The 144,179-nt window shown below is 44.5% G+C and overlaps 2 protein-coding genes and 1 pseudogene across 9 annotated transcripts; 2 read left to right on the top strand and 1 right to left on the bottom strand.

Annotated features, from left to right (window-relative positions):
* Nucleotides 1-17,125: 17,125 nt before the first annotated feature.
* On the top strand, nucleotides 17,126-17,364 carry LOC139264878 (U2 spliceosomal RNA; annotated as a pseudogene).
* A 20,765-nt stretch (nucleotides 17,365-38,129) lies between these two features.
* LOC139264404 (heterogeneous nuclear ribonucleoproteins A2/B1-like) lies at nucleotides 38,130-93,821 on the top strand. 7 transcript variants are annotated; one of them, XM_070880804.1, is made up of 15 exons: nucleotides 38,130-38,206; nucleotides 38,719-38,828; nucleotides 41,772-41,897; nucleotides 75,037-75,081; nucleotides 78,239-78,352; nucleotides 78,997-79,143; nucleotides 80,214-80,424; nucleotides 80,558-80,659; nucleotides 80,947-81,024; nucleotides 81,110-81,172; nucleotides 83,213-83,293; nucleotides 85,732-85,851; nucleotides 91,598-91,714; nucleotides 92,834-92,909; nucleotides 93,326-93,821. In XM_070880804.1, the coding sequence occupies exons 3-14, from the start codon at nucleotides 41,784-41,786 to the stop codon at nucleotides 92,884-92,886; spliced, it is 1,245 nt and encodes a 414-aa protein (XP_070736905.1). In that variant the 5' UTR covers nucleotides 38,130-38,206; nucleotides 38,719-38,828; nucleotides 41,772-41,783; the 3' UTR covers nucleotides 92,887-92,909; nucleotides 93,326-93,821. The 7 variants fall into 7 exon arrangements, with proteins under 7 accessions (XP_070736905.1, XP_070736904.1, XP_070736907.1 ...); XM_070880803.1 differs by lacking the exon at nucleotides 38,130-38,206 and adding an exon at nucleotides 38,213-38,323; XM_070880806.1 differs by lacking the exons at nucleotides 38,130-38,206; nucleotides 75,037-75,081 and adding an exon at nucleotides 38,213-38,323.
* LOC139264407 (chromobox protein homolog 3-like) lies at nucleotides 48,009-73,743 on the bottom strand. 2 transcript variants are annotated; one of them, XM_070880815.1, is made up of 6 exons: nucleotides 73,647-73,743; nucleotides 72,049-72,118; nucleotides 67,099-67,240; nucleotides 64,468-64,633; nucleotides 59,580-59,677; nucleotides 48,009-49,228 (listed from the first exon to the last, which is right to left on the bottom strand). In XM_070880815.1, the coding sequence occupies exons 2-6, from the start codon at nucleotides 72,098-72,100 to the stop codon at nucleotides 49,099-49,101; spliced, it is 588 nt and encodes a 195-aa protein (XP_070736916.1). In that variant the 5' UTR covers nucleotides 72,101-72,118; nucleotides 73,647-73,743; the 3' UTR covers nucleotides 48,009-49,098. The 2 variants fall into 2 exon arrangements, with proteins under 2 accessions (XP_070736916.1, XP_070736915.1); XM_070880814.1 differs by having other exon boundaries at nucleotides 73,577-73,682.
* Nucleotides 93,822-144,179: the final 50,358 nt, after the last annotated feature.

Genomic DNA, 144,179 nt, shown 5'->3' with positions numbered 1-144,179 from the left:
GGAGGCAGTTCAGAGAAGGTTCACTAGGTTGATTCCGGGGATGAGGGGGTTGACTTATGAGGAAAGGTTGAGTAGGTTGGGCCTCTACTCGTTGGAATTCAGAAGAATGAGAGGTGATCTTATCGAAACGTATAAGATTATGAAAGAGCTTGACAAGGTGGATGCAAAGAGGATGTGTCCACTGATGGGGGAGACTAGAACTAGAGGGCATGATTTTAGAATAAGGGACCGCCCATTTAAAACTGAGTTGAGGAGAAATTTCTGTTATGTCCTTACACTCTACTGCAAATCAATACGAGGCACATGCTGGAGACAAGGTCACTCTGATCTGTACCTTTATTCACAGGACCAAGGCGTGCTGACCCTGCTGGGACCTCTCTTTATATACCTGGATGACCAGGTGAGGAGTGTTTCCCACAAGTTCACCCGCTGTGGTCAAGGTATGCATTTCTTAGGTGTATACAGTGTACAGTGTTGTTACATGAAGGTTACAGTTGCATGAAGGTTACATACATGACAATTCCTTCTCTCAGAGGGTTGTAAATCTGTGGAATTCACTGCCTCAGAGAGCTGTGGAAGCTGGGACATTGAATACATTTAAGACAGAAATCAACAGTTTCTTAAACGATAAGGGGTTATGGGAACCGGGTAGGGAAGTGGAGCTGAGTCCATGATCATGTCAGCCATGATCTTATTGAATGGCGGAGCAGGCTCGAGGGGCCGTATGACCTACTCCTGCTCCTATTTCTTATGTTCTTATGTTCTTAAAGTAGTTTGCGACATCCCGAGGTTGTGAAAGCAAGTCGTTCTCTCTTTGAAGTTTTCTTTGGAATAGGGGCGTGTGAAGAAGCCGACTACGGGGTGAAATCCAACAAAAAAAGTAACACAAGTGTTTCAATTGTTATTGCTGAGCTGAAATCTGTCCTCTACGGAAACCATGACGCAGAGTATGCCACACAAATGCTATAAAATGTCGGTGCTGAATGAACTACAGATGCATGGTTTTTGTGCTGTAAATGGCATTTCATAATATAAATTGCTTGACCTATATAGAACTGACGACATTGGAGTTCCACTTTTAATGTAATTCGCCCAGGATCTGAGCTGTAATGTAAAAGGCTCTGAACACTTAAAGCTGTTTATTGGATATAATTCTCTCTTTCCAGCTCTTGAGCTTTTCAGCCCTACCCACAGTTATTGCAATTTTCATCAAGTAGGCAGGAGATAAAAATAACAGAAAGTGCTGGAAATACACAACTGGGTAGTCAGTGTCTGTAAAACAACAACAAAAATTGGCATTCATCATAGAATCATAAATTCATAGAAATTTACAGTACAGAAGGAGGCCATTTTGATCCACTGTGTCCATGCCGGTCGACAAAGAGCTTTCCAGTCTAATCCCACTTTCCAGCTCTTGGTCTGTAGCCTTGTAGGTTACAGCACTTCAAGTGCATATCCAAGTACTTTTTAAAAGTGATGAGGGTTTCTGCCTCTACCACCCTTTCAGACAGTGAATTCCAAATCACCACCACTGTCTGGGTGAAGAAAATTCCCCTCAAATCCCCTCTAAACCTCCTACCAATTACTTTAAATCTATGTCCCCTGGTTGTTGACCCCTTTGCTATGGGAAATAAGTCCTTCCTATCCACTCTATCTAGGCCCCTCATACTTTTATACACCTCAATAAGATCTCCCCTCAGCCTCTTCTGTTCCAAAGAAAATAAACCCAGACTATCCAATCTTTCACCATAGCTAAAATTCTCCAGTCCCGGCAACATCCTCGTAAATCTCCTCTGCAGCCTCTCGGGTGCAATCACATCTTTTCTGTAATGTGGTGACCAGAACTACATGCAGTACTCTAGCTGTAGCCTAACTAGTGTTTTGTACAGTTCAAGCATAACCTCCCTGCTCTTGTATTCTATGCCTCGGCTAATAAAGGCAAGTATTCCGTATGCCTTTTTAACTACCTTATCTACCTGGCCTGCTACCTTCAGGAATCTGTGGACATGCACTCCAAGGTCATTTTGTTCCTCTACACTTCTCAGTATCCCACCATTCAATGTGTATTCCCGTGCCTTGTTAGTCCTCCCCAAATGCATTACCTCACATTTCTCCAGATTGAATTCCATTTGCCACTGTTCTGCCCACCTGACCAGTTCATTGATATTTTCCTGCAGTCTACAGCTTTCTTCTTCATTATCAACCACACAGTCAATTTTTGTACCATCTGCAAACTTCTTAATCATACCCGCTACATTCAAGTCTAAATCATTGATATATACCACAAAAAGCAAGGGACCCAGTACTGAGCCCTGCGAAACCCCACTGGAAAACAGCCTTCCAGTCACAAAAACACCCATCAATCATTACCCTTTGCTTCCTGCCTCTGAGCCAAATTTGGATCCAACTTGCCACTCTGCCCTGGATCCCATGAGCTTTTACTTTAGTTGGACCATATCAGAAGCCGTGCTAAAATCCATATCCACTACATCAAATGTACGACCCTCATCGACCCTCCTTATTACCTCCTCAAAAAATTCAATCAAGTTAGTAAGACACAACCTTTCCTTAACAGATCCATGCTGACTGTCCTTGATTAATCCGTGTCTTTCTAAATGAAGATTTATCCTGTCCCTCAGAATTTTCTCCAATAATTTTTCCACCACCGAGGTTAGGCTGACTGGCCTATAATTACACGGTCTATCCCTCTCTCTCTTTTTAAACAAAGGTACTACGTTAGCAGTACTCCAGTCCTCCAGCAGAGCCTCTGCTATTTCCTCTTTTGTTTCTCTTAACAGCCTGGGATGCATTTCATCCGGGCCTGGGGATTTATCCACTTTCAAAGCTGCTAAACCTCTTAATACTTCCTCTCTCACTATGTATATTTATATTGCACCTCTAACGTAGAAAAATATCCCAATGTGCTTAGAGTTGTAATTAAAAAGTGGACACAGTGACAGGTTATGATGTTGTGGGTGTGTACCTAAGGTTGCTATCCCTTCCAGATTGTGTGGGAGTCTCCTGGATTGCCAGAGAGTCTCCGGGAATGGAGCATGGATCTCCTGGATGGCTCGCACTTTAAATTTCCCACCACAACAGTGTGCTTCCCCTCTCTGTGACTTCACCAGCTGTTGCTGCAGAGATGCCTCTGGCCTATTCACCAGTGCAGAGAGGCAGGTGTGCTAGGAACAGTTGGGAGGGGAATTCAGGAGTCTGGAGTCAGTGGGGGTTGTCAGTAATTGGTGGGGGGGGGGAAGCTCGTCAGTTGAGAATCTGGGTGGGCACAGGAGTAGGGAATTCAGCGGGGGCTCGGGAGTTTGAGAATCTGGGGGATTGGGGCTCGAACGATGGGGAGAGGCGTAGATCAAGGAGTGGGGTGGATGTGGGGCCCAGTATTTCCTGCAGAGCTGGGAGCAGTAACTTAGTGAGTGGGAATGGCGCTGCAGAAGAGCAGCCAGTAATGGGCTGAGTGAAATCTGAGGACTTTATTGTGAGTAAACTGTTGTGAATGTATAATATAAGTATATACTCTGTACACTCAATGTACAGTTACATTAGACCACTGAATGTATCTTCACACTGTATACACTATGCCTAGAGGTCACCTGTACACTGCAGGTAATCAAGTACAAAAGGGAGCTCACCTTACTGTACCCTCATTCAAGAGCTGCAATAAATGGACTAAGGTCACAATAATTCAAGTGCAATACCTTACCTCGTGGAGTTATTACTAGAGTGCTGACGGACACAATAACTGGCAACGAGATTACAAATTTCCACACAAAAAATGGCTAACCTTGGCAACTTTCAAAAATTCACTGATGGGAAAGATTGGGATGCCTTTGTGGAAAGGCTTGAACACTTTTTCATCGCGAACGACCTGGCTGGAGACACACCGACCTCGCTGGCTGATAAGCACACAGCTATCCTGCTCAGCAGTTGTGGACCCACCGTTTATGGCCTTGTCAGAGATTTGTTAGCCCCAGAGAAGACGACAACCAAAACATAGGCGGTGCTCATAATGATGATACAGGAACAGCTCAAGCCTAAAGAGAGCATCCTCACAGCCAGACACCGGTTCGACACACACCGGCGGCCTGAAGGCCACGAAATCGTAAAATATGCTGCAGACCTGAGACGATTGGCTGCACCATGTGATTTTGGCGACCACCTCACCGAAGCACTGAGGGACATCTCTGTTATTGGAATCGGCCATGAGGGCCTCCTCCACAGGCTGCTCTCTGCAGACACCACGATCAACCTGCAGAAGGCAATTAACGTCAGCCAGGCGTTCATGCCTCGGCCTGCGATTCCAAGGGGATGATGACTTACCCCCAGGACTCTAACCTGGCAAGTATCGTGAACCGACTGCCGCCCATTAGAGGCAAGACTGCCACTCCGAGTCTCACAATCCTGAGTCCGCCACATGGGGCCAACCGGCCAGCCTCATGCTGGCGCTGTGGAGGAAATCACAGGGCTCACCAATGCCGCTACAAAGATTATACTTGCAAAGGCTGCAACGTGAAAAGCCATCTCCAGCGAATGTGTAAGAGAAATTTTACTCACTGAGTCGCTGAAGAGCTGGCCGATCACCCGGGCTCCAGCGCTGATGAAGAGGAAGAGAGAGTCCAGGAGGCAGCTTAGCCCCAGGAAGAGGTTTACGGAGTGTTTACCTGCTCCACCGAGAGTTCTCCGTTGAAAATGGAAGTTGAAATCAACGGCATTCCAGTCTCGATGGAGGTCGACACAGGGGCGAGCCAATCGCTGATGAATCAGGCGGCCTTCGAGAGATTCTGGGACAATCCAATCGATCGACCTAAAATGATCCCGATCCAGGTGAAGCTGCTCATCTACACAAACGACACCATCTCAGTCATTGGCAGCGTGGATGTCCAGGTGTTCTACGGCGGCGCGATGCACAAGCTACCTTTGTGGACTGTTACTGGTGATGGTCCAACGCTGCTAGGAAGAAGATGGATGAAACAAATCCAAATCTGTTGGAGCTGGGAAAGCCTCCAGGCCCCGGCGAACAACGTCCTCTGCGGCCCCAAATTTGAACCCATCACAGCACCTGAAGATCCTATCGTCCAACTTGACTGCGCGGCGATGACACAGATCGCACAACCCAACGGCGAGATGATCCAACCCAAACGACCAGACCTCACCTTCCAGGCTCCAGTGGCAGGACTCCGGAGGAAGAAGATCGGCGCAGAAGGTAACTTCCCTGTTTCCGTGGCAGAACCTGGGGAGAAAAGGATCACCACAGCCTACCTCGTGGAGAGAAAGAAAATGGCACCCACACCACGAGGTGAAGCGCCTGAAGTCAAGATGGCCGCGACCAGATCACGAGGGGCAGCATTGAGGGAGCAACATGTGATGCCAAGCAGCGAACCGGATTGGGGTAAAGATTGCAAGGCCCTCTCAAAGGAGACCGGCAACCCAGCACAATTAAAGGGATAGTTCCACTCTTTGTGCAGTGATGCCGGTGATACACATTTAAAAAATGCAATGAACAAATGCAAGTATCTAAATGTAACATTGTACAGCGATGCCGGTAGTATACAGAGAAAAGATGTAATTGATAAATGCGAAGATGTATAGACAACCAACAATGTCGAGTTGGGTGATTGCGGTCGGAGCCAATGTATCATGACTGTAAATGAAGAAATGATGTCCGATGCCGGGTTCTACATGTACGCCGACAAAACCAAGGGCAACCTCCCGTCGGAAGCACCCAGATCCAGCGGGCTACCCGATCATGTAGCCTGCGCCTCCGGGACCAATGTGATGCACCAGGGAGTGTGGCCACACATAGAGGGAGCATACCCACTGCATGGTCAGTGATCAGCGGATGGCAAAGGCACCACTACTGGCACCCTGCTCTAGATCAGCCCCACCTCTCTGGCCACCAGGGCCAGTACCGGGAGCAAGAGGCCAGCACCCTCCAGCCTTCCCGACGGGACCTGGGATGACCAGGCTCCCACTACCGCTGAAGGGCAGCAGGGAGACACTGCAGCCCTCAAAGGAGGACAGGGAGGCCACACATTCCTGTGGCTCTGCCCATCACTAGGCAACGGCAAAGGCCCTGAGACTCAGCCAGGTGAATGATCCGAGTCCACCCAGTTGGCAGGAGGCACAGCGCCGCCATCAGACAACCTGGACACATTCTGGTTACTCTGGAACTAGCGTCCTCACCCACCTGCACCTACATCCCAGGGGCAAGACTATAATACCATGTATGTACCTTACCTGTAAAATGTACTTGTTTCACTACTGCTAAACTCAAACAGTGATGTAACTAATCCTATTTCTTTTCTCTGTACATGTATGCAAATGCAGGTGTTGTAAGGGTGGAGGGAAATGGATGTATGTAGTCATGGACACACATGGATCACACCCAGAACCCACACAAACCCCAATGCAACCTCCAACCGTCCACTGCTGACCATTTCCCAATGTTGTGGCAATAAGGACTTGGGGGTCTACAGGGAGACAGCCATTCCCAAGCACAGACAAGGTGCAAGAGCTTTGGGCACTCAAGTCGAGGGCCAGAGCACACAGTGCAAAGGCCAGTGGCACAAGACTTAGGGGGGAGTGATGTTGTGTATGTATAATATAAGTATATACCCTGTACACTCAATGTACAGTTACATAAGACCACTGAATGTATCTTCACACTGTATACACTATGCCTGCACCACCAGAGGGTGCAACTGGTGGAGACCTAGGGGTCACCTGTACACTGCAGGTAACCAAGTATAAAAGAGGGCTCACATTACTGTACCCTCATTCAGGAGCTGCAATAAATGGACTAAGGTCACAACAGTTCAAGTGCAATACCTTACCTCGTGGAGTCATTACTAGAGTGCTTACAGACACAATATAAACAGTGAAAGATTGATTCCACTGGAGTGTAAATGGGGAACTAGGAAATGGAGACCAAGAATTTTCAATGTAAGAAGAGGAAGGGAGGAGGAAGGTTCTTGAAATGAGGGCTATTAGACCGTGGGATCCGTCACCACAAGTGGCTTTTGAGGTAGAGATTAAAACATAATTTAAAAGAGAATGGGATCAATATTTGAAAAGAAAGAATATAAAAGGATCTGGAGGAAGTGGGGTTACAGGAGAGAGCACAGGTATCAGGAGCATGATTTGCTGCCTATGGTCGCACTCAGACGAACATAAGAAATAGGAGCAGGAGTAGGCCATTTGGCTTCTCGAGGCTGCTCCGCCATTCAATAAGATCATGGCTGATTTGATCTTGGCCTCAACTCCACTTCCCTGCCCGTTCCCCATAACCCTTGAATCCCTTATCATTCAAAAATCTGTCTATCTCCACCTTAAATATGTTCAATGACCAAGCCTCCACAGCTCTCTGTGGTAGAGAATTCCAAAGATTCACGACCTCTGAGAGAAGAAATTCCTAGTTCTAGCTTCCCCGAAGAGAGGAAACATCCTCTCTGCATCTACCCTGTCCAGCCCCCTCAGAATCTTATACTTTTCAATAAGATCACCTTTCATTCTTCTAAATACCAAAGCATATAGGCCCAACCTGTTCAACCTTTCTTCATAAGGCAACCCCTTCATCTCAGGAATCAACCTCGTGAACCTTTTCTGAACTGCCTCCTGTCATGTATTCAACTGTCATTGTAACCCATGGATAAACTGACCTAAGTTGTACACCGTGAGAACACTGACCACTAGGTGGTGAACTTGTGGTCCTAACCTGGACTTTCAGGTATAAAAGCGGAAGCTCCACCCACCTTCTTCACTTCAGTGCTGGCTAATAAAGGTTACTGGTCACAGAGTGACCTTCTCTCAAGTATGGGCCTCATGTGCATTTGTACTGTATAGTAAGGACATATTATTGGTGACGAGAAACTGGGATTTAAACCACGCGAGCATGGCCACTAGCAGCACAGATGAGAGGTACTGTATTGGTGATGATTGGGACGATTTTATTGAGAGACTACAGCAAAGTCTCGTCACTAAGGAATGGCTGGGACAGGATTCGTCCGACAAACGCAGGGCTCATCTCCTGACGGTTTGTGGATCCAGGACGTACTCCCTGATGAAGGACCTTCGAGCGCCAGAGAAGCTGGTGGACAAAACTTTTGAAGAGCTCAGTAAGTTGATCGGGGAACACTTTAAACCCGGCGAGCAGCACGCACATGGCGAGACACCGGTTTTACACGCACTGACGGCGAGAAGGGCAAAGCGTTCCAGACTTCGTGGCAGACCTCCGGCGACTGGCGAGCCTATGTAAGCCCCAGATGCATACAGAGCGGAGATGCTGCGAGACTTTTTTATTGAGGGCATCGGGCACGCTGGGGTTTTCAGGAAACTGATTGAGACCAAAGACGTGACCCTGGAAATGGCAGCTTTGATGGCTCAGACATTTATCTCAGGGGAGGAAGAGACCAGAATGATGTTTGACAAAAATCTTGGTTTAAATGCAGCAAATGGACAGGGAGTCAACATTGTTAATGTGGCACACAGTTCTCCAGGCAGACAGGGGCAATCGGACATGCCCGAGCATGTAGTCGAACCAAAAGGGGGAATTCAACAGAGACAATGGCGATTCATGCCATCGCAAGGGACGATGCAGCCAGTAATGGGGCCATCAACACCTGTCAATGGTGTGTTTAAGGGCAGTTATAGAGACAGTCAGAGACGATTGACTGGTAATGGACCTTTTGTTTCCAACAATGGCTCATGTTGGAGGTGTGGAGGCAAACACACAGCCAGAGCTTGCAGGTATCAGCAATATACATGCAGAAACTGCAACGTCAGCAGTCACTTGGGGCAGGAAGCCTGCAGCCAGGTTGATGTACGAGGAGGACGGGCCCGATGTAAGCCCTACGAGGCCAAATGGACACTGGGGGAAATCGTGGAAGCTGAAGTTCAGCGAGTTCATGTGGAGCACATATACAGTTCATACACCAGGACGCCACCGATAATAATGAAAGTGCTCCTCAGTGGCATCCCAGTATCAATGGAGCTAGACGCGGGGGCCAGCCAGTCCCTGATGAGTATCAAACAGTTTAACAAGTTGTGGGCGTCCAAGGGCAGGAGACCAAAATTATTGCCGATTGACGCACAGCTACGGACGTATACAAAGGAGATCATTCCGGTGCTAGGCAGCGCCACGGTAGTCGTGATCCACAAAGATTCGGAGAACAGGTTGCCACTCTGGATTGTCCGGGGGACAGTCCCGCACTGCTGGGGAGGAGTTGGCTTGCTGTCATGAACTGGAAATGGGGCGATGTCAATGCAATTTCTTCTGTGGAACGAATATCATGCTCACAGATCCTGGACAAATTTGACTCACTATTTCAACCCGGCATTGACACTTTCATGGGGACGAAGGTAGTGATTCACATAAACCCGGACGCCAGGCCAGTACACCACAAGGCCAGAGCGGTGCCGTATGTGATGCGGGAAAAGATAGAAGGCGAATTGGACCGCCTGCTGAGGGAAGGCATCGTCTCGCCATTCGAATTCAGTGACTGGGCGAGCCCGATTGTGCCAGTGCTCAAGGCGGATGGGTGGATCAGGATATGTCGTGATTACAAGGCCACCATCAATCAGGTGTCACTCCAAGATCAGTACCCGCTACCAAGAGCGGAGGACCGCTTTGCGACGCTATCCGGTGGCAAACTTTTTTCAAAATTGGACCTGACCTCAGCTTACATGACCCAGGAGCTGGCGAGTGAGTTGAAGAAGCTGACCACCATCACGACACACAAGGGGTTGTTTGAGTACAACAGATTTCCATTCGGGATTTGCTCGGCCGCCGCGATCTTTCAATGAAACGTGGAAAGCCTCCTCAAATCGATTCCAAGGACGGTGGTTTTTCAGGACGACATCCTCATCACGGGTTGCGATACTGAAGAACACCTCCACAACCTGGAGGAAGTGCTTCGCAGACTGGACTGGGTAGGTCTTCGACTGAAAAAGGCGAAGTGCATCTTCCTAGCTCCAGTGGTAGAATTCCTGGGGATGAGGGTAGCAGCAGATGGGTTCTGACCGACTGCGTCCTAAACGGAAGCGATTCAGAGAGCACCCAGACCCCATAACACGATGGAGCTGTGTTCGTTCCTGGGGCTCCTGAACTATTTTGGAAACTTTCTTCCCAAATTGAGCACGCTGTTAGAGCCGCTACATGTGCTCCTACTCAAAGGTCACGAATGGGTCTGGGGGGGACAGCCAGGTAAGGGCTTTTGATAGAGCATGCAATTTGTTATGCTCCAACAACCTGGTAACGCTATATGACATAAGAACATAAGAATTAGGAACAGGAGTAGGCCATCTAGCCCCTCGAGCCTGCTCCGCCATTCAATAAGATCATGGCTGATCTGGCCGTGGATTCAGCTCCACTTACCCGCCCGCTCCCCGTAACCATTAATTCCCTTATTGGTTAAAAATCTATCTATCTGTGATTTGAATACATTCAATGAGCTAGCCTCAACTGCTTCCTTGGGCAGAGAATTCCACAGATTCACAACCCTCTGGGAGAAGAAATTCCTTCTCAACTCGGTTTTAAATTGGCTCCCCCGTATTTTGAGGCTGTGCCCCCTAGTTCTAGTCTCCCCAACCAGTGGAAACAACCTCTCTGCCTCTATCTTGTCTATCCCTTCCATTATTTTAAATGTTTCGATAAGATCCCCCCTCATCCTTCTGAACTCCAACGAGTAAAGACCCAGTCTACTCAACCTATCATCATAAGGTAACCCCCTCATCTCCGGAATCAGCCCAGTGAATCGTCTCTGTACCCCCTCCAAAGCTAGTATATCCTTCCTTAAGTAAGGTGACCAAAACTGCACGCAGTACTCCAGGTGCGGCCTCACCAATACCCTATACAGTTGCAGCAGGACCTCCCTGCTTTTGTACTCCATCCCTCTCGCAATGAAGGCCAACATTCCATTTGCCTTCCTGATTACCTGCTGCATCTGCAAACTAACTTTTTGGGATTCATGCACAAGGACCCCCAGGTCCCTCTGCACCGCAGCATGTTGTAATTTCTCCCCATTCAAATAATATTCCCTTTTACTGTTTTTTTTTTCCAAGGTGGATGACCTCACACTTTCCGACATTGTATTCCATCTGCCAAACCTTAGCCCATTCGCTTAACCTATCTAAATCTCTTTGCAGCCTCTCTGTGTCCTCTACACAACCCGCTTTCCCACTAATCTTTGTGTCATCTGCAAATTTTGTGACACTGCACTCTGTCCCCTCTTCCAGGTCATCTATGTATATTGTAAACAGTTGTGGTCCCAGCACCGATCCCTGTGGCATACCACTAACCACCGATTTCCAACCCGAAAAGGACCCATTTATCCCAACTCTCTGCTTTCTGTTAGCCAGCCAATTCTCTGTCCATGCTAATACATTTCCTCTCACTCCCCGTACCTTTATCTTCTGCAGTAACCTTTTGTGTGGCACCGTATCGAATGCCTTTTGGAAATCTAAATACACCACATCCATCGGTACACCTCTATCCACCATGCTCGTTATATCCTCAAAGAATTCCAGTAAATTAGTTCAACATGATTTCCCCTTCATGAATCCATGTTGCGTCTGCTTGATTGCACTATTCCCATCTAGATTTCCCGCTATTTCTTCCTTAATGATAGCTTCAAGCATTTTCCCCACTACAGATGTTAAACTAACCGGCCTATAGTTACCTGCCTTTTGTCTGCCCCCTTTTTTAAACAGAGGCGTTACATTAGCTGCTTTCCAATCCGCTGGTACCTCCCCAGAGTCCAGAGAATTTTAGTAGATTATAACGAATGCATCTGCTATAACTTCCGCCATCTCTTTTAATAACCTGGGATGCATTTCATTAGGACCAGGGAACTTGTCTACCTTGAGAGCCATTAGCCTGTCCAGCACGAGCCCCCTAGTGATAGTGATTGTCTCAAGGTCCTCCCTTCCCACATTCCTGTGACCAGCAATTTTTGGCATGGTTTTTGTGTCTTCCACTGTGAAGACCGAAGCAAAATAATTGTTTAAGGTCTCAGCCATTTCCACATTTCCCATTGTTAAATCCCCCTTCTCATCTTCTAATGGACCAACATTTACTTTAGTCACTCTTTTCCGTTTTATGGGCCCAAGTTTCGGGCCGCGCCTAAAACGGTGCAGCCCGGACCTGGACGCCCGTTTTTCGCGCCAGAAAGTGCGCCTAAAAAAAACTTACCTATTCTCCGGCTCCCTGCAGGTCCTCTGGAGCTGGGCGCAGCACAGCACGAGCTGTTGGGGGTGGAGCCAGGTCCTTGCGCTAAAAACAGTGCCGGGACCTCTGCACATGCACGCTACAGTGGGCGCACATGTGCAGTAGCTCCAGGCGCCCAAAACTGTGCGAGGGGCCCGAAGCATGCAGCCCCTAGCCCTGGCCGAATGGCCTCACTGGGGCTCGTGAATAAGGGTCCTCCCACCCGACCCAACCACCGCACCCCCCCCTCCCCCCGGCGACCCGACCTCCGCTACCCCCCCCCCGGACCTCCGTGATGCTCTCCCCCGCCCCCGGACCTTCGCGACTCTCCCCCCTCCCCCCTCCCCCCCACCCCACCTCCGCGACTCTCTCTCCCCCCCCGGACCTCCGCGACTCTCTCTCTCACCCCCACCCCCCCCCGGACCTCCGCGACTCTCTCTCCCCTCCCCCCCCCCCCAACCTCCGCGACTCTTCCCCCCCGGACCTCCGCGACTCCCCCCGAGACCCGACGCCACCTATCTGTAAATCCAGCCCGAGGTCTTGGGCCCGGCCGTTCAGCCTCCTTCTCTCCCTCCCCCCCTCTCCTTCCCTCCCTCCCTCCCTCCTCTCTCCTTCCTCCCTCCCTCCTCTCTCCTTCCCTCCCTCCCTCCCTCCTCTCTCCTTCCCTCCCTCCTCCCTCCCTCCCTCCTCTCTCCTTCCCTCCCTCCCTCCTCTCTGCCTCCCTCCCTCCCTCCTCTCTCCCTCCCTCCCTCCTCTCTCCCTCCCTCCCTCCTCTCTCCCTCCCTCCCTCCTCTCTCCCTCCCTCCCTCCTCCCTCCCTCCCTCCCTCCTCTCTCCCTTCTCCCCCTCTCCCCCCTGTCCCCTCCTTCTCCCCCTCTTCTCCCCCCCTTCTCCCCCTTCTCCAACTCCCCCTCTTCTCCCCCTCCCCCCCCACCTCCCTTCTCCTCCTCCCCCTCCCCCTCCCACCCCCCTTCTCCCCCTCCCCTCGCTGTCAGAAACACAGACACTGACAGACAGAGAGTGAGAGACACACACACAGACAGACAGATAGAGACACTGACAGAGACACACTGGAGGGACCGTCCCAGCACGCTGTTGGAGGACTCCCGGTGCTGCAGTCGGTAAGTAGAAAATGTTTTATTTATTGATTTTTAAAATTTTATTTATTTTTTATTAATTTTTTTTGATTGATTTATTGGTTGATTTATTGATGCATTTATCATTTGTTCTTGATGATGGCTCTTTGTTTGTAAAACTGATGTGTTTAATGTTTGTAAACTTCCCTTTAAACCGCCCCCCCCCTCCATTCCCTACACCTAATTTGTAACCTACGCCTGATTTTCTAAAGTGTAGACAAGGTTTTTTCGAACGTACAAAAATCTTCACTTACTCCATTCTCCTAAGTTAGTTTGGAGTAAGTTTTCACTGCCTAAACTTTGAAAACAGGTGTAAGTGGCCGGACACACCCCCTTTTGAAAAAAAAATTCTGTTCCAAAGTGAAACTGTTCTAACTGACTAGAACTGGAGCAAACTAAATGCCGAGAATTGAAATTTCTAAGATACTTCATTCTAAACCAGTTGCTCCAAAAAAACAGGAGCAACTCAGGCCGAAACTTGGCCCCCAAATATCTGTAAAAGCTTTTACTATCTGTTTTTATGTTTTGCGCAAGTTTACTTTCGTAATCAAGCTTTCCTTTCTTTATTGCTTTCTTAGTCATTCTTTGCTGGCGTTTAAAATTCTCCCAATCTTCTAGTTTCCCACTAACCTTGGCCACTTTATACGCATTGGTTTTTAATTTGATACTCTCCTTTATTTCCTTGGTTATCCACGGCTGGTTATCCCTTCTCTTACCGCCCTTCTTTTTCACTGGAATATATTTTTGTTGAGCACTATGAAAGAGCTCCTTAAAAGTCCTCCACTGTTCCTCAATTGTGCCACCGTTTAGTCTATGTTCCCAGTCTACTTTAGCCAACTCTGCCCTCATCCCACTATCGTCCCCTTTGTTTAAGCATAGTACGCTCGTTTGAGACACTACTTCCTCACCCTCAATCTGTATTACAAATTCAACCATACTGTGATCACTCATTCCGAAAGGATCTTTTACTAGGAGATCGTTTATTATTCCTGTCTCATTACACAGGACCAGATCTAAGATAGCTTGCTCCCTTGTAGGTTCTGTAACATACTGTTCTAAGAAACAATCCCATATGCATTCTATGAATTCCTCCTCCAGGCTATCCCATGCGATTTGATTTGACCAATCGATATGTAGGTTAAAATCCCCCATGATTACTGCCATTCCTTTTTCACATGCCTCCATTATTCCCTTGATTATTGCCCGCCCCACCCATGTAAGGAACTTGTTTTAACATGCTATGCGTCGACCTATGGGGTCAGGTATGTGTTGCAGCATGTTAATGCCAAGGGTCAGTTAATGCCAAGGGTCAGTTACAGCCATTAGCCTATGCCTCCAGAAGTCTGTCCCAGGCAGAAAGGGGCTACGGGATGGAAGAAAAGGAAGCGATTGCATGTGTATATGCAGTAAAAAAAATGCACCAGTACCTGTTTGGCAGGAAATTTGAGATGGAGACAGATCACAAACCCCGAACAATTTTAGCCGACAACAAGGCCATAAATGCAAATGCGCTGGCCCGCATATGGAGGTGAGCACTCATGTTAGCCGCCTATGACTATACAATTCGGCACAAACCGGGCACTGAAAACTGCGCCGATGCACTCAGCAGGCTCCCACTAACCACCACTGAGGGGGCAACCGAGCATGCTGCTGAGATGGTCATGGCTGTTGAAGCTTTCGAAAGCGAAGGCTCACCCGTGACAGTCCGTCAGATCAAAGTCTGGACAACTAGAGACCTGCTACTGTCTTTAGTCAAAGAATGTGTCCTGAATGGGGACTGGGCAGCCACGTACGGGGCATGCCCTGAGGAATTTAAACCATTCCACAGGCGCAAGGATGAACTCTCGATTTAGGTCGATTGCCTACTATGGGGAAACCGAGTAGTCATGCCCCAGATGGGCAGAGAGGTGTTCATCCGAGAACTCCACAATGAGCACCCGGGCATTGTCATGATGAAGGCAATTGTCAGGTCACACGTTTGGTAGCCAGGGATAGATACAGACGTGGAACTTTGTGTTCGCAGGTGCAACACGTGTGTCCAGCTGGGCAATGCGCCCAGGGAAGCCCCCCTTAGCCCCTGGTCCTGGCCCGCCAAGCCATGGTCATGCATCCATGTGGACTACGCAGGTCCTTTCATGGGAAAAATGTTTTTGGTTGTAGTAGACGCTTACTCCAAGTGGATCGAGTGTGACATTCTCAATTCAAACACATCCTCTGCCACGGTAGGAAGACTATGGACAATGTTCGCCGCCCATGGTCTACCGGACGTCTTGCTCAGCGACAATGGCCCGTGCTTTACAAGCACTGTATTCCAGGACTTTATGGCAGGAAATGGTATCAACCATGTCAGGACGGCACCATTTAAGCCGGCCTCAAATGGCCAGGCGGAACGAGCAGTGCAGATAATCAAACAGGGGATACTCAGAATCCAAGGGGGTTCCCTACAAAGCCGCTTATCACGCCTCCTGTTGGCCAATAGATCCCGACCACACTCGCTCACAGGGGTTCCACCCGCAGAGCTGTTAATGAAAAGGACGCTCAAAACCAGGTTATCTCTTATACACCCCACCATGAAAGAAATTGTTGAGAGCAGGCACCGGTCACAATGTGATTACCATGACGGGAATGCGAGGGCGCGATGTATTGATGTCAATGACCCCGTCTTTGTCCTCAACTACGCTGCAGGGCTCAAATGGCTCGCAGGCACTGTGATTGCTAAAGAGGGGAATAGGATTCTGGTAGTTAAACTTACCAATGGACAAATCTGCCGCAAACACGTGGATCAAACAAAAAGGAGGTTCAACAACCCCATAGAAGAAGCAGAGCAAGAACACGATGTAGAGTTCACTCCACCACAGGTGACCGAACACTGGAATCAAGTGGAGAAGAGTCCAGTTACTGTGGGTAGTCCGGACAGGCCTGAGGCACCGCAAACAGCAGACACTCAGGCCAGCGTCCAACAACCGGAGCCCCAACTCAGGCGCTCTACAAGGGAGCGTAAACCACCAGAGAGACTTAACCTGTGATCCCAATAAGACTTTGCGGGGGAGGTGATGTCATGTATTCAACTGTCATTGTAACCCATGTATAAACTGACCTAAGTTGTACACCTTGAGAACACTGACCACTAGGTGGTGAACTTGTGGGAGACACCCCTAATCTGGACTTTCAGGTATAAAAGGGGAAGCTCCACCCACCTTCTTCACTTCAGTACTGGCTAATAAAGGTTACTGGTCACAGAGTGACCTTCTCTCAAGTATGGGCCTCGTGTGCATTTGTACTGTATAGTAAGGACATATTACCTCCAATGCAAGTTTATCCCTCCTTAAATAGGGGACCAAAACATAAAAATTTGGGTCAGGAATAGGCCATTTGGCCCCTTGAGCTTGCTCTGCCATTTAATAAGATCATGGCTGATCTGATCTTGGGCTCAGCTCCACTTCCCTGCCCACTCCCCATAACCCTTCACTCTCTCATCGCTCAAAAATCTGTCTACCTCTGCCTTAAATATATTCAATGACCCAGCCTTCACAGCTCTCTGGGGCAGAGAATTCCATAGACTTACAACTCTCTGAGAGACGAAATTCCTCCTCATCTCTGTTCTAAACGGGCGACCACTTATTCTTAAACTATGCCCCTTAGTTCTAAATTCCCCCTCGAGTGGAAACATCCTCTCCACATCAACCTTGTCGAGCCCCCTCAGTATCTTATATGTTTCAATAAGATCACCTCATATTATTCTAAACTCCAATGAGTATAGGCTCGACCTGCTCATCCTCGCTTCTCGGCCTTTTGGCTAAGATCATGCGTAACTGACCTGACAGGGGAGTAGCCACCATGACCTCCGGGTGGTTCTCCCTGGATCAGGAAGGTATATGCTTGCTTTTTTGGAAACAGGAGGTGGGTGGGGTGGCTTGACCCATCCACCTCCACGGAGGTGTGTGGGGGACCTGACCCATCCACCTCCATGGCACGAACCTGGTATTGCAGTACTTCCAGGAACGGTGCAGTGGCTCTAGGCCTTTTGGCTAAGAGCATTGGCGCAGAGTGATCCTTGGCGTGTGCAAGGTGACCTCTGGCGTTTGTGATTTGACAAAGAATTGGAACGATTGGCTACGAATTTCAAAAAAAAAAAATCCTTCCTTCATAAGTCAACCACCTCATCTCCAGAATCAACCTAGTGAACCTTCTCTGAACTATCTCCAATGCAAGTATATCCTTCCTTAAAAAAGGATTCCAGAGCTGTACGCAGTACTCTAGGTGTGGCCTCACTAATCCCCTGTACAGTTGTAGCAGGGCTTCTCTACTTTTATACTCCATCCCCCTTGCAATAAAGGCCAACATTCCATTTGCCTTCCTGATTACTTGCTGTACCTGCGTACAAACTTTTTGTGTTTCATGCACAAGAACCCCAAGGTCCCTCTGTCCTGTAGCATTTTGTAGTTTCTCTCTATTTAAATCATAATTTGTTTTTTTATTTTCCTGTCAAAATGGATAACCTCACACTTTTCCACATTATACTCCATCTGCTAAATGTTTGCCCACTCACTTAGCGTGTCTATATCCCTTTGCAGATTTTTTGTGTCCTCCTCACAACTTGCTTTCCCATCCATCTTGGTATCATCAATAAACTTGACTACATTACACTCGGTCCCTTCATCCAAGTCGTTAATATAGATTGTAAGTAGTTGAGGCCCCAGCACTGATCCCTGTGGCACACCAGTAGTTACTGTTTGCCAACCAGAAAATTACCCATTTAACCCCATTCTCTGTTTTCTGTTCGTTAGCCAATCCGCTATCCATGCTAATATATTACCCCCAACCCCGTGAGCTCCTATCTTGTGCAGTAACCTTTTATGTGGCACCTTATCGAATGCCTTCTGGAAATTGAAAACTGTACGCAGTACTCCAGGTGTGGTCTCACCAACGCCCTGTACAGTTGTAGCAGGACTTCCCTACTTTTATACTCCATCCCCCTTGCAATAAAGGCCAACATTCCATTTGCCTTCCTAATTACTTGCTGTAACTGCATGCTCATTTTTTGTGTTTCATGTACAAGGACCCCCAAATCCCTCTGTACTGCAGCATTTTGTAATCTCTCCCCATTTAAATAATAATTTGCTTTTTTATTTTTCCTACCAAAGTGGATAACCTCGCATTTTCCCACATTATATTCCATATGCCAAATTTTTGTCCACTCACTTAGCCTATCTATATCCCTTTACAAATTCTTTGCGACCTCCTCACAACTTGCTTTCCCACCTATCTTTGTATCATCAGCAAATTTGGCAACATTACACTCAGTCCCTTCATCCAAGTCATTAATATAGATTGTAAATAGTTGAGGCCCCAGCACTGATTCCTGTGGCACCCCACTAGTTACAGTCTGCCAGCCTGAAAATTATCCATTTATCCCGACTCTCTGTTTTCTGTTAGTTAGCCAGTCCTCTATCCATGCCCGCAAAGCGATGTGCGCGCAGTCAATGGGACCCTGCATCATGGGAAAGCCTGCAATCCTAGCAAATCCTTGTGCTCGTTCCGCCTGCTGGTCCCTGGCAAAAGAGAATGAAATTGTTATATATTAATGCTTGGGGATCACCAGACACCAGAGGGCACTGCGGTAGGAGGTCATCGGGCTGTACGCATGTGGCATGTGTGCTTGGTCACCTGTATATAAGCTGGGTGTCTTTGTCACGCAGGCGCCCTCGGGCTGGAATAAAGATAGATCAGGTTGCAGTAACCAGACTCTTGAGTCATTACAATTGTCGATGAGGTAATTTAAGAAACTTTGCATGCTCAATGGGCACGGTTGGAATCCTGGAGCGATTCATGGAGGGCGAGGATTGGGCGAATTTTGTCGACCGCCTGGATCAATATTTTGTGGCCAACGGCATGGAGGCAGAGGCCTACGCAGTTAAGCGCAGGGCACTTCTCCTCACCGTTTGAGGTTCGAAATTTACGGCCTCATAAAGTATCTTCTCTCGCCTGTACATCCGGCGGGAAAAGGGTACGAGGAATTGTTGGTGGGTAACCATCTGAAGCCACAAGAGGGGATCATCATATCACACCACTGTTTCTACACGCATGTTCGTGCTGAGGGCCAGGTCGTGTTGGGATTTGTCGCCGACCTGCAACGTCTTGCTGAGCTGTGTAAGTTTGGGAACATGCTGGAAGACATGCTGCATGATATCTTCATGATAGGCATCAACCAAGATGCGATCCTCAGGAAGCTGTTGGCTGCAGAGACGCTGGATTTGAAAAAGGCCATCGCGACTGCACAGGCATGCATGATGACGGATGATTATTTGAGGCGGATATCATCGACGAGTCGGAGTTCCACGGCAAGTACTGTAAACAAGATGGCGTCGTTTTCAGGCAGAGCTGCTGACGTGAAAACTGCTGCTGCTCAGAGCCCGCCAACTGGTTCGAACCAGATTTCACCCTATTGGCGTTGTGGGGGCAATCATCGGCCTCATCAGTGTCGGTTTAGACAATACTCATGCAACGGATGTTCGAAGGGGCATCTTCACAGGATGTGTCCACAACGGAGCAAGCGCGTGGACTCCAATGCAAGGCCTGTCTATCACAAAGCTCGGTCTGTTCCATACATGATGAGGGAGAAAGTTGAAATTGAGCTTGACAGATTCCAGCGTGAAGGGATCATATCACCAGTTGAGTTTAACGAGTGGGCTAGTCCCATTTTTCCTATGTTGAAGAGTGATGGCACTATCAGGATTTGTGGAGACTACAAGGTTACGATTAACTGATTTTCGAAACAGGATCAATATCCGTTACCCAGGGCTGATGACCTGTTCGCCATGCTAGCTGGTGGAAAGTTGTTCACGAAACTGGATCTGACGTTGGCCTATATGACCCAAGAGCTTGTCGACACTTCGAAGAAACTCACCTGCTTCAACACCCATAAAAGACTGTTCGTCTACAATAGGATTCCTTTTGGGATTCGTTCTGCTGCAGCCATATTTCAGAGGAATATGGAGAGTTTACTGAAGTCCGTTTCTAGAACTGTTGTGTTTCAAGATGACATTCTGGTCACAGGTCGCAACACTTCTGAACATCTGAACAATCTTGAAGAAGTCCTATAGTTTCTGGACAAAGTGGGAGTCAGGCTGAAACGCTCAAAGTGTGTATTCATGGCACCTGAAGTCAAATTCCTCAGGAGGAAGATTGCTGCTGATGACATCAGGCCCACTGATTCGAAAAATGAGACCATCAAAAATGCACCCAGGCCTCAGAATATGATGGAGCTGCGTTCGTTCCTTGGGCTACTCAATTACTTTGGTAATTTCTTATCCAGTTGAGCACTTTACTCGAGCCACTGCATGTGTTACTAAGAAAAGGCGACAACTGGGTCTGAGATGCATCTCAAGATAGAGCCTTTGAGAAAGCCAAGAATCTGCTATGTTCAAACAAGTTGCTTGTTCATTATGATCCGTGTATTGGCCTGTGATGCTTCATCATTTGGGGTTGACTGCATACTCCAACAAGCAGATGAATCGGGCAAGCTACAACCTGTTGCTTCGAGAAGTCTGTCTAAAGCGGAAAGAGCTTACAGTATGGTAGAGAAAGAAGCTTTGGCCTGTGTGTATGGGGTAAAAAAAATGCACCAGTACCTGTTTGGTCTTCGTTTTGAACTAGAAACGGATCACAAGCCACTCATTTCATTGTTTTTGGAAAACAAAGGTATTAATCCCAATGCATCGTCCCGCATTCAAAGGTGGGTGCTGACATTGTCTGCCTATGATTACGTCATCCGTCATAGACCTGGTACTGAGAATTGTGCCGATGCACTGAGTTGTCTGCCCTTATCCACAACTGAGATGGAGACGCCTCAACCTGCAGATCTACTGTTAGTAATGGATGCTTTTGAGAGTGAAGAAACAAGTTAGGATCTGGACCAGCCATGACCCTATTTTGTCGGTTGTGAAACTTTGTGTCTTCAGTGGTGATTGGTCTGCCATACATATGGAGATACGTGAGGAGACCAAACCTTACAACCGTCGCAAGGATGAGCTGTCCACTCAGGCAGACTGTTTACTGTGGGGTAATCATGTAGTCATGCCTAAGAAAGGTCGAGAAAAATTTGTACGTGAACTTCATAGCACTCATCCTAGTATTGTCATGATGAAATCCATTGCTAGGTCTCATGTATTGTGGCCTGGAATTGATCCTGATCTGGAATCATGCGTGCATCAGTGCAATACTTGCATGCAGCTAAGTAAAGTACCATCGGAATCTCCGCTGAATCTTTGGTCGAGGCCATCCAAACCTTGGTCAAGGATCCACATTGATTTTGTGGGCCCGTTCCGAGGAAAGATGTTTTTTGTCGTAGTAGATGCATATTCGAAGTGGATCGGGAGTGTTATTATGTCATCCAGCACGTCTACAGCTACCATTGAGAGCCTTCATATCATGTTTGCTACTCATGGCTTGCCTGACATTGTTGTGAGCGACAACGTATCTTGCTTCACAAGTCTTGAGTTCCAGGAGTTCATGAAACGCAATGACATCAGACATTTGAGATCAGCTCCATTCAAGCTTGCTTCTAATGGTCAAGCAGAGCGTGCCGTTCAAACGATTAAGCAAAGTATGAAACGTGTAACTCGGGGCTCATTGCAGAGACGGTTGTCATGTATATTGCTCAGTTACAGGTCAAGACCTCATAAGCTTACTGGGGTTCCTCCTGTTGAACTACTGATGAAGAGAAATCTCAAGACCCGGCTTTCGATGTTCATCCTGATTTGAATTATTGTGTTGAAAACAGACGTCAAAGTCAGCAATGGTGTTATGATCGTGTTGCTATGTCATGTGACATCTCGGTTAACGATCCGGTTTATGTACTGAACTATGGTCAAGGTCCAAAGTGGACCGCCGGCACTGTGACAGCCAAGGAGGGTAACAGAGTGTTTATTGTCGTGCTCAAGAATGGGAAAACACGCAGGAAACACCTTGACCAGGTTAAACTGCGGCGCATGGATGAACTGGAACTGAGTGAGGAAGGTGCAGTCAGTGACCAACCAACCATTGTTCACTCATCAGAGAACTCTGCTGACATTACTGACTCTGAACCTTCAGCCTCTGATGTGGTCATGACCACTTCCATCAGATCAGCTACTCAGCCCTCAGTCTCAACGGACTCAGAACGTTCGCCCAGAGCCAAAGTTGAACTGAGATGATCAACTCGTGAGAGGAAAGCCCCAGACCGTTTTAATTAGTAAAAAGACTGTTGTTAAGATTTTAAAAGGGCAGGGGGGTGTTGTTATGTATTAATGCTTGGGGGTCACCAGACACCAGAGGGCGCCGTGGTCGGAGGTCATTGCATGTGGCATGTGTGCTTGGTCACCTGTATATAAGCTGGGTGCCTTTGTCACGCAGGCACTCTCGGGCTGGAATAAAGATGGATCAGGTTGCACCTGAGTGAGTTTACAGTAACCAAACTCTTGAGTCATTACAGAAATGTAGTTACCTCTCTTTGAACAGAGAGCTTCAGTGACCTCCCTTACGCAACAGTGGACGACAAACTGCGAGATGTTGCAAATATCTCCAGCTCCAAACTGAAAGATTCCAGATGCATAAAAGTTAATCACCATGTTCACCTTCACAGCCACTGGCAATGTGGTTCTTGCACTGCCCTGATGTTTTAGTTGTGGCTGCAGCAGATGGGAGATTTCAGTGAGGGTGTCCTTACTGAAATGCAGACATCTCACACATTGTTCCTCGCTGAGATTCAACCACAACTACAACAACTTGTATTTATACAGAACCTTTAATGTAGTAAAACGCCCCAAAGTGCCTCACAGGAATGTTACAAAACAAAATTCAATACCAACCCACATAAGGAGATATTAGGGCAGATAACCAAAATCTTGATCAAAGAGATAGGTTTTAAAGAGCGTTTTAAAGGACGAAAGAGAGGGAGGGGGGTGGAAATGTTTAGGGAGAGAATTCTAGAGCTTAGGGCCTTGGCAGCTGAAGCCACGGCCACCAATGACGGAGCACTTAAAATCGGGGATGTTCAAGAGGTCAGAATTAGAGGAGCGCAGATATCTTGAAGGGCTGTAGGGTTGGAGGTGAGAGATAGGGAGGAGCGAGGCCATGGAGGTATTTGAAAACAAGGATGAGAATTTTAAAATCGAGACGTTGCTTAACCGGGAGCCAATGTAGGTCAGCGAGCACAGGGGTGATGGGTGAATGGGACTTGGTGCAAGTTAGGACACAGGCAGCAGAGTTTTGGATGACCTCAAGTTTACAGCAGGTAGAATGTGGGAGGCCAGCCAGGAGTGCATGGAATAGTCAAGTCTAGAAATAACAAAGGCATGGATGAGGGTTTCAGCAGCAGATATGCTGTGGCAGGATGGAGTCGGTTGATGTTCTGGAAGTGGAAAGAGGCGGTCTTAGAGGTGGCGCAGATTTGTGGTCAGAAACTAATTTCAGGGTCAAATATGACACTAAGGTTGTGAAAAATCAGACAGATGTTAGGGAGATGCATGGAGTCGGTAGCTAGGGAATGGAGTTTGATGCAGGGACCAGAGACAATGGCCTTGGTCTTCCCAATATTTAGTTGGACGAAATTTCTGCTCATCCAATACTAGAGGTAGCACAAGCAGTCTGACAATAGAACTGGGCGTCATCAGCGTACATGTGGAAACTGACACTGTGTTTTCGGATGATATTGCCGAGGGGACGTATGTAGATGAGAAATAGGAGGGGAACAAGGATAGATCCTTGGGTGGCACCAGAGGTAATTGTGTGGGAGCAGGAAGAGAAGCCATTGCAGGTGATTCTCTTGCTACGATTTGACAGATAAGAATGGAATCAGCCGAGTGCAGTCCCACCCAGCTGGATGATGGTAGAGGTGCATTGGAGGAGGATGGTGTGGTTAACTGGCTGCAGACAGGTCGAGAAGGCCGAGGAGGTATAGTTTATCACAGCCACATAGGATGTAATTTGTGATTTTGATAAGAGCCGTTTCGGTACTGTGGTAGGGATGGAAATCTGATTGGAGGGCTTCAAACATGGAGTTCCGGGAAAGATGGGCATGTATTTAGGAGGCGACAAAACATTCCAGGACTTTGGTACTTTGTAAGGATGGAGGGGTCAAGGCTTGGTTTTTTGAGAGGAGTGATGATGGCAGATTTGAAGGAGAGCGGGACAGTACCTGAGCAGAAAGAACTGTTCACAATATCAGCTAACATGGGAGCCAGGAAGGGAAGTTGGGTGGTCAGCAGTTTAGTGGGAATAGGGTCAAGGGAGCAGGATGTGGGTTTCGTGGACATGATGAGCTCGGAGAAGTCATGAGAGGAGATCGGTGAGAAACTGGAGAAAGATGCAAGTTCAGGGCTGAGGCAGGGGGGAACCTTAGAGGAAGTTTGGTCCGGTGGACTAGGGGAAGGGAGGAAAGTGGCAGAGGCAGCTGATCGAATGGTCTCAATCTTAGTGACAAAGAAGTCCATGAGCTCTTCGCACTTGTTGTTGGAGGTAAGGGTAAAGGAGACAGGGGAGAGAGGTTTAACAAGATAGTTTGCAGTAGAGAAAAGAAGCCGAGGGTTATCTTTGCAGAATGATCCTGGAATAGTGAGCAGTTTTGACAGTTGAGAGCCGATAGTGCTTTATGTGGTCCAGTCAGATCTGGTGGTGAATGGCTAAACCAATTGCCCGCCATATCCATTTAAATCTGCGTCCCTTGGATTTATGGTAGTGGAGATGAGGGCTGTACCAGGGAGAACGACCATGGTGAAAGTGCGTAATGGATTTAATGGGGACTAGGGCATCAAAGGTGGAGGTGAAGGTGTGGTTGAGCAAATCAGAACTGCAGAAACATCATCCAAAGGTTGGACAGTTAGGATTTTGAAAGTGCAGTTGTAAGTGAATCGGCGGAGAGTTTTTTCCAAGAGTGAACACAGAAGGAAGTAGGGTTGTGGGGGGGAAGGGGGATGTGGGTGGAGAGCAATTCAAAGAAGTGATCTGTGATTGACACAATGGGAGTAGCAAGGCCATGTGAGATGGCAAGGTAAAGGGGGTGGCTGTGGATATGGGTTGGGGAGTTTATATGGAGGGAGAGTTTAAGGGAGGATAGGAGGGCAGTGAAAGCAGGTGAGAGAGAACATGATGAATTGAGATGGAGGTTGAAATCACCGAGGATGAGAATTCGTGGTAATAATTGATCCGCTGGCAGAGTCCACAGGATCAACATTAGGAGGAATAAATTGGACAAGGAGGAGATGGGAAAGATTAGTCTCCAGTCACACACTGGGTGGGAGGGTCAGCGAGAAAGTAGGATGGGGCAGTTAGGGTTGCTGCTCGTAAGGAGGAACCGATGAGTGCCTTGATGAGCCCTTCGGAAGATGCCAAGAGAGGCACAGAGGGAAACATATTTCCTGGTAGTAACAGGGCATAGATAGTAGGGAGTTCAGAGTTAAAGTCAGAGGTCCCGTGGTGTGATAAAGCTGTCGTAGGTAAGATGGACTTGGCATGGAGCATCGACGAACTATTTTCCAAGTTCGGAGACAGGTGTAGCAGGCGAGTGAAATCCCGAAGCTATTTGAAGGGTAGAGAAATGAAGGATGGAGGCTATTTCCATCGGAATACGGTGATGTGCAGAATTGATTGCAGGTCAGAAAGATGATGGCGAAGTTGGAGGTCACCATAAGATCCAGAAGTTTCAGAGAAATGTATTTCACTCCAGGTGAGTAAAACACTTGCCAGAAACCAGACTATAGCTGAAGCTGAAAAACCAGTAGAACTAGTAGGCCAATCACAGGCTCAGCAGGAAGCAGCAGTGAAGGGCAGTCAGCTGATCAGAGTTACTTTAAAATGTAAGCATAGAAACAAAGAAACATAGAAATTAGGTGCAGGAGTAAGCCATTCGGCCCCTCGAGCCTGCACCGGCATTCAATAAGATCATGGCTGATCATTCCCTCAGTACCCCTTTCCTGCTTTCTCTCCATACCCCTTGATCCCCTTAGCCGTAAGGGCCATATCTAACTCCCTCTTGAATATATCCAATAAACTGGCATCAACAACTCTCTGCGGCAGGGAATTCCATAGGTTAACAACTCTCTGTGTGAAGAAGTTTCTCCTCATCTCAGTCTTAAATGGCCTACCCCTTATCCTAAGACTATGTCCCCTGGTTCTGGACTTCCCCAACATCGGGAACATTCTTCCTGCATCTAACCTGTCCAGTCCCGTCAGAATCTTATATGTTTCTATGAGATCCCCTCTCATCCTTCTGAATTCCAGTGAATAGAGGCCCAGTTGATCCAGTCTCTCCTCATATGACAGTCCAGCCATCCCTGGAATCAGTCTGGTGAACCTTCGCTGCACTCCCTCAATAGTAAGAACGTCCTTCCTCAGATTAGGAGACCAAAACTGAACACAATTTTCCAGGTGAGGTCTCACTAAAGCCCTGTACAACTGCAGCAAGACCGCCCTGCTCCTATACTCAAATTCCCCAGCTATGAAGGCCAACATACCATTTGCCTTCTTCACCGCCTGCTGTACCTACATGCCCACGTTCAGTGACTGATGAAACATGATACCCAGGTCTCGTTGCACCTCCCCTTTTCCTAATCTGCCGCCATTCATAGAAATATAGAAACATAGAAAATAGGTGCAGGAGTTGGCCATTCAGCCCTTCGAGCCTGCACCGCCATTCAATGAGTTCATGGCTGAACATGCAACTTCAGTACCCCATTCCTGCTTTCTCGCCATACCCCTTGATCCCCCTAGTAGTAAGGACCAAATCTAACTCCTTTTTGAATATATTTAGTGAATTGGCCTCAACAACTTTCTGTGGTAGAGAATTCCACAGGTTCACCACTCTCTAGGTGAAGAAGTTTCTTCTCATCTCGGTCCTAGATGGCTTACCCCTTATCCTTAGACTGTGACCCCTGGTTCTGGACTTCCCCAACATTGGGAACATTCTTGCTGCATCTAACCTGTCTAAACCTGTCAGAATTTTAAAAGTTTCTATGAGATCCCCTCTCATTCTTCTGAACTCCAGTGAATACAAGCCCAGTTGATCCAGTCTTTCTTGATATGTCAGTCCCGCTATCCCGGGAGTCAGTCTGGTGAACGTTCGCTGCACTCCCTCAAGAGCAAGAATGTCCTTCCTCAAGTTAGGAGACAAAAACTGTACACAATACTCCAGGTGTGGCCTCACCAAGGCCCTGTACAACTGTAGTAACACCTCCCTGCCCCTGTACTCAAATCCCCTCGCTATGAAGGCCAACATGCCATTTACTTTCTTAACCGCCTGCTGTACCTGCATGCCAACCTTCAATGACTGATGTACCATGACACCCAGGTCTCGTTGCACCTCCCCTTTTCCTAATCTGTCACCATTCAGATCATAGTCTGTCTCTCTGTTTTTACCACCAAAGTGGATAACCTCACATTTATCCACATTATACTTCATCTGCCATGCATTTGCCCACTCACCTAACATATCCAAGTCACTGCAGCCTCATAGCATCCTCCTCACAGCTCACACTGCCACCCAACTTAGTGTCATCCGCAAATTTGGAGATACTACATTTAATCCCCTCGTCTAAATCATTAATGTACAATGTAAACAGCTGGGGCCCCAGCACAGAACCTTGCGGTACTCCACTAGTCACTGCCTGCCATTCTGAAAAGTACCCATTTACTCCTACTCTTTGCTTCCTGTCTGCCAACCAGTTCTCAATCCATGTTAGCACACTACCCCCAATCCCATGTGCTTTAACTTTGCACATTAATCTCTTGTGTGGGACCTTGTCGAAAGCCTTCTGAAAGTCCAAATGCACCACATCAACTGGTTCTCCCTTGTCCACTCTACTGGAAACATCCTCAAAAAATTCCAGAAGATTTGTCAAGCATGATTTCCCTTTCACAAATCCATGCTGACTTGGACCTATCATGTCACCTCTTTCCAAATGCGCTCTTTCCAATCCTTAATAATTGATTCCATCATTTTACCCACTACTGAGGTCAGGCTGACCGGTCTATAATTCCCTGTTTTCTCTCTCCCTCCTTTTTTAAAAAGTGGGGTTATATTGGCTACCCTCCACTCCATAGGAACTGATTCAGAGTCTATGGAATGTTGAAAAATGACTGTCAATGCATCCGCTATTTCCAAGGCCACCTCCTTAAGTACTCTGGGATGCAGACCATCAGGCCCTGGGGATTTATCGGTCTTCAATCCCATCAATTTCCCCAACACAATTTCCCGACTAATAAGGATTTCCCTCAGATCCTCCTTCTTACCAGACTCTCTGACCCCTTTTATATCCAGAAGGTTGTTTGTGTCCTCCTTAGTGAATACCGAACCAAAGTACTTGTTCAATTGGTCTGCCATTTCTTTGTTCCCCGTTATGACTGCCCCTGATTCTGACTGCAGGGGAACCTACGTTTGTCTTTACTAACCTTTTTGTCTTTATATATCTATAGAAGCTTTTGCAGTCCGTCTTAATGTTCCCTGCAAGCTTTCTCTCGTACTCTATTATCCCTGCCCTAATCAAACCCTTTGTCCTCCTCTGCTGAGTTCTAAATTTCTCCCAGTTCCCGGGTTTGCTGCTATTTCCGGCCAATTTGTATGCCACTTCCTTGGCTTTAATACTATCCCTGATTTCCCTTGATAGCCACGGTTGAGCTACCTTCCCTTTTTTATTTTTATGCCAGACAGGGATGTACAATTGTTGTAGTTCATTCATGCGATCTCTAAATTTCTGCCATTGCCCATCCACTGTCAACCCCTTAAGTATCATTCGCCAATCCATCCTAGCCAATTCACGCCTCATACCTTCAAAGTTACCCTTTTTTAAGTTCTGGACCATGGTCTCTGAATTAACTGTTTCATTCTCCATCCTAATGTAGAATTCCACCATATTATGGTCACTCTTCCCCAAGGGGCCTCACACAACGAGATTGCTAATTAATCCTCTCTCATTACACAACACCCAGTCGAAGATGGCCTCCCCCCAGTTGGTTCCTCGACATATTGGTCTAGAAAACCATCTCTTATGCACTCCAGCAAATCCTCCTCCACCGTATTGCTTCCAGTTTGGTTAGCCCAATCTATATGCATATTAAAGTCACCCATGATAACTGCTGCACCTTAATTGCATACACCCCTAATTTCCTGTTTGATGCCCTCCCCAACATCACTACTACTGTTTGGAGGTCTGTACACAACTCCCACTAACGTTTTTTGCCCTTTGGTATTACGTAAATTCATATAGATTCAGATAATATTCTGCCTTCGTGTTTTTGCCCCCAAAATGGATAACCTCACATTTATCCACATTATACTGCATCTGGCATGCATTTGCCCACTCACCTAACCTGTCCAAGTCACCCTGCAGCCTCTTAGCGTCCTCCTCACAGCTCACACCGCCACCCAGTTTAGTGTCATCCGCAAACTTGGAGATATTACACTCAATTCCTTCATCTAAATCATTAATATATATTGTAAAGAGCTGGGGTCCCAGCACTGAGCCCTGCGGCACTCCACTAGTCACTGCCTGCCATTCTGAAAAGGACCCGTTTATCCAGGCTCTCTGCTTCCTGTCTGCCAACCAGTTCTCTATCCACTTCAGTACATTACCCCCAATACCATGCGCTTTGATTTTGCACACCAATCTCTGTGCGGGACCTTGTCAAAAGCCTTTTGAAAGTCCAAATACACCACATCCACTGGTTCTCCCTTGTTCACTCTGCTAGTTACATCCTCAAAAAATTCCAGAAGATTCGTCAAGCATGATTTACCTTTCATAAATCCATGCTGACTTGGTCCAATCCTGTCACTGCTTTCCAAATGCGCTGCTATTTCATCCTTAATGATTGATCCCCACTACTGATGTCAGGCTAACCGGTCTATAATTACCTGTTTTCTCTCTCCCTCCTTTTTTAAAAAGGGTGTTACATTAGCTACCTTCCAGTCCATAGGGACTGATCCAGAGTCGATAGACTATTGGAAAATGATCACCAATGCATCCACTATTTCTAGGGCCACTTCCTTAAGTACTCTGGGATGCACACGATCAGGCCCCGGGGATTTATCGGCCTTCAATCCCATCAATTTCCCTAACACAATTTCCCGCCTAATAAGGATATCCTTCAGTTCCTCCTTCTCACTAGACCCACTGTCCCCTAGTACATTCGGAAGGTTATTTGTGTCTTCCTTCGTGAAGACAGAACCGAAGTATTGGTTCAATTGGTCTGCCATTTCTTTGTTCCCCATTATAAATTCACCTGAATCTGACCGCAAGGGACCTACATTTGTCTTCACAAATCTTTTTCTCTTCACATATTTATAGAAGCTTTTGCAGTCAGTTTTTATGTTCCCTGCAAGTTTCCTCTCGTACTCTATTTTCCCCCTCTTAATTAAACCCTTAGTCCTCCTCTGTTGAATTCTAAATTTCTCCCAGTCCTCAGGTTTGTTGCTTTTTCTAGCCAATTTATATGCCTCTTCCTTGGCTTTAACACTATCCTTAATTTCCCTTGTTAGCCACAGTTGAGCCACCTTCCCCGTTTTATTTTTACTCCAGACAGGGATGTACAATTGCTGAAGTTCATCCATGTGATCTTTAAATGTTTGCCATTGCCTATCCACCGTCAACCCTTCAGATGCACATCAGATGAATCTTATGATGTTGTCAAGTGCAGAAGCGTAGTCTTGATCCAGAGAAGTCTAGGAATTTGGAAGCTAAATTTTCAAAGCGATCCAGAAGTTAAATGAAAAAAGCAGAGAGCATGGTAGCGGGGTGGGCAGTGGCAATTTAAACTAATGGTCAAATTGTAATTAAGGCTAAAATCCACCCTCGATTAGAGCCAGGGGAACTTAAATAGTGGAAGAGAGGAGATTGGGAGAGAAAGGGCCAATGATGGCAGTAGATTCGCAAAGATAGAGGAGCACAGTGAGGAGCTCCCTCAGGAGTCGCCTGTACACCCTGGGCAGATATGGCCTCCTGCTGAGCGCCCTTTGCCCCCTCCTCTTCCAGCAGCTTGTCCTGCTCTGCATAGCCTCAGTTCATTCTCCAAGTCATGCTGTATTCCAAGGGGAATTCTAACTATATATATATATATATATATATATAGTCCACCCATGTATGGCAGCAAATGGTTTGTGCAAAATTCTGACGGGACTGGACAGGTTAGATGCAGGAAGAATGTTCCCGATGTTGGGGAAGTCCAGATCAGGGGACATAGTCTAAGGATAAGGGGTAAGCCATTTAGGACTGAGATGAGGAGAAACTTCTTCACTCAGAGAGTTGTTAACCTGTGGAATTCTCTACCGCAGAGAGTTGTTGATGCCAGTTCATTGGATATATTCAAGAGGGAGTTAGATATGGCCCTTACGGCTAAGGGGATCAAGGGGTATGGAGAGAAAGTAGGAAAGGGGTAGTGAGGGAATGATCAGCCATGATCTTCTTGAATGGTGGTGCAGGCTCGAAGGGCCGAATGGCCTACTCCTGCACCTATTTTATATGTTTCTAAGTCAGGAAAATACCCTTCAGCACCTGTCACACCACTCCCTGTAGACTTTTCTAACGTAAAACAACTATAGAAAGCACAAAGCACTTGTAGAATCATAGCAACAGCCAAAAGAAATCAACCAGCAACTGAAGAGAGGAAGAAAGGTTTGCATTTATTTAGCGTCTTTCACGACCACTGGATGTCCCAAACACTGAACAGCCAACGAAGCACTTTTTTTTTTTGAAGTGTTATCACTGTTGTGATGTAGAAAACTAACCGGTAGAAATGATTCTTTTAAATAGCGCTGGTGGGGAGTCTTTCCTGCTGCTAAATGCGTGTTCAGCTGTGTGAGGTTAAGAGAGTGTTAGCTAGAGCGTGAGGTCCAAAATGGCAGTGCTGGCATCAAATCACACAATGATTGACATCATGACCTGCCTGCTCGGCATACATCTGCCGACGTTCACTGCGCACACCCCCAGCAATATGGTGTCCGGTGCAATTTGATCCACAGGTGTACGCATGTGCCGTGTATACTATTTTGGAGTTCTGAGAGCACTCATAGCACCCGAAAAACATGTGCTACCCCATTTTGCCCCCAAAGTCTCACCACCTGGAACTCAAGTTTCCATCAAGGCTATGATGCCAATTCAATTATCCACAATAAATTTGTGGATTACAAGGGTTTTGTTTGCGAATGAACAGGCATTCTGAAGGGAAATGTGGATGGGGCAGCAATTGTTGGTCTGCTGGTAGAGTTCAAAGAGGCAGTGGTGGGTGGAGTGAGTAGGACAGGAAGGAGGTTAGTGAGATTATCCCCCCAGTGGGTGTACTGGATTGAAGGTCAGCGAGAGGGGATGGAGCAGTTGGGGTTGCTACATATAAAAAGGCAGCAATGGATATCTTGATGAGCCCTTTGGAGAATGGCAAGAGAAGCACATAGGGTAGCTTTGGGCTTTTCGAAGAGAATTTCAAGCCTGGGATGGTGCAAAAGAGTAAGAAGGCAGAGGAGTAGTAATGAGTTGGGCTTGTGATTGGGAGGTGCAAAATAACCAGGAGTGGAGAAAAGAGAAGGGAAGAGACAGGAGAGAAGGGGCTAAGAGAGGAAAAAAGAGGAGAGAGAAGTAATGAGCTTGGGAATAAAACCAGAAAATGCTGAAAATACTCATCGACCTGAAATGTTGGCCATGATTTTGCCTACTGAGTCGGGCTAAGTGTGGCGGATGGAGACCCTGCTCCCGGTTCCATTGCGTTCTGTTGAAGTAATTTTGCCTTGATTGGCCTTTTTAAGCCCACCCTGCGAGGTTCCAAGCCAATTAAAAAGAAGCAGGTCTGATGACGTAATTTGATGATGCGACATCAACTGGTTTCCTTAAAGAGACCATGCCCACATACATTTTGACAGTTGTGCTGTCAGTGTTGTGCAGCATTGAGGTTCTGCAAACACTGACAAGCACTGCATAAAGGTGCATGGCTGCACCCAGGCTCTCCCATCACATTCCAATCACTTTGCCTTCCCTCCCCAGCATGCAGAGAGGTTTCCTTCCCTTCCAATGGCCGGAAGAGACCTCCCCAGGACAGCAACACAACATAGTTGCATTGTACAGGAGGGCGCAAGCAGGGATGTCATCAGGAGGACTTGGCTGCAGTGGTACAAACCTTTCGATGACTTGGAAGAAGGGACTGAGTGTAACGTAGCCACGTTTGCTGACGATACAAAAATAGGAGGAAAAGCAATGTGTGAGGAGGACACAAAAAATCTGCAAAAGGACATAGACAAGCTAAGTGAGTGGTCAAAAATTTGGCAGATGGAGTATAATGTTGGAAAGTACGAGGTCATGCACTTTGGCAGAAAAAAAATCAAAGAGCAAGTTATTAATTAAATGGAGAAAGATTGCAAAGTGCTGCAGTACAACGGGACCTGGGGGTACTTGTGCATGAAACATAAAAGGTTAGTATTCAGGTACAGCAAATGATCAGGAAGGCCAATGGAATCTTGCCCTTTATTGCAAAGGGGATGGAGTATAAAAGCAGGGAAGTCTTGCTACAGCTATACAGGGTATTGGTGAGGTCACACCTGGAATACTGCGTGCAGGTTTGGTTCCATATTTATGAAAGGATATACTTGCTTTGGAGGCAGTTCAGAGAAGGTTCACTAGGTTAATTCCGGAGAAGAGGGGGTTGACTTATGAGGAAAGGTTGAGTAGGTTGGGCATCTGCTCTTTGGAATTCAGAAGAATGAGAGGTGATCTTATCGAAACGTATAAGATTATGAGAGGGCTTGACAAGGTGGATGCAGAGGGGATGTTTCCACTGATGGGGGAGATTAGAACTAGAGGGCATGATCTTAGAATAAGAGGCCGCCCATTTAAAACTGAGATGAGGAGAAATTTATTTTCTCAGAGGGTTGTAAATCTGTGGAATTTGCTGCCTCAGAGAGCTGTGGAAGCTGGGACATTGAATAAATTTGACAGAAATAGACAGTTACTTAAACGATAAAGGGATAAGGGGTTATGGGGAGCGGGCAGGGAGGGGAACTGAGTCCATGATCAGATCAGCCATGATCTTATTGAATGGCGGAGCAGGCTTGAGTGGCCGTATGGCCTACTCCTGTTCCTATTTCTTATGTTCTTATGTTCTCAGTAGATCATGAAACGTTACTGCAAAGCCAGACTCAATCTCATCCTGCTGTGCCATTCATCACATCCCAATCACTCTGCCTTCCTAACCCTACTCCTGCACATCCTTACTCACATGATGTTGGTGTGGGGTGGTGCCAATCTGGCATATCATGTGGCAACCAGGGTGTACAGTGTCAAGTGAAGTAAATCTGGCCATGGTGAGACCATCCCTGGCCTCCTGGGAACCAATGTGGTCAGGTGCTGATGCCCTGTGTCCTTTCCAGCATCAGATGATTGTGGAGACATTTGGTGTTGTTGTTGGTGTTGTTGGTGTTGCTGGTGTGCCTGGTGATATTGGTGTTGGGGCTGATCATGGTGGGAATCTGAGGACCAAGATGATATTTTTTCAAGGGCACCGATGCTGCTGGAATAGTTGGCAGGTGAAGTTGAGATGAGAGAAGCAATCTGTCAATCGTGAGATAGGTTGTTGAAAGGAGGTGACAGTGGGTCGAAAGTATACTCCAAACATTTCCAACCTTCCTAAAGCTCCAACGTGTGTTCCAAATCCTGAAGGCTCCAGTTTCTAACATTGGAAAGTCAACAGCTATGAAATGGTAGCTTTTGTATCAGTTTTGAGGCTGTCACCTATTTAAAGGGAGTGCAGCGAAGGTTCACCAGACTGATTCCCGGGATGGCAGGACTGACATATGAAGAAAGACTGGATCGACTAGGCTTATATTCACTGGAATTTAGAAGAATGAGAGGGGATCTCATGGAAGCATATAAAATTTTGACGGGATTGGATAGGTTAGATGCAGGAAGAATGTTCCCGATGTTGGGGAAGTCCAGAACCAGGGGTCACAGTCTAAGGATAAGGGGTAAGCCATCTAGGACCGAGATGAGGAGAAACTTTTTCACCCAGAGAATTGTGAACCTGTGGAATTCTCTACCACAGAAATTTGTTGAGTCCAGTTCATTAGATATATTCAAAAGGGAGTTAGATGTGGCCCTTACGCTAAAGGGATCAAGGGGTACGGAGAGAAAGCAGGAATGGGGTACTGAAGTGCATGATCAGTCATGATCATATTGAATGGTGGTGCAGGCTCGAAGGGCCGAATGGCCTGCTCCTGCACCTATTTTCTATGTTTCTAAAGCAAATGAGAACCACTGAAAACCCGAAGTATTGACCTGACGTGATCCCCGAGTGACAGGAACCTCTTGAAAAAGTTGGAAAGATGGTTAATAGCTGATAAAATGCTGCTTAAATAACTTTGAACACCCTCTTAAGTATTTGAATTGGCTCACCCGTCACTTAGTGCGAGGTCTTCAAAGCACAGGCAGAGCCAGCACTTGGGAAACTTACAAAGAGGTGGGTTCAGAGCGGGATACCGCCCTGCTGTCAATATTTTAGATTTTGACATCAGACCCGCCTCCGAACTCACCCTCTGAGCGTCAGCAAAATCCAGCCCGTTAACTGTTTTTCTTTCCACAGATGCTGCCTGACCTGCTGAGTATTTCCAACATTTTCTGGTTTTATTCCAGATTTCCAGCATCCGCAGTATTTTGCTTTTGCATTAATGAGCTTAGGTCTGGATCAGCAGCTGAAATGTGCAAACGAATGGACATGGAATTGGGTTACATAGAGATGGCAGTGTCACGTCCTGGACATAAATCCCTTACTCCAGGTGCCTTGTATCGCATGGATCAGATTGTTACATTCAGTACTCAGTACCTTAAAGTTACAATAAATGTTACAATATCTAATTGACCAACTGTCAGCCCACAGGTGTAGAACTGCACGAGTCAACAGGTACTTTTGGATTGTCCTCTCACTATCAATCTTCCAGCAAGTGAAGAGAATAAAGCTGTATGCCCTATGATTGCACTAAAAAAGAGGCAAGGAAATGCATTGCCTGTACCATAGGAGGAACTTCACATCTATATGAGTTACTAACTCAAAAGACACCTGCATGTAAAGAAAAAACTTGCATTTATATTGCACCTTTCACAACCTCAGGACATCCCAAGGTACTTCACAGCCAATTAAATACATTTTGAAGTGTAGTCACTGTTTGGGCACAAGAAGGTCCCACAGACAGCAATAAAATATATGATTAGATAATCTGTTTTAGTGATGTTGCTTGTGGGATAAATGTTGGCCTGGACAGTGGGAGAACAACCCTGATCTTCTTTGAATAGTATCTGTATTGCCTGTGATACATGGTTATACTGCTGTGATGATGAGAAGCAGGAGATGAATGCACTTATGCTAACTACCACTGAGCAAGTGGGGATGAAAGGCTGCCATTATTATCTGTACTGATGTGTCTAAATTTATGTCCATCAGCTCATGAATAGCAAGAAAGCAGTGGCTGAGAGATACTGTTATACAGTTTCTACCAGAGCAGGACATGATCGGAATTATTTTCATTCTTTGTGATATTGTCGCAGGCACATGAAAGAAAGAATATCGTGTAATTGTTAACAATGGCAGATAGTATAAATGATATGAATGGGACCAAAGAAAAAAAATCTGCAAATGTTGAAAAGTGAAATAACAGAAAATGCTGAAAATTCACAACAGTTCCATCAGAATCTGAAAAGAGATGCAAGTAATATAATTATATGAACATGGAAGGTTTAAAATTGAGTTTTTAAAGCAATTAAAACTTTTCAATTTTGCAGAGTGTATTATTGTAAAATAATGTTTGCCACATTATTCACTCCTAAGGATTTACTGGATAACTTTATAAAAATAATTAAAGTTGATGATGGGATTTTGCCATCAAATAAAACAGAGGTAAATCTGGACTTATTGTCCCTGACAGCCATACTCCTTATCAACCTATTTGGAATGAAAATTTGGTGTATACTAATTTACCTACCATTTACTGATGTTAGTATGAATTACTTCTAACAACAAATCTCAGCAAATTATCTTGAAATCTCCTATTAATTCTGCAAGGTCTGCAAGATTATCAAAATATTTTTATCATTACACCTTCCTTTAGCATCACATTTTAGTTTGAAGCAATCCATGTCTGAAACAACAAGGGAGTAAAGGATCTCTGATGACTGAATGAGTAAATGCACCACGTCATTGCGCTGAGTTAGCTGATTTTAGACACAGAGTCAGTGGGGCTTTTGAATTAGCCTCAATATCCCTGCAGGAAAAGGAAATATTGGCTATGGTTCCTGTTGCTGATTGTTAGCAAGTGGCCTCTGTTGATGACAACTGAGGATCAGACTCAGGCTGTGATGCCTCTCTCTTCTTACAGCGATACTTAGCACTGTCTTGAGGAGAGGAAGGGTAAGGACAGAACATTTTTTTTAAAGCAAATGAAATTTACACTTTGAACGGAAGATATTCATGGGTGTATTTTACTTTGGGACAAATTTAATGAAAAAGTAGATGTGAGTAATGTGTGAAAGATCAGTAGAAAGCAGTAACAGTTTTGATATTTTTCACTGCCGACATTGTTATTCTCAAACTAGATAAGTTAATTCAATTTAGATAATTAAAAGAAATTTGCTTGTTAAGGATTGCTCAATCTTTGTTAAAAGAGGATCAAGATAAACTCATAGGGGCGAGATTTTAACTATCAGTCAGTGGACCAGCAGAGTGCGCTGGTTGGCTGCCTGACCCTGTTGGCAGGAGGAGCCCTGGTCTGTTTTGAGGGCAGGCCTCATTACCATGTTGCTAGTGAGCTGCAGCTGTCTGAAGCAGATGGCTGCTCCATCTGCCCAGCAGAAGACCCATTTCAGGTGGGCGACGAACGGAGTGCAAGCATAAACAGGGCAGTAAGCTATTTTCAGGCTGCTAATGCCCTGTTTACGATGGGTGGTCCTAGTTAAAATATTACTTGTGCAGTTTTGCTCAGGGTAAGATGAATACAAGGACTGAGTTCATTACCTGTGAGTCATATCAGTGAGTGAGTTTTATGAAGGAAGGGCAAAATGTCAAGTTTAAATGGAGCATTAACAGAAGTAGTGGCAGATTTGGGGTATTGTGGTCGTATTGCTCTTAGTAGTAGTCCATGGCCAGATCAGCCATGATCTTGTTGAATGGCGGGGCAGGCTCGAGGGGCTAGATGGCCTACTCCTGTTCCTAATTCTTGTGTTCTTATGTTCTAACCTAAACTGATAGCCTTGATCCAACTCCTGCTGACAGTCAGAATGGACACATCTTTTTGCAGCACTGATTTGACCTCAGGCAGCTGTAAAAGATGGCTCAGGTGAGATTTTATTGCACTTCTAAAGAATATCTTCTATTGCAGGAACACAGAGAGGCATCCAAAGAAGGGAGCAGCGCATTAGAAGGAGACAGAAGAGTACAACATTTTAATGAGGCTGACCATCAGAGATTCCTGGATCAAATGCAGCAAAAGTAAGAAAGATTGCCGGATGCCCATGGGAGGAAACCTCAGGAAAAGTGCTACCTAATTCACCCCCCCCACCCCTCAGAAGTGCAGACCAGTGCCAGAAAAAGTTCAATGATTTGATAAAGTTTGGTAAGGTAACAGATTGCCAGCTCTTCTTTTTCTTTCTTGGGAATCCTCTAAAATTACTAACTACAAAATCATCTTTCATACTATACTGTGGTTCAGGGACTCATTAACTCTGCATCTTATAGGAGGTGTTGTCAACTTTCCTAAGGAACTACTCGCATGGACAAGGTTAAAACTCCTTCCTCCACTTCAACAAGGTGATATCAGCATATCTATAACCTCAACTATCTTATGTCACCTAGAAGGCACCCCTCACATACTAGCTATCACTTTGTGCACATAATCTTGTTACAGGAAAATTTTCACACAATACCCATGAAAGGCAGGGGACCAGAGGGAAATACTGGAGATTAACAGAGCTGACCCCCGATGAGAATCAGTGGAGCTGGTGGAGTGGCATTGCGCTCTAACTATGGGAGATGGCAAGATCAGTGGTATAGTGCAGGGTGCAGGCTAATGGGTACATACCTAGATATTCACTATGGCATCCTTGTAAAGCAGCAGAGAGCCAGGAGATTCCTCACCCTTTACTGTCCTTTTAATTTTAAAGAGTTATGCGGACTCTTTGTTAGCTTATAGCGTTCTTTCCTGGAGATCCATCACAATAATGGGAGTAGACGAGAATGATGATGATAAGCAGAAAGGAATACAATTCTTTCTTGTGGAGTATGATGATGACAAGGATGATGATAAAGTGGAGGTGAATGATGCAGACTGGGCACAGATGAATTATTGAAGCAAGACACATCCCCACGTTCCTTGGTCCCAAACCTTTGCTATTTTGTGCTCAAGTATTCACAGAGGGCCAAAGAGGTCTGCTGTGCTGTAAAGTATAAGGATGGGTACTACATTGAAGGAATAAGAATTTATGTGAACGTGGCCGGGGGGGGGGGGGCGGGGATGAAGTAAATTACAAAGGTAGACATACAAATGAGAACACCTCACTAATATGTTGAGTTCTGATGACCATTGCCGCTGTTATTGCGGAATCCTCTGAGTGACGGTCTTCATGATGTTCCACTCCATGTTCTTCTGCCTCCAAAGTAGCCAAGGCCAACTCCACAGGAATTTCCACATCCAAGCCTTTTTTAGACTGCAACATGGCATAGTAAACTACTATGCGGGATGCCCCTTGAAAGCATATTCAGAGTCCCTCTAAATCTATCAAGATAGCAAAAGTACCTCTTTGAGACCCCAATAGTCCACTAGAACTATTGTAACACTTTGTAACACTACTTAGATGCAAATCGTAGAGGGGGTCATGATGTTGGCAGCAACACTTAAGAACACAAGAGGAAGAGTAGGTCATACGGCCCCTCAAGCCTGCTCCGCCATTCAGTAAGATCATTGCTGAACTTCTGCACCAACTCCACTTTCCTGCCCAATCCCCATATCTCTTGATTCCCCATGAGTCCAAAAATCTATATATCTCAGTCTTAAATATACTCATCAACTGAGCATCCACAGCCCTCTGAGGTAGAGAATTCGAAAGATTCACAATCCTCTGAGTGAAGAAATTTCTCCTCATGGCCAACTGCTTATCCTGAGTCGATGATCCCTAGTTCTAGACTCTCCAGCCAGGAGAAACAGCCTGACAAGCCCTCTAAGAATGTTATATGTTTCAATGAGATCACCTCACATTCTTCTAAAATCCAGAGAATAAAGGCCCATTCCACTCAATCTCTCCTCATAGGACAGCACTGTCATCCCAGGAATCAATCGAGTGAGCTACGGTTGCACTCCCTCCAAGGCAACTATATCTTTCCTTCGATAAGGAGACCAAAAGTGTACACCGTACTCCAGGTGAGTTCTCACCAAAGCACTCTCTAATTGCAGCAAGACTTCCTTATTATTATATCCAACCCCCTTGCAATAAAGGTTAACATACCATTTGCCTTCCTAATTGCTTGCTGCACCTGCATATTAACTTTCTGTGGTTCGTGGACAAGGCCCCCAAATCCATCTGCATATCAACATTTACTAGACCCTCACCTTTTAAAAAATATTCTTCTTTTCCATTCTTCCTACCAAAGTGGGTAATTTCACACTTCCCCACATTATGCTTCATCTGCCACCTTCTTGCCTAATCACTTAATCGGTCTATAACATTTTGCAGTCTCTTTGTGGCCTCCTCACAGCTTACTTTTCCTCCTAGCTTTTGTATCATCAGCAAACTTGGATAAATTGCACTCAGTTCTCTCATCTAATTCATTTATATATATTGTAACTAGCTGAGGCCCAAGCACTGATCCATGTGGCACTCCACTTGTTACACCCTGCCATCCTGAAAATGATCCTTTATTCCGACTCTCTGTTTTCAGTCCGTTAACCAATCCTTAATCCATGCTAATATAGTACCCCTACTCCCATGAGCCCTAATCTCTTGTAACAACTTCTTGTGCGGCACCTTATCGAAAGCTTTCTGAAAATCTAAATACACTACACTCACTGGTCCCCCCTTATCTACCCCTGCTAGTTACACCCAATGTTCCCTGTAATTTCTTTTTGGCCCACACCGTCTCCTTAACATGCTTCCCGGGCCTTTCAAAATTCCGTGCATGCTTGGTTTTTCTATTTAAAAGCCATCTCATCGGCTGCACGGGACTTGCAGATAGCTGCACGGTGAAATTCATCTTCGGCACTAGTACAAAATCAGTCGATAGTGAATTGGCAGACGGTTTTATACTGCGCCCAAAAAGAAAATCGCCGTCACCCATTTTGCACTACTGTCAAAGACCAATTCCGCCCTCCACCTCTCAGACATGCTTCCAGACTGAAAAGTCCATTTCTAGTCTTTTATTGTAACTCAACCCTTTGATCAGGTGTCCCGCGATATGGAAGTGGACAGGAGTGGACATGGTTGTACTGCATATCTCCTACAATTTGAAGAATCTGATACTGGCCACTTAGGTGAGATACCAGAAGGAGCTTGTCATCTATGGAGTCAGGTGAGGAGGAGCAACATGGTGAGAAAAGGAGATAAAAGTTCAATTCAGTAAAAAGTATTTATCTCCATTAAATGCAGATGGTTAATTCCTGAGTAAGGTTTCAACCTAGATTCATTTAACTTTTATATGTAGCAGCTGTTATACTTTACCTAGGAGTGCTTAATACTGACTCAAAGAGCCCAAAATGGAAGTGCTTCACTTCACAAATAGATGTACACATAAAATGGGTTACTGTTTTACCTTTAAACTTTTGGTGCCTGTTCATGCCTATAGTGATGATGCAGTGCAAGTATTCTTCAATCTTCACTTGTAACATCTTTATGTTGAACAGCTACTTCCAACAAATACCTGCATGTGCATAAATGTTTAAAGTTTCTGACAAATGCACCTTCCACAATTAGCAGAAAGGCACTGCTGGCATGCGTGGCCAGACAAGATGGAAGCCAGTAGCATTACTTATTTTTGACTTTCAGGGTGCTGTTGCCACTACCGCCAGTGGTTTAAATGAAAGCAATCTGTTTACGTGAATGTCGATGCTCCTGGAGAAAGTAGCACAACTTCACTTATTTTACAGGATTACTGTCAAATTTGAGGCTGCCATCAGCATCAGTAACAACTTGCATTTGTATGGTGCCTTCAACAACAGAAAAAGGTTTCAAGATACTTCACAGAAGTGAAAACAGACAAAAATGGACACCGAGCCAAAGGTGGCATTTAGCACAGACCTGGAATTGGGGCAAATCCTTGCCCATTTTCAGTACCTCTATATCCTTTGGCCCCAGGATTTGCAGGGCTTCCTGACGCAAGGGTAGCACAAAAAGGGTTAGGGGTCCTCTTGTGCAGGCTGGCATTTCCTTCAGAGTAGAAGTGAAAGCTTGCAGGCATCTTGATATACAAAGATTAAACCCACTGGGTTCAAGAACACATACTTCCATCATGCAAGTATATTTGATGTGACGAAGAAAACATTTCCAGCTGCTGCTAACTGTACCCTGTACATAGTGGGCATGGCAAACATGGAATTTAAGGCAGTGTGTGGATCCAATTGTATCATTGGTGCTATAGAATTAATTAAAGAACAGTACATTCTATTATCTGGGCTGGCCTGGTAAGATCAAATGCCTTCCGACATTGCCTTCAAACACATTGCTAGGTTGTTTATGGTATTGATAATGGCCGTCACCTCCTGTCATTCTTGTTGTGCAAGTTACCGGGGGAATCTGTGGCACTCCATCCTGACGGAAGCTGTGTCTTGTGCTTCGCTTTGTCCATTGAGAAACAAAAACACGTTGAACTGTATGTAGACCGGTTTCCAAACAGTGGTGGTCTTATTCAGTTGGCTGCACTTTTGCCTCATGTCTCACACATGAGCACATAACCTAGGCTTACACTTCAGTACAGTACTGAGGGAGTACTGCATTATCAGAGATGCTGAACTCTGCATATATTACACATATGTAACATATGCACCACACAAGTGCCAATCTCCAACAAGAATCTAACTACCAGGCCTTGATATTCAACGGTATTACCATTTCCTAATCCCGTCAACATCCTGCCCGTCATCACTGACCAGAGACTTAGAATCAGAAATTTATGGTAGAGAAGGAGGCCCATTGTGTCTGTGCCAGCTATGAGAGCGCTATCCAACCCAATTCCACCTTCCAGTTCTTGGTCCGTAGCCGCGCAAGGCCATGGCACTTCAAGTACTTTTTTAAATGTGATGAAGATTTCTGCCTCTACCACCCCTTTCAGGCAGCGAGTTCCAGAACCCCACCACCCGCTAGGTGAAAAAAAGTATCCACAACTCTTCTAATCCTTCTACCAATTACTTTAAATCTATATTCCCTAGTTATTGACCTCCCTGCTATGAGAAATAGATCCTATCTACTCTATCTAGGCCCCTCATAATTTTATACGCCTCAATCAAGTCTCCCCCTCAACCTCCTGTTCCAAAGGAAAAAACCCCAGCCTATCCACTCTTTCCTCCTAGCTAAAATTCTCCAGTCCTGCCAACACCCTCATAAATCTCCTCTGTACCCTCTAGTGCAATCACATCTTTCCAGTAATATGACCAGAACTGTACAGTACTCTTAGCTGTGGTCTAACTAGTGTTTTATACAGCTCGAACATAACCTCCCGGCTCTTCATAGTCTGTGTCTACTAAAGGAAAGCATCCCATATGCCTTAACTACCTGCCCTGCTACCTTCAGCTATCTGTGAACACACACTCCAAGGTCTTGCTGTTCCTCTACACTTCTCAGTAACTTACCATTTATTGTGTGTTCTCTTGCCTGGTTAGCCCTCTCCAAATGCATTACCTCACACTTCTACAGATTGAATTCCATTTGCCACTTTTCTACCCACCTGACGAGTCCATGTACATCTTCCTGCAATCTACAGCTTTCTTCCTCACGATCAACCACACGACCAATTTTTGAAGCATCTGCAAACTTAGCATTCCCCTATATTGAGATCTAAATAACTGATATATACACACCACAAAAAAAAGGGACGGAGCCCTGCAGAACTGCACTGAAAAAAGCCTTCCCGTCACAAAAGCACTTGGTTTCCGTCACTGAGCCAATTTTGGATTCAACTTGACACTTTCCCTTGGATCTCGTGGACTTTTACTTTTCTGACCAGGTGGCTACATGGGATTGTCAAAAGCCTTACTAAAATCCTGGTAGACGGCATCAAACGTGCTACTCTCATTGACCCTCCTCAAAAAATTCAATCAAGGCAGACACGACCTTCCCTTAACAAATCCATGCTGACTGTCCTTGACTAATCTGCCTTTCTAAATGGTCTCTTGGAATTTTTGCAATAATTTGCCCACCACCGAGGTTAGGCTGACTGGCCTATAATTACTCAATCTATCCCTTTTTAAGCAATGGTACATTAGCAGTCCTCCAGTACCACATCTGTAGCCAGAGAGGATGGAAAATAGTCAGAACCTCCACTATTTCCTCCCTTGCTTCTCAATTGCCGAGGATATATTTCATCCGGGCCTTGTGATGTATTGACTTTCAAAGATGATAAACCCCTTGATACTTCCTCTCTCACTTATGTTTATATCTCATCTAATATTTCACACTCTTCCTCGCCCTTTCTTTTGTAAGGACAGACACAAAATATTCATTGAAGACCACACCCATGATTTCCACCTCCACAGGTTACCTTTTTGGTCTCCAATATGCCCCACTCATGCCTTAGTTATCCTCTTGCTTTTATGTATTAAAAAACATCTTCGGGTTTTCCATGATGTTAATTGCCAGTATTTTTTCATGCCCTCTTATGCTTTCCTAATTTCACCCCTTCACTTTCTAGACTCCATTAGGCTTTGTGCTCAGTATCTGACATAAGCTTCCGTTTTTTGCCTTATCTTACCCTGTATTCCCCATAACATCTAAGGGGCTGCAGATTTGGGAGTCCCACCCTTTTTCTTTGTGGCCACGTAAATACTGTGGTTACGCGAGCAGGTCAGAGGCTGGGTATGCTACGGCAAGTGACTCGTGTCCTGACTCCCCAAAGCCTTTCACCAACCAAAAAAAAGGCACAAGTCAGGAGCATGATGGAATACTCTCCACTTGCCTGGATAAATGCTCGACCCCAGCCAGGACAAAACTGCCTGCTTGATTGGTACCCCGCTGACACGCCATGGCTGCAGTGTGTACCATCTACAAGATGCACTGCAGCAACTCGCCAAGGCATCTTTGACAGCACCTCAAAACCACGACCTCTACCACCTAGGACAAAAGGGCAGCAGGTGCATTGGAACACCATCAGCTGCAAGTTATGCATTTGATCCAGACTTCTTTTTGGTGCACAACCCAAATTTCCACGTGTGGTTTTTCCATTTAAGAACCGGTTGTGCAGGATGTGCAGATCGCTGCTCGGCTGAAGAACATTGCATCCTGACTTGGAAATATATTGCCTTTCTTTCAGTTGTGAGGTCAAAATCCTATAACTCCCCACCTAACCACACAGACTGCATGGGTTCAAGGCGGCGACTCATCACGATCTTCCCTAGCACAATTAGGGATGGGCAATAAATGATGCCCACATCCCATGAATGAAAAAATAAAATCTGCCTGTTTAGGTGGAATTGGATAAATACTGCAGTGCTTTGGGGAATTAGCAGGAAGAGTGGGACTAATTAGATAGCTTATCAAAAGTTGGCACAGGCACGATAGCGCAAATCGCTATTTAAAGTTATCCCAATATCCTGCCTACATTCATCCCTCAAACGAAACCAATGAAACATAGGGCTCAATTTTCCCCAAGACATATTTTTGGCGTATGGCAGATTTTTGGGGGCCTAAGTACGCCCCCCCCCCCCAAAAAAAAATTATACCAAGTTTCCTCATTGGATTTCTTCATTTTGGCATGGTCTAACCTGACCTTTAGTTTCAGGTGGAACCTTGATCTGCGCCAAAAAGATTGGGTTGCCATTATCTCTCTGATGGGTGCGAGAACCAGGGACAGAGCATGGGAGCAGACCGGAGCCGTTGGGCGGGGTTGGAGGCAAGTTGCTGCTTTGTGTTTTAAAAAAAAAGCTTGTCCGGGTATCTGCTGCGCCGATTTCCTTAACTCTAAGGAAGGTTTTTCAGAAGAGGCCACATACGGTGGCCAAATTTCCCTAATTGGTGTAGGTGGCTGGTTACGCCCCCTTTGGCTGGAAAAAACCTGACCTAAAAAAAATCGTAACTGAGTTACACTGATGCAAATTCATTGGGGAAACTGGTTTTTCAACTTGCTCCAAAAAATGGTACCAATCACTGGGGAAAATTGAGCCCAAAGTAACTAGTTCTTCATCTCATTTGCTGTTAATGCACAGATTGGCTACTGTGTTGGCCTATGCAAGTAATTAATCAGCTGTAAAGTATTTTGAGGTGTGCTGAGAACATGCAAGATATTATATAAATGCAACCGTTTTTTCATTCAGATTCCTGCCTTTTTAACTTGCACTAAGGGTTATGTGGGCACTTTCTCACACCAGCTATTTCCAGTTGAGCTGATGCTAGATTGGAAAGTAAAAAGCATCACGTGGAATATAGGGCAAGTTCAGGACCAGAAAATAATGCAATTCATCGACTGATCCCAAAAGCCAACAGCCCTTAATTGCCCACTTCCTCAAATATCAAATGACATTCAATGTTTCCTTACTATCTCCATAGGTAGACTGTGGTATATATAAAGTATCACTTGGTTCTGCAGTTAGTGGCAATCAATTTATCTACTTTAAGGTTCTGGAATGATATTGCCTCCAAGCTGCTCGTCCAGGGTAGACAACTTCTGGAACACATCTTCCAGAAACAACTCATCTCCAGTGACCACCTCGTCTTCAAGTTTAGCATGGCACCAATCAAGCAAATTGATGCAAATCGTGAAACGCACCAGGAAATGTACAGAACTCAGCCAGCTGGCAATCTGAGCCACAAAATCCCCACGTATAAATTTCTCTACAGCCTTGTCACAGCACAACCTCGGACTCTGTCTATCTTCCCCCACTTAATTAGTGACAGAACCTTCAACTGTTCGACCCTAAACCTATAGCTGTGTCCATAAAACCATCACTTCTCAACTTTAAAAAAGCCACTTAAAGCCCATCTCTTCAACAAAGCTTTTGGTTATCTCAATTCCCTTTCCCTGAAAGAAACTGAGGCACAGCCTTTCTTTTTGTATTTGTTTTGGGACACCTACTTTAAAAGGCTCAATATAAATGCAAGTAGTAGTTCTACTGTAAATATTTCAGAATCCTGAATTCTACTTTTCTACCATTCACAATTCAGTTGATAGGGATCATTCATTCAGTATGACTTTAAAACTGGGTCTCCAATGCACAGTATAAATCAATGGATGCTGATCACCTGTGAAATTTACTGCAGCCAGATTGCCAAAGCGCACCATTACACATTGTAGGTGCACAACTTAACCAGCCATCATGGTGCCAGTGAAGATCCAAATGCCCGTTTAGAATGCCCAACACAAGTTGAGTAACTCTTAACCTACCTATCTATTATTTCTACTCAGTTTTGTCAAAATACCAGTGTTATCATCTTCAGTTTGAGACACTTCTTGAATCTGTCATGGGATAAAGAGATTACATTTGTATTCAAAAAAAGACAAAAATAGTTTTATTAAACATTTTTCCTCAGCAGTTAACAAGAAACTGAAATCAACATCACTGAAGAAACTGGGCAATACTACATACAGGTACTCAACAAAAAGAGTTCATAAAGTCTAAATTTATAAATAAAAATAACTCAGCTTTCAAAACCAACTCTCGTACTGCAAAACTGGTCGCAATTCCTTAATTTGAGAGCAAACTGCTGCACCAGCTCAACATTAAGAGCAGAATTTTCTTTCGTGATCATAACGTGTTATAGGGTTAAACTGAGGGCCAACTTAGACGAGTTACAGCCTGTAATATACAAGTATTGTCAAATGGCATCTAGCAACCTAATCAAGTACCCAAGTTTCAATTTAGTAGCTGCATTACACAGCAGACTTCTTGAACTTGAAGTGCCTGATCAGTTTCTTGGTTGTTTCAACCATTCCAAAAATCGAGTGAACTACAACTCAGAAATAGTACGTGGCAGATTATATTTTGAAACCACACATTTACAAACTACCAATGAAACTTTACAACAGGTGACTTTAAAAACTGGATATGGTTAAAATAATTAAAATAGCCAGAATAAGCTGCTGAGCCAAACATACTGCAAATTGGACCTTGATTAGACTTCAAGCATTATTTTTCCACTTGCAGTTTAGTTTTAAGAAATTGACAATGAAAGCAAACAGATTCACACAAAAAAGCCATTTAAAATCAGGGCAACTGCAGACTAACCTCACAGATCCTCATGGCAGACCTAGTACAACAAGCTATCGGTTGACATGCACAAACAATTTTTTCTGGCAAACAGCCAGGGCGATTGTATTAATGTCAATAAAAAGGACCAAAAGTACATTTGATATTTATGCATTTAATCAATGTATCCTAAGTAAAGTAACATAAATGTTCGTCTCAATGCACAAATCATTCAGTTGAAATTCACCTTGCAGTCAATGGGCATTAAACAGATGGTGAACTTTATATTTCAAGCGCAGATTTTTTAAACTCGACAATAACAGTACTTCTGAACATGAATACACTCAATTTCTCCATATCGTTTACTTTTACTGCATGCTGCAGTTAATTTTCCTCATCATCTGTGGAATAGGAATGCCATGTCAGTCTCTCTTCATAAAATGCAATCACAACCTGCGGACACTTAACATTGGCTTCCTTGGATGGAACCAGATCTGCGTCATCGGAATCCTTCCTGAAAGATGCAAATCAAAAAGAAAACTATTTCCAAGATGTTTGACTGCATCAAAACAGTATTCTAAAGTCAACATTCATTGTCAAATCTGATTTCAAACCACTCATGCAGCAAAAATAAATCTCAAAAACTATTGAATATCTGACACCTCTTCCAGAAGCCCTTCCTCCTCACTCAGACTCTGACAGATCTTTTGCCCCAGAGTTCTAGGCATAAATCAGTAGTAGCACTGGCACAATTTACCAAAGTTGTATCAATATTGTATTTATGGCTAGTTCCATTCACAAAGCATTCAAACATGCTATATATATTGTTAAGGAGTTTCACAAACAGGAAGGAGAGGGGAGAAACACAATAACCAACCCTTCGACTTCACAATTTTTAGTAGTTTAGCCTCAAAATCATGCTCCTATTAAGAAGCTAACTATTAAAGGGCAATCTGGTATTACAGTGGATTATATAGATGGGACAATGGTCTTTTCCCCCCCCCTCCAAGGATATTTGGAATTTGGGGAGTCTCAATGCAGATCCAGGTGAGTATAGGACCTGCAATGCAAAATTGGCTGTTTAGTAATAAACTCAAACACATGTGGACGACTAGCGTGGGAATGTCAATCAGTAACGGTTACATTTCTGAGGTCCAAATTAAGGCACAGCGCAGGTTGCTGCTGGTTCTCGGAATGCTTGATGCAGACACTGGATACTTCAAATGAGAAAATATTTTATGCTACATAACTAAAATCCAACACCTCAGGTACAAGAAAATAAATCTGCATTATAAAACTAGGTGCACATCAATTAGAAACGAGTTCTTGCCCCAAGTCTCAACAATTCAAATTTGACGAGACTGCTAATTTAAAGAACCAAATTTAAAAATTGCTACCTATAATTGCTTCAAGTTTACCATGAATATGGCTACTTAAGCTCTAGTTTTTCCATTCATTCAATAGAAAAAGACTGCACTTGCCATTTATAGCTTTCTCAATGTAATTTCCTTCCCACTGAAGCGTATCTCATTCCCCCCACCCCACCGAGCCAGAGTAACTGAAATTTCTAATATGCAAAATAAGTGTTTAAACAAAGTAAGAGTATTTAAATGATTACATTTATCCATTCAACAGACTTGAAAAATTCAGTTGAAGGCCTTCCTTAGCTTCTCACAAAAGTCTAGGCTTGGACTTTATTTTTGCCCAGAGCTGTAATGCAGTGAGCCAAATTTAGATTGCATATGCTCAAACTGAACAGTGTACCAATTTCACCAGGATGCATCAGTAGTACGAGGTAGCTGTACTCCAGCTCAAATCACATTGTTGTCTTCTCTAATTTCAGTCCTCCTGTAGCTTCTTCCTCCATAAAACTCTCCTTGACCAAATTTAGAGACCCCCTCGACTAGCCATTTCACATACCTCTCTGCTTCTCACAGAAGAGGCCATCTCCAACCACTATCTCTCATCACCTACGTATCCTATACACTTCCAAACCCAATTCCTTCTGCTCAATCTCCCCCTATCTTTGATATCCTTGTCCTGATAAAACTCGAACTCGCTCCCATCCTGATCGGCCCCCAGGTATGGCTCTCAGCTTCGCTTCATGTATTTTTTTTTCCAATTTGCTTATGGGATGTGGGCATCGCTGGTAAGGCCAGCATTTATTGTCCATCCCCAATTGCCCTAGAGGTGGTGATGGTGAACCGCCGCAGTCCATGTGGTGAAGCTATTCCCACAATGCTGTTACGGAGGGAATTCCAGGATTTTGACCCGATGATGAAGGAACAGCAATATACTTTAATTCAGGCGATAGTGTTCCCACGCACCTGCTACCTTTTCCCTTCAAGGTGGTAGAGGCCGAAGTCTTGAAGAGTTGCTGCAGTGCATTTTGCAGATGGTACACACTGCAGCCACGGTACATCGGTGATGGAGGGAGTGAATGTTTAAGGTGATGAATGGGGTGTCAATCAAGCGAACTGTTTTGATCTGGATTGTGTCGAGCTTGAGTGTTGTTGGAGCTGTAATCATCCAAGCAAGTGGAGACGGCTTACCGCAGAATACCCAGCCTTCGACCTGCTCTTGTTGCCATAGTATTTATGTGGCTGGTCCAGTTAATTTTCTGGTCAATGGTGATCCCCAGAATTGATGGTGGGGGATTTGGCAATGGTAATGCCTTGTAGGTCAAGCAGCGGTGGTTAAATTCTCACTTGTTGGAGATAGTCATTGCCTAGAAACTAGTGTGGCACGAACTGCTTCATTATCTGAGGAGTTGCAAATGCACTGAAGGCTGTGCAGTCATCAGTGAACATCCTCACTTCTGACTCTATGATGGAGGTAAGGTCACGGATAAAGCAACTGAAGATGCTTGGTCCGAGAACACGGCCCTGAATAACTCCTGCAGCCATGTCCTGGGGCTGTGATGATTGACCTCCAACAACCGCAACCATCTTCCTTTGCTAGGTATGACTCCAGCCAGTGGAGAGTTTTCCCCGATTCCCATTGACTTCAGTTTTATTTGGGTTCTTGGATGTCACACTTGGTCAAATGCTGCTTTGATGTCAAGGGCGGTCACTCTCACCTCACCAATTCAGCTCTTCTGTCCATGTTTGGACAATGGTTATAATGAGATCTGGAGCAGAGTGGTCTTGGCAGAACCCAAACTGGGCATCAATGAGCGGGTTATTGGCGAGCAAGTGCTGGTTGATAGCACTGTCGATGACACCGTCCATCACTTTGCTGATGATTGAGAGGTTTTGGATTTAGTTTTGGGGAATGAAGCTGGGCAGGTTGAGGCGGTATTAGTGCGAGAGCATTTGGGTGCCAATGACCATAATTCAGTCAGATTCAAGTTAGTTATGGATAAGGACAAGGACAGGACTGGAATAAAAGTCCCAAATTGGGGAAAAGCTAACTTTGCTAAGTTGAAGAGTGATTTGGCTACAGTGGACTGGAAACAGCTACTTGTGGGTAAATCAGTGTCGGAACAGTGGGAGGCATTCAAGGAAGAGATCCGAAAGGCTCAGGACAACCATGTGCCCTTAAAAGAAAAAGGGTACAAATAATAATTCTAGAGCTCCCTGGATGTCTAGGGACTATCAGGGGAAGATAAAGATAAAAAGGGAAGCTGGTCATATACTGACAGCTAAATACTATAGAATCTTTGGAGGGATATAGAAAGTAGAGGCAAAATTAAAAAGGATATTAGGAATGCTAAGAGAGAGCACGAAAAATTCACATCTAGTAAAATTAAGGAAAACCCAAAGAAGTTTTATAAATATATGAAGAGCAAGAGGGGGTAGGGTCTATTAGAGACCATGAGGGTAATCTTTGTGTGGGGGTGGAAGATGTTGGTATGATTCTTAATTAATACTTTGCATCTGTTTTCACAAAGGGGCATTGCAGATACTGCGATTGAGGAGGAGGGAGATATTCTGGATGAAATAACCAGAGAGGAAGTGTTTTTGAAAGTAGATAAGTCCTCAGGCCCAGATCATCATTTTCCATTCCTCTTTGGATTTGGGCATGGTGCTGGAGGACTGCGAATGTGGTACCCTTGTTTAAGAAGGAAGAAAGGGATAGGCCATGTAACTACAGGCCTGGCAGCCTAATCTCAGTGATGGGAAAATTGTAAAAAAAATCCTGAAAGACAGGATAAATCTACATTTGGAAAGGCAAGAATTAATTAGAGACAGTCAGCACAAATTTGTTAATGGATGTTTATAACTGGAAGGATGTTTCCAGTGGGGTTCCGCAGGGCTCAGTACTGGGTCCCTAGCTTTTTGTGGTATATAATCAATGATTTAGATTTTAATATAGGGAGTATGATTAAGAAGTTTGCAGATGACACTAAAATTGGCTGCGTGGTTGATAATGAAGATGAACGTCATCGACTGCAGGAGGATATCAATCTACTGGTCAGGTGGGCAGAGCAGTGGCAAATGGAATTTAATTCGGAGAAGTGTGAGGTAATGCACTTTGGGAGCGCTAATAAGGAAAGGGTATACACATTAAGCGGCAGGCCACTTAATAGTGTAGATGAACCAAGGGACCTTGGAGTGTTTGCCCACAGATGCCTGAAAGTTATAGGCCAGGTGGATAAGGTGGTTAAGACGGCATACGGAATACTTGTATTCTATGCCTCGGCCAATAAAAGCAAGAGCAGAGAGGTTATGCTTAAATTGTATAATACTCTGGTTAGGCCACAGCTGGAGTACTGTGTGCAGTTCTGGTTGCCGTATTATAGGAAGGATGTGATTGCACTAGGGAGGATGTAGAGGAGATTTACTAGGATGCTGCCTGGAATGGAGAATCTTAGTTACGAGGACAGATTGGATAGGCTGGGTCTGTTCTCATTGGAACAGAGGAGGTTAAGAGACCTCATTGAGGTGTACAAAATTGAGGGGCCTGGATATAGTGGATAGCAAGGGCCGATTTCCATTGGTGATGTGGTCTATTAAAAGGGGACATAGTTTTAAGGTGGTTGGTGGAAGGTTCAGAGGGGATTTGAGGGGGGGCTTCTTCACGCAAAGGGTTGTGGGGGTCTGGAACTCATTGTCTGGAAGGGTGGTGGATGCAGAAACCCTCACATTTAAAAAGGTGGTTGGATGGGCACTCAAGTGCCGTAACCTGCAGGGTTACAGACCTAGAGCTGGTAATTGGGATTAGACTGGATAACCTCGTGTTGGCTGGCGCAGATATGATGGTAAGTACTGCAGGAAATTGAATATGGCCAGTGATCTCCTGGACTAGTTTCGATCACCTGGATGGGTCGGAGAGGAATTTTCCCAATCCCCCCCCCCCCCCCCCCCCGCAAATTGACCTGGGTTTTTGCCTCTCCCAGGAGCTCACATGGCTCCGGTTAGGGTGGAGTGTAGAATATTTCAGTGTACTGGGTGGCGCAGTTGTGTGGGGAGGACTGGTTGGGCTGGGTGCTCTTTCCCTTTCCGCTATTGATCATACGTTTATATGTACTCTTCAGGGCTGCTGATCGAGGGCCGTGCGGCTTTGTTGGCCAGCATGGACACGTTGGGCTGAAATGGCCTCCTTTCACGCTGTAGATTTCTATGTTTCTAGACTGATTGGGTTAGATTGGATTTATCTTGCTTTTTGTAGACCGGGCATACCCGGGCAGTTTACAACGTTGTCGGATAGATGCCAGTGTTGTAGTTCTACTGGAACAGCTTGGCTAGAGGTGCGTCTAGTTCTAGAGCACCAGTCTTCAGCACAACATGTTGTCTGGTCCCACAGCCATTGCTGTATCCAGTGCGCTCAGCTGGTTTTTGCTATCACGTGGAGGGAATCGAATTGGTTGGCTTCGGTGATAGTGGGGACCCCAGGAGGTCGATATGGATCATCCACTCCAACACTTCTGGCTGAAGATGGTTGCAAATGCTTCAGCCTTGTCTTTTGGATTTGTGTGCTAGGCTCTGCCATCATTGTGAATGGGGATATTCATGGAGCCTCCTCCTCCCCCCCCATTAGTTGTTTAATGGTCCACCACCATTCACAACTGGATGTGGCAGGACTGCAGAGCTTTGATCTAATCCATTGTATGTGGGACCACTTAGTTCAGTTTATAGCATGCTGCTTCCGCTGTTTTGCATGCATATAATCCTGTGATGCACCTTCCCCAGGTTGGCACCTAATTTTTTGAGATATGACTGGTGCTGCTCCTGGCATGATCTTCTACACTCCTTATTGAACCAGGATTGGTCCCCTGGCTTGATGGTAATGGTAGAGTTGAGGCTACAGACTGTGGTGGAATACAATTCTGCTGCTGCTGATGGCCCACTGCACCTCATGGATGCCCAGTTTTGAGCTGTTAGATCTGTTCTTAATCTATGTCATTTAGCATGATGGTAGTGCCACACAAAATGAAGGAGGGCGTCTTCAGTGGGAAGTCAGGACTTAGTCTCCAGAATGACTGCATGGTGGTCCTGGACAGATGCATCTGCGACAGGTGGATTGGTGAGCCAGCTGTGTCAGTGATAGTGCTACTGAGTCAATCTTGGTGGTGGACATTGAAGTCCCCTACCCAGAGTACATTCTGTGCAATTGCTACCTCAGTGCTTCTTCCAAGTGGTGTTCAACATGGAGGAGTACTGATTAATTAGCTGATGGAGGGCGATAGGTGATAATCGGCAGGTTTCCTTGCCCATACTTGACCTGAAGACGTAAGACTTCATGGGGTCCAGAGTCAATGTGGAGGACTCCCAGGACCACTCCCTCCTGACAGTATACCACTGTGGTGGGACAGGACATACCCAGGGATGGTGATGGAGGAATCTGGGACATTGGCTGAAAGGTAAGCTTCTGAGTTTGACTAGTCCAAGTGAGACAGATTTAAGCGTACCCGACACACACCCAGTTTGTCTTGCTGAACCACATCAAGCCTTGGTCTCCTTTGCCAAAACCCCTCACTAGTCCAGGATTACCCTGTAAGACAGCCCCCAGCTTCTTTTCTCCACGACAAAGCGATTCAAACACTGCTGCCTTGTCCCTTCTACTCTCAAACAAATGCGAAGAGCTTATGGACCTGTGTCACGAAGACGACCATTCGGTCAGCTGCCTCTGCCACATCCCTCCTTTTCCTTGCCCACCAAGCCAAATGTCATTCCTCCACCGCCCCCCCAGCCCACATTGTGTCCGATTACATTTCTGTGAAGCACCTTGGGACATTTTCCAATGTTAAAGCTGCTTTATAAATGCAAGTTGTTGTAAACCTCCTCCCACCCACCATGTGAAGGCTCCTGACAATCGTGTTCAATCAAAGAAAGGAAAGATAGATTACGAAGGTAAACTTGCGCAAAACATAAAAACGGATAGTAAAAGCTTTTACAGATATATAAAACAGAAAAGAGTGACTAAAGTAAATGTTGGTCCCTTAGAAGATGAGAAGGGGGGATTTAATAATGGGAAATGTGGAAATGGCTGAGACCTTAAACAATTATTTTGCTTCGGTCTTCACAGTGGAAGACACAAAAACCATGCCAAAAATTGCTGGTCACAGGAATGTGGGAAGGGAGGACCTTGAGACAATCACTATCACTAGGGGGGTAGTGCTGGACAGGCTAATGGGACTCAAGGTAGACAAGTCCCCTGGTCCTGATGAAATGCATCCCAGGGTATTAAAAGAGATGGCGGAAGTTATAGCAGCTGCATCCGTTATAATCTACCAAAATTCTCTGGACTCTGGGGAGGTACCAGCGGATTGGAAAGCAGCTAATGTAACGCCTCAGTTTAAAAAAAGGGAGCAGACAAAAGGCAGGTAACTATAGGCCGATTAGTTTAACATCTGTAGTGGGGAAAATGCTTGAAGCTATCATTAAGGAAGAAATAGCGGGACATCTCGATAGGAATAGTGCAATCAAGCAGACGCAACATGGATTCATGAAGGGGAAATCATGTTGAACTAATTTACTGGAATTCTTTGAGGATATAACGAGCATGGTGGATAGAGGTGTACCGATGGATGTGGTGTATTTAGATTTTCAAAAGGCATTTGATAAATGTGCCACACAAAAGGTTACTGCAGAAGATAAAGGTATGCAGAGTCAGAGGAAATGTATTAGCATGGATAGAGAATTGGCTGGCTAACAGAAAGCAGAGAGAGTCGGGATAAATGGGTCCTTTTCGGGTTGGAAATTGATGGTTAGTGGTGTGCCACAGGGATCGGTGCTGGGACCACAACAGTTTACAATATACAAAGATGACCTGGAAGAGGGGACAGAGTGTAGTGTAACAAAATTTGCAGATTAATGGGAAAGCGGGTTGTGTAGAGGACACAGAGGCTGCAAAGAGATTTGGATAGGTTAAGCGAATGGGCTAAGGTATGGCAGATGGAATACAATGTCGGAAAGTGTGAGGTCATCCACCTTGGGGGGAAAAAAAAGTAAAAGGGAATATTATTTGAATGGGGAGAAATTACAACATGCTGCGGTGCAGAGGGACCTGGGGGTCCTTGTGCATGAATCCCAAAAAGTTAGTTTGCAGGTAATCAGGAAGGCGAATGGAATGTTGGCCTTCATTGCGAGAGGGATGGAGTACAAAAGCAGAGAGATCCTTCTGCAACTGTATCGGGTATTGGTGAGGCCGCACCTGCAGTACTGCGTGCAGTTTTGGTCACCTTACTTAAGGAAGGATATACTAGCTCTGGAAGGGGTACAGAGATGATTCACTAGGCTGATTCCGGAGATGAGGGGGTTACCTTATGATGATAGATTGAGTAGACTGGGTCTTTACTCGGAGTTCAGAAGGATGAGGGGGTGATCTTATAGAAACATTTAAAATAATGAAAGGGATAGACAAGATAGAGGCTGAGAGGTTGTTTCCACTGGTCGGGGAGACTAGAACTAGGGGGCACAGCCTCAAAATACGGGGGAGCCAATTTAAAACCGAGTCGAGAAGGAATTTCTTCTCAGAGGGTTGTGAATCTGTGGAATTCTCTGCCCAAGGAAGCAGTTGAGGCTAGCTCATTGAATGTATCCAATAAGGGAATTAAGGGTTACAGGGAGCAGGCCAGTAAGTGGAGCTGAGTCCACGGCCAGATCAGCCATGATCTTGTTGAATGGCGGAGCAGGCTCGAGGGGCTAGATGGCCTACTCTTGTTCCTAATTCTTATGTTCTTATAAATTTTAGATCTAATGTATCATGGCCTAGTGCCCTTAAACTCTAATTATTAGTTTCTTCCATGATATAGATTGTTAAAACTTTCAAACATTAAGGGTAGAAATAAAGGTACTGAGTAAGGTGCCCGAGAGCTCAGTTCCAAGACCACTAATTAATTTACATAAATGACAGGATGTGGGCATCACTGGCAATGCCAGCATTCATGGTCCATCACTAGTTATCCTGACATGGTGGTGGTATGCCAACTTCTTGACCTGCTGGTAGCTAGGCACTTCAGGAGGACAGTTAAGAGTCAACCATGTTGGTATGATTGGAGTGAAATATAGGGCAAGAATGGCAAGTTTCCTTCCCTAGAGAACATTCTGAACCAATTGGGTTTTACAATAATGTGACAGCTTCACGGTCCCTTTTACAGATGCAAATTCAAATTCTGAAAACTGGCACCTTGGAACTGCATCTTGCATTTACTAGATTTTAAACTTTAAAAAAACTCATTGGGCTGCCAGCTTTATGTGCAATATGAATAGAGTACCAGCCCCTAATTATGCAAACGAAATTGTGCATTGTAGAGTTTAAATTTATGTCCCTGACTAAATAGTAGGCTTGAGACTACAAAAAACCTCCAAATTGAATTAAACAAATTTAGCAAAAACATGTTACAAAATACTATACAATGGCTCTGAAATTACAGTGCTTCCGACTGCGTGTGCAGATTTCAGAATGGCCCGCAAGTTCCACATGCGCAAAAACCTGGAATTTGCGATCGGTCCAGTTTCACTTGGAAAGATCCACTGCATTAGCTAAAAATCACTTGTACAGTGTTGGAGTATGTACCCAACGAGTGCCCATGAAACCCTTACACCTGGCAAAAGCAGGCACAAGGCCCTCTTTTACCAGTGCAAGGGCAGAAATAAATGATTTAAACATACACAAACATTTAAAATTAGTTAGGTAAATTTTAGCCTGTTTTAAAACATTTACATTTATTTAACAAAAAAAATCAAAATGTTTCTTTAAAAGCCAAAGGGTCTTTTAATTATTTTTGAACACATGTTCATTCATTCTTTAAGTGGTGTGAAATTTTATTTATGTGGGAATTTTATTGTGCTTATGGGATTCTGTACGTAAATGGAATCCCCATAAGATTCATAGGAATCCCCTTTTTGATTGATTGGCCTTGGCCATATGATCCCAGGGACACTTGCAAACTGCATGCATACGCCTGCAGGCCAAGGATTAGAAGAGTCTGAAGCTCTGGAGACACCAGCCAAGTTCGTATTTGTTTTCCGGTTCGGGAGCAAGCCTCCGATCGCAGTTTCCAGACCATCAGATTAAAACTACTAGTTTGACAGTTTCAGGTGCACGTAGCCTTTCCCTTGCTTAATAAGCATGTAATATGCAGTGTACCCAATTTCAACAATGACTACACCTAAAAAGTACTTAATTAGCCTTGAGGCACTTTGGGTCATGAAAGGTGCTATATAAATGCAACTCTTTCTTTCCTCAACTCTCCTGCACCGAGCTTCTTTTCTAGGTTTGGTATTCTGGCCAGGTAGATTAATCACCAGAGATACTTTAGAAATACTAAATGCAGCATACCACTATCAGATATAATAAAGCTTTATGAAAATGAAAGATTAAAAAAAGGGTCATGTTTTTTTTAAAAAATATGTCAATAAAAAAAAACTATTAACCCACAGTCTAACTCTAATATACTTTAGAATAGAAATCCTTACCATTTCATTAGAAACATTAACTCGCCGCTTGAGTCAGTTGCGCCAATGATGCGTTCTGGTTCTAACCCCCTTGCAAAACCTCTTGGTTGGTTGTCATTCTTTTGAAAAAAAAAAGAAGTTATTTACACATTTGCATCCTAAGGTCAATTGAAGTTATAGAAAGCATGAATGTTTCTATAGTTTGCTGATGTATATAAATACTGTACAAAAACACTGTATATAAATGGGTCTGAAACCAAGTGCATTTTGCCACTTTGCGAAGCCATTTGGACAGTTGCCATGGGCTTCGACAGCTTCACACAAGCAGGGGATGCTCGGGAGACTGGATGTGAACGAGTCCATGTTACAGCTGATCTACGGGCATTAGCCATCAACAATAGCTGGCTAAAGTAGATGTGTTTAATTCCACCTTATTGACATCCCCGATTTTGAAAAGGGGGAAAAAAATTGTCAAAGTGCTTACATAATAGAAGTTTAAATTACTGGAGGCACTAATCATATACTGATTTTTCCTTTTCAGTCATTTCCAGGCCCTGCATTCATCTCATCCAACCATGCACCCTTCCACCTTCTCACCCTCCCATCACTTGCGCCAGTACTCGTGTATCGTGCCCAGCGAGACTCCACTTTGTTATTTGTTGCCATGCTCTTCATAGCATCAGTCTTTGGTAATTGCATCCCCATTCCATCTCGCCCTACACTCCTGGTAACAGGTTTGCTCTATAATTAACTTCAACATCCTTGCCGTCCCTTTACACTATCCTCCATCTGGACATACTGGAGGACAAAACCATCGGCAGTTTACAGAAGAGTTAGCTGCCATTCAGTGAATTGTGTCTGTGCCAGCTTTTTCTGAATGCAATCCAAAATTAATCCCACTGCCCTTCTCCCTCAATAGTCCTGCATCTTCCTCAGCTTCAAATATTTGTCAAATTTTCCTTGAAGTCTCCACTGTCACCACACTCTGTGGCAAAGCATCCTGTGCTCCAAAAACCAACATGAAAAATCCTTTCAATGACAAATTTGAAATCAATGACGCCTCTACAGACATCCTGGCACTAAACAGAAATTTGGCTTTACAAGTGACTCCTTCCCCATCAATGAACCCACCCAGCTACACATTATCACTTGTCCTGCTTAAATCCACCACCTGCAGGCCTCTGGTACCTTCCATTCAAGCTCACCATTTTCCATCTCTCCCCTCTCACTCAACATTCTTACAATGTACCATCCAAGGTCCATGCCAACTTCCTCACTGAAATCTCCACTAGCCTTTGCATCAAGTGCCAACTCATGGATTTCAGTTTACACTCATTCCTCAGATTTCTCAGTCCTTCTATCCTCACTTAATCTAAGCAATCACAAACTCTCCCAGCCCGACCATGCCATCTCATGGCTTTTGCACTTCCAAGATCTCGGTCAGATCAAAGCTAACTCTGACCATTTCTTGGTCTCCCCATTGTCACCATTTGTCTTGGGAATTGGGGGGGGGGGCAAGAAAGAAGAAAAACAACTTTCTCAGCTCCCCCTCCAATTCACTCAAATTTCTAACTCCACCTCCGCTGTTCCATCCCGACACTTCAGCTGCTATAAATTTGTTGTTTTATCTCTGCCTTTGAGTATCATCTCACTAAATTGCTCATCTCCAAACCATTGCTCTCCAGTATTCCATCTTTGCTCCTTAAGTCCAAGAGCTTCAGACTCGAGCACACAACTAATCTAGTTGATCACCAGATTGACCTCCATGTTAATCACTGGTGTCACTGTTGTCCGGAGTAAAATCCTCCTTGTATTCAGGATCGATAAGGGGCAAGAACATTTTCTTAATTGACTATTCACCTCCTCAAACACCTTTTATTGTATCCTCCACCCTCACCTGCAAGTACAAAGAGCTCATTAATTTCATCATCGCTGAAGACCAATCCTGCAACAATTTCCATTTTTCAAGTCTCTGCACCCACTTACTTCTAATCCCGTTACTGCAGTTTTGTTCCCATCACCATGGTCACTTCTACCAGACCCATCGTCTCCCTTAATCCCGCCCAACTCAGCAGGCCTTCCTGGTCCATGTCGTCACCAACACGGCGGATGTAAAAGATCCCACGGTACCTTTAAATTAGCGCAGGGGATTATTCCTGGTGCCGTGGCAGTTATTTCTCAACCCACACCAGCGTAACAGGATTAGCTTGTCTTTTACAGCGAATGGTTAGGATCTGGTATGCACTATATGAGGGGGTGGTGGAGGCAGACTCAATCATGGCTGTCAAAAGGGAGATAGACAAGTACCTGAAATAAAAAATATTGCAGGGCTATGGGGAAAAGGCAGGGGTATGAGACCAGCTGTGGTGCACTTGGAGAACTAGCACAGGCTCGACAGGCCAAATGGTCTTCTTTCGTGCTGTAACCATTTTACAATTCACCATAAACAACAAACTCTTCCCCTGATTACAACCACATCTCAGGTACTTGCTCAGACAGAACCAGACCATGCAAAAACCATGGTGTCTGCTTTGACCCACAGCTACAAACCACATATTGGGCCCAAGTTTCTGCCCCCTGTAAAAACAGCGCACCAACTTTCTGGAATAAAAAGGGCGGCGAAAAAGTTTCTAATTCTCCAAACTCCTCAGGACATCTTCGGCACCTCGGCGCAGCGCAACACAAGGGGTGAGGGGGCGGAGCCAGGTCCCGGCACTGAACACAGTGCCGGGACCGCTGTACATGCACACAACCTCCTCGCAGCCTGATGCTCTGCAGGCTGTGTGGGAGGGGCCTGATGAGTGAGCATTTAACTTGTTAGGTATCGCAATCCATGCCACTGAAAAAAAACAGGAGCTGCTTCTCGCCGTCTGAAAAGCAGTCTGATGCAATTGACACCAGTAAGTCTCCAGCCACTATTGGCAGAGGATTTGTGGCTGGGGGAGGGGGGGGGGGGGGCAGTAGAAGTGCGGGAGCCCAGTGGCTGTAACGTTTTTCAGTTACTCGACCACTCCCCCCCCTCCACCCTCCACTGTCAGAGAGTGAGAGACACACAGAGACATGGACAGAGACTGACAGAAACACCTTCCCATCACATAAAAAGGTAGGACTTCTATTTTTTTTTTAATTTGTTATTGATTGGTTACTTATTACTTTGATCTTGGTGCTTTAGGTGCAGCGTTCCTTCTAATTTTTTATGTTAATTAATTGCTTATTACTTTTTGTGCTTCATTTAGTACTTGGGTGCTTTAAATGTGCTTTAAATGTACTTATGCTTCTTTAATGTTGCTGTAAAGGTGTTTATTGCTTTGGAAAATCCTCTTAACTAACCTTCCCCGCCCCAGCTGATGATGATGTGTGCCTCAGCCAGAAGCCTACACTTGCTTATTTATAAAAAAAGAGAAACAACTGCCCTCAGTCAGTGGATACAAGGCAAAATATCATTGCAAGAGGTTTTCGGCCATTTTAAGTGATGTGTTTAATGATTTAGTTCCTTTGTGTTTAATGCTTGCCATCCCATGTCTCTGGCTGTGCCTGCACTGAACTTAACTCTAGGTAAGGTTTTTCAGAACTTACAAAAGTGGACACTTACTCCATTCTAAGTTAGTTTGGAGTAAGTTTTCGCTGCCTAAACTTACAAAACAGGCCTAAGTGGCTGGACACACCATTTGAAAAAAAAAACTGAACTAAAACGAAACTAAACTCACTAGAACTGGAGCAAACTAAATGCCGAGAATTGCGATTGCTAAGATACTCCAAACTAAACTAGTTGGAGCAACTCCACCCAAAACTTGGGACCAATGTACCAGTCACCAAGAATGCTTACTTCCACCTCTGCAACAATGACCCTTATCGTCACTAAAACCATTACCCATACCAACACTTTTCCAACGTCCTCCTTGCCAGCTTCTCATCAATTTTCATAACTCATCTACCCATTACCTCCATCACTTGATCATTCCTATCCTCATTGGCACCCTGCTTTCTCCCCCCCCCCCACCCCCTCCCATTGAATTAAAAATTGTTGCCCTGATCTAAAAAAACTCAACACCTCAACTCACCCCAATTCTCTTTCTCTCTCCACTTCCCCCAGCTTCTCCCACCCACCCCCCAACTCCCATTGGCATAGCATTCCTTTCTACCCGAAACTCTTACACCTTTTAATACCTTCTCAAAATCCATCTCAGCCACGTTTAGACCACCACTTCTAACTCTCTGCATCCATTCTTTTATTCATATTATCAACACAACTCTGTAGAGTGCTTTGGGATAAACCAACATGTTAAAAGTGCCTCTATAAATACACCTTTTAACATGTTATAACTTGTGTTAAATTCACCTTGGTATAATGCGAGAAACTGAACAAAGGAATATAATTTTAAAAACACAACTCAAAAGCATTTCACCGTACATTCAGAATCTCACGCCAAAATGTCACCAGCCCCTCAAAAAAAAAATCCACTTACCACTACAAATTGATTTCCAAGTTTCAAATTGCGAATGGAATAAATCAAATTTATCTTTGGGTTAAGGTAGTATGCAGGTGGCAACCTTATATAAATTGGCAGCAGACTCATAACCTGAATTTGTACCATCTGCTACATTCTTCCCAATTGACTCAGATTCTCAGTGCTGGGGTGGAATGGGAATAACCAAATGCCTCGGGCTCCAAGTGCATCAATGCAAGCTTCTCTTTTACATCCAGCAACAAGACACCAAAGAGAATTAGTCGCAGCCAGGGAGCACAGTACTTGTTTGCACTTTTGGATGAGAAATAATGCAGTAAACAACAGAAATGATCTTGGTTTCTGTTATCAAACTATTATTTTGCACAGCCTTGCTGTAAAATAAATAAAAGCTGTTTCAGCTTAATCATTCTGGAAATATCAATCTAAAGACAGTCGCTTACTGGATCCTTTTTCTTTTTAGGCTTGTTTTCCTCACTCTCATTTTCAGAGATAGATTTTCTTTTGAATCCATCAGTACGCTCCTTGGTGGCCTTTTGCGAATCCAGAAACTCCTGGATCAACTCTGGGCAATCCAAATTGTCTTCTGGCTCCCATGTATTGTCAGCACTGAAACAGGTTCATATCAAAATCAAATTAACTAAGTGTTTACACAGAATACTCCATTTAACTAATTTAGCAGGGATCCCATTAAATTATTTTAATGAAAGCTTGTGAAAGAAAGCACAAAATGCAGCTCCAACCCTTGTTCTCTTGGCATGAGACAATCTACACACGAGCAATTTATTCCATTGTTGCCCCCACATCAGTTCTTCTCAAGAAACAGCAAATTTAACAATGGATACAAAACAGACGACAACCAAATCCCATTTCATTGTACCAAGTCTCAGTGCATATCACAAGTTCACATTACATGCATTGCACACCTAATCACCTGTATATGCCCTTACACTCAGTTAGCTTGACAGAAAAGAGTTAAAACTCCCTAGTGAATAACACTGCAAAAGGAGCTGGTTAAACGTTTATTAAAAAAAAAATTAAATTAGGCAATGACAGTTTATACAGTACAAGAACAGTTCAATGATTCTATAATGGAAGTCCATGTAACACTATATATACGTACACACTATACACATGTACACACAAGCAGAACTATTTCTGGGATAAATTTGCAACCATCCATCTCTGCTCAGGTACAGCCCACAGCAGGTATTATGCTACTAGGTAGTTGTGGATTACAATACCCTCCAAGCTATGCTGCAAATGCATATTGTACAAGAGGTTTACCAAACAAGCATGAATCAATACACATTGGAACACCAGGGCCCACTGTTCAGTTCTGCAGAGCTGAATGCAATAGGTTGGAGGAGTAGGCTTTTTAAAGAATAGAATGATTAAGTTATAATATGGAATCTGGCCCCATGTTTGCAGATATTGATGAGGAATGTTTTGACAGCAGTCCTATTAACATAAAATTGCTATCAACTCAAGGGATGGCTTTATCCAATACCTCCAATGGGAACAGTGCCAAATAAATGTTGCAACTGGATTGAGTGCACAACATATAGGGCCCAAGTTTCCACATGATTCGCACCTGATTTTTTTTTTATAGGAGCAACTGGTGGAGAACAGACTATTTTAGAAATCGCAATTCTCCACATTTTTTTTCCTGCAGTTCGAGTCAGGTAGAACAGTTCTACTTTAGAACAGAATTTTTTCTTCAAAAGGGGGCGTGTCCGGCCACTGACACCTGATTTGAAAGTTTCCACAGTGAAAATGTACTCCAAACTAAAGTAGAATGGAGCCAGTGAAGATTTTTGTAGAACTGAAAAAACCTGTTCTACACATTAAAAAAATCAGGCGCAGGTTACAAATTAGGCGTCCAGAACGAGGTGGGGGGGGAGGGGGGGGTGGGGAAGGGAACTCATTAAATTCGACAATAAATCCTTATTTATACTTCTACAAATATTATACAAATAAATCCAACCTGAATAAACATTTATAAGCCAAGAAAAGATTAAATAAACCATCTTCCTACCTGTGTGAAAGTGCTTCAGCCAGGGAGAATTTTGCAGCCGTTCGTGCTGCTGAGTGGGAGGGGGGGGGGGGAGAAAGCTGTTGGTGTCGCTGAGCGGGAGGGAGGGAGGGGGAGAGGGAGAGGGGGAGGGAGAGCGGGTGTCGGGTCGGGTCAGGTCGGCGGGGGGGAGCGGGTGTCGGGGGCGGGGAGAGCAGGAGCTGGCCATGGGAGGAGCCTTATTCACGCAGCCCCAGTGAGGCCATTCAGCCAGGGCTAGGGGCTGCGTGCTTCGGGCCCCTCCCACACAGTTCGGCGCCTGGAGCTACTGCACTTGCGTGCCAACTGTAGCGCGCATGTGCAGAGGTCCCGGCACTGTTTTCAGCGCATGGACCTGGCTCCGCCCCCCCACAGCTCATGCTGGCTGCGCCGAGGGCCAGAGGACCTGTAAGTAGGTGGAGAATACCGAGGATTTTTTAAGGCGCCGTTTTAGGTGCGAAACACGGGCGCCCAGCTCGGAGGGGCGCTCGTTTTTTTTCTTGTGGAAACTTGGGCCCATAGACTCAATTATGCCATTTTGTCTCCATTGTGCATGTGTATATTTTAAAGCAGATGGGAATAAAAGTCATGACCTGCAACTTTGCAAATGTTATGAGCAGTTGCTTGTTTGTTGCCCCCAGTGCTGTGGAATCTGTCTGATACAAAAAGGAGTGGATTTCACAGCACCGCTTCCACTTGAACATGAAAGAAACAAGAGGTGAACGTCAATGTACAGTGAATGTTATGTTAATTGATTCAGATAGGCAAGACAGTAGTGATCAAGTGATTTAGAAGCAATTTCACCACATTTATTGGTGCCAGTGAGTTAGGTACCTTCAACACTATGGCAGCCATTTTAAGAAGGTTACCAAATTTAATTTTATTTCCAAGCCCAAGTAGATTCTCCAGACTGCTAAATTTCAACAGAAAAAGCATGCCCATTTCACCATCCAACATTCAAACAGACATTAAGAATAAAGAAAAGTCACTAAATAGATTGCCTGCCAGTAAAACTCCTTACTCTGTAAAACCTTTCCATTTCAAAAGGTATTCAACTCTTCCTTGTACAACTCGTCTGTCTAACACTCTTTCGACAATATATTCTTCAGGCTGAACATCTTCAGACTTTTTCGTCTTGCTACCTTGTTTCTTTCCCATTTTGGCTGCAAAAAAAGGACAAGATGATAAAGCACAAAGCATATGCCAGTCTCAATTTATTTTTTAGATATACTTAATTATATTATAGTTTCGAAATAAATGGTAAATCAAAACAGGTAATGTTTGTTTACTCCCAGTTCCCCATGCTCACCTTGTATCTTACAAATCAAGTCCGAGCTAAGGCTGGCATTTGGATTTCAAAATAATACCGGTTTCCCCCATTATCAGCTGTTAACTGAGTGGAGCATGTCTCTATCATGATGGCTACTGACACCAAGTAGTGGGCCAACAACAGAAGCTATTGAGGTTTTCCACTCAGTGGCCTGGCCATGAACTGCATAGCTTTGATGTAGGGTCGTACCAAACGGGCAAGTGCTTATACACAAGTGGATGAAAGTACAGGCTCGCAGGAGTATTGCGTGCATTTCCAAGCAGGTAGGCAGGCTGCTCTTTTCAATTAACAATGCCATACCAGATAACTTAGCAGTTGGAAAAAAACAAGCACAAAAGCTTATTTATCTAATATAACATTTGATTTTTATCCAAGGCATCTCTCAATATTTGACCTTTACGTTTGCGAGATTACAGATTTTACATTAATTAACTGTAAACTTTAGAATATGGTTTATATACTGCTACACACAAGTTAAAAACTGTATTCACACAGGTTTCTTGAACAAAAACGCTGTTCTTTCTCTCCAAGTATTGAACTCAATCTCAAGGGTAGAGCAGGTGACCTACTTCTCATACTTTGTTACCCTTGAAACAGTTACTAGGTCGAAGATGTACAAAATTATGAGGGGCCTAAATAGTGGATAGGAATTTCCCTGAGCAGAGCAGCCAACAACCAAGGGGCATAGATTTAGAGTAATTGGTGGGAGGATGAGAGGCGATTTGAGGGGAAATTTCTTCACCTAGAGGGTGGTGAGGGTCTGGAATTCACTGCTTGAAAGGGTGGTAGAGGCAGAAACCCTTACCACTTTAAGTACTTGGATGTGCACTTGAAGTGCCGTAACCTACAGGGCTACAGACCAAAAGCTGGAAAGTGGGGATTAGGCTGGACAGCTTTTTGTCAGCCGGCACCGAAATGGGCTCCTTCCGTGCTGTAAATTTTTATGAATCTATGAGTCTATTCTATATGCACAGGCTCAAGTACTACATCCCAGGGATCAAGTACTACAAGCAGCAGCATGTAGGTACAAAGTTAAAAAATCAATGTCTGAAGGATATTAGTGAACTAGTTGGACTTTACAACAAAATGATGCCAGCCCACAAACAACCAGATTTATTGAATTCAATTCCACTACTCATCATGGTGGGATTTGAACTCATGACTTCTGGGTCACTCATCCAGTAGATTACCCACAAGGCTACTCTACTGCCAAATCTTCTCCCTTCCCACAATCATCTACAAATGATTTAAAAGATTGAAGCAGAAGGCAGAAAAAGGGGTGAGCAACATTTTGCATCCACCTGTTGTAACTTCATTTTCTAAATAGTTGCCTCCCATGCCATCAGAGCAGCAAAGAGCACTGATCCTAAGAGAATCTGGAAAGAATAGACTCACTTTCAGCTGTCAATTCAAGATTAGTCAATTTTGAATTGACTATTCCACTTCAGATTGAAAATAAAGAGGCCCAGAATTTCCTCAAACGTCATAACCAGAAGTTACATTAAAATTTACACTGGTTTCTATGCCGACTGGGACTTATGTCAGAAAACCTCTAATATACACTAGAATGCAAGAAAACAAACGTGGGCTCCGAGGAAAGTGCTGACCGTACACCATATTCCTCCTTCAAGAACCTCCAAGTATGAAAATTAAAGTTTGAAGCCATCAAGCCATAATTCATGCATATTAGGCACAGGTTTAGGAAAATGTAATTGTAGAAGCTTTTCAATTTGTAATATGACTCATTGAGGCCATTAAAATGTATTCAAAGCTCCAGAAAATAGAATGCAGGTTTCAATGAGGGAAAAGAAATAGAAACACCATAAAGCAGAATAGGATTTATGGTCCTGCTGTGCTTAAAATTGAGCTAGTTCAGATTTGCCATAAATGCAGCAAACTCAAACTCCAATTTGTTTCCATGGGGTGCAGCTATGTTGATGAGCAACAAAGGTTTTGCTGAATCGGCACAAAAGGTTGAGGAAACTCAGTACATTTCCTTAACCCTCTGCTGAAAACTGGCACGTCATTATTTCAGCACAACATTCAAGGAAATTCCAGTCCAATAGCAATTTTGAATTCAAGGCACTGGAGATGTGGAATTGAAGGAAAAAGTTTGAAAACCACCCTATAGAAGGGCAGAACACAATCTGTAGCACATAGAACAGCTAACGGTGATTTGTATGAAGACTGTGGAAGATTCTTATGCCTCACATGGACCATGTTTTGTTGGCTGGCCTGGATTATAAAACTATAAGGGTCCTCCTGATGATTTTAGTGCATGTAAATGCAGCTCAGGAAAGAAGAAATGAGTTAAGCTGAACAACAAATACCATTACAGATTTTAGAGAACTGATTTATAGGGTAAAAGGAAACTGTGTGTGCTCTTGTTTAGAGGAAATTAGGAGTCAGTCCAGGTAAAGATAGTTGGATGTGCTCTTTGGGAGTTGGCTGATAATTTAAAATGTCAAGTACTTTTGTTGCTTTACAGATTTATTGTGTTGGTTCTAGATAAACGTGTTAAAATAATTGTACAAGAATAGATATAGCACCAAAAATAGCAAAGCGGGGGGGGGGGGCAGAGAATCATTGGTTTACAATTTTAATGTGACATTGCCAATTAGTACCAAATTGGAGCAGTTTTGGTTGCAGGCCTGTGCCAACTAGGAACTGCACTGAGACTACCCACACTTGCTACTCATCAGGACCCCTTTATCCAATCAGTTTAGCTACGATTTAACCCAAGTCTCAAAAGGCAAAGGAGATTGTCTAACTCATTGCACGACCAAGGTTCTTCCTACAGGTGTATAAAAAAAAACACTACACAGGGACCTACCACAATAGCACATTTGTTTGGCTAAGTGTTGCACAACCAGAACAAAAAATGGACTAGGGAGGAAAAACAGGTCAGGCTGGTAAATACTAATTGTGAAAGTATGTGCATGCAGACATTTACCAAGGACTGAACTGAACTCAGTTTTGATGTTTCCCTTCTCTCTCTACCATCTTCTTCCACAAAGTCAACAGGCAAAACACTTGTATACCCCATTACTCAGCTTAAGTACTACACAGACATGCAATAGTGGAGGTGAGAAAACAACTTTAGGTAACTGCATAATTTTTTGGAAATGGTAAACAGCTTTCCCTCTCTGGTTCAGTAGTGAAAAGCTAAGCTATACAAACCAAGAAAGTACTATGTTTGAATCATGGTTTCCACCCAGGTTATTAAGCTTAACTGGGACAGCAGGAGATATACTGGCTTTGGTGCCTCTGGGTTAGAGGGGAAAAGAACACAAGATTTCAGCTCCCGATAGCTTTCCAGCAATCCCAAAGTGCACATCAATAGGTTTGACTATGATGCCCTTTTCCCAGTCTGCGGACACTAAACGACAAGGGCCACACGAACAGTGATATTGGAGTACAAGCTAGAAACTGTACTCCATCCAGCAAGGGGGGGGGGGGGGGGGAAAGAGAGAGAGAGAGAGAGAAAATTGACAAAAATTCAGAACGTAGGATATTCTGAAATCAAAATCTTACTACCCTATAACGAGAGTAAACCTTAGACTGTTGACTGAGCTGGACAGAAACACTTTCTGCAATTTGAACATTTCAGAGGATTGAGACAACTTTGGCCCCTTCCTAATTAAAGTTTTAAAATTTATTCTTCACCTTTTTAGTGGACAGGCAGTAAGGAAAATGGAAAAGTGATGGTTTTGAGCAGTTGACTGTACATAATTGATTCCAAAATTAGGGCATGATTACTCAATCCCATTTTACATAATATAAAATATGCAAAAGACTTGTTTCTATTATTGGTCATTGAGAGGGCAGGGGAGGAGAAACGACTTTCACTGTCTGCAAAACAAAAAATAAGCCCTCCATTGCATAGAATACATTTCAGGATCTTTGTTTAGAAACCATTCGGTGTCCTGTACTAGATAACATTTAGTCTAGGAAAAGGCGGCAAGTAAGGTAGGGCAAGGAGAGTTCACATCTGAATTTATCGGAACTGGATTAAAAATAATCTGTTTAGAACAGGTTTAAACTAAGTACATTTCAGAATTTAGTCCGTCATGGAGATAGACGAGTGAGGAGAGTACATACGCAGACTTTGCAACTTCAGAATTGTTTCATAAGATCTTTTTGTTAAATACATACATCGCATCACACCAAACATATTTACGTTCCAATAACAAATCAAAAAATATAATTGAGCATCGTTTCCTAGCTCCACTGAACACATACATGATATTCCCCACTTACTAGCTCCATGCAGGATCCTGAATGAACATCTAATTAGAATTTGAAGATTTTTTTTAAGTTTAGCAGATCCTTCACAAATCTGTAAATCTGCCATTTTGCAAGTGTTTTACCAACTCCAACATCAATACTGGCACAGTAGCTGCATTTTCTGAATACAGTGTCAATTGCATGTTGAAAAGTCATGGTGTCCCAAGACAAGTTGTCAACCTCATTCTGTACTCAAAATGGCAGACCTGGCAACACAACAGGAGCTCACGTTTTCATTGCTTAGGGCCTGGGAGTTTATAAACAATTTTATTCAATATGCTACATATGGTCACACTGTAAATGGGATACATCATGATGCATTTACTTTTTATTTGTAAACATGGATCAACTCACTAGTAGAAACAAGGCTAATAGGAGAAAAAAAGGAATCTTCAACCGTTGTCATCTTCTACTTTGTATCCGCCTAGGAAAAAATAATCAGCAATTGCTCACACAAATAAAATCAGCATTTCAAACATTTATATTTTGGTGTAAACAAAACAGTAACTATTTTAAAACTTGGTTAAATTAGCTTAGTTGAATAAAAAGAGATACTCAAGTGAAAGATGGCAAAGGTTATAACAACCCAATGTAGATCAGCCAACTCCAGGTAAACACATTCCTAAAGCACACAGAACAGATCAAATCACTGAATTCCAATTGTCACTCACTCCTATTGCATAACATTTGAGATTCAAACATAGGTGTGTCTAACCACTGAAGTTTTTAAAAAAACTCAAACTACTGCTAAATTTTAAAAAGGCAACAGTTTTAAAGCAGACGAATGATCATAAAGGTAAGTGCACAAGAGAGCACATTAAACCCATTTTATGTATCCTGCCATTGAAACTCAATCAACCTGACACCATTTAACTGCCCACTGAAAATTTCAATTTTTGTTTTGTTTTTTGTCTCCACTAAAGTATTTACCAAAATATTCTTGAATTTGCTTTTGATCAGTGTGTACCTCTACCCCTTATCCTACTGATATGGCTTATTGCTCTTAATCCTTGCATATCTCTTCAAGGTACCCGCATCACCATTTTCCAGGTGTTTCTAGTTTTCCTCACAACTCAATAACCCGAGATCAGGCATCAACCTATTACTTTCCTCCAGTACGATTTTAATTAAATTACACTAAATAAAAATGTTATAGGCAGTAACAAATTGACTTTTCTATAATAGACAATAAAGAATGCGTAATTCACAAGAATTCTAAACCTTAAGCTCTAAATATCCAGATATGCCTTGATCAGGATTCAACTGTAGCACAAGATTGACAATTACTCTTCAGTATTTAATAAATAAATGGAAGTAGCAGACTTCCGCACAACACAGGAACTGAAACGTTGTATAAAGTACCAGCTACCAATCAACCTCTTAGTTTTACATATAAAATTAATGTAACGAGAAAAAAGGGCACATAAACAGCAACGAGATGGCCAAAGTAAAATCCAATGCTATTTTACGCGAACAAAAACTGACGTCAATTCCACAGGCTGGGGAAATCAAAGCAGATGCAATTTTTCAAGTCTCGGGGTTTAAAACCGTCATCAGCACCACCCCTCCCCCACCCGAACAAGAGGAAAATTAAAACAAAGTCCTGAGACCTTCACTCAACAACCAAAGAATAAACCGCAGACTCGGCTGACTTTAATGAAGAAACGGCCCACTTCCCGAAGCTCCCGCTGCACAAGCATAAATCTACGTGGGTTTGGGGCCTACACCATATTGGCCTACTCGATTTAAATTGAAGTTTTGTCGGGGAGGCGACTAATCTCAAGCTGCTAGGCCGCTAGTGCGTGGTTTTAGGGCGTTACAGCAGAGTAGTGGCCAGAGAAGCTTTAATCCAGCTGGCTTGCAGGCTAGCTGCCTGCCCTACCTGCCCCAGTTCAGTTTCGTTTCGGTTCGGTTCAGTCCTGCTTTGCTCTGCTCCGCTCCGTGCTACTTACAGCCGCTCGTCTCCGGATTCACTCGCAGTCCCGCCAAAAACACGCGCTGACACGGCGCGCATGCGTATACTTGTGCTCCCGACACGTTTACAATTTATACAATTTAACTCAACATTAACGATTTATGAACACAAAACTGCAATTCAAAGAGGAAAATCTGCCCTTTTTTAGTTGAAAAAAAAGACGCATAACAAAAACGATGTATTTTTTCAGAGTTCGCGACAGTCATGTGATCTAGTTGAAATTTAAGATCCTTTTTTTTGCACATTGCATTAATGTATTCAACTGCCTTTAGATAGAAAAAATATAATTTTCTACAAAAATAATTTTATATCAGATATTAAAAAGGTTACTTTAAATCACGTCATGCCGAAACCGTTTCGGCTTTTTCCGTCAAAAGCCTTCACAACTTAATTATTGCGATGTTCATTGAATATATACAGAAAATGTAGAAAAAAATCATATTGTCAAATACTTATTTTTTAGAACGGCGACATGAAATTATTCTCTGGTATTTTCTTGTATTTTCCGTCTTTTTTTTCAAATGCTCGCCGGCTTTGTTTTCCCATTTTGCCGTTGGCAAATAAGCGTCACGTGATGGCCAGGCGGCCATTTTGTGGGGTTGAGAGAAGGTTCTGGAAAAAGAGCTGAACGGTAGCAGGGAGGAGGCTGTGACCGAGAGTTCGGCTCTTTAATCGTGTTTCTTTAGCCAAACACGAACTTTTATCAAAATATAACGTTACTTACGAAGCGCTTGAGTTGAAGTTTAGATTTTTTTTTTGAAATTATTTTTTTTCGAGCAGGATGGAGGTAAGGGATTAAAAAAAGAGGGTTGGGGTGGTGCATTTTTAATGTAAAATTTTGAACTCTGTGATTGAAAAAACACAGGTATGTCGCGCTGATAACGGAAGTGAATTGAACACCAAGTCCGTTCGCAGGCTGAGCCGTTTCCCACTGAGCCAGTAAGTGAGAGTACGTCGAGATCGAAATAAAAATCTCGACGCCTTCGCTGAGACACATTTGGTTAACTTTAGACCTTCGACAACTTGCCCGCTCGGGGCCCCATCGCGTTTGCAGTTATTTTAGCCCGCGATGTCCAGAGAAAGTCGTCCCAGGTTTGAGAAGCTCGAGCGCTCGCCACATTTCAGGATGGCTCCCAATATTTTAGTAAACGGTCACCAGTTTAACCCCAAACATTCTATATTTTCGATGAGTTTATTGTACGGTCCAGAAGGTCTGGCTTCACCAAAAGTTGCAACACACCCACTCTTTGAGCAAAGGCTCAGTGGAAGGCAAGTACAGAGTGAACGCTTTTGGTTCAATGTACTTTTACAGAAATGTACACGTATTTATTAAAGCTTCCTCGAGACTGTCTTTTCTACTTTCAAAGCTCCGCGCGGGGCGGCGGGAACGGTTTGGTGAAAGAGGATTGCAGGTAGGGAGACTTCAAATTTGACTAAGGGGCAACTTGAAATGGGTAGAAATAGAAACATGAAAACTGCCAAAGTCAAACAGACTGCAAGAGCCTGAGAGAAGTGTTCCAACATCAAGCATGGTCCTATCATTGTTGCCCCCTCCCTGATCCCTGGGAAATGTTGACACATCTACCCCACATGACCACTTCCTCCTGAAGTTGTTAAAATCAATATTATAGTGCGTAATAGAAGTTACGCTGTAATTCATGGAGCTTGTGTTCAGCTTCATTGGAACAACATAAAGGGCAAAAAACATGAGCATTTGCTCCGTGGAGACTGTATAGTGAGCAGTAAATGGGGTATATTGGGTTGAAGAAACATTGTATTTATATAGTGTCTTTAATGTAGTAAAACGTCCCAAGGCACTTCACAGGAGTGTTCTAAAACAAAATTTGACACCAAGCCACATGAGATATTAGGACCGGTGACCAAAGGTTTTAAGGAGAACGTGCACAAATTGCTGTCTCAGCTGAAAGATGTGTTTGGATTCCTTACACTGGTATAGGAGATGTATTTGTATGGGAAGGAACATGGGTGGCAGGGTTGATGCAAGAGTGAAAGAAAAACATGTCGATATAAAAAGTGCCTTTCACGACCACCGGACATCTCAAAGCGCTTTACAGCAAATGAAGTACTTTTGGAGAGTAGTTACTGTTGTAACCTAGGAACATTAATGTAGAATTAGAGCAATGTAAAATCATTGTTGTAATGAGTGAACCAGGATGTGATGGAGGGAACAGTCCCTTCAGAAGTGGGAAGGAGGTGGTGGGACCATGTTGGAAAGATTTGTCGAATGTGGAAGGTAAAGACTAGGATTGTATCAGGAGGGGTGTGAGCATAATTCTGGTAAGGGAAGTCAGACATGGACCATGTAAAGGTATGGGAGAACATAATTTGCTAGAGTGAGGAGGTGCCAGATTTCCTCCCTGCTGCAGACTCTGTTCCAGCACATTGTTGCATTACTGAACTGGGGTGGAAATGTGGCTCTTGGAGAGTGTGTGATTAGGCTTGTGGAGTGCATATTCCATATGACCTGGGGGGTGGGATTGAGGGCTTAACATTCTTGGTGCTTAATCCAGCTCTGATTTGCACTTTGTAGTCTTAAATTGACCTACAACTTAAATGCTACCACTTTTAGCAGAAAGAGCTGATCTTTTAATTACTTTAGTGCCTTGTGGGGTGCCAGTCTACCTTAGCATTGTTACATGGTATAATACCCCCCCCCCCCTCTATTACATATCTGACAGACTGTGAACAATGAGACAATCTGATTTATTTATTGTCTGCATCACCATTTACATATGTCTAACAAAGGAGTCACGCTTTTCTGCTTGTTTTTGAACATATGTGTCAAAAAAAATCAAATTCCAGGTTGTCTTCCAATGTATAACTTTTATTAAATTCATGCCATGTTGTGCAATTTTCCTTAGCTAATGTTGCAGTACTCCCATTTGATTTTAAAAACTTAACACTTCATTTTTTAAAGTCTTGACAAAGATTTTATTAATTTTCCTGCCATGAGAATAGTAAATGTATAATACAAATCAATCTGTTTGGTTACTGTCTCAAATTCAAATCTCGCATGTATGTCGTCTTGCTTTATGTCATTTCCATATAAAGGTTTTTGTACGAGTTCACCCACGCTATCCTATATCTACTTGAACGATGATTCACAGCAGCATCTCCTCGTGAGCTGCATTTGCTAATTTAATCCACACGCCCCATATTTACGTAATATAAAATAAAGACCATACCATGCTATCAGCAATAGTTTGGATTTATATAACTCATTTAACGTCATAAAATGTCTCGACACTTCATAGGAGCATAATCAGACTAAAACTGACACTCCACCAAAGATCTTAGGACAGATAACCAAAAGCGTGGTCAGTTTTAAGAAGCATCTGAAAGAAGGCAAGAATGGTTTAAGGAGGGAATTCCAGAGCTTAGGGCTTGGATGGCTGAAGGCATGGTTCCCATTGGTGGGGCGAAGGGAGTGGGGAATGCACAAGAGGCCGGAGTTAGAGCAATGCAGATTTCTTGGAGGGTTGTAGGAGATTAGAAGTATGGAGAGCGGCAAGTCCATAGAAGAATTTAAACGTGAGAATAAGAATTTTAAATTTGAGGTGTTGGTGGACTGGGCTCCAATGTAGGTCAAGTAAGCACAGCGATGGTGGATGACTAGGACTTGATGTGGTATAGGACACAGGCAGCAGAGTTTTGAATGAGATCGTTTATGGTGGGTGGGAGATGGGAGGCTGGCCAAGAGAGCATTGGAATAGTCGAGTCTGGAGATAACAGCATGGATGAGAGTTTGAGCAACAGATAAGCTGAAGCAAGGTTTGAGGCGCTAATGTTGATGGAGGTGAAAGTAGGTGGTTATGGGGATGGAAGTTCAGCTTGGTGAGGGAAATTAGTTTGTGGCAAAGGCTTAAAACAATGGTTTTGGTCTTAATTTTTAATTGGAGGAAATTGTGGCTCATCCAGGGCCGGATGTCAGACAAGCATTATAACAGGCAGTGGAGTGGTTGAGAGAGGTAGGTGTTCGTGTAGATGTGGGTCCTGATTTAAAACAAGATAGCTTCTAACTATCCTCCAGAATTTGTAGTGTAATCTTGGCAAAATCCTTCACAGGCTTCATGCTTTAAAAAACCTCTGTACCTGTTTCCCTTTTTATCTTATTTTAAATAGTACAGGCATTTCACATTACTGTGAAAATCTTTTTAAGAAATGCAGATATTGGCTCCCAACTGTGAGGCCAGATTGGGGTCCAGTCACAGCAGAAGGAGGGGATATATTGAAAGGATTTTTCCAACAATGGGCAAATGTGCATGTATTTTATAAAATAAATATTCAGCTACAGGTCTCACCAAGTTAGTGATTTAAGAAGTCAACCTTGCCAAGTACCTGTGCCTTTGGCTTCACTGACCACTCACTGATGAAATAGTTACTGTTTTTTTCGTAGCATCCTGTAACCCTCCCCAATATGCTTTTGCCCTAGAACTACTGTCCTCCCAGTGCGACAATATTCTCTCCATTTATGTACTAGATTTGCAGGTATTCTAGCTATTAAAGGAAATGAGTGCCACGTCTAATTAAAAATCTCTCTTCCCCTAGAACAGGGATCAGGAGCAGTATCGCAAACTGTTCATAGGTGGTCTCAGCTTTAATACAACAGAAGAAACTTTGAGAGGCCACTTTGAGCAATGGGGAAAGCTTACAGATTGTGTGGTAAGTTTCGCAAATGTGTGGATATAAAAAGATTGCACAGATCAGGTTTTGAGATAGAAAGAATAATTTATAGTCTTATGGTGATCACTGTCCTTCATAAGAGTAATGGAATAATGACCAATTGAGATTGTTAATGCAATTGTTGAATAATACCACTTGGTTCCCAAGCTCAAATGTGTCTTCACTCTGATTTTGGGAGGAAGGGTCAGATTGCCTACTATAACAGCTAAGAAATGATATGAGAGAGAATATGCCTTTAGACTGTTTCTATTTTTGTGTTGCACTTTATATAAAATGTTCAACAAGTCACAACTGAACAACCGTATATATTTTTTAAATATTCAAGAAGATATAGCCAGTCACATTCTGCTGGTTTTTCTGACCTTTGGCAATGGCTTGGAAAAAGTTACTCAATGGTGGGAAAAGTTCGAGCAGGAAGTAGCCTGAAACTGGGTGTGTCTGTTTAGGCTACATGCTGACCAAGGGAGTACTTGAACTGTGACCTTCAAAGAACTAGGCTATCAACTAAACCCAGCCTATCCATGAACACTTCTAATGTATTAATGTAAAAATACAGATATTAGTTTGTTATACTTGTATTCAAATGTGTTACGGCATGAAATTACAAGCCACCATCTTTGCAGGTCATGAGGGATCCTCAGACCAAGCGATCACGAGGGTTTGGATTTGTGACATTCTTTTCTGCTGAAGAAGTTGATGATGCAATGGCTGCTAGACCTCATAAAATTGATGGTCGTGTTGTGGAGCCTAAACGAGCAGTTGCAAGAGAAGTAAGTTTTTTTTTAATGAGGGGAAAACATTGGAGAATGAATGTGTAAAATAATAAATCTTCCTTTTAAAAAGCAGCAACATTTCCCTGTGTGTTGTGCATCAAGCAGGTGGAATGTTTGTCCACAAGTCATCCTGTTAACTTGGCTTTTGGAATTAGTAACCCCTCCTTGGGGTTGACCCACCTTGTTCCAGAGCATAAGAAATGCAGTTTGTATGAGTTTTATTAATTTAGGTTACATGAATCTTCAATTGAAAGGAATATATATAATGAATTAAATACTTCTCATTCTATTTGTTTTTTGAATAATTTTGTGTTGGCTGGTCAGGGATGATTAAGGAAAGTTGCTGGTCATGAGAGATCAACTTGTGTTGTGGCCTAGTATCAGTGAGAGTTTTGCAAAGTACTTTCTGTGGGTATATGTTGCAGCATTATCTTAAGCTAATAGAGCAGGGTGATTACAGTGCTCTCAAATGTAGATTCGCTTATTTAGACCCCATACAGGAATTCCACCTGCACAGTTTGCAACATATTTGTATATTCCTATTATTGAATTGAATTATTGATTGAGGAATGTTTGATTATCTAAGTAGGTGTGATCTTTCTCATTAATTAGCTCGATTTCATGTATGAAACCCCTAGCTTCATTCTCTTTAGACCCTGTACCGTTTATACCTTTTAATTAAAATCTTGCATGCCTTCATTTAGTCAAGAACTGACAATGGAGTCTACATATCAAGGCCTTATGTGCAGCAGTGGTGAAATATGCCCAGTGATGCAAAACTTGTAACGATGGTGTCCACTGCTTTTTCTTTTTAAGGTGACCGCAATTTTTTGGTGACACTTTTTTTCCCCTTCTCAAAAGAATTGGCTCAGATCCATCACAGCAGAGGCAAATCCTATTTTCACCCAATGGTCACGTGCATTTTCCAATAAAGATTGGAAGAAACAAGAATCCTGGCCTTTCAGTAAAATATGTATTGATGCAGTAGTCTGGTTTACTTTGATTCAGTTTGCACATAGGTGATATCTGAATTTTGTGAATAAAATTGATTTCTTTTCAATTTTTAGGAATCTGGGAAACCAGGTGCTCACCTGACTGTAAAGAAACTATTTGTTGGTGGAATAAAAGATGACACCGATGAACATCACCTTAGAGCGTACTTTAAGAACTATGGAAAAATTGAAACCATTGAAGTAATAACAGACCGGCAAAGTGGAAAAAAGAGGGGATTTGCATTTGTATCTTTTGATGACCATGATCCGGTGGACAAAGTAGTTCGTAAGTAACTTTTACAGCAATGTCACAAATGATTTACATTGTTTTCACACACTTTATTAGTAGATCATACTTATAGCTGTATAATTTCTCAGTAGCTTCAGTGCATTACTCTTGTTATAAACTTTTCTTCCAGTTCAAAAGTATCATTATGTTAATGGACACAATGCAGAAGTAAGAAAAGCTCTGTCTCGTCAAGAAATAATGGAGGCGCAAAGTAACCGGACGGGTCGAGGAGGTATGTAATCTGAACAAGAGACAGTTTGGACAATTTTTTATCCTCTTTTTTACTATTGTTATTAAACATACAGAAAGCCTTTTTCCTAAAACATTTATTTTAAAATTCAAAAGAAACATTGAAATTACATAAGAGATTTGACCCTAAATGTGGTTGTGATCAAGGCTTGTGTGCACTGTTGAGTTATAATTTAGAATGTTCTGATGAAATATAACCTGTTTTGATTTTGTGAAGTCTCCTTGGTATTATTGCTTCAAAATGAAAGTAACAAGTATTGTTAATGACAGGTGGTGGATTTAGAGGAGACTCCCGTGGAAGTGGCAATTTTTCTATGGGACGTGGAGGAAACTTTGGAGGCGGCCCTAGTAAGCTTTGAAAATGTATTTGCTTATTAAATTAAATTTAAAATTTGTTATTTTAAGATGTTTTAACAATGTTTTTCTGTCACAGATGGATTTGGGGGTGGTCGTGGTTTTGGCGATGGTCCTGGTTTCAATGGTTATAGTGGAAGCGGTATGTTTTTTTTTAAACTGGTCTTTCTCGCCCAATTTTTCTCTTCCATTTATTTTTTTTTCCTGTCTCTGATGTTGAATTGGAACTGGAATATGGTTCCATGGATTCCTCCTGGTACTTCGCCCAAGTGCCATTCATGAGTTGATTTGTGTTAGCGGGCTATTTGATGTAGCAGAGCCTGGTTCCCGTCCTTGATTATGTCCACCGGGTGCACTTTCATCATGTCATTGGATAGCTATTGGGGGCTAGAGCTTGACTGAACAATAGCAGCAATAATAGAGAGCAGCTTGAGAGAGAGATAAATGGCAGAAACTGAGAATAGCATGAAAGATGATGGGTTAAAGCAAGGATAATTGACAGAGGGAAACACTAAATAGGACTTCAGGATGATATCAAATATTTTCAGTTTTTGTAAATTATGGAAGTGAGAATGGAGGTGTATTCGAGAAAGATGTGGAACAATTGTTAGAAATAACTGTTGGAAAGGAATTTGTTACGAAAGAATGAACAGATCTTGTTTGACGTCACCCGGTCCTGATGGTATGCACCCTAAGCTGTGAAGCAAATCAGAGGGGATGACAGGTTATGACCACAATTTTTCAAATCTCTAGCTGTGCAGATTTGAACATGATACTAGAAGGAAGGAAACAATCTTAACATCTTCAAAAAAGGAGTGAAGGATTAACTGGGTAACTATCGACCAGTTTCAGTTGTGAGTAAATACTTGGGATCTATAATTTGAGATAAAATTAGTGAGCATTTAGAGTTTCTTTTGAAGATGTGACCAGTTGGATAAATAATGGGAATACATGATTCCCTGAAAGTACAAGTAGAAAAAAAGCCAATAATGACCAATAGAATTTGGTGTTTTGTAAAAGAGGAATGGTGTCAAAAAGTACGAAGTTTATACAAAACTTTGTTTAGGGTACAATTGAAGAACTGTGCAGTTTTGAGCACCCCGTTTAAGACATTAATCTTAGAGATTCACCAGGATGATGTGGATGGAAAGATAAGAAAACAGTTGAACAAGGCAAGACTATCTACTCCTGGGGAGTCGGTGATAATGGAGTCATCTGTCACTGAGAGTGGAGAGATACTGGGAAAAATTTCTTTACTCAAAATAGATTGTTGGAACATGGAATGTTTTGCCACAGTTAGAGGCCTTTGCACCTTTTGAAGGGAGAATTGGATAAATATTGGAAAGGAAAAGAGGGGGAGGGTAGTGAGATGATGAGTGATTGTTATAGCAAAAACCTAATGAAGATTTGATGGGCCGAATGGCTGCCTCCTGTGCTGTGAACTTGTATAGTTCTATTCTTTTCCATTATCTCCCCACATTCCCTCCAAAAATGACTTACTGGCACCAATTGTAGCAGTTCAACTGCTGTCAACTCGAATCGGGTAGTGTGGCATATGCTAGATTTCTTTTTGGTCTGTAAGGCCGTTACTCGGTGGAGTTACTAATTTTTTTGATTGTTGGTCAGAAGTAACTTGTAAATTTCAGATTGAACTGTACCACAATATAGTGCACTTAACTGAAAAATGTCCAAATATCCTTTGTATATGTATCTTGAGGCTCTGACCCCAAACTTTTTGCAATTTTGAAATATGTCCCATAATGACCTGAATTTGGAAAAAAGTTTCCAATTGAGCAATAGTGATAGCATTTTTCTGTTACTATTCATCCCGGTGTGACCCGATCCGTAGACTGGAAGACCAGTGATTAGTTCAGTTCCATGTTTGTGACCTCCACATACCATTACATTCTTATAATTAAGTTGCAAATTAATTGTTTTCAAACCTATTTAACTGCTAAATGATCTAGCAAATTATGTGTAAAATAACTGCATTCTTGTGTGTTTCTGCCTTTCTTGTCTTTACTTCCAAACACAAACTTATCTATATACTTAAGTAATTTCAGGATTTGTTTTTATTGAACAGATTTAGCTCAGGCTGTTGTATCTTACCTTATGATCTCACACCAACTTTAGATAATTGGTTGATTTGGATAAGCTATTCAATGTGTGTTCTATTTTTAAGGTGGTAACTTTGGAGGCCCTGGATTTGGTGGTGGATTTGGCAACCAGGGTGGTGGCTATGATGGAGGTGGAAATTATGGTGGTGAGTACTTTGCTACTGCTGCTGAGAAATTTGAGAAACCTTTGTGGTCACTCTGAAGTATGTGAAACAACGTGGCTGGCATTACGCCAATTACTGCTGCATTCAGGTGCATTATGGTGGTGGTGCACCACCTTTAATACAGAATTCAAATGATGGGGAATATTTCTTTCCAATTTATGTTTGAATAAAATTGTCAATTAGTTAAGGATGCGCTTTGTACATGATCCACATTTGTCTTTGGTCCCCTTAGAGGATAACCCTGAAGTTTCACAGGAATGTGTAACTGGAACCGCCCATCCCAAGGTCTTGGACTGCAAATTGTAACTCGATCCACTCTGACTTCCTGAAGCAACAGAAGACAGCAAGGGCCTTACCCCAATCCAAGTGCATGCCTCCCCCAGCCGGTGCCTTACCCAAGCGCATGTGCATCCCTCCCCCAGCCAAAGTGCCTTATCCCAGTGCAGGTGCAGCCGCCCCCACCCAGTCAGTCTCTGTCTCTTCCCCCCCCCCCAGCTGCCTCTGTCTCTCTCTCTCTCTCTCTTCCCCCGTCCGTCCGTCTCTCCCCCCCGTCCGTCTCTCTCTCTCTTCTTCCCCCCCCCCCCCCATATCTCTCTCTCTCTTCCCCCCCCCCCCCCCTCCTCCGCGCGCGCTCTCTTTCTCTGTCTGTCTCTCTTTCTCTGTCTGTCTCTCTTTCTCTGTCTGTCTCTCTTTCTCTGTCTGTCTCTCTTTCTCTGTCTGTCTCTCTTTCTCTGTCTGTCTCTCTTTCTCTGTCTGTCTCTCTTTCTCTGTCTGTCTCTCTTTCTCTGTCTGTCTGTCTCTCTTTCTCTGTCTGTCTGTCTCTCTTTCTCTGTCTGTCTGTCTCTCTTTCTCTGTCTGTCTGTCTCTCTTTCTCTGTCTGTCTGTCTCTCTTTCTCTGTCTGTCTGTCTCTCTTTCTCTGTCTGTCTCTCTTTCTCTGTCTGTCTCTCTTTCTCTGTCTGTCTCTCTTTCTCTGTCTGTCTCTCTTTCTCTGTCTGTCTGTCTCTCTTTCTCTGTCTGTCTGTCTCTCTTTCTCTGTCTGTCTGTCTCTCTTTCTCTGTCTGTCTGTTTCTCTGTCTGTCTGTCTCTCTTTCTCTGTCTGTCTGTCTCTCTTTCTCTGTCTGTCTGTCTTTCTCTGTCTGTCTCTCTCTCTTTCTTTCTCTGTCCCCCCGCTGCCGCTCTGGGGACTGAGCAGGGGAAGACGGTCGTGGGGGGGGAAGGAGGAAGAGTTGGGGAGGAGCGAGTCTGGGCCTCAGCGGAGTCTTGGGCCTCATGTCCTGCTTCTCGGCACCACATAGAGGGAATGATGTGGGGGCGGGGGTGTGCGTAGCTTGACCGGGCGCGCTTGACCGATGCAGCATGGGGATGGGGCTTGACAAGCGCTTGTCTGTCAAAAAGTGCAGTATGGGCATGGGGGGGTGGGGGGTGCTTGATAGACACATGTCTCAAAAAAAAAGTGCAGTACAAATAGTTACACTGATGTGGCTACCTAAATCGTTGCTGAAACTGCAGTATCATAGAGGATGGGCGATAGGGTCGGACTATCCCATAATCGGAAAGAATTGAAGCAAAAGAATTATACTCGGATCACCCTTTCCCTCCTGGCAGCTAATTGAGGTGAATGAGAAAAGGGCTTGGAGTGAAGTTAAATGAAGCAGAGAAAATTATATTCTCGAACAAAAATTGAAGAATCCTAACATCTCAACACCAAGTGTGCGGCTCCAGTAAGAACCTTATGTGAAATGTGAAAATTTGGACATTATTGCTGCAAGTTAGAATAGTCTTCCAATGTACATTTTCATATTGTTTAAACAAGCACAAGGCTGGTTAAAAATAGATCTCAGTTTACTATTTAAATGGAATTCCTGCAAGGCAGTCACTTTGTTCCTTCCTCCCAGCAACTGCTTTCCATCCATCAAAAATATGACTGCTTTTCTGTGGAAATTTAAGCAGGTGGGTGACTTGGGGACAGATCTTTTGCTCCAATTTTGTCTAGCTATTGGATGGTACTTCTCAGTGATTTAACTCATCATGAATGTTGGGAGTGGGCTGGAGGAGGGAGAGAACAATTGTATCTGAAACCACCACTCTAGCACTGCTTAATTATGTCCCGAGTTCTCCAGGATCAAGTAAATGTATATGTTTTAAAGTTTGACTACTAAATGTCCTGCAAGAGCAGCTTACATTCTGGATTTGCTTATTAGTGTATGTAATTGATCTTATCTGCAATGTCAATAAAAATATTTCCGTATGATATCTTTTTAAAAAAAAATACGGGAGCAGAGTTGTCTTTGTAATATTTGAATAAGGACAATGCAGTCTCCAATCACCTTTCCTACACACAGAAAAGGGCCCCTATGAAGGTATAAAATATGTAGGAATAAAATAACTCACCTGGTGATCTGCATATTTTGTATCCTAGGAAATTTTGGAGGTGGTGGTACCTACAATGATTTTGGAAGCTACCATCCACATAACTCTAATTTTGGACCAACAAAAGGTGGAAACTTTGGAGGCAGAAATATGGGTGGATCACATGGAGGTATGTTTTTGTTACTGTATGGCAAAAAACAGTGTAGGTGGAGGTTCAAAGAACTAAGTTAAAAGAGAATGTGCAAAGTTAAAGCACATGGGATTGGGGGGTAGTGTGCTGACATGGATTGAGAACTGGTTGTCAGACAGGAAGCAAAGAGTCGGAGTAAATGGGTACTTTTCAGAATGGCAGGCAGTGACTAGTGGGGTATCGCAAGGTTCTGTGCTGGGGCCCCAGCTGTTTACACTATACATTAATGATTTAGACGAGGGGATTAAATGTAGTATCTCCAAATTTGCGGATGACACTAAGTTGGGTGGCAGTGTGAGCTGCGAGGAGGATGCTATGAGGCTGTAGAGTGACTTGGATAGGTTAGGTGAGTGGGCAAATGCATGGCAGATGAAGTATAATGTGGATAAATGTGAGGTTATCTACTTTGGTGGTAAAAACAGAGAGACAGACTATTATCTGAATGGTGACAGATTAGGAAAAGGGGAGGTGCAATGAGACCTGGGTGTCATGGTACATCAGTCATTGAAGTTTGGCATGCAGGTACAGCAGGCGGTTAAGAAAGCAAATGGCATGTTGGCCTTCATAGCGAGGGGATTTGAGTACAGGGGCAGGGAGATGTTGCTACAGTTGCACAGGGCCTTGGTGAGGCCACACCTGGAGTATTGTGTACAGTTTTGGTCTCCTAACTTGAGGAAGGACATTCTTGCTATTAAGGGAGTGCAGCGAAGGTTCACCAGACTGATTCCCGGGATGGCGGGACTGACCTATCAAGAAAGACTGGATCAACTGGGCTTGTATTCACTGGAGTTCAGAAGAATGAGAGGGGACCTCATAGAAACGTTTAACATTCTGATGGGTTCAGACAGGTTAGATGCAGGAAGAATGTTCCCAATGTTGGGGAAGTCCAGAACCAGGGGTCACAGTCTAAGGATAAGGGGTAAGCCATTTAGGACCGAGATGAGGAGAAACTTCTTCACCCAGATAGTGGTGAACCTGTGGAATTCTCTACCACAGAAAGTAGTTGAGGCCAATTCACTAAATATATTCAAAAAGGAGTTAGATTTGGTCCTTACTACTTGGGGGATCAAGGGGTATGGCGAGAAAGCAGGAATGGGGTACTGAAGTTGCATGTTCAGCCATGAACTCATTGAATGGCGGTGCAGGCTAGAAGGGCCGAATGGCCTTCTCCTGCACCTATTTTCTATGTTTCTATGATTAGTTTACTTTATTTTAATTTTTTTTGCTTGATTGGGGCAAAAGGTGTTCATGCTGGGAAATTAGAACCTCTATGACCACTTTTGGCATTAAGTATCTAGGTTGAGTGCTCTGAGGCAAACACAGGGTAAAACTTCCTATTCTAAAGCAGCAACATCATTTACCCCCAATCTCGAATCATTTATGAATTTTGCTTTGATTCAAACATGGACCTACTGAAACAGCCTCCACTTACTGGGTTGGAGGAACTTGCCCTTTACCTCCTTTGTGGACTGTTAACCGTTTTACATAGGCAAACATTGCCTCTGCTCATCTCTATTGTGCTCTCTCGAGCTGTATTTTAAAAATGTAATTTGGGAGATTCATTTTTTTTGCGGGGCTTTTTTCACTCCTGTCCATTTTTCTGTCTTAAAGTACTGATGGTTTCACGAGGGCTGGCCAAGTGTGTCTTTACTGATCGTAAACAATAAGTGGCAGACAGTTGAACTCCTAAGGACATCAGAGCTGAGACAATCCTGCCCTCATCCATTATTCACCAGTAGGAGTCACTGGATAGCCATCAGGCATGGAAACCCCTGTTGGTTTTCTTTTCTCTGCTCACCGCTCCTCTCTTTCCTCTCCCTCCACCCCACCACCCCCACCCAAACTCGCCCATGCGCATCTTGACCACGATCAGTGAATTTGGTGCAGATTTTCTGATAGAGTACTACACCAGCTTATGACTTTACCTGAGAGGCATGCATGTACTTTTTCCTCCTTATGCAATGTAAATGAAAATGCCCTACCCAGGGTAACAGCCTCCCTAGAGTCAAATTTGTAGTTGGATTAAGTGATGTGTTGAATTTGCTTATTGTAATCTACACTTGTACTAGTCATATAGGCCTGTCAACGGCAAAGAAAGCTGCCCACAAAGATCTTATGATCTATGTGGCGAAAACTTCAGCTTTCTCGACCTTAATTTGATTGTAGTGCTGTCAAAAGGAGATCTTCAGTGTTAGCAGCAGTGATGTCATCAAGCTAAACAGTCAATCACATTGAAGAATTCTCTCACAGTAAACCAGGAAGTAAAAAGCACTGATTATCATTCACTTTCAAAAAAAATTTTTAGAGAGCAAAATAAATATTAGGACATACACATGGGGGTTATGGTAAAGCTGAAATGTCCTAAACTTCATTTTAACATAGCTTAACTTTTCATGGGATGTTGATTAACAGCAATATTACAATGGCAAAGGAGAAGTTTTCGTAAGTTCGTGATTTTACTGATTGCCAGCTATGGGGGAGTTCCATAGTACAGCCTGTGGTGGAGCAGTGAATGACTGACCGTAACATCAGAATTTCCGTGTTTATCTGCGCATGAATGGTGGATAGGGTGCCAATCAAGAGGGCTACTTTGTCATGGATGGCGTCAAACTTCTTGAGTGTTATTGGAGCTGCACTCCAGCAGGCAAGTGGGGAGTATTCCATCACACTCCTGACTTGTGCCTTGTAGATGGTGGAAAGGCTTCGGGGAATCAGGAGGTGAGTCACTCGCCGCAGAATACCCAGCCTCTGACCTGCTCTTGTTGCCACAGTATTTATGTGGCTGGTCCAGTTAAGTTTCTCGACAATGGTGACCCCCCCAGGATGTTAATGATGGAGCATTCAGCAATGGGAATGGTGTTGAATGTCGAGGGGCGGTGGTTAGACTCTTGTTGGAGGTGGTCATTGCCCGGCACTTATGTGGTGCAAATGTTACTTGCCACTTATCAGCCTAAGCCTAAATGGTCAACCCGGTCTTGCTTCATTTTCTGAGAAGTCGCAAATGGAACTGAACACTGAAGTCATCAGTGAACATCCCCATTTTTGAGCTTATGATGGAGGGCAGGTCATTGATGAAGCCCCTGAAGGTGGTTGGCCCGAGGACAGTTCCCTGTTGAACTCCTGCAGCACTGTCTTGGGGCTAAGATGATAAACCTCCAACAACTACAACCATCTTCTTTTGTGCTTGGTATGATGAGCCAGTGGAGATTTTTCCCTTGATTCACATTGACTTCAATTTTAGTAGGGCTCCTTGATGCCACACTCGATCAAATGCTGCCTTGATGTCAAATATAGTCACTCAAATCACCTCTGGAATTCAGTTCTTTTGTCTGTTTGGATCAAGGCTGTAATGAGGTCTGGAGACAAGTGGTCCTGGTGCAACCTAAACTAAGCATTGGGTGAGTAAGTATCGCTTGATAGCACTGTTGATGACACCTTCCATCACTTTGCTGATAATTGAGAGTAGACTGATGGGGTGATAATTGGCTGGATTGGACAGCTGATTTTTGTGGACAGGACATACCTGGACGATTTTCCACATTGTCGGATACATGCTAGTGCTGCTGTACTGGAACAACTTGGCTAGAGGCACGGCTAGTTCTGGAGCACAAGTCTTCACCACAGCAGCTGGGATGTTGTCGGGGCCTATTAGCCTTTGCTGTATCCAATGCGTCAGATGTTTTATGATATCACAAGGAGTGAATCAAATTGGCTGAAGATTGCATTCTGTGATGGGTACCTCCAGGAGGAGGCCGAAATAGATCATGCACTTGGCACTTCTGGCTGAACATGGTTGCGAATGCCTCAGCCTTTTCTTTTGCACTCGTGCTGGGCTCCGCCTTCATTGAGGATGGGGATGTTAATGAAGGCTCCCATTAGTTGTTTAATTGTCCACCACCATTCATGACTGGATGTGGCAGGACTGCAGAGCTTTGATCTAATCCTTTGATTGTGGAATTGCTTCTCTCTCTATAACATGCTGTTTCTGTTGTTTCACATGTATGTAGTCCTGTGTTGTAGCTTCAAGTTAGCACCTCATTTTCAGGTATGCCTGGTGTTGCTCCTGGCATGTTCTTCTACACTCCTAATTGAACCAGGCTTGGTCTGCTGGCTTGATGGTAATGGCAGAGTGATGGATATGCCAGGCAATAAGGTTACAGATTGTGGTGGAGTACAATTCTGCTGCTGCTGATGGCACAGCGCCTCGTGGATGCCCATTTTACAGCTGCTTGATCTGTTTGGAATCTATTCCAATTTGGCACGGTGGTAGTGCCACACAACATGATGGATAGTGTCCTCCGTGTGAAGATGGGACTTCGGCTCCACAAGGACTGTGCAGTGGTCATTCCAACCAATTCTGTCATGGACAGATGCATCTGTGATGGGTAAATTGGTGAGGATGAGGTCAAGTAGGTTTTTTCCTCGTGTTGGTTCTCTCACTACATGCTGTAGGCCCAGTCCAGCAGCTATGTCCTTTAGGACTCGGCTAGCTTGGTCAGTAGAGGTGCTACCGAGGCACTCTTGGTGATCTACATTGAAGTCTCCTACCCAGAGTGCGTTCTGTGCTGTTACTACCCTCAGTGCTTCTTCCAGGTAGAATTTCTGAAATTTGTCCTCCAGGTACTTTCTTCCTCTTAACGTTATCACATGGCTTTTGTAAAGCCGGAGTGATCAAAATCGCAATGGATTTTCTGCATTGGATGATGGGCCTGAATTCTGACGTGAGACGGAATAAATCCAAAGGAAGAGTGTGAAGAATATGGTACCAAAATTAAGCGATTTTTACATAAGAACATAGTAGGAGCATGAGTAGGCCATACGGCCCCTCGAGCCTGCTCCGCCATTCAATAAGATCATGGCTGATCAATGACCACAACTCCATTTTCCCGTCCATTCTCCGTATCTCTTGATTCCCCGAGACTCCAAAAATCTATATATCTCAGCCCTGAATATACTCAGAGACTCAGCATCCACAGCCCTCTGGGGCAGAGAATTCCAAAGATTCACAACCCTCTGAGTGAAGAAATTCCTCCTCATCTGTCTTAAATAGCCTACCCCTTATCCTAAGACTGTGCCCCCTAGCTCTAGACACTCCAGCCAGGGGAAACAACCTTTTGGCATCTACCTTGTAAATGCCCTTCAGAATCTTGTATGTTTCAATGAGGTCACCCCTCTCTCATTTTTCTAAACTCCAGAGAATATCGGCCCATTCTGCACAATCTCTCATCATAAGACAGCCCTTTCATCCCAGGAATCAATCCAGTGAACCTTTGTTGCATTGCCTCAAAGGCAAGTATATCCTTCCTATAATGAGACCAAAACTGCATAATACTCCAGGTGTGGTCTCACCAAGTCCCTGTACAATTGTAGCAAGACTTCCTTACTCTTGTATTCCAGCCCCTTTGAAGGCCAACATGCCAATTGCATTCCTTATTGCTTGCTGTACCTGTTTACTAACTTTGTGTTTCCTGCACGAGGACACTCGAATCTCTCAGCACCAACATTTAAAAGTTTCTCTCCATTTAAAAAAATACTGTGTTTCTACCAAAGTGAATAATCTTACATTTCCCTACATTATATTCCATCTGCCACCTTATTGCCCACTCACTTAGTCTATCTCTATCCCTTTGCAGACTCTTTTCGGGTGGTTTGCGACCGGGTTTTTGCAGCGTTTTGACCCTTCCCGGCGGAAACCCGGTCATGATCCTCTGTTCCTTTTTTGCAGCGGCGCTTGGAAGCACTGCCGGGGAGAGCTGCACAGGGGGTGGAATGACTCGGATTGCGCTACCGTCCGAGTTTCGGCACTCACCCGACTCGTACGCTGCGCCCCGAAAACTACCAGGTAAAACCTAGCAGTCAGCGCTGCCAGCAGCAGTAAGTTGGAAAACCTGAAAGAAAGATAAGTTAAAGTTTTTTTGCAGCGATTTGTTAGGTAAGGGTCTTGGTAATGTTTTCTGGATTTCCCCTCCCCCCCCAGGCCCCTCTCGCAGCCCTCCTGGCCCCGTACTAAAATTGGCGAGAATCGCGTTTTTGCGCCCCGAATAATAGTGCAATGCCTCTTTTTGCGCTGCGCAAACCCCAAATGCCAAAAGTTAGGCCTTAAATCGGTAACGGAGCGAAAACGGTAATTTTAACAGAGAAAGCCAAAAATCCATCCCTTTGTGTTCTCCTCACAACTTACTGTCCCACTTTGCTTTGTATCATCCGCAAACTTGGATACATTCCACTCGGTCCCTTCATCTAGGTCATTAATATAGATTGTAAATAACTGGGGCCCCAGCACTGATCCTTGTGATACCCCACTAGTTACAGCCTGCCAACCTGAAAAAGATCCGTTTATCCCTTCTCTCTGTTTTCTGTCCGTTAACATGTCCTCTCCATGCTCATACATTACCTCCGATCCCATGAGCCCTTATCTTGTGTAATACTCTTTTATGTGGCACCTTATTGAATGCCTTTTGGAAATCCAAATATACTACATCAACTGGTTCCCCTTCATCTACCCTGCTAGTTACATCCTCAAAAAACTCATAAATTTGTCAAACACTATTTCCCTTTCATAAAGCCATGTTGACTTTGCCTAATCAAGTTATGATTTTCTAAGTGCCCTGATACCACTTCCTTAATAATGGATTCTAGAAGTTCCTCAACCTCATTCGACTCTTGGTTCCCCACCATTTTAGGTATGCTTTTTGTGTCTTCTACTGTGAAGACAGATACAAAATATTTGTTTTACCGTTTCTGCCATTTCCTTATTTTCTATAATAATTTCTCTTGTCTCGGCCTCGAAGGGACCAACGTTTACTTTTGCTACTCTCTTCCTTTTTTCATACTTGTAGAAGCTCTTACAATCTATTTTTATATTTCTTGCTAGTTTTCTCATTTTTTACCCTTTTAATCAATTTTTTGGTCATCTAAAATGGAATTGTATTAATGCAATTTTATATCATCTTGACTCTAGGAAACTACGGTGGTGGAGGCGGTGGTGGATTTGGTGGCCGTAACAGATACTAATTCAGTAACAACCCGTTCCAAGGGTAAGTCTGTGATACATTCCTGTTACTGAATGTGTTACTGTTGTTTATAGTACCAGTAGCAAAAATTTAAAATTACTTCTAATACAAAAGCAAAATATTGCGGATGCTAGTAATGTTTGAATCCTTAGAACCTCAGAAGCTTTCAAGTAATAATGGATTTCACATCTTTTAAAGATGCATTTCCTTTATATCCTTGCCCCAGTTAGATATGCAAAACTATTCATAATTGTAGCAAGTTGTGTGGGGAGGAATAATGTAGCCACAATTTATTTTAACTAACTTAGTTCTGGAAAACAAGGTTCATTCAACATACCACTTCTTGAGGGCTTTGTACCATTTCAGTTTTAAATGGATAGTAACATTGGATTTTTATGATTAACTGCTGCTTACTGTTTACCTCTATTTTATTGTAACAGGCATCACTATATAAATAGGGGAGGATGAGAGCCCAGAGTTTACAGGACAGCTGCAGGTTATTCTCTCAGCAAAATTTTAAGGAAAAAATTTATCTCAGCGGAACATAAAAAGGCAGTGAGATGACGGAAGACTCCAGAGCACAGGCAGAGAAAACCATTTTGTCAATTCTTGGGATTGTTTAATTGAGCGGACTCTTGATGTGGAGAAAGGACTGTAAAAGATGCCTTGGAGACAGATTTCTAGCTTTTAAAATTTTCTTTGCTGTAGTATCTTTGTAGTGTTCTACATAAGTTACAATGTGGAATTGTTATGAGTTTGAGGGGATTTTTTTTGACATTTAAATATTCCTAGATGCACTGAGAATTTTATGAGAGCTATAAGAACCATGATCATGGAGTTGTAATATTCAGCCTATGTTAAATATTTGCAGTGTGTAGAGTTTGGAAAATGTTGTATGTCCCAGTAACTTTAATAAAATCCCCCCAAAAAAGAAAAGGGGGTGTGTAATTGTTTTCTTAGGTAGATTTGTTATGGGTGGGTAAAATGTTCAGTCTTTGACACAGCCAGGGAAATGCAAGGACTGCTAATCAGACGAAAGGTGCAGAGACGAATCTTCAAGTCCTCAGAATTAAAAACTGCTAGAACTGAGTGGTTTCTGCAAGAAGGAGAGATCCTTAGATCTTGTAGATACAGCAGCTACTTCATCGGCCAGGAAAGGCATGATCCGGCGTTAAACAGCAAGTGGTTTACACTTTCAAGAAAACAGGTCTAGCACAAGAAGTCTGGACAAAGAAGCCTAATTTCAGCGAGCACTCTTGTAACAGTGGGCGGTATTCATGCAACAAAAGCTTTAACTGCAGTAAATTTAAAGAGGAGGCCAACGAAAACAGATGTGTCTTATAGAGCAGAATAGAGCTAAGCATCAGTTAAACTTCATGTAGGTAAGATATTCTTTAATTGTCTTATTTTACAGAAGTGAAGAGGTGGTCAATATGATAATAGCTCATAGCAAACTATTAGATCATGTTTGTTTTATATTTTCAATTCGTTCCATAGCTCCATATATTTTGTTCGTAGGAATTTATATCTACACCAAGTCCTTTTTGTGCAAAATTTAAAACTTACGGTTTCTTTTGCTTAACTAATACCTTTTCTGTGCTATTTAAGGTTATAGTATCTGAAGGTGGGTGTTGATTGTCCACTGGATCTTAAACTGAGAGCTGCCAGACTTCATTCCACATGTGATCAGAACCATCCTCAGCCAGCGTCTGACCTCTATCAACTGGTCTGAGCTGCACTGAAACTGAAATCACAGTGGTGAGGGCAGTGAGCTTGGCTATAAAGCCACATGATCAGTTTTGTTATCTACTGAAGTAGGTAAGTGTACAGAACCTTGAGCAATAAGCGTTGATTTGAATGCAACATTCAGAGTGAACCGTGAATTATTTTGAATAATTAAATTGCACTGAAGGGGTTTGGCATGTCAGAATTAAGAGAATCTATTCAATGCTTGCTGATCTAGAAGCCAAGTTAGTGTTGGAGTATCACTAACCTTGTTAAAATGCTATTTTCTTTTAGCACATGGGAAGAACTTTGTATAATGAAAATGTAACTTATTTTAAAACTTGACTTAGTATAGTGAAGCTTACTTGAGCCAATTTTTTTTAACGATAAATTTTCAGAATCCTGATTTTCTGGTAAATCAACCCAGTGTCCCAAACAGACAAAATATTTCACATCATTGATAAAATAGCTGAGCATTAACATCCAGATGTCTTTCAGCAATAGATTCGCTCCTAGAATCTGGCTGGTGCTAGTTATATTCTTTGCCGTATGTGCCTTTAACAATGTGCAACTATTTAAAATTAATATTAAATGCGGAATGTGCTTGTGATTTAATAAAATGCAAACATTTCGGAAAATAAGGGAGATGAGTTGTGAAGAAAGAGGGTCAGTACCCTAACTCAATCAAAAGAAACATCCAGATCAGATAAACATACAGCCAAGTTTATTATTTTTGCTGGCAAATGTGCTATATCTTTGAATTAAGATTCACAGTTTTTTTTACATTTCCACTTGACTTCGGGTCATGGAAACACTTCCTCAAGCAAACGTCAAGTAATCAGAACTGAATTTGTCTAATGTCTTTGAGGGATGGGTGGCCTATTCTTTTTGCTTCCTTCCCTGCTATTCCTGTTGGGAAATGCCAGTCTTCTATGTTCCCGATTTTGGGGGGCATTATATGCTGGTATTCATAATCAGTAGATTGATTTAATTAGTAGAAAGTTTAAAAACTTACCAAATATAGCATGCATGCATTTAAAAATAAAAATATACGGGGACAACCTGAGCTGGCAAATGGACTCGCTTGTGGCAAATTGTAGGAAGCTAGAACTTACTAGCAACATTTTTGTGGTTGAAGAGGACAATAAGTCGCTATGAAACTTTGTATTGACCCCTTGACTGGAATTATTCCTGTTTAATATAGGTTCCATTCCTTATACTACAAAGCCATGTGGAGCAAAAGTTTGATAATCTCATCTTGAGCATTGGTGGGTGGTTTCAGGAACAGTGACTTACATTTATATAATGGAATTGGCATTGGAGTCAAGCTGTATAATGTACATGTATGGATTGTGGGTATGGATAATATCGGACAAAGTTGTAATCGTGCTCTTTTCTGCCTATCTTCTCTTCCTTCTCCCCGCCCCCCATCCCCACCTTTACCCCAGAACTTTCCAGCACTCACTGTTAGATTGAAATATGAAGAGAGATAACTTAAAATACAGTACTTGAGGGTACTTGATAGCCGTGGAAACTTTCTCTGACTCATTTCAGGGGAATAGGGGAGAAAATTGGCCAAAATATGATCAACACTAACTTTTTTGGAAAAAATATAGAAAATATTTAGACGTTGAATTTCAATTCTGTAACAAAGTTAATGCTGTTTTGGGATTATTTCTGGAATTAAGCTTGGGGGTTTAAGTGCAATTGAAAAAGTGTCTAGAAAAGCATCTCCAGATTGTATGAATTTACAAAAGTTTTTCCAAAGCTTCACTGGGTAAGTTCACTGTAATGGAATGCTGAGCTGTATGGGCCAAAGAGATCTTGGTTAAGACTAGTTTTTGCTGATCCCAGCTGGAGTAGTGATGGTGGTGATCCACCAGTTGATCTAAGCATCCGTTGACTGAGGTTTTTGTTCTCTCTTTTTTAACCAATGATCGCTGTTGGAAATGTTCTTCTAGTGGATGTTGGATTCGGAGAGAATCGGGCCAGATTGGGTCTCTGGTCAAATACCCCACGAGTGCCTGCTATCTAAGTCTTGCATATGGAGAATGATCATTTGAGGAGGACTTTTATTTGTGAATCTGCACCATAGAAAAGTCCATTATAATCTATTGATAATTTGAAATAGCTTATTCTCTTCACTATTCATTTCTGTGAAATGTGGAACTTACATTTGGATTGTGATAATTTTTTTCTCCCTTTCCAGGAGCTGATATGGAATTCAATGGATCGTGGCTGTTACTGACAAAGATGCTGAATTCCATAAATTGATAGCTTTCAATTCAGTGACAGGTTTTTAAAGGTAGTTTTGATCAGACACTCCAATTTACTTAATTTAGTGATAAGGCAGGAGGGATGTGGCACTTCACTCACTACACTGCTATCCTTCGAGTTTATCACCTGTTACTACCACTAATGGTCATCTATGGAAGTCCTGTGAATGGATGGAAATGGCAAACAGTAATAAATTACATGGGGAAAGTAATTGTGGAAAATTACCTGTTGCAAGAGCACAATAAGGGACCACAGATTCAAACGGCAAATTTAGAACTAAGATCAGGAAGTTCATCGATATATGGCAGTGTTTCTCAAACTGAGGGGTCTGTGGCCGGAGGTAATTTGAAGCCTCCTACTCTTATCTAAAGCTGACTACGATTCAGTTCTTATGAATTATTCTCAACAGCTGAGCCCACCTCCTCACAGGCCTACAGTTCTCACTTTGCAATGACATTCCTTGCTAGTCGAGCCGATTCCTCTTCCTGGTGCCGTGACCCTGTGCCGTCCTCCCAACGTCATCAGAGCAGGGCCCTTCAAACACGTGCCTAGACGTATTCACGCAAACACGTACAATCCCACAGTGCAGCTGTTACAGAACATGCCAGTGGGACAGTATGGCAGGTGAGTCATGCTTCCAGCAGCATCCCAACATGTGCATGGGTGTTCGTGCCCTTACTCACCTTGGCTAGCCTGCTGACTGCTTTAAAAATTGTCCAGAACTAAGTGGCTAATCGTGGCCACCTGTTGCTGTGGAGTACCCAGAATTGGTGAGAAGCAGACACACCCATCTCACTGATATATGTAAATAAATACCTGTTTCCTTAAAAGCATTATTAAAACACTACATACAGCACTTTCATATTGAGTATTATATAGTATTTTCTGTGATTACTAATCAATTTTAAAAGGGGTCCGTGATTACTTACTGATCTTAAAAGGGGTCCTTCAAAGAAGTTTGAGAACTACTGATACATGGAATGGACTTCTAGACAGAGTGGTGGAGACAAAAGCCTTGGAATCATTTAAGAACTAATTGGATGCTATTGGTCTGCAATTTATCATCATAGGCAGTTCCTCGGAATCGAGGAAGACTTGCTTCCATTTTAAAAGCGAGTTCTCAAGTGACTACAGTCCAATGTGGGAATTACAGTCTCAGGTGGGGCAGACAGTGGTTGAAAGAAAGGGTGGGTGAGGAGCCTGATTTGCCGCACGCTCCCTCCGCTGTCTGCGCTTGATTTATGCACAGCTTACTATGTATATACAATCACAGTTCTTCCAAACCTCTATACAGGTACTTCTGTTCCTTTTCAAAAGTGGGATGTGCTGCATGTGAACCCAGGTAGAACGTCAATTAATTGAGGGGTGTAAAGAAACATTTTTGTAGATTGAATTTTAGATTCTATTGCTACAATCTTTCTCAAATGTGTAATCTCAACAACTGAAGGTCTCAGGTTGGATGTGGAAATCGTGAGAACTGTAAGAAAATTAAGTATATGATGGATGCGGTTTGCTGAAGTGCCCAAAGGACAATGGTGGTTTATATAGGCCACTTCTAACTCTACACATGTATTCAGAGATTGATATGACAAACCACCTGTTGCAAATTATTTTGTCAGTTTCTGTTTGATCACTTCCTTTGGTGTACATATTTCCATAATTAAGTTGTCTGTCCAATTTCTCCCTTGATACTATGAACATTTGGCTTTCTTTGTTTTTTGCTTTATTAAGTTAAAAAAATTTAAGATTCAGTACAGTACATCAATAAATGTGTATCTTTATTTGTCATCACACTTTATTTGGAAATGTTAATTAAAGAATCTACTATCTGGGTTTATTGATGCAGGCAATGAATAAAACCTCATGCTGTTGGAGGAAAAGAAACCCATCTGCGAAATTAAGCAAGATGAACTGAACTATTGTGTATTCCATTTGGGTTGCACCTAGTCATTATGCTTTTTTTTAAGAAACTGGGTGAAACTATTGCAGCTTGTCAGTGCTACTTTGCCTGGATCTAGTGTCAGTTTTTAAGTAGATTAACACTGTTGCGCACATGCAAACATGCTACAGGCAATGTCAGAGTTTACACTGATGCTCATAAAATAACCAGACTGATTAGTAACTTGGTTCCTCAACTGGAGCAGTACCAGATGAATTGCTAAGCCAGAATGGTAGGCAGATTTGTGGTCAATGTTCTGATCTCCAGAGGATCTTGCTACCTATTTCCAGCTTTGTAAGGTGGCATGGAATGCCTCTAGTCGACTCGGACACAGCATTCCCTTTATATTCTAAGCATGATGGTGCATAGTTGTACAATGAAAGAATGCTATCACTGATGAAACTACCCTGAGCTTGAGTCAGAAACATCAGGTCAAGACATAAAAGTGGACAGGTAGGTCAAAGTTCCTAACTGTTGGAAGTAACCTAATTTAAACCTTTGTTAAAACCATGGCTTGATGGGAATGTACTACTAAATAAATATAAATTAAGTTAACATCCGAATATGAGAAACGGGCAACCTAATTGGCTATAATGGTAAGATATTTACATTGTAGATAGCAGAAAACAAGGTAGTATCCTCACAGCCTAAAAGGGGAATTAAGATAACGTCATTGCATAAAAGGAGATAAATATAGTCAGTCATGCAGATAGCTTTTGAAATATTACTCTGAAATCCAGAGTTCAGCTAAACCAAACATTAAAATTTAAACATGCAATGGACATTGTATTATTCTGCTAAAGTAAAGCTGTGTATCAAAATTGCTGTGAATAGGTACAGACTGGGCTCAGTTCGAAAAATAATTTCTTGCTAGATTGACACCCATTGTAAATTACTGACTCCTTACTATGGTTTAACAGGGAATTACTAGTTTTAAAAAAAAAAGCTTAATATTTTTGATAGATCTCAAAATTAAAAGTTTTTCAGAATGGAGGGTATTATCATGGACAGAACCTTTGCTAAGCACCAGCAGCATAGGAGATGGGGCAGGGGCTTCCAGGATGTAAACAGGCTGGTGTGCTGAGTGAAACCAGGTGTAGTAGCTTGCTGAATAGTAGAAGAGGTCCAGGCACTTTTTAAAGCAGACTGAGGGCGAGCGACTTTCAGTGGGTGGGCATTTTAGATGTGTGCCTACTGGGACGGGTTATCTGCTTGTTACTTGAGGAACCTACTTGTCCCTGCACGTTTGGGGCCAACTCAGCATTTAAGCAGAATCCATGCCATCTTTACTGCAACTCCATGCTAGAATCTATCCAATCAGGTTTTCTGCAACAAAATGGCCCTAACCAAAGTCAAAAATGCCATCCTTAATGGTGCATTATTTCTCGCTTATTCTGTTACGGTCAATCACATCACCACCTTCAATGCCTTTCCTTTTCTCCAGCTCAGTGGGACTGCTCTCACTTGGTTCGACTCTTGTCTTTGATTGTATCCAGAGCGCCTCCAGCAATAGCTTTCTTTCCTCCCCTGCACACTTGCCTCGAGTCCCTCAAAGATCTATCCTTGAGTTCATCTTCTCATGTCTACTGACCAACACCTCGCTCTACCCCTCCACTGGCTCTATTGTCAGACAGCTCTCCAACATTTAGTCGTAAATGAGCCACATTACGAGCCACAATTTCCTCCAATTAAACATTGGAAAGACTGAGCCATTGTTTTAGGTACTGGCTGCAAATTCTACCCTGGCTGTGATTCCATGTCCCTCCTTAGCCATTGTTTTGGGCTGAACCAGACCAAACTCAACCTCAGCATTCTATCTGACCCCGAGCTGAGCTTCCACATCCATGAACTCTCCATTGCCTAGATGCCTCCTTCCGCTTCCAGAACTTGATTGTCTGCCTCTAATTTGATGCTGAAACCTGTGGGAGTGGAAGTCCGTATTACCCAAGTACCTCAAATGTTCCTAATGCACAATCTGAGACCAGCATACGATGAGTTAAAAAGTTAAAACTGCTTTCTGCTGAGCATGCATTGTAAGTAATTTTAACCAGGCCTAAAAGCAAATTACTGTAGATGCTGGAAATTTGAGAAAAAAACACAATGCTGGAAATACTCAGCAGGTCAGGCAGCATCTATGGTGAGAGAAACTTAACGTTTCAGGTCAATGACCTTTTGTCAGAACTAAAAGCAAGGCTATCTTTACAGGAGACTAAAATAGTAAAATGTGTTAGTCATTCAGCTATATACAATCTGGAATATATCAGCTTGCTTATCTGTTTAGGGGAATGGGAAGAGTATCATGGCAAAATAGATCGGTTAGTGCTGTTTAGTTTATGTTCTGTTGGCGTGTGCATATTTGTACTATGATTTATTGCTGGTATGCATGTAATGTATTGATCAAAGGTGAAATTTGGTATTAAGAAATGAGGGAACAACTGTTCAGCTCTCACTGGAGTCATGAAGTGTGATGTCTCGGCAGCAGCTCATACGGGTTGTGGATGAGGTTTTAATAAAGACCTGATTCTGCATTACTACAACTGTGTATGAGTGTAATCTGGTGTTTAAAGTAATGAGACGAAAAAGAAGAAAGCCGTCCCAACAAAACCCTCATAAGAAATAGGAGCAGGAGTAGGCCGAGCGGCCTCTCCAGCCTGCTCCGCCATTTAATACGATCATGGCTGATCCGATCATGGACTCGGGTCCACTTCCCTGCCCGCTCCCCGTAATCCCTTATTCCATTATCGTTTAAGAAACTCTCTGTCTTAAATTTATTCAATGTTCCAGCTCTGAGTCAGCCGATTCCACAGATTCACAACCCTCAGAAGAAATTTCTCCTTATCTCAGTTTTAAATGGGCGACCCCTTATTCTAAGATTATGCCCTCTAGCTCTAGTCTCCCCCATCAGTGGAAACATCCTCTCTGCATCCACCTTGTCAAGCCCCCTCATAATCTTCTGTTTCGATTAGATCACCTCTCATTCTTATGAATTCCAATGAGTAGAGGCCCAACCTACTCAACCTTTCCTCAAAATTGAACCCCTTCATCTCCGGAATCAACCTAGTGAACCACCTCTGAACTGCCTCCAAAGCAAGTATATCTTTTCGTAAATATGGAAACCAAAACTATGCAGTATTCCAGGTGTGGCCTCACCAATACCCTTTATAACTAGCAAGACTTCCCTGCTTTTATACTCCCATCCCCTTTGCAATAAAGGCCAAAATTGCACTGGCCTTTGTGATCACTTGCTGTACCTGTATACTATGCATTTGTGTTTCATGCACAAGTCCTCCCAGGTCTCGCTGTACTGCAGCACTTTGCAATCTTTCTCCATTTAAATAATAACTTGCTCTTGATTTTTTTCTGCCAAAGTGCATGACCTCACACTTTACAAAATTATGCTCCATCAGCCACATTTTTGCTCACTCACTTAGCTTGTCTCCTTTTGCAGATTTTTTGTCCTCACATATTGCTTTCCCTCCCATCTTTGTATCGTCAGCAAACTTGGCTATGTTACACTCTGTTCCTCCTTCAAAGTAGTTAATATAGATTGTAAATAGTTGGGGACCCAGCAGTGTGATCCGTTCAGTACCCCACTAGTTACTGATTGCCAACATGAGAATGAACCATGTATCCTGGCTCTCTGTTTTCTGTTAGTTAGCGAATCCTCTATCCATGCTAATATATCACCCCCAACCACGTGAACTTTTATCTTGTATAGTAACCTTTTGTGTGGCACCTTGTCAAATACACCACATCCACTGGTTCCCCTTTATCCACCCTGTTTGTTACATCCTCAAAGAATTCCAGCAAATTTATCAAACATGACTTCTTCATACATCCATGCTGACTCTGCCTGACTGAATTTTGCTTTTCCAAATGTCCTACTGCTTCTTTAATAATGGACTCTCAACATTTTCCCAACCACAGATGTTGGACAAACTGGTCTTATAGTTACATCTATTCCTTTGTCACCTCTAACCATTATTATTCCAATTCTAGTTGGCTTTCCACTTTCCTAAACTTAGGCTCATCGAAAACTCTACCCATATTTTGTCCTGCATCAAGTTTTGTTCATCTGTCAACCAGTTTTCACTGGTTCCCCAATGCCTTATTTAAAATTCTTAAACTTGTGTTCAAACTCTTTCGTGGCCACCCCCATTCCTATCTCTAACTTCCTAGCCCCACATTCCCCAAAATCTGCATTCCCCCTTTGCTTCATCCCATCGTTTGCAGTAGTGCTTTGTTACTTAGATCCTAAGATCTGGAGTTTCCTGCCAAAACCTCTCCACTTCCATCTCCTCCTTTCAGACCATTAAAACCCTTTTGATCAAGCTTTCGATTACCCCTCCTACTGTTGGCATTTTACTGCCCTCTTAAAAGGGCTTATAAAAAAGATGATACTTTTTACTAAAATTATAAATGAAAGGAATGTCACCGAGACATTCTGTTATTTCACCTCTGTCTCCACAACTGGTAAGGTGATAGGCAGGGCCTGAGGCAACATTAGGGATGACGAAAGGTCATTGACCTGAAACATTAACTCTTGTTTCTCCACAGATGCTGCCTGACTTGTTGAGTATTTCCAGCAATTTTTGTTTTTTATTAGGGCTCAAACGCGTGGATAGGTTGAGGTGGCTATTATTGGGTATGATGAGAAAGGATGGCAATGGTGCAGCTCATAGCTTTGAGTGTCTTGATAACAGGGTTAAGGTGAGAGCCAGGGCAAGCTTGTTGCTTCAATTACCTGTGGAATCTACAGTTGTATACCTCCTGGTTGAAGGAGGGGGAAATTCACTGTTGGAACAGGAGCTGCATGATCCATACATTTCATTACAGCTGTTTTTTTTTAATGCTGTGCTGTTTCTGTGAGTTGGTGGGATAAAGAGAGGGAGCTGTGTGGGCAAGATAACCACTATTTATACCTGATTGGCATTGCTCTATGGTGACAATTTAGGGGAAAAGGTTGCATTACCTTGACACCATTACTCAGGTTGAGCACCATAAGGTGGTGCTAACGTGGGATGCTGCACGCATAAGATGGTGCTAAAACGGCAGCTGGTTCCAGTCGTGGGTGCCATTTGAGTTACCAGTATCGATGCCGGTAAACTTGATCGCCGGAGACATTTAAATTGCTGAAATCATGACGTCAGTGAGTGTGCAGCACTCACTTAACGGCCAATCTAATTTGGTTTTGGCCATTGTAGTTACTGGGTGGTGAAAGCAATGCCAGGTAGACCTGGTGTGCAGCAGCAGTAAGACAGCTCCTGCTACGATATTTAAAGGTATTGCAGAGAGTGACGGAGAGGAGGAAGATGACATCACATCATTGCATCTCACTTGCAGACATTAGCTCAGATACAGGCAGAGTATGTACTTTAGAGGCTAATGTAGTAGCAGGATCTACATGGGGAGAAGCACAGTCAGGGGGAAAGGATAGCTCGGGGCTAGCTCCCAGAGTGCATGTTTATGCGTGAGTTCTGCACAGGCCTCAGATGAGGACCGCGATTGGGAGGCCCTCAGAAGAATCTCAGCTTGAAGCCACCCAAACTCTGACTGCTGCCATCGTGGCTGGGATTACCACAGTTAACTGGGGCTTTCAGGGTGTCGCAGCAGGCCACCAATCTATGCTCCCTACAGATTGCGAGGAATGCTGACCTCTTGAGAGGACAGCAATTTCCTGACCCACTGCCACTCCTCCAGGATGGCGCCATGCATTCATGGAAGGCTGCTGAGTTTCAATGCGGGTGACTTCAGATGGGCATGAAGGACAACCTTGACCAGCTGCGGATGTAGAAGGCACTGTGTAGACTGCACCACCTCGGTATGTGTGACAGCAGTCTGGGCTGGCTGGCTGATACGCAGCAATAAGGGCAATGACAGAGTGGTGGGAGTAGGAGTGCTGTCATCCTGAGTGCTTGCTGATTATCTAAAAGCAGACATGAGTCGGGTTATGGTGAGGGATGGGGTGTGGAGAGAGAAATGCATGCATATAACCTGAGTAGCTTGAAAGTGAAAAGATTGTGGACTGAGGGGGAAGTAAGGTGAGAGAAGGATTAAGAATGAACATACCATTGTTGTCCCCATCAACATCGCCCATGGCGTTGATGACATGGCACCCGATTATATCCAGCACTCTGGCTCAGCTCTTCAATGTCTGCCTGGCCTTTGCCTGTCTGCTCGTGCTCCCAGAAATTCTGTGCCAGTTTGGCCTGCAAGAGAAAGAGAAGTGTTGAGTGAGTTCAGTGGAATGTGTTTGGGTACTGTGCCTGCCATAGTTGAATAGCTGTCATTGTGAGCAAGGTAAGAGTGTTGATAGGTAGAGATTGTTGGTGGGTGAGTGCTGTTGGTGTGGTGCATTGAGCAGTGTGTGAAGCTTGTGGTTCAAATGGTGGTATATGGCATTTGCTGAAGCCTTTGCTCACCCTGACCACCCATGTGAGGCTGTAAAACTTCTCGAGGACCACAGTGCTGCCCATGACATGGTCTGCATCTCCCTTCACATAGTCTGGAATATTTGTGTCAATGGTCTCCTGCCAGTTTGATGGCACAGGACCGCCCATCTCCTCTCTACTGCAAACACCAATGTCTCAAGAGCTTCATCTGAGAACCTACAGGCTCTCCCCCTCCATCTCCAGTCAACCATGCCTGCAATTGATCTCTTAATGTTGGTTGTTTTGCTCTTGCGGCAGCTCAGACCCAACAAGCCTGACAATGAGGTACGACAGCATCAATGAATCTATCCTTTAGACTGCCCCTGATCATCATAGGCGGTCCCTTGAATGAGGATGACTTGCTTCCACATGAGTTCACAGATGTTTCAATGAAGGGCCCGTTCCAGTCTGGAACTCCAATTGAGGGGGAGGAAGATGTCTGTGCGTTGATTTTTTTAACATGTGACCATTGCACATCAGCCACCACACGGGCTTGACCGAGTTAGGCCTTTATCCAGCGGCAAGGGTTAACCAGGACGACTGGAAACCTGCTCTCCTGCACAGACCTAGTGCATGCACATATCGCAGTGCGGGCTGGGCCCCGTACCCTCAATCAGCGCACCTCCACCACGATTTCTCGCCGCTCCTCCGCCACAAAAACACTCGCCTCACCTCCGCCATGATTTCCCTCCGCACCTTGAATGCAATACTCCGATGTAGATCCTGAGGCCTTGTTTTCCCACTGCTGATCTGGTTTCTTCATGGCGTCCTAGCCGAGATCGATCAGCCCGGCACTCTGCTTCAGTGTCGGGCTGATTGCGTGGCACCCTCGCTTCATGGTGGTTCGGATAAGTCCCTTTTTCTTGTGCAGAGTTGACAGTGTGGGCCCTTCCCTTTAAGTGGCAATCTTCCTTCCTTGGGCGCTAACTGGGCGGACACCTCAGCAGCGCTGCCACGTCCCTGATATGGTCCAGCTGTTCAGTGTAATGCTAATGAGCATGAGTTTTAAAACTAATATGTTAATGAGGAGTGAGCACGAATTTTATGTGGTACTAAGACTATCTTCAGGTGGCGCAGCCTAAGCTTATTTAGTATAAACACTGCTCATTTCTTGGCTATAAGGAATTTCTAGCCTTTGTGTCATATCACTTTGGTTTACTGCAGTGCATCTACGTCCACCATTCCACAGCTAACATGTCCAGTATTTACAAGCGCAAAGTGAAAGATATTTACTCTGGTGCAGAGACAGACAAATCATACAGTAGGGTCTTGAAATGGAGGTCTTAAAAATACTCAATTTGCATTTATAAAGCGCCTTTAACATAGTAAAACGTCCCAAGGTGCTTCACAGGAACCTTATCAAACAAAATTTGACACAGGGCCATATAAGGTATTAGGACAGATGATCAAAGAGGTAGGTTTTAAGGAGCATCTTAAAGGAGAAGAGGTTTAAGGATAGAATTCCAGAGTTTAGGGCCTAGACAGCTGAAAGCATGGTCGCCAATGGTGGAATGATTAAAGTAGAGGGTGCATGAGGCCAATGTTGGAGGAGCGCAGATATCTCAAAGGCTTATAGGGCTGGAGGAGGTTAGAGATGGGGAGGGACAAGGCTGTGGATTGATGTGAAAACTTGATACGTATCCATGGGTATCCTGATTCCTGCAATGTCTATTTGGATGACGATACATCGTGAATCGTTGTTAGATACCTTCGTGCTCCCGATGACATGTATCTCCAAAACCTCTTTGTCCTGTTGCTTCTCTTCAATGCTGTGTAGTGTCTGGCAATTTCTACTTATAGCATTGAAAGTTGGTTTATTCTTCAGTTGGCATGCCTTCGCAAGATGCCCAGTTTTCTTGCAGTAGAAACACTCTGCCTTAACATATGGACAGCTTTGAGCAATGTCTTGTCCCAGACACCAATAGGATGACTTCAATGCACTGTTATGTTGGCCGGTTGCTGAGGCCTTGGGGCCCAATTGCCTTTTACTTCTAACCTGCAGGCGATTCACCTTAGTGTCTGATGACTGGAAATGGTGTGAAATTCTTGGGAGTATTGGTCGGCCATATCCGTCGACGAGCTCATTCAAAAGCCAAGTTAGGGCTTGTCGTCAACTTTTTTCTGATTGCTTCATTTTTCATCCCACAAACAAAGCGGTCACACAACGCTCGGTCCTGCAAGTTTGCAAATAGACAGTGAATGGATAGCTTTTTTAAAGCTACAATGTACTCGCTGATACCCTCGTCAATTCATTGATCTCGTATTCCAACACGATAACTTCCAGCAATTTCCAGAGGCTCAGGACTGTCTTGCTGAATCTCTGTCAGTGGCGTGTTCTTGGCTTGACAGGAACTGTACAGGGTATTGGTGAGGCCACACCTAGTTTACTGTGTACAGTTTTGGTCTCCGTATTTAAGGAAGGATATACTTGCATTGGAGGCTGTCCAGAGAAGGTTCACTAGGTTGATTCCGGAGATGAGGGGGTTGACTTATGAAGATAGGTTGAGTAGGTTAGGCCTATACTCATTGGAGTTCAGAAAAATAAGAGGTGATCTTATTGAAACATAAGATAATGAGGGGGCTCGACAAGATGGATGCAGAGGAGATATTTTCACTCATAGGAGAAACTAAAACTAGGGGACACAGTCTCAGAATAAGGGGCTGCCCATTTAAAACTGAGATGAAGAGGAATTTTTTCTCTCGGAGGTTTGTAAATCTATGGAATTCTCTGCCCCAGAGAGCTGTGGAGGCTGAGGCATTGAATATATATAAGGTGGAGATAGATGTTGGCGAGATAAGGGAATAAGGGGTTATCGGGAGCGGGCAGGGAAGTGGAGCTGAGTCCATGATCAGATCAGCCATGATATTAAATGTCACACCAGGCTCGAGGGGCCAAATGGCCGACTCATGCTCCTATTTCTTATGTTCTTATACATCATTTTCCTGTCTTGAGCGCAATCTCGCAACACACAGATCAGCATCACTTTAGATTTTTTTTTAACCTCGCTCCCTCTATGCTCTGGGCTCTCGGGCCTACCTTTATGTCCGGCTGCTTCTTTCGCTCTCCTGCAGGTCCGCTGTCGGGCCTATTAACTTCGAATCCTTGGTTACTGTGGCTCCACTCCTCTTCAGTTGGACGTTTCAACTGCCTTCCTCCTCTCAACTGCCTTCCTGCTCTCACCAAACTCTTCTACTGTGCTTGCGTTCATCCAGCTCTGTTGCTAAGCTCTGTGCTCAAGCTCTCAGATGATGTCGCGAAAGGGCAGCATGTAGATGATAAATGGGGGTGGGGGGAAAGGATAGATCCTTGGGGGACTCCAGAGGTAATGGTGCGGGAGTGGGAAGAGAAGCCATTGCAGGTGATTCTCTGACTATGACTGGAATGCTAAGAATGGAAGCAGGCGAGTGCAGTCCCACACAGCTGGATAATGGAGGAAAGGCGCTGGAGGAGGATGGTGTGGTCAACCATGTCAAAGGTTGAAAAAGGACAAAGACAGTTTATCACTGTCACAGTCATATAGCATGTTATTTGTTACTTCGATAAGAGCCGTTTTAGTACTCTGGCAGGGGCGGAAACCTGATTGGATGGATTTGAACATGGAGTTCTGGGAATCCTGTCACTCGACCAAAACTGTCTCCTGTCCAGGCAAAGCTGTTCACCTATACCAAAGGTAAAATCTAAATCATTGGCAGTGTAGACGTCCCGGTCTCCCAGGGCGGCGTGTTGAACAAACTCCCCCTGTGGTTTGTAGCCGGCGACGGTCCCACGCTGCTGGGTAGGAATTGGATGAACCGGGTCCACATCAGGCGAAGTGGCCCTGTGGAAGAAAAGGCCACCACAGCCCTCCTGCAGGAAAGCCAGGAAATGGCTGCAGCACCAGCAGCACAAGGAGAAACACTTGTAATCAAAATGGCCACCATCATGCCATCAGTGAGCATGGAGGAGCATCACATGACATCGAGCGGCCAATCGAATTTGAAGGCTCCCTTAAAGGAGACCGGTAACTAAAGAAATTTAAAGGGGAAGTTTCAACTATTTGAGTACACGGACTTTAAAGCTAGAGATGCGATTAAAGGGTGCAAGTATGAAAATATATGCAATGTAATAATGAATTGTGATGCTGGTTTAACTAATGTGACTAATGATATGAATGCAGGTGTCAGTAAGGTTAAGATAAAGTTTATTATGCTTAACGGTAAAGATAGAGATTGTGAAATGCTTAATGTAACCATGTCTGTTGAAACCAGGACACCCAAAAATGATGCAAATGCTAGGATGTATAATGCAGGCTCGACTATGTGTGATCAGAGCCAAGGTGTCATGTATACCAGTAGGACATTGATGCCAATGGAATCCCCCTGTGGGAGACCCCCAGGTCCAGCAGACTATCTGACCATGTAGCCTGGACCTTTGGAATGTGATGCCCCTTGCAGGACACACACACAGGCAGTGGGAGCAGACCCACTGCAGGGACAGTGGTCAATGGGCAGCCCAGCCATCACCAATGGCAACTTGCACCAGACCAGCCCTACAGCCCCTGGTCACCAGGGCCAACACCAGGAGCATGAGGCTAATACCCTCCAGCTTCCCTGGCAAACCCTGGGATGACCTGACCCTCATCCCAATTGGTGGACAAGGAGTCCATCCAGTCTTGTGGCCCTGCCCACCACCTCACAACTACCCACATCACAGTGTATACACATGTGCCATGGCTACCTCCCCGAGGGATCCCACAACAGTGACACCCACTTGGTTTGTGTGTGAGGGAGGGGAAACGTACGAGGCCAGCCTCAAGCACAGGGGTCACACCTGGCAAACCACACAACCCTCACCAAAACCTCCAATAGCCCACCACTGATCAACTCCCCTGGTCATGACAACTAGGCTATGAAAAATGCTCGGGGGAGTATTGTTGTGTTATGCATGCCTGTTTACTGTGATGTCTGTAACACCCCCGTTATGTAACATTGAATGTACCCTTATGCTGTACACACCCTCCCGGTACACCAGAGGATGGTGCTGCTGGAGACCTAAGGGTTGCCTCCACATGGCAGGTAACCCAGTATAAAAGGGAACTCGCAGCTTGTTGTCATCACTCAGGAGCTGCAACTGAAGGACTACAGGTCTACACAGTTTAAGTATCATACCCTGCCTCGTGGAGTCATTACTAAAGGTGCCTACACACACCATATCCTGCTACTGCTTCTTTAGTAATGGACTCAAACACTTTCCCAACCACAGATGTTACGCTAACTGGTCGATAGTTTCCTGCGTTTTGTCTGCCTCTTTTTTTTAAATAGGGGAGTTACATTTGCAGTTTTCCAATCTGCTGGGACCCCTCCAGAATCCAGGGAATTTTGGTAAATTACAATCAATGCATCCACTATCCCTGCTGTTACTTCTCTTAAGACCCTAGGATGCAAGCCATCAGGTCCAGGGGATTTATCTGCCTTTAGTCCCATTATCTTACTGAGGACCACCTCCTTCATGATTGTGATTGTGTTAAGTTCCTCATAGAAACATAGAAACATAGAAAATAGGTGCAGGAGCAGGCCATTCAGCCCTTCTAGCCTGCACCGCCATTCAATGAGTTCATGGCTGAACATGAAACTTCAGTACCCCCTTCCTGCTTTCTCGCTATAACCCTTGATCCCCCGAGTAGTAAGGACTTCATCTAACTCCCTTTTGAATATATTTAGTGAATTGGCCTCAACTACTTTCTGTGGTAGAGAATTCCACAGGTTCATCACTCTCTGGGTGAAGAAGTTTCTCCTCATCTCGGTCCTAAATGGCTTACCCCTTATCCTCAGACTGTGACCCCTGGTTCTGGACTTCCCCAACATTGGGAACATTCTTCCTGCATCTAACCTGTCTAAACCCGTCAGAATTTTAAACGTTTCTATGAGGTCCCCTCTCATTCTTCTGAACTCCAGTGAATACAAGCCCAGTTGATCCAGTCTTTCTTGATAGGTCAGTCCCGCCATCCCGGGAATCAGTCTGGTGAATCTTCGCTGCACTCCCTCAATAACAAGAATGTCCTCCCCCGCTATAACCCGTTGACTATCCACTGTTGGGATAAAAATTGATACAAAATATTTGTTTTGCCATCTCCATGTTCCCCGTCACTAATTCTCCAGTCTCGTCCTCTAAGGGATCAACATTTACTTTAGCCACTCTTTTTTTTTAAATACCTGTAGAAACTCTTGCTATCTGTTTTTATATTTTGTGATAGTTTTCTTTCAAGTCTATCTTCCCTTTCTTAATCATTTTTTTAGTCATTCTTTGTTGGCTTTTAAAAGCTTCCCAATCTTACATAGAAACATAGAAAATAGGTGCAGGAGTAGGTCATTCGGTCCTTTGAGCCTGCACCACCATTCAAAAGATCATGGCTGATCATTCCCTCAGTACCCCTTTCCTGCTTTCTCTCCATGCCCCTTGATCCCTTTAGCCATAAGGGCCATATCTAACTCCCTCTTGAATATATCCGATGAACTGGCATCAACAATTTTCTGCGGTAGGGAATTCCACAGGTTAACAACTCTGAGTGAAGAAGTATCTCCTCATCTCAGTCCTAAATGGCCTACCCCTTATCCTAAGACTGTGTCCCCTGGTTCTGGACTTCCCCATCATCGGGAATATTCTTCCTGCATCTAACCTGTCCAGTCCCGTCAGAATCTTATAAGTTTCGATGAGATCCCCTCTCATCCTTCTAAACTCTAGTATAAAGGCCCAGTTGATCCAATCTCTCCTCATATGTCAGTCCAGCCATCCCGGAAATCAGTCTGGTGAACCTTGCTGCTCTCCCTCAATAGCAAGAACGTCCTTCCTCAGATTAAGACACCAAAACTGAACACACTATTCCAGGTGAGGCCTCACTAAGGCCCTGTACAATTGCAGTAAGACCTCCCTGCTCCGATACTCAAATCCCCTAGCTATGAAGGCCAACATACCATTTGCCGCCTTCACCGCCTGCTGTATCTGCATGCCAACTTTCAATGACTGATGAACCATGACACCCAGGTCTCGTTGCTCTCTCCTAATCTGCCGCCATTCAGATAATATTCTGCCTTTGTGTCTTTGCCCAAAGTGGATAACCTCACATTTATCCACATTATACTGCATCTACCATACATTGACCCACTCACCTAACCTGTCCAAGTCATCCTGCAGCCTCTTAGAGTCTTCCTCACAGCTCTCACTGCCACCCAGTTTAGTGTCATCAGCAAACTTGGAGATATTACACTCAATTCCTTCATCTAAATCGTTAATGTATATTGTAAAGAGCTGGGGTCCCAGCACTGAGCCCTGCGGCACTCCACTAGTCACTGCCTGCCATTCTGAAAAGGACCCGATTATCCCGACTCTCTGCTTCCTGTCTGCCAACCAGTTCTCTATCCACGTCAGTACATTACCTCCTATACCATGTGCTTTGATTTTACACACCAATCTCTTGTGTGGGACCTTGTCAAAAGCCTTTTGAAAGGTGCCAAATACACCACATCCACTGGTTCTCCCTTGTCCACTCTACTAGTTACATCCTCAAAAAATTCCAGAAGGTTTGTCAAGCATGATTTCCCTTTCATAAATCCATGCTGACTTGGACCGATCCTGTCACTGCTTTACAAATGCGTGCTATTTCATCTTTAATAATTGATTCCAACATTTTTCCCACTACTGATGTCAGGCTAACCGGTCTATAATTACCCATTTTCTCTCTTCCCTCCTTTTTTAAACAGTGGTGTTACATTAGCTACCCTCCAGTCCATAGGAACTGATCCACAGTCAATAGACTGTTGGAAAATGATCACTAATGCATCCACTATTTCTAGGGCCACTTCCTCAAGTACTCTGGGATGCAGACTATCAGGCCCCAGAGATTTATTGGCCTTCAATCCCATCAATTTCCCGAATACAATTTCCCGCTTTATAAGGATATTCTTCAGTTCCTCCTTCTCACTAAACCCTCGGTCCCCTAGTATTTCCGGAAGGTTATTTGTGTCTTCCTTCATGAAAACAGAACCAAAATATTTGTTTAACTTGTCCGCCATTTCTTTGTTCCCCATTATAAATTCACCTGAATCTGACTGCAAGGGACCTACGTTTGTTTTCACTAATCTTTTTCTCTTCACATATCTATAGAAGCTTTTGCAGTCAGTTTTTATGTTCCCAGCAAGCTTCCTCTCGTACTCTATTTTCCCCCTCCTAATCAAACACTTTGTCCTCCTCTGCTGTATTACAAAATTCTCCTAGTCCTCAGGTTTGCTGCTTTTTCTGGCCAATTTATATGCCTCTTCCTTGAATTTAACACTATCCTTAATTTCCCTTGTCACCCACGGTTGATCCACCTTCCCCATTTTATTTTTACTCCAGACATGGATGTACAATTGTTGAAGTTCATCCATGTAATCTTTAAATGTTTGCCATTACCTATCCACCATCAACCCTTTAAGTATCACTCGCCAGTCTATTCTAGCCAATTCACATCTCATACCATCCAAGTTACCTTTCCCCAAGTTCAGGACCCTAGTCTCTGAATTAATTGTGTCACTCTCCATCTTAATAAAGAATTCTACCATATTATGGTCACTCTTCCCCAAGGAGCCTCGCACAACAAGATTGTTAATTAGTCCTTTCTCATTACACATCACCCAGTCTAGGATGGCCAGCCCTCTAGTTGGTTCCTCGACATATTGGTCGAGAAAACCATCCCTAATACACTCCAGGAAATCCTCCTCCACCGCATTGCTACCAGTTTGGTTAGCCCAGTCAATATGTAGATTAAAGTCGCCCATGATAACTGCTGTACCTTTATTGCATGCATCCCTAATTTCTTGTTTGATGCTGTCCCCATCCTCATTACTACTGTATGGTTGTCTGTACACAACTCCCACTAGCGTTTTCTGCCCTTTGGTATTCCGTAGCTCCGCCCATACAGATTCCACATCATCCAAGCTAATGTCCTTCCTTACTATTGCATTAATTTCCTCTTTAACCAGCAACACCACCCCACCTCCTTTTCCTTTCTGTCTATCCTTCCTGAATGTTGAATACCCCTGGATGTTGAGTTCCCAGCCTTGGTCACCCTGGAGCCATGTCTCTGTGATGCCAATTACATCATATCCATTAACTGCTATCTGCGAAGTTAATTCGTCCACCTTATTCCAAATACTCCTCACATTGAGGTACAGAGCCTTCAGGCTTGTCTTTTTAACACACTTTGCCCCTTTAGGATTTTGTTCTAATGTGGCCCTTTTTGCTTTTTGCCTTGGGTTTCTCTGCCCTCCACTTTTACTTTTCTTTTCTTCTATCTTTTGCTTCTGCCCCCATTCTACTTCCCTCTGTCTCCCTGCATAGGTTCCCATCGCCCTGCCATATTAGTTTAACCCCTCCCCAACAGCACTAGCAAACACTCCTCCAAGGACATTGGTTCCGGTCCTGCCCAGGTGCAGACCGTCTGGTTTGTACTGGTCCCACCTCCCCCAGAACCGGTTTCAGTGTCCCAGGAATTTGAATCCCTCCCTCTGCACCACTCCTCAAGCCATGTATTCATGAGCTATCCTGCGATTCCTACTCCAGTTAGCACGTGGCACTGGTAGCGATCCTGAGATAACTACTTTTGAGGTCCTACTTTTTAATTTAACTCTTCGCTCCCTAAATTCATCTTGTAAGACCCTATCCCATTTTTTACCTATATCGTTGGTACCTATATGCACCACGACAACTGGCTGTTTACCCTCCCCCTTCAAAATGTCCTGCACCCGCTCCAAGACATCCTTGACCCTTGCACAGGGAGGAAACATACCATCCTGGAGTCTCGGTTGCGGCCGCAGAAACGTCTATCTATTCCCCTTACAATCAAATCCCCTTTCACTATAGCTCTCCCACTCTTTTTCCTGCCCTCCTGTGCAGCAGAGCCACCCATGGTGCCATGAACTTGGCTGCTGCTGCTCTCCCCTGATGAGTGATCCCCCTCAATAGTACCCAAAGCGGTATATCTGTTTTGCAGGGGGATGACCGCAGGGGGCCCTTGCAGTACCTTCCTTCCACTGCTCTTCCTGTTGATCACCCATCCCCTATCTGGCTGTGTAACCTTTACCTGTGGTAAGACCAACTCACTAAGCGTGCTATTCACATCATTCTCAGCATTGTGGATGCTCCAGAGCGAATCCACCTGCAGCTCCAGTGCCGCTATGCGGTCTGTTAGGAGCTGCAGCCGGATACACTTCCTGCATATGTAGTCGTCAGGGACACTGGAAGAGTCCCTGACTTCCCACATAGTACAGGAGGAGCATAACATGTGTCCAAGCTTTCCTGCCTTGACTTAACCCCTAGATTAACTTAATTTGGCAATAATAATGCTAAAGGTTATTTACTGAGCAAGAAAAGAAAAAGAAAAAGCTACTCACCAATCACTTGGCTGTGACGTCACCTTTCAATTTCTTTCTATTTCTTTTTGCCTTCTCTCCCTGCTGCAGCTGCACCAGCTGGCCTTTAGAGACCGCTCTGACGTCCCAGAAATCCCGCCTCTCAACTGCCGCTGGGCCTTTATAGGCCGCTCCGACGTCCCAGAAATCCCGCCTCTCGACTGCCACTGGGCCTTTATAGGCAGCTCCGACGTCCCAGAAATCCCACCTCTCGACTGCCACTGGGCCTTTATAGGCCACTCTGACGTCCCCAATCCTCGCTATAGAGTCACACTTCATTTTCTTTTCCTCCCAGGTCAGGGAGTCAGCACTGGTGGGGAAAACAAGACAAAACAACACCTCCCGCTCCCACTTGCCCAAACTCTTACCTTTGCACTCTGACCTGCCACTGCACTCCGAGCAAGTCTGCACCAAGTCCTCTCTTTTTATACTGTTCCTTGCTGACTCACCACTGGCCTGTTTTGGGGGCCAATTAACTAAGCTAGCTTAGTCCTCCCACTAGTTTTGCCAATTTGTATGCTCTTGTTTTAAATTGGGTACTATCCTTTATTTCTTTAGTTAGCTATCTTTTCTTTTACACCCTTTCCTCCTCACTGGAATATATTTTTCTTGAGAGTTATGAAATATCTCCTTAAATGTATGCCACTGTTCATCAGCCATCCTACACTTTAATCTATTTTCCCAGTCTACTTTAGCCAACTCTGCCCTCATACCTTTGTAGTCTCCTTTATTTAAGCTTCGTACGCTGATTTGAGATCTAACTTTCTCGCCCTCCATCTGAATTTCAAATTCAATCATGCTATGATCATTCATTCCAAAGGGATCCTTCACTGGGAGACTGTTTATTAACCTGTCTCATTACACAGGACCAGATCTAAGATAGCCTGCCCCCTGGTTGGTTCCATTACATACTGCTCAAGGAACCTGTACCTTATGCACTCCATGAACTCTTCCTCAAGGCTACCCTGATCAATTTGATTTGTCCAATCAATATCGAGGTTAAAATCACCCATAATTATTATTTTACGAGCCCCCACTATTTCTTGGTTTATACTCCGACCAACAGAGTTGCTACTGTTCGGGGGGCCTATGGATTACGTCTACCAGTGACTTTTTCTCATTATTCCTTATCTCCACCCTAACTGTTTCAACATCCTGATCATTTGAGCCAATATCGTTTCTCACTATTGCAGTGATTCCATCCTTTATCAATAGAGCTACCCTACCTCCCTTTCTTTTTGGTCTGTCCTTCCAAATTGTCAAGTATCCCAGTCTTGGTCATCGTGCAACCACGTCTCTATTATGGCTATCAGATCATACTCATTTGTAACTATTTCTGCCGACAGCTCATCTAATTTGTTGCGAATGCTGCATGCATTGAGATGAAGAACTTTTAAATGTGTTTTCTTAACATTTTCTCCTGCTATGGCCCCAGTTTCTGATACACTCTTATGTTTATAGATTCTGTCCCTTCCTGTCACACACTGGTTTTTGTTTCCCCCAATGCTACCCTGCTCTATTGCCTTCACCTTGTTCTTTGAGCTTTTAGGTTTCTGCTCACCTGAACCCTCCCCCCCGCCACTAATTAGTTTAAAGCTCTCTCTGCAGCCTAGTTATTTGTTTCGCCAGGACCCTAGCCCTAGCACGTTCCAAGTGGAGTCCGCCCTGACTGAACAGCTCCCTTTTAGTCCAGGACTGGTGCCAGTGCCCCAGGAATCAAAACCCATTTCTCCAACACCAGTCTTTGAGCCATGAGTTTAGCTCTCTGATCTTGTTTAACCTATATGTTTGCTGGTATCAGGTTGTGCCTGATGGAAATGGGATGCTTGGGTATGAAATATGCTTGTAAATTTTACGTTTTCTATAAATGGCAACTACAGCAAAAAATTCACTGTCGCACAACCTGACTCAACTGATTCTTTAAAAAGTTAGTCACCTCAAACTCTCAAATATTGTCTGCCACTTCTGGATTCTAGAAGCAGTGGTGAAGTATTAGATTAATTTCTTGATTAAATTGAAAATACACAAGTAGATAAGTTTGACTTGCTATACAATCATGTTCTTGCTGCTCAGGTAGTTCTTATCCAGGATTGTAGGTGACGTTCCCAGCAGAATGCTAAACAATACAGGTATTACTGTTGTTGCAAAATCCATTACCAAATCTTATTATGGAATGATATCCCATGTTAGCAATACAACAAATGACATTTCCTAATTTTACAACGTATTCCCTCCCTTACTCTTTCCAAATCATTACAGGCATTATCTGTCATATGCTCTCTCCTCTGAGTTCACTGCCCTCCTATCCTCCCTTGAGCAGAAACTTAAAAGCTCAAAGAACAAGGTGAAGGCAATAGAGCAGGGTAGCATTGGCATTGGGGGAAACGAAAACCAGAGCGTAACAAGAAGTAACAGAATCTACAACCATAAGAGTGTATCAGAAACTGGGGCCACAGCAGGAGAAAATGATAAGAAAACACATTTAAAAGTTCTTATCTGAAGGCATGCAGCATTCATAACAAATTAGATGAGCTGTCGGCACAAATAGTTACAAATGGGTGTGATTTCGAAAAGTGCCGAAAGTCACTGTAGTGTATGAATAAAGAGTCTGACCAGATGCTGTGAGCTCAAAGTAAAGTGTCACCTTAGTCTTTTATTGCAAGTCTCCAGAGTCCTTTCCAGCCTGTGAGGCCTCCTTAAGTACAGGTGCTCCCAAGGGATTGTGGGATCCCTTGGGAGTCCAGGGGATGAGCCCTCTGGTGGTTAAACAAGGTATTTACAGGTTTACATATATAACAAGATCTGCGGCCTTTCTTTCCCTGATTGATCGTCTCGGTGCAAATGCTGGTTTTGGTGAGTCATTTGTTGGCCCTCACTGGGCTGCTGTGCAGCTGGCCTATCTGGGCTGCCTGGTGTGGTGAGTTCTGCTGGGCTGCTGCGAGTGATGGGTTCTGCTTCGTGGTCAACCGATGTGTTGGTTGCTACTGGTGTGTGTGTTGGGGGGGGGGGTCACAAAAGGTCGGGTCTAATGTGGGTTGCTCTGGATAGTCCATGAATCTGAGTTTGGTTTGGTCCAAGTGTTTCCTGTAGCTGAGTCTATTTGAAAGTTTGACCCAAAACACCCTACTCCCCTCTTTGGCCACGACAGTGCCGGGAAGCCACTTGGGACCTTGTCCATAGTTCAACACACATACAGGATCATTAATCTCAATTTCGCATGACACATTTGTGCTATCATGATATGTACTTTGTTGAAGCCGCCTGCTCTCTACCTGTTCACGTAGATCAGCGTGAACTAACGAGAGCCTTGTCTTAAGTGCGCTTTTCAAGAGCAGTTCAGCTGGTGGAATTCCAGTGAGCGAGTGGGGTCTCGTGCGGTAATTAAGCAGGACTTAGGATAGGCGAGTCTTCAGTGAACCTTCAGTTACCCTCTTCAAGCTCTGCTTGATAGTTTGCACTGCTCTCTCTGCCTGACCATTGGATGCTGGTTTGAACGAGGCAGATGTGACATGTTGATCCCATTGCGGGTCATGAATTCTTTGAAAATTGGCACTGGTGAAACACGACCCATTATCACTCAAGGACATCAGGCAGGCCGTGCATGGCAAACATGGCCCGCAGGCTTTCAGTGGTGGCCGTGGACGTGCTTGCCGACATTATCTCACATTCAATCCATTTGGAGTACGCATCTACAACCACGAGGAACATCTTTCCCAAGAACGGGCCTGCATAGTCGACATGGACCTGAGACCATGGTTTGGAGGGCCAAGAACATAAACTTAGTGGAGCTTCCCTGGGGGCATTGCTTAACTGTGAACACGTGTTACATTTGTCCACATCGATACCGGGCCACCACATGTGGGATCTGGCTATTGGTTTCCTCATTACAATGCCTGGGTGGGTATTGTGGAGGTCACTAATGAAAGTGTCCCTGCCCTTATTTGGTACCACTACCCAATTACCCCACAGGAGGCAGTCTGCCTGTATAGACATTTCATCTTTGCACCGCTGGTACAGCTTTATTTCTTCCCTGCATTTTTAATGGGACACTGGACCAGCTTCCGCGAAGCACAGAGTTTTTTTTTTTACTAAGGACAGTAAGGGATCCTGGCTCATCCAAGTTCGAATCTGTCGGGCGGTAACAGGTGATTGCTCACTCTCGAATGCTTCCATTACCACAACTAAATCTGTGGGCTGTGCCATTTCGAACCCCGTGGTGGGCAATGGCAGCCTACTGAGAGCATCGGCGCAGTTTTCTGTGCCTGGCCTGTGGCGGATGGCATAATTGTATGTGGACAACATGAGCGCCTATCTCTGGACGAGGGCCGATGCATTCATATTTATCCCCTTACTTTCAGAAAAGAGGGATATCAGTGGCTCATGGTCAGTTTCCAATTCAAATTTGAGCCCAAACAGATATTGATGCATTTTTTTTACCCCATAAACACACGCTAATGCTTCTTTTTCAATCATGTTGTAGGCCCTCTCAGCCTTAGACAGACTTCTGGATGCATAAGCAACCGGTTGCAATTTCCCAGATTCATTAGCTTGTTGCAATACACACCCGACACCATATGACGACGCATCACATGTTAGTACCAAACGTTTACATGGATCATACAATACAAGCAATTTGTTTGAACATAACAGTTTTCTAGCTTTTACAAAGGCATTTTCTTGGTTTTTACCCCATACCCTTTCATCTCCTTTATGCAGTAAAGCATGCAGTGGTTCTAACAGTGTGCTGAGAACCGGTAAGAAGTTACCAAAGTAGTTCAGGAGTCCTAGAAACGACCGCAGTTCCGTCACATTCTGTGGCCTCCTTGTGTTCTTGATTGTCTCTGTCTTCGAATCGGTGGCCTGATGCCGTCCGCCGCGATTCTTCTCCCCAGGAACTCCACTTCAGGCACCAGGAAAAAGCACTTCGAGCGTTTTAACCTGAGCCCCACGTGATTAAGCCGACTAAGAACCTCCTCCAGGTTTTGCAGATGTTTGACTGCATCCTGACCTGTAACCAAGATGTCGTCCTGGAAGACCACGGTGCACAGGACCAACTTCAGTAATCTTTCCATGTTTCTCTGGAATATCGCCGTGGCTGATCGAATCCCAAACGGGCATCTGTTGTAAATGAAAAGACCTTTGTGCATATTGATGCAGGTGAGGCCCTGCGATGATTCCTCCAGCTCCTGCATCATGTAGGCCGAGGTCAAGTCCAGCTTTGTGAATGTCTTTCCTCCCGTCAGCGTCGCAAAAAGGTCATCTGCCTTTGGTAGTGGTATTGATCCTGCAGGGAGAAACGATTAATAACCCAGATTCTAACGGTGGCGTCTCCTTTGAGGACTGGAACAATTGGACTGGCCCACTCATTGAATTCGATCGCCGAAATGATTACGATTCGAAAACAACATTACTTTGTTCACAGTACTTGTAGCAGCACTCGCGTCCTGAGAGATTTGCTTGGTATTGTCACTGGTGGCGATGAACGCCTGGGCTATCGCTATGGCTTTACTCAAGGTTGGGGTCTCTGCAGTCAAAAGTTTGCGAAGTATTACTTCAAATACAAAGAAGTCCCTGAGTGTGTGCTCCAAATGTCCTTCAAATTCGCAAGGCGTCCTGCAAGGCGTCTTAGCTCGGTGACATAGCTCGCCACTTCCTGGCCTTCAGGCCTCTTGCACGTGTAGAACCGGTACCTCGCCATCAGGACACTTTCCTTCGGGTTAAGATGCTCCCGGACCAGTGTGTACAAATCATCAACAATTTCTCTATGGGTTTCGCTGGAGCAAGCAGATTTTTCATGAGGCCATACGTTGGTGCCCCGCAAATGGTGAGGAGAATCGCCCTTCGTTTGGCAGCGTTCGCTTCTCCTTCCAGCTCGTTGGCCACAAAGTATTGGTCGAGTCGCTCCTCGAAGGTTTCCCAATCATCTCCCTCCGAAATTTTCTCCAGGGTGCCCACTGTTCTTTGCATCTTTGTGGTAGGGTTCGTTATCTGTATCTCGTCGCCAGTTGTAGTGAATGAATAAAGAATCTGACCAGATGCTGTGAGCTCAAAGTAAAGTGTGACCGTAGTCTTTTATTGCAGGTCTCCAGAGTCCTTTCCAGCCTGTGAGGCTCCTTAAGTACAGGTGCTCCCAAGAGATTGTGGGATTCCTTGGGACTCCAGAATATGAGCCCTCTGGTGGTTAAACAAAGTTTTTACAGGTTTACATATATAACAGTCGCGATCCCAAAATTGGGCGCTGTTCCAGCGATCATGAAGGTTGAAACTGCTAAGGCTGAAACATCACTCATTTTTTAGGTACTAGCAATCTAAGCGGAAAGTCCAGCCCTATGTTAATTTCTATGGGCTAGACTTTCGACTCAGATCGCTAGGGCCCAAAAGAATACGATCTTTGTTATAACCGTGCATCAATTGTGGATTAAAAACCCTATTAGTATATAACGTTGACAACTGCTGTCTTTCCATGATATTACCTAGTCAATGAGCTTATGCCATGCTCTTTTCATGTTTGCAGAAGAAGTTAGCAAAGAATAGGTCTGAGCGAAGGCGAACCGGAGGAGGCCCTGCCCAGCTAACGCAGCTAACGGAGTTTGAGGAATGGGCAGCGGCACAGGTTGGGGGCCATCTGTAGTAAGGCAGATCCCTCGCTTGCGTCATGTGAGTACTGCGTCAAGCAATGTAACTGTTGTGTATCTGTAAAGCATGCACTCCCATGCTCCGCCACCAGGGAGCGCATCCCCTGAAGTCCCAAGGGATTCCAGCATCCCTTGGGAGCACTGTATATAAGCCCTAAGGCCTGTTACTCACTCTGGAGTGTCTCAATAAAGACTGAGGTGACTGTTACTTTAACCTCCCTGTGTGCTTTAACTTCATCTGTGTTAGGAACACAACAGTAACATAATTTCATTATAATATAAGAATGATGTTATGTTATGTACGCAGCTATCCTGATTCCCTTGCAGCCTCTGTGATACTCTCAGGTTGACAAGAGGAGGAGCAGGCGATCTGGCCATCTGTCGCCTTCTCTGTCCGCTCCCCATAAACACTCACTCTTATCATTCTGTCTTTCTTCGACTGATCCAGCTTCCAGAGCTCTCTGGGTCGCTGAATTTCAACTTGGATTTACTATCATATGTACTACCGTGTGATCGTTGTTATGTAACGCCTCCGCTCTCATTTATTGTAGTACTGCTGCTCCTCCTTCGTATGCCAGCGCAAAGCAGCGCAAGAATGTGTACCCTTCCGTTCTGATAAGCTCAATTGTGTTTTGCAGGTCCACCAACACCCTCGCGCAGCGAGGCGCGACCGATCCCCTCGCCCTACCGGCTGCAGGTGGCCCTCACCACAGGAGGGGAGGAGGAAAAGAGCAGCGACCACGAGGAGCAGGAATATACCATGGAATCAGAGGAGGGTACCCTTACCACCACCATGACTGATGTACCTGTGGGACCTGCGACCACTTTGTCGTTTTTGACTGAAGAGGTAGCGGGACCAAGTGGCGTGCAGCCGGCGACGCCAAGGTGTTTAAAGTGCACACACCGACTCCATGGAGGTCGGGTCAGCGAGGTCAACACATGCCTCCTCCTGGCCGATCGGATAGAGGACTTGACCAGACTGTGCGAGGAGAGTGTCGCGATTAGTCGTGAGCATCTCCAGGCATTCGTGGTATTCACGAGGGACATGTCCCGGGCGACTGCTCGCCAAGCGGAGCTTTTTGCAGTAGACACTCTTGGAGATGCGTGCGCAGACCGTCTTCATTGAGTCCTTACGGCATGCGTTGTTGGTGGGACACGGCACTAAACCCCAAGGTGCCGCCGTCAGACATACCACGAGCACCAGCACATAAGCGAGTCGGGGGAAGCATTTCCTTCTGACTCGGAAGGCGATGCCCTAGCTTCGTTTTCCCCTTCAACACCCCCCCAACAGGCGATGACGCCACCATCACCCCCAGCACGGCAGAAGTCTTGCCGTTGCCCGTTGCATGCCAGACTTGTCGTGCTACCCTGGGACCAAAATGGTGTGGGGCTAAGATGCAGCGGGGTAACAGATCTGGATGGAAACGTGGCTGCAGGTAGGGAGGGGGATGCTTTATTGTTATTATTCTTCTTGTTCTTTTTTATTGTTGGGTGATTATTGGAGGTTGGGTGGGGGTGGGGGGGAGGAGTTACAGTTTTAAAAAAAATAGTTACAATGGGCTCAATTTTCCCCAGTATTTGCTCCGTTTCTTTTTGGAGTAGGCTGCTTTATCTGGCCTAACTTAAAAGTCCCCAGTTTCCCCAATAATTTGCACCAGCGTAAATGACAGTTACGTTTTTTTTTAGGCAAGTTTCTTTTTTCTCAAAAAGGGGCGTTACCAGCCACCTACGCCAATTCTGGCCATTTAGGCAACTTTGGCCAGCTAATAGTTACTCCATTTCTACTTAGGCCAGCGTATGTGGCCACTCGAGAAAACCCTTGCGGAGAGTTAAAGAAATCAGCGCAGGTAGGTACATCGGAGGCCATTCGACCTGGGATACAGGTGGGAAGCGGAGCGGACCTGGACCAGCACGAAATCGGGGGCCACAGAATGGCGGGTTGGCACCAGAGAGGCTCTGGGTGAAGGGAGCAACCTGGACCGGCACGAAATCGGAGCCACAGAGCGACGGGGAGGCACTGGAGCGGCTCGGCAGGTGAAGGGAGGGAGGGAGGGAGCAATCTGACCGGCAGGGGCCACAGATGGGTACTCACCACAACGGACCAGGAAGGCACCCCATTCGAGGACCAGAGAGGGTCGCAGACAAGATCTGAAGGCTTGGTGCCCAGGGAGGGGGAGGGAGAGAGGTCACAAGACTCAAGGGGTGGGGGGGTGGGGAGGGAAGGGAGAGAGAGGTCACAAGACTCAAGGATGGGGAGGGGAGGGGGAGAGGACAAAAGACCCTTGTGTGTGGTCCACCCATACAGACCTTGGGGGGAGAGAGAGAGAAAACTGCGAACCTGTGCTGCCTGCTTTCCAGCTATTTTGAGCTTCTTTGAAAGTTAACTTTAAGGGCTAGATTTTACACTTTTTTGCCTGCATAACGCCCACTTAACGTCCATTTTACCGCTGATGAGATATAACACCCAGATATCGCGCATTTAGCCACAAAATGGAAACTGCCACCCATTTTTTGGACACTTATCGGCGAGCGTTACTTTCCCCATGTGCGTAACGCCGGGAAAAAATAATACCACCCTCCCACTTTTTTTGGGCGGAATCATCAGAATGGGCGAAACCAATGCCCATAATATCGCCCAGCGTTACTTCCCGCATGCAATTAACGCCGAGATTCAATAATACCGCCCACCCACTTTTATTTGTCGTAAGGATCACATTTGCCGAAACGATCGCCCAGTGTCACTTTCACCACCTCGCCCACAATATCGCTCATCCAAAACACCACTCAGAAAAAGTGAAACTGTTCTGAATGAATCACAGTGGTGTGGGCACCACTTTTAAAATCACAGGTCGCTTCATTCAAAAGGCTGCTTCAACTTTGGGGGAGTTTGGATTGACTCTGGAGTTCTTCTCAGGTGAAGTGACCATCTCAATAGACATATTTTCAGACTCTGGACGATTGGGGGTTTACTGTAGGTGCATTTTAATGAGGAAATTATTGCTTCTGATCAATCGCTATTGTACTTTCATTGCAATGGGGCCAGCCATTTCTCAGCCTGCATCGATTAATGCTCAGATGCTGCAGAAAGCAAATGGCTCAATGTCTAATGCACATCATTATGTGCCCAATTTAAGACGTGACAGAATGAGGAGGAGGTCCAGACCATACACAGCCCGCAGTTACAGGGAAAAGAGGTCTTACCTCGACGTGTCCGACCAGACCTTCCTTCGGAGACTGTGCTTCCACAAGGTGGTGATCAATGAAATATGTGAGCTCATCAGGCCACATATGCAGCCTGCCATCAGGACATCAGTGTCGGTCGAGGTCAAGGTCACAGCGGCACTTCCTTCTACGCGTCCGGTTCCTTTCGAGCCTCCGCGGTCGAGATTCCCCTTCTGTCTCACCATGTCACCCATTGATGCATTAGAGGCCCTGTACACACATAGGATAGACTTTATCAGCTTCCCCATGAACACGGAGGTTCAGACTTAGCATTCTGCCACATTGCAAAGTTCCCCAGGGTGCAGGAGCAATACATCACTCAGGTACATGTACAAATGCCTGTCTCGATATTGCCGAGGTGGGTAAGGCCTCCTGCCCAGCACCCTATGGGCTCTGATGTTTCTGATGTGATGAGCTCTAATCAATTGTTTACTACAGAGCACAATGATGCAGAATGCTCGCACAAGCTATGGCATTGTCAGTATTGCCCCCATACTTAGGGCTAGATTTTACACATTTGTGCAGATCGCCCAAAAATGGGCGGTATTTCTGGCGTGGGCAGTAAAAATGGGTTTTCACATCATTCTTGTCGCCCATTCTCAAAGCTCCAGTCTCCATTTTTGAAATTGGGCGTTAACACGAGCTATATAAGAACATAATAAGAACATAAGAATTAGGAACAGGATTGGGCCATCTAGCCCCTCGAGCCTGCTCCGCCATTCAACAAGATCATGGCTGATCTGGCCGTGGACTCAGCTCCACTTACCCTTAATTCCCTTATTGGTTAAAAATCTATCTATCTGTGATTTGAATATATTCAATGAGCTAGCCTCAACTGCTTCCTTGGGCAGAGAATTCCACAGATTCACAACCCTCTGGGAGAAGAAATTTCTTCTCAACTCGGTTTTAAATTGGCTCCGCCGTATTTTGAGGCTGTGTCCCCTAATTCTAGTCTCCCCGACCGGTGGAAACAATCTCTCTGGCTCTATCTTGTCTATCCCTTTCATTATTTTAAATGTTTCTATAAGATCACCCCTCATCCTTCTGAACTCCAACGAGTAAAGACCCAGTCTACTCAATCTATCATCATAAGGTAACCCCCTCATCTCCGGAATCAGTCTAGTGAATCGTCTCTGTACCCCCTCCAAAGCAAGTATATCCTTCCTTAAGTAAGGTGACCAAAACTGCACGCAGTACTCCAGGTGCGGTCTCACCAATACCCTGTACAGCTGCAGCAGGACCTCCCTGCTTTTGTACTCCATCCCTCTCGCAATGAAGGCCAACATTCCATTCGCCTTCCTGATTACCTGCTGCACCTGCAAACTAACTTTTTGGGATTCATGCACAAGGAGGTCTGGAGGAGTCCGTGTTCCATGTTTTTATTGAGTGCACAAGGTTGCAGCCCCTGTTCCATTATTTGAAGGGGCTGCTCCTGAAATTCTGGCTGCACTTCAGTCCCACTCTCCTGATCTTTGGGCACCCTGTGCGGAGGGGAGCGGGTAGGTCCGAAGGCCTCCTCGTAGGACTGCTCCTGGGCACGGCCAAGGGTGCCATCAGCCGGTCCAGGCAGCGGGCGGTCGAGGGGGTCGTTCAACCTGACTGCCTGCCTCTCTTCCGCTCTTACATCCGGTCCAGGGTGTCCTTGGAGATGGAGCACGCGGTGTCCACCGGTACGCTCGCGGCCTTCCGCGAGAGGTGGGCACCGGAGGGACTGGAGTGCATCATCACGCCCGGCAACCAAATTTTAATTTGATTTTACGTTTTTTAAGTTTAATTTGTTTTAATTGCCGGTGCTTTTAGTGTCCCCCTTCCTTTTATAGGGGGCACTGGGGAAAATTGTGATTTTAGTGCCCAAAAAAAAAAACAAAAAAAGAAAAACACAAAAAAAAACCAAAAAAAGGGGGGAAAAAAAAAAAGGGCCTTGAAAATGTCTGGAGTGTCACCCACGTCGGGTGGCACCGTTTAATGTTTTTTATGTTTTGCAGGTAAACTCAAAAGAGTTTCATGCACAAGGACCCCCAGGTTCCTCTGCACCGCAGCATGTTGTAATTTCTCCCCATTCAAATAATATTCCCTTTTACTGTTTTTTTTCCCAAGATGGATGACCTCACATTTTCCGACATTATATTCCATCTGCCAAACCTTAGCCCATTTGCTTAACCTATCTAAATCTCTGTGCAGCCTCTCTGTGTCCTCTACAAAACCCGCTTTCCCACTAATCTTTGTGTCATCTGCAAAGTTTGTTACACTACACTCTGTCCCCTCTTCCAGGTCATCTATGTATATTGTAAACAGTTGTGGTCCCAGCACTGATCCCTGTGGCACACCACTAACCACCGATTTCCAACCCGAAAAGGACCCATTTATCCCGACTCTCTGTTTTCAGTTAGACAGCCAATTCTCTATCCATGCTAATTCATTTCCTCTGACTCTGTGTACCTTTATCTTCTGCAGTAGTCTTTTATGTGGTACCTTATCGAATGCCTTTTGGAAATCTAAATACACCACATCCATCGGTACACCTCTATCCACCATGCTCATTATATCCTCAAAGAATTCCAGTAAATTAGTTAAACATGATTTCCCCTTCATGAATCCATGTTGCGTCTGCTTGATTGCACTATTCCTATCTAGATGTCCCGCTATTTCTTCCTTAATGATAGCTTCAAGCATTTTCCCCACTACAGATGTTAAACTAACCGGCCTATAGTTACCTGCCTTTTGTCTGCCCCCTTTTTTAAACAGAGGCGTTACATTAGCTGCTTTCCAATCCGATGGCACCTCCCCATAGCAAGGGACAGCTGTGCGCACTGGATACAGCAAAGGCTGTGGGCCCTGACAGCATCCCGGCTGTTCTGCTGAAGACTTGTACTCCAGAATTAGCCATGTCTCTAGCCAAGCTGTTCCAGTACAGCTAAAACACTGGCATCCACCCGAGAAAAGAGAAAACTGCCCAGGTATGTCCACAAAAAATAGAACAAATCCAATCTGGTCAATTATCGCCCCATCAGTCTACTCTTTATCATCAGCAAGTGATGGAAGATGTCATCGACAGTGCTATCAAGCGGCACATATTCATCAATAACCTGCTCACCGATGCTCAGTTTGGATACTGTCAGGATCACTCGACTTCAGACCTCATTACAGTCTTGGCCCAACTATGGACAAAAAGGCTGAATTCCAGAGGTGAGGTGAGGTCAGAGTGACTGCCCTTGATATCAAGGCAGCATTTGACCGAATGTATATCATCAAGGAGCCCTAGTAAAATTGAAGTCAATAGGAATCAAGGTGAAAATTCTCTACTGGCTGGAGTCATACCTAGCACAAAGGAAGATGGTTGCGGTTGTTGGAGGCTAATTAACTTAGTCCCAGGACATCATTGCACAAGTTCCTCAGTGTAGTGTGATAGGCCCTTCCTTCTTCAGCTGCTTCATCAATGACCTTCCCTCCATCATAAGGTCAGAAGTGGGGATGTTTGCTGCTGATGATTGCACAGTGTTCAGTTCCATTCGCAATTCCTCAGAAAATGAAGCAGTCTGTGCCTGCATGCAGCAAGACCTGGACAACGTTCAGGCTTGGACTGAGAAATGGCAAGTAGCATTTGCAGCACACAAGTGCCAGGCAATGACTATCTGCAACAAGCGAGAGTCTAACCACCGTCCCTTGATATTCAACTGCATTACCATTGTTGAATCTCCCACTATCAACATCCTTGGGTCATCATTGACCAGAAACTTAACAGAACCAGCCACATAAATACTGTGGCAATAAGACCAGGTCAGAGGCTGGGTTTCTGCGGCGATTGTCTCACCTCCTGACTCCCCAAAGTCTTTCATAGAAACACAGAAACATAGAAAATAGGTGCAGGAGTAGGCCATTCGATCTTTCGAGCCTACACCGCCATTCAATAAGATCATGGTTGATCATTCCCTCAGTATCCCTTTCCTGCTTTCTCTCCATACCCCTTGATCTCTTTAGCTGTAAGGGCCATATCTAACTCCCTCTTGAATATATCCAATGAACTGGCAACAACAACTCTCTGCGGCAGGGAATTCCATAAGTTAACAATTCTCTGAGTGAAGAAGTTTCTCCTCATCTCAATCCTAAATGGCCTACCCCTTATCCTAAGACTATGTCCCCTGGTTCTGGACTTCCCCAACATCGGGAACATTCTTCCCGCATCTAACCTGTCCAGTCCCGTCAGAATCTTATACGTTTCTATGAGATCCCCTCTCATCCTTCTAAACTCCAGTGAATAGAGGCCCAGTTGATCCAGTCTCTCCTCATATGACAGTCCAGCCATCCCTGGAATCAGTCTGGTGAACCTTCGCTGCACTCCCTCAATAGCAAAAATGTCCTTTCTCAGATTAGGAGACCAAAACTGAACACAATATTCCAGGTGGGGCCTCACTAAGGCCCTGTACAACTGCAGTAAGACCTCCCTGCTCCTATACTCAAATCCCCTAGCTATGAAGACCAACATACCATCTGCCTTCTTCACCGCCTGCTGTACCTGCATGCCCACTTTCAGTGACTGATGAACCATAACATCCAGGTCTCGTTGCACCTCCCCTTTTCCTAATCTGCCATTACAATCTTTCCACCATCTACAAGGCACAAGTCAGGAGTGTGATGGAATACTTGCTTGGATCAGTGCAACTCCAACAACACTCAAGAAGCCTGCTTGATTATTACTTCATCCATCACCTTCAACATTCATGCACTCCACCACTTGCGTACCGTGGCTGCAGTGTGTATCATCTATAAGATGCACTGCAGCAACTTGCCACGGCTTCTTCGGCAGCACCTCCCAAACCCGCGACCTCTACCACCTAGAAGGACAAGGGCAGCAGGCGCATGGGAGCACCATCACCCACAAGTTCCCCTCCAAGTTACACACCATACTGATTTGGAAATATATTGCCGTTCCTTCATCGTCGCTGGGTCAAAATCCTGGAACTCCCTCCCTAACAGCACTATGGGAGTACCTTCACCACAAGGACTGCAGCGGTTCAGGAAGGCGGCTCACCATCATCTTCTCAAGGGCAATTGGGGATGGGCAATAAATTCTGGCCTTGCCAGTGACGCACGCATTCCGGAACGAATAAAAAAAAAAGTGCATGCCTCCACTAGATCCATTACCAACACACCATAAGTATGCTGAAGCAATGCTAGGGTGTCCTTCAGTATAACATAGGCAGTTTTCTGGATCATCTCGGTATGCCACATTTTCCATAGCTGTGCTATTCAAAAAGCCATTCACATGGGGCAGCTGGACCAGACACCCTTTGTAGCATAGCTGGAGAATATCACTGAGGTACTAAAGGAGGTATCTAAACAAACACCTTTCACAGCTGCAAGTCATTGAGTAAATCATTATACAGGACACTTTCTCATATTGTCCCCATGGAACCTTCTCATTAACAAACCAGACTGTTTCTTCCTCATTCTCTGCAATAAATCAAAACTGCATATTTCCAGTACTTATCTGCCAGGCAGGCCACTTTAAGGAGGACACCTAGAGAAAGACCTTCAGAACAGGATCCTCAAAAGGAGAAATCCTGGTCCGGGTCCTGATCATGATCCTGGTTCTCTTTACTTCCATCCTCAACTGCTCGCAGCAGGATATCAAATTTGTCAATGTGCAGCTTTACTTTAACTGTGGCTGCATACCCCAGCTTATGTACCTAGCATGCTCCTTGCACATCAGCCAATTTGCACAGGGAATAAATACATGGTAATCAAAATACTCAACCTTGGGAATTCACACAAGGTCAGTTCTCTAAATTATTTACATGTCTGACGTGCAATGCATTATGGTCCTGCTGGCACTGTCATGAGACTGCATAATCAACCCTATAATTTTAAATTTAGAATTATAGGAATATTTAGGACTTCATAAATAATAGTTGACACTTATTTGGGCTTGGTGTGTTGAAGGTAATGAACAATATCCCATTAAAACAATTAATTTAGTTGTAATTAACAGACTCTGCAAAATTAAGAATGATGATGATGAATCTGCTATTTATTTTGTGTTTTGGACAGAAAAGCTAAACAGCAAAATGAAAATTGCCCTCTTTTGTACTTTAAAGAGGTTACTTCAATAACTGAGAGATCGTATGATGCATTTGACAGAGAAGCTGCAATATAAATGAGAACCAGTCCATAATCCCTTTATAAGCTTTATATTAGTGACAAAAGATCCCAATACTTTATAATTTACTTTTCCTGCAAGATGCAAAATTTTAGGGTTGTTAATGCCCAAAAATGGCCTCTTTGAAGCCTAATAGAAATTTAAATTCTGTGATTTAAATACTTTGTGTAAAAGATGAAATCCAATCAGCAGCAGGATCAGAATATTAGAACATCATCGCTGTTTTAGAAAAAATCAGCTGAAAACTGTGCTGGAAAATCAACTCACTTGAACTGAAAAGCAGCTGCTGGAGCAACCAATGAAAAACGAGACTTCAGAGCTGAACAATAACCCCTGAAAGATAACTGCTAGCCTCTGGGATCAATTACCTTTGGCCCTTCACATTGTTAGAGCCTTCAGGAGACCTAGAAAAGAACCCATGCCTGCTCTCTGTCATGTATGTAACCACAATGTAACATCACTGTATTACTGTATACACTCAACCTAGATGCACACTTGACCACAAGGGGTGAACTTGTGGGAAACACTCCTTACCTGATCACACAGGTATAAAAAGGGAGGTCCCACGCAGGGTCAAGGTCTTTGGAGTCCTGTGAATAAAGAGTTAAGGTCACAGAGTGACCTTGTCCCCAGAATGTGCCTCGTGTGGTTTCATACTGTAAAGTAAAAACTTTACACACTCAGCATGGGATTGACTGGGCCAAACCGGGATGAATTGGGTGAATTCCTGGATAGCCCAGGAGTACCCCAGACACCTCCCCAAATTGCTGCCACTGAAGACAAGTTGCGCAAATTGGACTAATTGAATCGGATCATAACTGTTGTTCATTTATTCACTCACTGTAAAATAAACCAGTCCAATGATTCATATCTGCCCTTGTCCCACGATGTGTTTGCTTGGTCTGCCTTCAAAGAGATTGAAGAAGCACCTGTATGAAAGATATTAATATTGAGTTTATATCACAAAGGGATACAATTATTACACTATTGTATAGTTAGATATTGGACAATATGGGTACATCTCTAAACTTAAGCTGCTCTGAGCATTATAGGAGTGACTAGCAGCCCTGTACCGGAGAGAATATCTAAAACAAGCCCTTAGATTTATCAGAGCTTCTCTCTGTTTCTCTGTGTCTGAATGCTTAAATTTTTTTAACTAGCAGCAAAACCCAGATGATAATCAGAAATGAGAAGCTTTCTGCTTTAAAAATTCAGTTTTACTAACTGTCAACATATTACAGAAAATAAACAGTTGATAATTAGGGACTATTCGCTTCAAAATTATATTAGTTAATGTATTCTTTGAAAAATTAACTCAAACTATATGAGAAAAGGCACTCTCATTTTCAGCACAGTGTAATTTCTGAAGTTGATAAAACACAAAACAAAAGCTAACACAGGTGAGTAATCAATTCTCTCCATATTTTTCTCACTCTGTCATACACATACCCAAACCCCTATGTTTTAAGAGTATAAGCAGTATAAACGTTACCTGCATAAAGGTTTTGAAATATGCTTTCTAGCTTTTCTACAAATAATTTTGGAAAATAACCGATTAGAAATGCTAGAATCGCAAGAAAAAAAATCTGTTCAGCTGAATGAACAGTACTGATGTTGTGTATGGAGAAAGAGTCAGACTGAACACTGTGAGCTCAAAGTAAAGTGTGACCTTAGTCTTTTATTGCAGGTCTCCAGAGTGCCTCTCCAACCTGTGAGGCCTCCTTAAATACCTGTGTTCCCAAGGGATTATGGGATCCCTTGGGACTCCAGGGGATGAGCCCTCTGGTGGCTGTACAGAGTAAATACAAGTTTACATATATAACAACATTCCCTCCCACCCCCACACCCCCAAATCAATAGTGTAACTATTTACAATGTGAGTCAATCTGGTGCCCTTCTTGCCCTGGTTGATCGTCTCGGTGTGAAAGCTGGTGTTGTTGAATCATTTGCTGGGCCCTCGCTGGACTGTGGTGCAGCTGGCCTTGCTGGGCTGCCTGGTGTGTTGGGTCCTGCTGGGCTGCTGTGGATGATGGGTTCTACTTCGTGGTCAACCGTGGTGCCGGTTGCCACTTGTGTGTACGATGGGGGATCAAAAAAGGTAGGGTCCAAGGTGGATTGCTCAGGGTAGTCCGTGAATCTGAGTTTGATTTGGTCCAAATGTTTCCGGTGAATGAGTCCATTTGAAAGTTTGACCCGAAACACCCTGCTCCCCTCTTTGGCCTCGACAGTGCCGGGAAGCCACTTGGGACCTTGTCCATAATTCAATACAAATACAGGATCATTGATTTCAATCTCACGTGACACATTTGCGCTATCATGGTATGCACTTTGTTGAAGCCGCCTGCTCTCTACCTGCTCATGTAGATCAGGGTGAACTAACGAGAGCCTTGTCTTAAGTGCTCTTTTCATGAGCAGTTCAGCAGGTGGGATCCCAGTGAGGGAGTGGGGTCTCGTGCGGTAGCTAAGCAGGACTCGGGATGGGCGAGTCTGCAGTGAGCCTTCAGTTACCCTCTTCAAGCCTTGCTTGATGGTTTGCACTGCTCTCTCTGCCTGACTATTGGACGGGGCAGATGTGACTTGTTTGATCCCGTTACGGGTCATAAATTCTTTGAACTCAGCACTGGTAAAACATGGCCTGTTGTTGTTTACTAGGACATCGGGTAGGCCGTGTGTGGCAAACATGGCCCGCAGACTTTCAGTAGTGGTGGACGTGCTAGCCGACATTATCTCACATTCAATCCACTTGGAGTACGCATCTACAACCACAAGGAACATTTTACCCATGAACGGGCCTGCATAGTCGTCATATACCCTAGACTACGGTTTGGAGGGCCAAGACCATAAACTTAGCGGCGCCTCCCTGGGTACATTGCTTAACTGCGAGCATGTATTACATCTGTGAACGCAGGACTTTAAGTCCACATTGATACCGGGCCACCACAAGTGGGATCTGGCTATCGCTTTCATCATTACGATGCCTGGATGGGTACTGTGGAGGTCATTGATGAAAGTGTCTCTGCCCTTCTTGGGGACCACTACTTGATTGCCCCACAGAAGACAGTCTGCATGTATAGACATTTCACCTTAGCGCCGCTGGAACAGCTTTATCTCTTCCTGCATTTCCACTGGGCCAGCTCCCGTGAAGCACACAGTTTTTGACTAGGGACAATAAGGGGTCCTGGCTCGTCCAGGTTTTGATCTGCTGGGCAGTGACGGGTGTTTGCTCACTCTCAAATGCTTCCATAACCATGGCTAAATCTGCGGGCTGCGCCATTTCCACCCACTTGGTGGGCAATGGCAGCCTACTGAGAGCATCGGCGCTGGTATCTGTGCCTGACCTGTGGCGGATGGTATAGTTGTAGCGGACAACGTGAGCGCCCATCTCTGGATGTGGGCCGATGCATTGGTATTTATCCCTTTATTCTCGGAAACCAGGGATATGAGTGGCTTATGGTCAGTTTCCAATTCGAATTTTAGCCCAAACAGGTATTGATGCATTTTCTTTGCCCCATAGAAACGCTTCTTTCTCAATCATGCTGTTGTAGGCTCTCTCAGCCTTCGACAGATTCCTGGATGCATAAGCAACCAGTTGCAGTTTCCCCAAATCATTAGCTTGTTGCAATACACACCCGACATCATATGATGACGCATCCCATGCAAATACCAAATGCTTACATGGATCATACAACACAAGCAATTTGTTTGAGCATAAAATTTTCTCACTTTTACAAAGGCATTTTCTTGGCTTTTGCCCCACACCCATTTGTCCCCTTTTCGTAGTAAGACATGTAGTGGTTCTAGCAGGGTGCTGAGACCCAGTAAGAAGTTACCAAAGTAGTTCAAGAGTCCCAGAAATGACCGTAGCTCTGTCACGTTCTGTGGTCTCGGTGCGTTCTCGACTGCCTCCGTCTTCGCATTGGTGGGCCTGATGCCGTCTGCCGCAATCCTCCTTCTCAAGAACTCCACTTCAGGTGCCAGGAAAACGCACTTCGAGCGTTTTAACCTGAGCCCCATGTGGTTGAGTCGACGAAGAACCTCCTCCAGGCTCTGCAGATGCTCAACTGTGTTCCAACCTGTGACCAAGATGTCATCCTGGAAGACCGCGGTGTGCGGGACTGACTTCAGTAAGCTTTCCATGTTTCTCTGGAATATCGCCGCCGCCGATAGAATTCCAAATGGGCATCTGTTATAAATAAAAAGACCTTTCTGCGTGTTGATGCAGGTGAGGGCCTTTGATGATTCCTCCAGTTCCTGCGTCATGTAGGCTGAAGTCAGATCCAGCTTCGTGAACATCTTTCCTGCCGCCAGTGTTGCAAAGAGGTCGTCGGCCTTTGGTCGTGGGTATTGGTCTTGCAGGGAGAAACGATTGATAGTTACTTTGTAATCGCCGCAGATTCTGACTGTGCCATCTCCCTTGAGAACTGGGACAAAAGGACTGGCCCACTCGCTGAACTCGATTGGTGAAATGATGCTCTCTCGTTGCAGCCAGTCTAGCTCGATCGCTACCCTTTCTCTCATCATGTATGGTACTGCTCTCGCCTTGTGATGGATGGATCTTCCCCGGAATTAGGTGGATTTGCACTTTTGCTGTTTGGAATTTCCCGATGCCTGGTTCGAACAGCGAAGGAAAAATGTTTAAGACCTGGGCACACAAAGTGTCGTCAGCGGGCAATAGCGCTCGGACATCATCACAGTTCCAGCATATCTTTCCCAGCCAGCCCGGGACCATCGCCCGGTACGACTCAGAGTGTTAACTAAGCACCACTCCATCGTAGGAGACCTTTACGGTAGCACTGCCAATTACAGGAATCAGTTCTTTTGTGTAAGTTCTTAGTTTCGTGTGAACTGGAGTTAAGACTGGTCTTGAGGCCTTGTTGCACCACAACCTTTCGAAAGTCATTTTGCCCATGATGGACTGGCTCACGCCCATGTCCAGCTCCATTGACACCGGGAGTCCATTTCGTTCAACATTCAGCATTATTGGGGGACAATTCGTGGTGAATGTGTGCACCCCATATACCTCTGCCTCCTCGGTCTGAGGCTCTGGTTCGTCGTGATCCTCTGTGGATCTGTTCTCCTCTGCAACATGGTGGTTTGCAGGTTTAACAGGATTTGCAGCTCGCCTGCACATAATTTGGTGGTGTCCCATTGTTCCACAGCCATTGCAAATGTACCCTTTGAATCGGCATGAATGGAAACGATGATCACCCCCGCAGCGCCAACAAGGTGTTAATGGCCTTGCATTCATCACTCTTGATGGTGGACTCTGAGACATCTGTGGACGTGCAGCTGCAGGTATGTGTGACCTGCCCTGTACGTTACGATTCTAAAACAACATCACTTTGTTCACAGTACTTGTAGCAGCACTTGTGTGCTGATAGATTTGCTTCGTATTGTCACTGGTGGCAATGAACGCCTGGGCTATCACTATGGCTTTACTCAAGGTTGGGGTCTCTACCGTCAAAAGTTTGCGAAGTATCACTTCATGGCCAATACCAAGTACAAAGTAGTCTCTGAGCATGTGCTCCAAATGTCCTTCAAATTTGCAATGTCCTGCCAGGCGTCTTAGCTCGACGACATAACTCATCACTTCCTGGCCTTCAGACTTCTTGTAGGTGTAGAACTGATACCTCGCCATCAGAATGCTTTCCTTCGAGTTCAAATGCTCTCAGACCAATGTGTACAAATCATCGTACGATTTCTCCGTGGGTTTTTCTGGAGTAAGCAGATTCTTCTTGAGGCCATACGTTGGTGCCCCACAGATGGTGAAGAGGATCACCCTTCATTTGGCAGCATTCTCTTCCCCATCTAGCTCGTTGGCCACGAAGTATTGGTCGAGTCGCTCCACAAAATTTTCCCAATCATCTCCCTCCGAGAATTTCTCCAGGATACCCACTGTTCTCTGCATCTTTGGGTTCGCTATCTGTATCTCGTCGCCAGTTGTTATGTATGGAGAAAGAGTCAGACTGAACACTGTGAGCTCAAAGTAAAGTGTGACCTTAGTCTTTTATTGTAGGTCTCCAGAGTGCCTCTCCAACCTGTGAAGCCTCCTTAAATACCTGTGCTCCCAAAGGATTATGGGATCTCTTCAGACTCCAGGGGATGAGCCCTCTGGTGGCTGTACAAAGTAAATAGAAGTTTACATATATAACAGATGTATCCTTGGAAACTGACCGTATTGCACATGCTACGTCTGCACATTTTAAATTCTGGGCAAAAGTCTTACAGCCGTAAGAAGCATTAAAGTACAAAAGATTATTAAATAGATCAAATTTAATCATGTTACTATGAAGCATAAATGGTTTGACTTTATTTAAACCCTATTTTGCATATCATAAATGTAATTTACTATGAAAAAATGGTGAATATTTTTCAGAAGTTTTGTGCTATTTGAATTTTGTGGGCCTGGAGCATAAGAGAGGGCTGTTCTCAGCACTGTTGTCTCATTGGTGCATTTAAGAGGAAGCTAGATAAGTACATGAGGCAGAAAAGAATAGAAGGAAATGATGATAAGGCAGACATTGATGCGGAGATTCAGCATCGCCTCCAGTGCGCCAGTGCAGCCTTTGGCCGCCTGAGGAAAAGAGTGTTCGAAGACCAGGCCCTCAAATCTACCACCAAGCTCATGGTCTACAGGGCTGTAGTAATACCCGCCTTCCTGTATGGATCAGAGGCATGGACGATGTACAGAAGACACCTCAAGTCGCTGGAGATATATCACCAATGATGGAAGGTCAGGCACACTAACATCAGTGTCCTTGCCCAGGCTAACATCCCTAGCATTGAAGCATTGACCACACTCAATCAACTTCGCTGGGCAGGCCACATAGTTCGCATGCCAGACACGAGATTCCCGAAGCAATTGCTCTATGCGGAGCTCCGTTCCGGCAAACGAGCCAAATGTGGGCAGCGGAAACGTTACAAGGACACCCTCAAAGCCTCCCTGGTAAAGTGCGACATGACCACTGACACCTGGGCGTCCCTGGACAAAGACCGCCCTAGGTGGAGAAATTGCATCCGGGAGAGTGTTGAGCTCTTCGAATCTGAACGCCGCAAGCGTAAAGATGTCAGGCGCAGGCAGCGGAAGGAGCGTGCGACAATTCAGACCCACCCACCCCTTTCCCCGACAAATGTCTGCCCCACCTATGACGAGGTCCGTGGCTCTCTTATTGGACTGTTCAACCACCAAAGGACTCACTTTAGGAGTGGAAGCAAGTCTTCCTCTATTCCGAGGGACTGCCTATGATGATGAGATGAAGTAAGGTGGGAGGAAGCTCGTGTGTATCATAAACACTGGCACAAACCAGTTGGGCCAAATGGCCTGTTTCTGTGTTGTAAATTATGGGGGAGAAATTGATTATCATCCCGTTTGGGGTGGTAACTCTTGAGAGGCGGGAAACTTAGTGGCAGTTTCCTCGCTCTCAAAAAATTCGCTTTAGCGCTCCCAGAAGGAAGTGGTGCATTAAATCAAGTGCTCCACTTCCTTCTTGGAGCACTCTTCAGGAACGCTGCATACTGGGCCTTGCCGCGCTGCCGCTTTCAAAGGGTCCTTCCCACCCTTAAAGGGAAGGGCCTTCGTTGCAGGCTGTGCAATTAAAGTATCACCTACCTGAACCTCCAAGGAAGTGGGGGAGCTGCACGATCAGCCTGGCACTCAAAGAAAATGCAGGGCTGAGTAATCGCAGACAGGACCCTGGAAAGAAAATGGAGGGAAACAGAAAAAAGAAAGGCAATTATCGGCCCGGTAGCAGCCGGCCGCCCGATCCATGCCTTATGCAGCTGTTGGTGTTTTCGCCCAGCGCTGCTGAGGGGGCGAAAGTGAAATTGAGGTCTGGAGCACTAATGGGGCAATGCGCATGGTGATGACGTCATGATCTCCGGATGTAGAAGATCGGGGCGCAATGCTGTACCGTTGCCGCTAAACTCCCGCCCAATATGGTGTGAATTATTGTCAGCGCCCGGTCGGTAACGCATTTGTGCCCCTTAACAGGTTGCGCAAATGCACCGTTTTGTAAGTTATATGTTATATAAGCTTCCGAGCACATATCCGCGCCAAAACTAAGACCACCTATTTCCTCCTCCGTAACATCGCCTGTCTCCTCCCTTGCCTCAGTTCATTTTCTGCTGAAAACCATGCCTTTGTTACCTCTAGACTTGACTATTCCAATGCATGCCTGGCTGTCCTCCGACGTTCTATCCTACTAAACTTGAGTTCATCAAAAACTCGATTGTCCTTTTTTTATTCGTTCCTGGGATGTGGGTGTCACTGGCAAGGCCAGCATTTATTGCCTAAATGTCCTTGAGAAGGTGATGGTGAGCTATCTTCTTGAACCGCTGCAGTATGTGTGGTGAAGGTACTCCCACAGTGCTGTAGGGAAAGAGTTCCAGGATTTTGACCAAGCGACGAGGAAGGAACGGTGATATATTTCCAAATCAGTATGGTGTGTGACTTGGATGGAAACTTGGAGGTTATGGTGTTCCCATGTGTCTGCTGCCCTTGTCCTTCCAGGTGGTAGAGGTTGCGGGTTTGGAAGGTGCTGTCAAAGAAGCCTTGGGGAGTACATCATGTAGATGGCACACCCTGCAGCCACAGAGTGAATGGTGGATGGGGTGCCAATCAAGTGGGCTGCTTTGTCCTGGATGGTGTCGAGCTTCTTGAGTGTTGTTGGAACTGCACTCATCCAGGCAAGTGTCGCGTATTCCTGACACTACTGACCTGTGCCTTATAGATGTTGGAAAAGCTTTGGGGAGTCAGAAGGTGAGACACTCGCAGCAGAATACCCAGTCTTTGACCTGCTTTTGTAGCTACAGTATTTATGTGGCTGGTTCAATTAAGTTTCTGGTCAATGGTGACCTCCAGGATGTTAATGGTGGGGAATTTGGCAAAGATATTGCCGTTGAATGTCAAGGGGCAGTAGTTAGACTCTTGCTTGTTGGAGATAGTCGTTGCCTGGCACTTGTGTGGCAGGAATGTTACTTGCCAATAATCAGCCCAAGCTTGAATGTCATCCAGGTCTTGCTGAATGCGGGCATGGATTGCTCCATTATCTGAGGAGTTGCGAATGGAACTGAACACTGTGCAATCATCAGTGAACATCCCCACTTCTGACCCTATGGTGGTGGGAATGCCATTGATGGAGCAGCTGAAGATGTTTGAGCCTAGGACACTGCCCTGAGGAACTCTTGCAGCGAGGTCCTGGGGCAGGAATGAGTCCTAACTCGCACCAAGTCCTGTCACCTATCACCCCTGTACTCACTGGCCTACATTGGCTCCCGGTTAAGCAATGCCTTGACTTTAAAATTCTCATTCTTGTTTTCAAATCCCTCCAAGGCCTCGCCCCTCTCCTCCAGCCCTACAATATCTCCTCCACCCCCCGCCCCCACCCAAGATATCCGCGCTTCTCTGAATCTAGTCTTTTGAGCATCCCTGATTATAATCGCTCAACCGTTGGTGGCCATGCCTTCAATTTCCAAGACCCCAAGCTCTGGAATTCTCTCCCTAAACTTCTCTGCCTCTCTACCTTTTTCTGCTCCTTTAAGATGTTCCTTAACACCTACCTTTGGTCAACTGCCCTCATTTCTCATGTGGGCTGTGATGTCAAATTTGTTTGTTTTATAACAGTCCTATGAAACGCTTTGAAATTTTACTACATTCTACATTAATGCAGGAAATTGGGGAGGCCAATTCGAATTATCAGGAAATTTATCGCACGGCAGGAGTCGAGGGAAGAGCTAGAAAATTTGGCTCTTTAACTCACAGCTTTGGAGCGCTGTTTGAGGCGCTTTAGGAGTGGCTTTGTGAGGGAGAGCTGCGGTGTCCATCACCGCCAACGTCCCTCCCCCTCACTTAAAGGGGAGGAATGCTCTGAGACCAACATGAAGCCCACTGGGCCACCAGGGAGGGGTTAGGCCAGGCCAGAAGCTGTCATTGTCGGTCTGACTCAGGAGACGGCCGACAATTAAAGCAATATGGTGGACCCGATGGTGCGCCCTCCCCTTTAAGGGAGGCCACATCGCCCAGCCACTGGTAGCTTCCTGCTGCGCGAAGCTGGCGGGCACACCGACCGCCAATGGCCACGCTCCCACGTGGCAATTTCCCCTGCGGGGCAGAAAAGGGATTGCCACCAGGCGGTAATGGGTCTGTGCGCTGGGAGGGTCGGAAACACGGGGCGCGGCGGAAACCTGTTCTCGCCGCCCCTGGCCTGGGGGCAATTCTGGATGGGTCGACCTCGCCGCCTGCCCCCGTGTGGAAAGGCCTTACCGCCCCGTAAGGTGGTATATAAAGACAAGTTGCTGTTGACAAAAAAAAGGATTTTGAGTGATATGTGGGGGAAAGATAATGCAATGCCATCTAGTGGCCAAAGCTTCTAATTGCAGAGCGACAGAAGGTAATTGATACAGGACCTTTCCCTTTTCAATGTGAGCATATAAATTCGTAATGGAAAAAACTGACTCAAATGTGTGGTAAAATGTAGCAAGAATTGAGATACTTTAGACAGGAAGTGTGTACAGATGAAAGATTTTTAAGATAAAGATGGATGTTGCTACATGCTTTAAAATCCATTCAAAAAAATCCAGTCAGATGCATAACTTCATGTCTAATATTCACAGAATGATTTCATCCAAAATTTTGATACAACAACATGCTTTTAATGCAGCAAAATGTCCCAAGGCGCTTCACAGGAGCATTATCAGACAAAATTTTATACTGAGCTACATAAAGAGAAATTAGGACAGGTGACCAAAAGCTTGATTAAAAAGGTAGGTTTTAAGCAGTGTCTTAAAGAAGGAGAGCGAGCTGGAGAGGAGGAGAGGTTTAGGGAGGGAATTCCAGAGCTTAGGGCCTTGGCAGCTGAAGCGTTGACCGCCAATGGAAGGGTGAAGTAAACTTGGAATGCACAAAAGGCCAGAATTAGAGGAGTGCAGATATCTCGGGGGCGGGGGGGGGGGGGGGGAGGTGTTGTGGGGTCGGAGGAATTTACAGAGATAGGGAGGGGTGAGACCATGGAGGGATTTGAACAGAAGGATGAGAATTTTAAAATCGAGGTGTTCCTGGACCGGGAGCCAATGTAGGTGATGGGTGAACGGGACTTGTGAGTTAGGATACAGGAAGTCGAATTTTGGATGAGCTCAAATTTATGGAGGGTGGAAGATGGGAGGCCAGCCAGGAGAATGTTGGAATATCTAATCTGGAGGTAACAAAAGCATGGATGAGGGTTTCAGCAACAGATGGGCTGAGGCAGGGGTGGAGACAGGCGATGTCATGGAGGTGGAAGTTGATGGTCTTGGTGATGGAGAGGATGTAATTAAAAGGGACATAACTAACATTCGGATAGAAACATAATCTAAATGGATTGAGATAAAGGATAAGAAGGACTCGATCATGCTAATAGGAACATTCTACCAACCAGGAAGAAATATGTAAGCAAAGTTTTGAAATGAGTAATAGCGCTCGCAAGGGGCGCTAAAAGGTTATCGCCTGGGCGCAGCGATATTAGCGCCTTTCGTGAATGTGATTAGGGTTTTAGTGGTGGCGCTAAAACTTAGCGGCAGGGAATGTTGTGCCAATGAGACCGTGACGTCAATGAGTGTGCAACACCCCGTTAGCGCAATATTGATTGGTATGGCATCACTTATCGCTTGGTGCTAATGAAGCCAGAAAAAGCAAGCGTTGAGACATGGGATTGGCGCTACCATGACGATATATAAAGCAATGAGCTCTTTGGGAGGTCAGATTGATTTCTACCTTTCCAGAGATCGTTTTGACTGCTTTCACAGTGTGAACATAGTTGCTTTGTTTCTGGTCTTACAGTTTGTTCATTAGCATTTCTTATAACATTTGGACCTGCTGCTTTGATTCATTCATGGCTGCTGTCCTGGCAATGCAACTTGGCACCCGGCATCTACTTTTAAGGTGGCAGCTCCAGAGACACATCATGCCAAATGGGCCCAGAGGGGGAGGGCCCACAGATGTCGCAACAGGAGGCATTACCCTCGCAGGGATTACCGGGAGCAGTTCTCGTACATTCATCTCTCAGAAGAGCAGAGCCTTAGAAGGCTATGCTTCAGCAAGGAGGTGGTCACAGAGTTGTGCAACCTGCTGCAGCCAGACCTCCAGCCTCATATCAGGAGGAGGACTTCGCTAACAGCAGTCAAGGTCACAGTAGCTCTCAATTTCTTCCAAGCTATAGCAGGGGATATAGCAAACATTTCACAGCTCGCCATCCATTGCTGTATCCGGGATGTAACAGACGCTCTGTACAGCAGGAGAAGGGACTACATCTCATGGAGCATGTCCAGAGAGAAGCAGCAGGAACGCACATGTGGATTTGCAAGGATAGCGAGCCTCCCCATGGTTCAGGATGCTATTGATTGTACCCACGTGGCATTGCAGGCACCTCATCACAACACAGAGGTGTTTCGTAATTGCAAAGGCTACCACTTTCTGAATGTTCAGTTGGTGTGCAACCACAGGCAGCTCAT

This window comes from Pristiophorus japonicus, chromosome 5 (genome assembly GCF_044704955.1).
Source record: "Pristiophorus japonicus isolate sPriJap1 chromosome 5, sPriJap1.hap1, whole genome shotgun sequence".
Classification (NCBI taxonomy): Eukaryota; Metazoa; Chordata; class Chondrichthyes; family Pristiophoridae; genus Pristiophorus; species Pristiophorus japonicus.
Note: the sequence above shows the minus strand (reverse complement) of the source record. Positions and strands in the feature narration are given on the sequence as shown.

Bases quoted from the DNA above. Each gene is read 5' to 3' on its own strand.
- LOC139264407 (XM_070880815.1), bottom strand. From the start codon at position 72,100: ATGACAACGGTTGAAGATTCCTTTTTTTCTCCTATTAGCCTTGTTTCT. The intron at 59,678-64,467 runs GTAAGCGACTGT...TTTTTTCAAAAG, and splicing joins CTAAAAAGAAAAAGGATCCA to AATGACAACCAACCAAGAGG. The intron at 49,229-59,579 runs GTAAGGATTTCT...TGCATCTTTCAG, and splicing joins TTAATGTTTCTAATGAAATG to GAAGGATTCCGATGACGCAG.
- LOC139264404 (XM_070880804.1), top strand. From the start codon at position 41,784: ATGGAAGTGGACAGGAGTGGACATGGTTGTACTGCATATCTCCTACAA. The intron at 79,144-80,213 runs GTAAGTTTTTTT...TTCAATTTTTAG, and splicing joins AACGAGCAGTTGCAAGAGAA to GAATCTGGGAAACCAGGTGC. The intron at 85,852-91,597 runs GTATGTTTTTGT...CCTTTTTTGCAG, and splicing joins TATGGGTGGATCACATGGAG to CGGCGCTTGGAAGCACTGCC.